The following is a 144179-nucleotide window of genomic DNA, read 5'->3' as shown; positions in this document are numbered from 1 at the left end:
AGACACCATATCCGGCACATACATGAGCTCGCCACCAGAGCGGTGGAGGCATCTGAATCGGCCTTTTAAAAGGCCGATACAGCGCTCCACCAGCGCTCCACCACTTGCCTGGTGGCTGTAAGTGCGGAATTATACGCACTTTGTGGCCCTGGTGTGGGAGCCAAATAAGGAGTGAGCAGCCAGGACATGCAAGGGTATCCACTGTCTCCTGTGAACAAAAATAGACCACATCAGGAACACTGTGTATCAAGCTTAACATTGTTATGTACTAAAGGTCTCCACTTACCCAGAAGCCACGCATCACCAGCTTGTAGGTTGGTTAATTTCTGCCATATCCCTGATTGCCGGATGACGAAGGAGTCATGAGCACTTCCGGGTAATTTAGCATTCAGGGACAGGATCTGGAGGGAGGCATCACATACCACCATTACATTCAGGGAGTGATAGTGTTTACGGTTTCTAAATATTGCCTCCAGCCGTGCTGGAGGCTGAAGTGGTATGTGAGTACCATCCACAACCCCTATGATGTGTGGGAAGCCAGCTATTTGGTAAAAATTGGCCTTGGCCACACTAAGGGCACCCATATCCAAAGGCATTTTAATAAAATGATGGAGGTGCTTGAAAAGTGCCTCCATCACTGCCCTCAGGATCCGGGAAAAGGAGGATTGGGAGATGCCCGCCACTATTCCCACCGTTGTTTGAAACGATCCTGAGGCACAGAAATGTAACACCGCCATAAATTGCGTCAGTGGTGGTATTGCTGTTGGACTGTCAATTTGCCGCTCAAGATCACTTTCTATTAATGAGAGAGTGTCTATGATGATTTTGGGAGGTAGACGGTAGCGTCTTAAAACCTCATCATCGGGCATTCCAAAAAGGGTGACACGTGTTCGAAATATCTGGGGCCTTGCATGCCTACGATGCCTACGCCTGGGACGAGTTTGAGGTTGGTCGTCTTCCGGGAGCAGGGCCAGAACAATTCGCCCCAGATCTACCTGAAATTCAAAGTTTACAATGTAAGGCTTTTGAGCCACCCCAAAAGTAACATAAAACAACTTAGCTTTATGATACCATCCATAGCTGCTTACATGCCGGGGTATTGTCATGATACGTATAAACTGTAAAAAAGCCAAAAATGAGACATCAAAAATTTAGAGGGTGAATTTTTGTTTGTCAAATTGTTGCAAGCCAACACATAAAATAGGCGAAACACACATTTGGCCATCGATGAAAACGACATTGCACACCGTACGTCAAATAGGGTTCAAATGGACCCCAAAAATGGAAAAGCAAAACTGGTTTACATGATGAATAAGCCGCGAAAAATGCGTTAATTAGTTCGCAAATGCAAGTCACTACACCAACAGTCAAAAATGCGTTAATTAGTTCGCAAATGCAAGTCACTACACCAACAGTCAAAAATGCGTTAATTAGTTCGCAAATGCAAGAAAAAAAATGGACTTACCCAACTCGAATATATAAGATTTCCAAAAAAAAGGTCTTTGGGTCCGAAAGCCAAAACAAACTAAAAAAGATGAAATTAGTGTTAAAAAAAAAATAGCTAACCAAAAAACAGAAGTAGACACCAATTGGCCACAAATTAGACTGCACAAAACTTACCAAATCAGGAAAGGATGGGGAAAAAAGCAAAAAAAGGCGAACGGAAAACAAAAACAACTGTAGCAAAACCAAACAAAAAACCAACTCTGCCAAATCCTCCAACCGCAAACAACCAAATCCAACCAACTTAACCGCTAACAATCCAACAACCCAACCTCGACTCCACACACACCAAGCCATAAATAGTGTTTATTTTCCCGCACAAATTAAGGATGAATCATAGGGACGCACAATCAATGATGCGGCCGCAAACAAAGGACGCATGTATAAATACGTCACGAAATCACATTGAATTTCTGGTTGATTTCATTCTGGAAGCAGAGACATGGCTTCAGACCAGGGAAACAATGGCCAAAAATCCGGCGGTAAGGCCTTCATGCATTTTGTCTCAATGATTATTTTAAAACAAATATATTGGGCAAGTTGTGAAGTGGCTAAATCTGCATATTTACCCAAATAGGTGAGGAGGATGACATGGAAGAGACTGCTGGCCCCAGTCAACCCGCCAAAGCTGCCAAAAAAAAAAGGCAGCCACATTTCACAAGCAAGGAGATGGAGGTTTTGATCCAGAAGTGCGTTGACATCCTGCCCCAGGCAGCCAGGAATATGAGCCAAAGCCAGAAGTGGAGAATGTGGGAGGAGGTCGCCGTTGCTGTCAATAGGGTGGGTGATTATGTCCGTCTAGCCCGGGATGTCAAACGGCGGTAAGTAAACACTTTCCCATCCTATAAACAAACCCCATTGTAAAAAAATGGATAATGGTTCCAATTTCATTCCACAGATGGGCAGACTTCAAATATCGTCTCAAGCAAAAACTTGCCGACAGGGCTAGGCATGCAAGGGGGACAGGTGGGGGTCCCACCCCTGTGTCATTGGAGTTGACAGACTTAGAAGAGCTGGCACAGGGGTGTGTGCAGGCTGTGGAGGTGTTTGGCGTGTCCAACATGGATACGAACATGCCAGACTTTGCGGCTCCTCATGTTGGCCAAGGTAAGTCTTGTGATGTCACCAACTCTGAAATGCTATTGTGCCAATATGTAGATTCTAATGTGAGTCTTTTCGCAATTTTCCTAACAGAGACAGAGGCGGATGAGTCTGCTCCAGAGGGGAGCCTTGGCCGCAGAATTTCTGCTGGCTCTGCAGGGGAGGAACCAGTACATCCGGCTGAGGACCCTGCGTGCCCCCTCGCAGGCAGTGGGCCTCCTCACAGAACTCAATTTTAAATCGGATTGCCATACGGAGATTCTGCAGAGGATGGACGCCAGTCTGATACGGGTGGCTGAGGCCCTGGAGCAAAATGCTGCGGCCAACGTGACCATTGCTCAGGCCCTGGCGGAAAATACCAGGGCCAACATCCGCATCGCCGATGCCCTGGAGCAGCTCGTTCGCCAGCACATGGTGGAGCCGACCTCCCTTCCTGCCGGAACATCCGGATCCTCCACCTCTGGCACAACATCAGCCAATCCTCCAAATGTGCCTAGCCCTGTGCCTAGTCCAGAGGCCACAACATCTGCCTCTGGACAGGCCAGCCCGATGGCATCCCGGACCCGGTCTGGCGCCCACCCTCACCCAGCCAAACGGGCGAGAAAACGGTGACAGCAATGGCGACTTTTCCCACACTCCTTCTGTGCTTGGCTCATATTCCTTTCTGGTCAAAACTTCCCTCTCCTTTCTTGTGAAATGTTTTTACATTTGGTATTTACGTTTATGTTAGCAGTTATGGCTTTTTTTTTTTTTTTAACAAATATCTTTGCCACAAAAAAAAGGCAACAAAATATTAGGCCAATTTGTTTGTGTTTAAACAATAAATTTAAAACAAAAAACTGAGATTGTATTGTGACATTATTGTACAAATGGGTTACATTTAATCCTGGCCCTAAAGGCAAAAACTGACCCTCTTAAAAAAAAAAAAAGGCCTCTTTAAGGAACGTTTAAAAAATCACATAGCGATGCAAATTCCACAGTAAACCAAAAAAAAGGGGAGCTAATTAAAACATGATGACATTATTGTTACAATAGGCCATAACCAACAAATTGTGGCCAAAATAAAACACCAAAAATGTACGCTAATTGATTGTGTAATCATGACATTAGCAGCTCTGATTTCCACCTGCGTACGCTTTTGTGCTATCCCAATAAACTGCTTTCCAAACACATACCAAGCCGGTTTTCAATCCAACACTAATTACTTTACTGACCAGCCGCGATTAATCGCAGCACCATCGTTGAGTCCCGGGACGGAGGAGAAGGCCATCGCCAATGTGGTCGAGTAATCCTGACCCTAAGCTGTGCGAGCATTTTGAAGGGAAAGCGGATGTTCCAGTGACGTATGAGACGGTCCGAACACATTTGACGTTCGCATCTGCTAATGTATGTACGCCCCAAAAACGCCTCGCCACGCCTGCGTTTTTTCATCTCCACCCCCGTCAACACCCAAAAACGCCCTGTTCTGTCAATCACATTTGACATGTCACTTCCTGTACGCTATTTTAGGAACGAGAGAAAAAAAACTCGCAATCTGCCGTACGCACATGCGCAGTGTAACACCGACGCATGCGCGGTTAGTCAACATCGGAACGCAACGAGCGTACTGTTGGTAACGTGCGGCTCTGAATGAGGGCCAATGTCTGCCTTCAAGGGCCAGATGCAGCAACTATCTCAAAGAGTCTCTGATACTGAGAATATATCTGGGTCTAACTTTCATGAGCTCAACACTATAAAGGCTGATTATGCCTCATTACATAAGTCTCATCTGCAATTACTCTCTAAAGTTGATCACCTTGAAAACAGGTCGCGTCATAACAATTTAAGGGTAGTGGGACTACCGGAGTCTCTTATAGGGACGGATCTTGTTAAATTCTTATCCAATACCCTCTGTTGGATGTTGCGGAGAGAGTGGTCAAGATGTTATTGTGGAGAGAGCTCACCGTCTGGGCCCACAGAGAAACACCCCTGACCGAAGACCTTGAGTTGTAATATTTAGATGCCTGAACTATGGGCCTGATTCAGAGCCGCTCTCAATTTGCGGTCGTTCGTTTTCTAAAAAGGGGTGGCTATTCAAATGAACCATTCGCACTTTGCGGTCTGTTCACGCCTCTAAGTCTGAACGAGCGAGCAAAACTTGCGGTTGTAATTTTGAAAAATACGCCCCCTGGCCGCTCGCATCATACGTCATGTCCGCTATTTAATAGATTAATCGAGTACATCGTACAGCGTATGAACTGCTCGCTATTCTTGTGGTTGGTTTTTTAAACCGCTATTTTGCGAGCAGTTCTGATTAAAAAAAAAACAAGTGACGTGGTCAATGACGCTGCTGTATTAATTATGCACACCCTTAAAACACCTGTTTTGACCTTTAAGCACGCCTGCGTTCTGAATTTCACTCCCCGTTTTCAAGCACCTTCCCGTTACCACCCACATACGCCTCCTCCTGTCACTCAAAGTAGCAGGCATTCGCTATATAGCGAACGATTTTCGGCCGCACTGACTGGTTCGCGCATGCGTATTAAAATCCGTACGCATGCGCAGTTGTGCGAACATCGCTCAGTGCGAACGAGCGGCTCTGAATGAGGGCCTATGTTCATAAGGATATCATATGGTCAGGATCTCGCAAACATCGTAATTTAGCATGGGAAGGCTACCGATTAATTATATTTCAGGACTTTTCTACAGAAGTCACCAAGGCTAGGAAGGAATTCTCCCCTATCTGCCAAAATTTTATTTAACATGGTCGTCGCTTTGCTCTTTTATTCCCAGCACGTCTGAGATTGTATGACGGTGATACTTATAAGGATTTCACTACAGCTGCAGACGCCGAGGCATATATACGAGAGCTATTGAATCTGAAAAGGATGTTAGGCCTTCTTCTTCTTCTGCTTCTTCCGCGGGGGTTTGAGCAAACCGTGTCTTACTGACATTACCATTTATTCCATTCATAATTGTATTGCTCTCCATTGATTTCTGCATAATAATCGCAATATTGTATTATATTGCTCTTTATCACACAGTTCTAAAGATGTTGGTTGCTGAAGAATATTTTGCCACTTAATTAGCTGGGTTCGGTTAGCAGTTTGCTGACCGGGACTCTATCCTTTTTGGCGCTAAACACCAGCGCCTACCGGAAGCCCTTGTTTTGATAGCGAAAGTCTATTAACTAGAACATACATTTGCTAGTGTTTTTAGTAATGACTGTATTTTTCTCACCCCAATGTATGTCTCCTCCCCACTGTATTCATATTCCCCCCCCCTTATCCATGTATGCAGTATCTTTTTTGTTTGTTGTATCCTTGTGATGCTTTATGGAAGATACTAAGAGGCTCTGTATGTTTGCTGTATGGTCTATGCCCTCCTAATTTTATTTTAGCTTAATGCCATGTCACAGATAAAATTTGGTACTTGGAATGTGGGGGGATTTCACTCCCCAATAAAACTCTAAATGATTCTATTATATTTAAATAAGCTTCATTTAGATTTGGTGTGTTTGCAAGAGACACATTTGGCCACGGCAGAAGTGGCTAAACTTAATATGTTGGCGTCGTCTCCATATAACTCCAAGTCCAGAGGAGTGGTGGTGATGGCTATCTTTCAACTAAGATAGACCCTTAAGGTCATTATGTCATTATAGAAACCTCCATTTATGATATACCTTATGTAATTTGTACCGTATACGCCCCCAATAGATATGACAAACTGTTTTTGCATTCTGTGTTATCTAAACTATATCCTATATGCAATGATAATTTAATTTTATGTGGAGATTTCAATATGATAGCTTCGAGGGAGATGGATTGTCAACATCCGACTCGTCGGACTACACACCCTAGAATTGGTATACGGTATGTTATGCAACATTTGCATCTTACCGACATGTGGAGAGCCAAATATCCCACTAAAAGGGATTATTCATGTCTGTCAGCTGCCCATGGCTCATTATCTCATCTGGATTACATCTTGGTGTCCGACTCCATTTTCTTGAAATCAATTGATAGTTGTATGGAGCCAATAGGTTTATCAGACCACGCTCTTGTATGGTTTACACTGGCGGTTAATTTAGATAAGGGTCCATTTCGTCAATGGCGATTCCCTTCCCACCTGATGTCCTCTCTAAAATTTTGCAACAAGATTGAGTCCTCATGGCAGACCTACAGGCAGGATAACCTCTTATGTGAGCAAGAAGACCCTATGTTGTTTTGGCAAGCCTCAAAAGCTGTAATTAGAGGTGATATAATCTTGTATGTTACCCACAATAGAAAGAGATTTTTGACGATCTTTAAATCTGCTCAACGCTCCCTTACAGAATCTTTCTCTGTATTTAAATCTTCTCTAACACCAACCCATAAAAGAGTACAGTACTTAGAATGTAAAATTAATTTTGACACAATTCTGACAGATATGGGAGATCGGTATACTTTTCATAAAGGGTTTCAGTTTTATAAACATGGCAACAGGACTGGACGCCTCTTATCTAAGCTTTTGAGGGGTCCCCGACCATCGACCCTTATTACAAGGCTGTGTACTCCCTCTGGGTCTTACACTTCCTTTAGCAAACAAATAGTGGAGGAATTTCACTCCTTTTATGGTAATTTATATACTGCATCTTCCCCTGACGAATCAAATCGTGACTCTTTTTGGTCCAAAATTACCCCTCCCCAACTGCCTTCCGACTTTGCTGCTTCTCTGACTGTCCCGATCTCGGTATCAGAGGTACAAAAAATTATAAAGGGTATGAAATCCGGTAAGGCCCCGGGCCCTAATGGGTATAGTGGGGAGTATTATAAATTTCTCTTCCCCAAAATTATAGACACGTTAACATCTGTGTATAATCATATTTTGAATACTAAATCCCTACCTTCCCAATTTAACTCAGCAATCCTAAAGGTCCTTCCTAAACCAGGCAAAGACTTGGAATGTTCTAGTTCATATAGGCCTATTTCCCTCCTCAATATTGAGTACAAAATCTTATTAAAAATACTGGCGGAACGAATGAAAATACTACTTCCCAATCTGATCCATGAAGACCAGACTGGGTTTATCTGGGGGCGGCATTCGACGGCCAATATACGCAGGATGTTGGCAGCGTCTTACTGGATACAATCATTAAAGACTGCGGATTTATATACCATTTTAGCCTTCAATGCCGAAAAGGCCTTCGACCTGGTGTCCTGGGATCACTTATTTTGTACATTGCATACATTTCTGACTTTATCACGCTTTTGACTTCACTGTATGCTGACTCATCCTCGCAGATTGTTTGTAACGGATATATTTCTGACCCCTTTTCTAAACATAAGGGCACCAGGCAGGGGTGTTCTTTATCGCCTCTGTTTGCCCTTGCCTTGGAACCGCTTGTCATAGCATTGCGTAGTTCCACGGTGTTCCAAGGAATCCGGGTTGGTACAATTAAACTTGAGGTGTCATTATTTGCCGATGATATGCCTCTATTTATGTCGGACCCGGCTTCCTCGGCCCCGGTGGTGATGCGTCTTATAGAACTTTTTGGATCCTTCACGGGTTGTATGTAGCCAAGTCAGAATACTTGCCTCTCTCTGGTGCCCCTGATTATTTTCTATAAATCACCATCTTTCCACATCTTTGTTTGGCAAGTCTTAGCTTAAAATATTTAGGGATACATATTGCCTTTGATCCTGGGAATCTATACTCAGTAATTGTATCTCCTTTATTCCGCTCTCTTTCAAAATTATTGACAGATTGGTTATCCTTACCTCTGTCTTTGCTGGGCCGTGTTGACGTTTTGAAGAGTATTATATTCCCCAAAATTTCATACCACATGCAAATGTTACCGATCTCCCTTACCAAAACAGATCTCCATGCTCTTCAAAAAATATTTACTAAATTTATTTGGAACCGAGGTAAATCGAGGATTGCTTTAGCTAAGCTTTGTTTGCCTCGTAGAGAGGGTGGTTTGAATGTTCCTGATCTCAAAATGTTTTCATTATCGGTCTCCTTTAGATATATCTCAGACTAGTTGTTAAACTGCTTTATTTATACATCCCTCGGTGTGGAAAAATAATTATTGAAACCATACTCCCTGAGTGCACTTCTCCATACCCCAAAAAAATGAATCTCTCAACAAATTTTATTAAATCCTCTATTTAATGACACTTACCTAGCTTGGATTGCGATGAACCGCAAGTTGAAGCGTAATTGGCGTTTTACTCCATTTATTTAAATTTGTGGTAACCCATTATTTACCCCTGCTATGGATGATAAAGGCTTCACCGACTGGAAACAGAAGGGAATTCTATTAATATATATATTTGACCCTGGGTGGGACAAGCTATCTTTTACAGCCATTAGAGATACCTTTAATGTTTCGAATAAGTGTTTTTATATATATCTTCAACTACAACACTATATATATAGAGCTTACCTAAAGATTATTTCTCCGCTGATAAGTCCGACCCCCTGGTCTCACTTTTACTATTGATAAAATCCTGTCCTTATCATACTAAAAAGTTAAATGATGTGTTTATTAAGAATGGTACTTCCAAAGTCTGGAAATCTTTGCACACTAATATACCATTATTTCCCAAGCCCGATGTGCTCCTCTTACATTTCGAATCTATAAAGATGTACTTGCATACAGCAATACTCCAAGAAGTACATTATAATGTTGTGAACAGAGCATATATCTCACAACATCAGAGGAAATATATGGTCGATAGTGAAACAGGTCACTGCCTTAAGTGTCGTGATACCTCAGCTTCTTTCTATCATAATTTTTGGGAGTGTAGGAAGATTCGTCGATTCTGGAATAAGATAATGGTTTTCCTCAATGCCATTTTTTCTTTACATTTGAACCTAGATCCTTTAGCAATATTATGTCTTCACTACGCTAAATGGGACTTAGGTCCGAGGAATTGCAGGACTATTAGCCCATTACTTTCCATCATTTTAACTACGGCCAAAAAAGTTATTTTAACTCAATGGACCAGTAAGATCCCATCGTTTCTTTCAACAGTCCAGCATTTACTACTTAAAAATCTGTATTTTGACAGAAGGGCTTCATTCACAGACGTTGAGAAGGGAGTTGTGGGATTTTATAAAAGATGGGGCCCATACATTGAACACCTACAACCTCAATCTCAAACACAAATATTACAGGTGTTTGAAAATACGAGTTGGTACTTATTGAGACACATAACCTAAATATAACCAGTAGAATGCTTTTGCTCAACTCCTAAGCTATCAATCCATACATTGTTAATGTGTCTGTGATGATAGACACAGCTGCAGGAGAACACAAAACAGAATATAGCTCTGAGCAGAGTGCAACCACACAGTATGTGACAGCCTTCACAATTACAAGTAAATGTGAAGTACAGTGGACCATCAATACACCCGTATGTTAGGGTTATAGTGAGAAAAAAAGGGAAGGCATAAGCTGACAGTATTGTGAAAACACACAGGCAGACAGCGCTGGCATAAGTCACATACAATGCAGAAATCAATATAACTACAAAGGGCAGTACAATCAACTACTCAGACCGCAGTGGCTGGTAGGCTATAGTGCTACATAACCTGGCTCCTAGGAGAGGTATGTAGGGGGACAGGACCCAGCATTCCCAGAGAGAGCTGTGGCTGCTGTATAGAGAAAATGGCCGCCGGAGATCTCTGAGGGGGCAGGGGAGGAGGATCAGCTCAGGACGGCAAGACCGCAGTGTCCAGTCTTCCTATACACCACCTACACCCCATTGTCTCCCTGTGGAGCTCTATAGACCCTGAAGAAATATGCTAATGAATGCAATCACAAAGCCGTCGCACAGCCAATATAGAGACTCCCACTACTGCTATCTCACATCCATAATATCTTGCAGTCCGGCGTATACATCGATCACACCGGCCCCTCACGCACTTTTACAGCAGGTCTGACCTAACTCAGAAATTGCTAACCTCGTCACACGCAGTTGAGTATTCAAGCTGCGTATGCCTTCGCAGTGGCTAATTTATGCATGCCCATGCAACGGCGTTCAAACGGAAAGGCAAGCCTGCGTTTCTCCGACCATTCCCACGTCACCACCCCCAAACGCTGACCTCCCGTCACTCACTCTGCCATGGCTTTCTTTCTGAGTAAGTGATCGCAGAACGATTGCAATGCTAACTCACACACGCGAACATCGACCGATCTGCATACACTGTTGCAATTGCGATCCATAATGAATCAGGACCTATGTCAGAGGTGTAACCTTTTCACAGGCCCCCCTAGGTCCATTTTCTTAATAGTAGATATACCCTATTTCATCCATTTCTCCAAAATCCTGCATTTCAGGGTAGAGAGGATGGCCTACTTATGGCCCTACTCATTTACAGCAATTAGTAGATAAGACAATTTATAAACCCCTGAAAGCAATTAATAACCTAACAAAATGTGATTTACCCTCTACTCATTTGTTAGCATTAAATCAAACCTTGTACTATATTCATGTTGTGTGTACCCAGTTATCCTCACTTGATTTGTCAAATGAGCTTGATAATATTTTGAGTCGACCTTTGGTGTCGGCCTGCCACTAATCTATTAACTGGGTTGGTCTTCCACAATAATACTACCTTCTAGCTCCCCTTGTCTATTACACACCATCCATAAAGTGATTACTTGCAGGCAGTCAACAGTGGGCATCCTTCGGCCTCTTGTCTGACCAAAAGCTCCAAGAAAACAGAAAAAGAAAATAATGGTCTCCCCACAGCTACTCCTGTAGCTGCTGGCTGTCTTCCTTGCCCACTACAGCTACCTTGAAGCGGCCTCAGGTCCCCTCCCTATTGACCATTTTGACATGACATATCAGAAGGTAGTCAACTGTGGTCATCCTCCAATGTCTTGTATCTCCCACTGCAAGCCTGAGGTAACGTTGCTACATCCTGTAAAAAAAAATAAATAAATAAATAAGACAACATTAATGGTAAGGCCTAAACAAAATTAAATTAGGATAAAGCTGAGGCTCTGTAGATCTGATGCTGTTCCAGCAAAATTTCAAATATTTCTTAAACGCTTTAACATCTGACGCACTCCGCACATCTGTAAATAAAAAACATAAGACAACATTAATGGTAAGGCCTAAACAAAATTGAATTAGGGTAAAGCTGTGGCTCTTTGTGGATCTGGTGCTGTTACATCAAAATTTCAAATATCTCTTAAACACCTTAACGTCTGACGCACTCCACACACCATGCCTTAACTTTAACTTAACAATATAATAAAGACACAGACACAGGAATTACCAGTAAAAAGGGCCAGCCGTGTTATTACTAATATAACCTGTGTATATGAACCTCAATTTTAAACAAGAAAACTTACTTAAACTACAAAAATAAATAAATATTGTGGCAGGGATGTGAACGGCCTAGAGGAAGCACAATTGAAATAGAACATATAAATAATATGGAAAATAACAAACCCGGGCCCAAACAGCCCATCCAGTAATAAGCATAGGGGCCAGCTGCCACTCCCTATCTCGCAACACGTAAGGGTCAGGGGCATCCCGGAAGACCTTTCATGGGCTACTCCAAATTAACTAGGGTCACCTGCCCCATGCTTACAAATAGGGAAGCCACCCATGCAGCTGGAAAGGATAGGGCCCACCTAGACTAGTTGTGTCCAAGCCGCCCTTGAACTCGTCCTCACTCCAACATGGGCAACAACCGAAAATATTACTGAATAACCAAACTTAAACATCAGGCCATTCATAACCAAGCCAAACAAGGACCTCCAGTCCGCAGCACCACCATACCAGAAAAAAAACAACCTACAAAAAGAAAAAACCTATAACTCCCTAAGCCCTGTAAGTCCCTCACAAATAACTCCCTACCACCCCATGACAAATGCACCCCATCACTCCTGAAAAGGTGGTGATCCCCGGGTGCCCTATCACCACACCACCTCTCTCAACCACAGCTCTACCTACTACGGAATTAATCCGTCTTCTTGATTGGTCAACAGCCCCCGGCCTAATCGCATCCCTCCACTCTAGCTGGCACAACATCTGACCACAACACCCAGCAGAATGGCCACCTCTCCATTAACTCTACCAAATCCCTCGGAATAATCATGCGCAGGTAAAGACATGATCTGGAAACTAGGTCATTACCACCCAGGTGTATGATCAGAAAACGGGGAAACCCAAAATGAGCCACTGATTCCTCCAGCAACTGTCACAAGTCACTCTATCTCATCCCCCGGCACCCAATGCAGAGCACGTTCACCAACTCGGGCAACTCCTTTGATCCCAACACCACTTCTGACTGGACCAGACAAAATACATGAGTGGCCCATCAACCTGGAAGAAAAAAATTAAAAAGAGGTTAATAAATATCAATAACAGATGTCAGAAACTCAACCGCAAAGCCAAAACATTCTAATGGGGCCACTAAAAACCTAAATAAACCTATATCACTAACTTAGTACCCTATTGGGGAAGGAAAATGTGGGCAGGGAATCCCAACTTGACAGCAGGCAAAAAACAGAAACATCCACCGATCGTCAGAAGCCTCGGTCAACAACCAGTGGTAAAACAAAAATTCCTCAAGACCCCAACCGGAGTGGCGAGTAGCTTGTCCCCAATTTAGGATGGACTGGATGGCCGAACTCTGATGCATCGCTTCCAAACACCAGACTTCCATCTACCAAGCACCTGGATTTCAGCCCAATAAGGCCCCATCTATAGGCTGACGAGCATCCGGGAGAGATGGATGTACTGCCCCCATCCTTTTAATACGCGTGAACGAATAAAACGATTTAGTCACATCCCTGAGACGACTAAACCTTGAAAAAATAAGAACCACTAAACATCCAAAAAATAAAAAATACCATTTAGTCACATCCCTGAGACGACTAAACCTTGAAAAAATAAGAACCACTAAACATCCAAAAAATAAAAAATACCAACTAAAGTCCTGACGTGCGCACGCGACCACCTGGCCCTACATAAACGCCAAAGGCAAAAATCAAAGATTCGTAGCTCTTACCCCTGTTGCCCCTCCAAAACAAAAATTGTCTCCAATGCTTCTAAGCCACCAGGTACGCCATGTAGGTCCAAACTGGTCGGATCACCTGCCAGACATAATCGGGGCACAACTCACCGACAGGGTTAGCATGAAGAGCCAGGCTCCTAAACCTTGCCCAATCAAAACGCGACAACGCATCCGCCACCTGATTATCCACTCCAGCAAGTGTCGTGTGCACAAAGCCAGATTAATCTGTAAGCAATGCAGGATGAATTGAACAATAACTCTAATGGCAGATAAAAACTGGATTCTTATAGGTCTCCCTTAATAGAAACATAGAATGTGACGGCAGATAAGAACCACTTGGCCCAACTAGTCTCCCCCATTTTTAAACATATTGGGGTATATTTACTAAGGTGCGGGTTTTTAGAAGTGGTTTTGTTGCCCATAGCAACCAATCAGATTCTACTTAACATTTATCTATAGCACCTTCTAGAAGGTAATAGCTAGAATCTGATAAAATCAAATTAAATCTGAAAGTCTGCAGTTAAAGCACATCTTGTTTGTTTCATTTCAAAGCCATTGTGGTGGTGAATAGAGGCCAAAATATGAAAATTCTGTCAATGTCCCAATATTTATGCACCTGACTGTATATATTACATACTGTTGAATTCTGTCATTTGTAAAGGCAGTCTTTAGCTACCATTTATCTGTAAAGGCATTCATTAGCTGCCATCTAGTGGCTGTTCATTAGTATTGCTATATTTTATATACTGTCTGATCTAACAGATATAACCTCAATCTGGTGTATTATTGGCGGTAATATTTCTATACGTATCTTTCATATTTTTTCAGGTTACTTTAGTATCTTTTACAGTAAAAATTTTACTCACCCATGTAATTTCAGAATGCTATCTCTGGGGTTACTAATATGCTTATATGATTAGATGATACAAACCGCGTCCAGGTGATATATTTACATACTAGACTATTTTGGTGACTATTAATAGATCTCTTTGAAGTACTGTCTGTGGGGCATGAATACAATTATAGATAAAACAATGCCTTGTAAACACTCTCAATCATCTCATAAGACCGGAAAGGCAAAAGGTTCCTCTCAAAAACATACAGGCTTGCCAATCGGGGATAAGATACTCACGACATCAACTACAAGAAAAGGTGGATGATCTAGAAAACCAGTCACGACTAAACTATTTACGGTCCGTGGGAATTCCTGAACTGGTTTCTGGAACAAACTTAATTTCTTTCCTAACTATTGATCTTCCCACTGCTCTAGGGATTCTAGATAGTATTGAGGTGCCGCACATCGAAAGGGCCCATAGAGTTGGGTTGAACTGGAGGGGGTCAGGTGGCAATCCCACCCAGTATTAGTCCGGATCCTGAACAGGAGGGGGCCAGGTGGCAATCCCACCCAGTATTAGTCCGGTACCTAGATTATAGGATCAAAGAAAACAATTTTGACCTAATATCACAAAATGAAGGAATTGATGATTGGGGGTTAACAAAATAATTATCTTTCAGTGACAGTAATCCATAAACGTTAAGAATTCTCAGAGATTTGTACCTTTTTGCATAACAAAAATGTGAAAGTTGAGAGTGGTGGAGGATGGCACTCCGCTATTTTTTACGGACCGTGAAAAAGCAAAAACACATTTTATGTCTCCAATGTCGCCACCGAGATCATCAAATAGGTAAACCTTTACATCTCTACATTAATGACTAAATTAATGGGGGCTTTTTCCCTTGGACGGGATAAACTGACACACATACCCACTGAGGGCTGCATTTCGGTAATATGACTGTTTTGCTCATTTCATTTTGTTCTATTTGCGTGTACACCTCTAGAATTAGATGGCGTCCACCGTCGGTTTGGTTATTAGTGAAAAGTAAAAAAATGTAGTTTTGAGGCATTGTAGATTTGATATGTTCTGTCTGCAAAAATGATCGCAACTAAAATTTTTGACCTGTTTCATTTACTGAAGATGTTTGTTGGTGCCTGGGGTATTGGGGGAGAGAGTAGCCATGCCGTCTCCAACGACTGACGCAGTTGTTTCCCTTCCCCCAAAACCATTACAGATATCATTAATACCACTAAACGGAAAAGGGTACTCGCCCATCTCAAACGTTTCAATCTAGATAAATTTCTACAAGAGACCCATTGGATCTCCTCTGAGGAACACTCATTAAAAGCCACTTGGCTAGCTTCATGTTTCTTGGACCCTTATAAAGAAAAAAAGCGTGAGGGGTTGCCATACATTTCCGCAAGGATTTACCAATATCTGTACTCTCACAAACTATAGATCCGAATGAACGACATATTATCTTAGACATTGAATTGTATCAAGTTACTTACTGTATACTTTGATAAACGTATATATGCCCCAAATGTTAGTACTCATCTTTACATTCAGGATCTAGGTAATCTCCAAGGCAGAACTAATCATTCATTTATCATAGGGGGGGGGGATTTTAATATGGTAGAAAATCCTTCACTTGATAAGTCACCACCAGCATTAAGACCAGTAATCTCTTATAATCATTTGTTTACTATTTTCAGAAACAATATCTCAGTATAGCAGACCCATGGCAATTATTGAATCCCACTGACAGAACTCGCACACATCTTTCCATGGTCCATGGGTCTCTTTCCCGAATCAATAGAATATTGATTTCTGATGACTTGATGACTAATGTCCATCGAGTAGACATCCATGACATAGTTTATTCGGATCATGCTCCTGTCTCGCTGGCAACACACTAACCATATATGGTGTTTCACATACTATCTGGCTCAGTCTGAAGACTTCAAGTCATACTGTATCTTACTAGCCACTGGACAAATTACGTTGATGACAATTTGACAAATTGGGACCTACCTGTTCTTTTCTGGGGTGCCTCAAAGGATGAGGGGATATATTACTTATATCTCCCATAAGAGACGAGAAGCTAAGGCAGAATACAACACTCTGAAGGCCACAATGTTAGACGCTTTCCAACATTACACTGCAAATCCCTAGGAATAATCTAAGCACTCTTATACGCAAGGACGCCAATTATTGGAAACTTCCTTAATAACGCAATCTAAGCACTCTTATACGCAAGGACGCCAATTATTGGAAACTTCCTTAATAACGCAAGCAAAACACTCTTCAGAATACACACAAAAAATTTTTTTATCTCTGCGGAAATAAGGCAGGTCAACTCCTGGCAGTGTTGTTTAGGCCTCCTAGGAAACAACGTACAATTATCACATTAAAGCATCCTCGCACTGGAAATATATTGACTTAACCTAGGTTCCAGGAACACTTTGAAACCTTATTTCGTTGATCCCCTATTGATACTACAATTCAAAACGCCCTTCTCACTGATGAGGTGTTACCGAAACTCACGTCAGAACAAAGGGAAGCATTGGCGGGTAGCATCACCATAGATGAAGTTAATATGGCTATGTCACTGCTCCATCATGGTAAATCTCCAGGCCCAGATGGACTCTCGCGAGAATATAATATGCTACAACCACATATTGCCCCAACATTGTTGGAATTATTCAAGACAATACATAACAATAATAATCCTTATCCGGCGTTTAACGAAGCATACAGTATATGACTCTTTTGCCTAAGCCTGACCTGAGCTTGATATCCTCATATAGACCCATTAGTCTTTTAAATGTTCATTTCAAATTCTTGGCTAAAATCATGGCTTTTAGGCTTCAAGCAATACTTCCCAATATAGTGACTGAACACCAGACAGGATTTGTTCAGGGACGCGGTAGTGTCGTCGGGTGGTCTGTTTGGTGGTGAGAATATTCTTTTAAGCTTGGATGTTCAGAGAGCATTTGATATGGTTCTGTGGCCACATTTATTTAAAATTTTGGAGGGTAGGGCCTTCGAGACAGGATTAATTAACTTAGTTTGTTATTTCTATCAGAATTCCTCTACTTTTTTATTAATGAATGGACTGGTGGGACCTCGTTTTTATTTGGAAAGGGCCACCCGCCAGGGTTGTCCCCTAACCCCACTTTTATTTCATTTAGCGTTAATTCCCTTACTTAGACTTCTTCAAAACTGGCAGTCTTTTGAAGGTATCAAAATAGGTCACCAGGAAGTAAAAATCTCAGCATTCGCTGCTGATATCCTCCTTTACATTGGCAATCCTGAACAGTCTCTTTCCCTTATATTAAATAGACTTGACCACTTTGGCTCAAGATCTGGTCTTCATACTATGGATTCCTACCTACCTATACCTTCTAAAATTGTTGCTATTTAGCATAATGAGTCGCACAAGAAATAAATGCTTTCAGACTTTGAGTGTGGTTCCAAAGCACAAAGAGTTATTATTCAATATAAAAACAGATGGTTACACGCTGTGATCTAAATACAATTAGCGCAAATAAATCATACAGACCCAAGGTACAGTTGTTACATATGCACCCAGATACCGGCATCAATATAGAAACCTCCGTCAACAGCAAGGCAAGAAGACTGGCATCCAAGTTTAGAGAGCCCACATATATACTCTTACAGAGATAGGCAATACAATAGAACAGTTTGGAATGATTCCATTGGTTCTTCTTCCTGGTTCTTCTGTTACAGTATAGCTCATAGGTCAACTCGAATGGACACAAGACAGCCTCCAACAGCCCTTTGTGTCCTTTTTCCCACTGCATGCTAATCTAAGCTGATAACATTACAGAGTACATTTTAATGTTTTAACTCTCTATAGTCCATAGTTTGCAGACGCATGTTGCAATCTTCACACCGATGGTACCGGAAATCTGTTGAGACGCAGTGGATCAGTACAACACCAAACACGGTCTGCTTACCATGTACTAAACCTTAGATATCAAATAACCTTTATTTCACAACATTAATAATTACTGAATAAACGTTGAATATTACACTTTAATGCTAGGGAACCTTTTATGTAAGTGTGCAGTGTGTAAGTATTGGGGTTTTGGGAAAAGACGCTAGTTCGCGATGTGCTACTTTGTGGAGTACACCATGGTACGTGTTTTGCAGGGTTAATCATTTTATGTTTTAGTGACTGTCTGTATTTATATGGTGAGGACTTTTAACTTCTTTCTATTGCGTGGGAATTGCACGACGCTAAATAATAGCATCACCGTATGTACTTATAATGGGCGAGATTCACTAAAATGGCGCTGGGCATCCAGTCGCAAAATGGCGTCTTATTGCCATTCACAAAATGGCGTCGCACAGATTTAATTTTAAACCGATCCTGTCTCGACAATATAAATATCAGTGGCAATGTCACTCACGAGCTCTGTTAGGTGTCCTAGGTGGGTATCTCAATTTTCTCTTCAATGGACTAAACAACATATCCCTTATTTAGGAATTATTTTGCCATGTAGTATTACTAATTTGTATAGGTTGAATATTTAAAAAGCTATAACGTTAGCTGCGGCTATCAGGAGTTGGGAGCGTGTTCCATTTTCCTTCCTTGGGAGGGCCAACCTCTTAAAAATGGTGGCTATAGCTCATTTACTATACCCTTTACAATCACTCCCGGTAATTCTAACCAAAGCTGATCAACTTCAAATTAATGCACTAATCCGTAGATTTATATGGAAAGGTCATCGAGCAAGAATAGCCTTGTGGAAAATTTGCAGATATTGTAACATATAACCAGGCGGCCCTTCTGAGACACTTGCGAGATTGGATGCTTGGAACCTCGACTTATACTAATGTACTGTTAGAACAAAGTTCTTAAAGGATTGCAATTTAATCAGCTTTCTCCATCAGCATGATCAGGAAATACCAGAATTGCTAAAAATGAATCCACTGTTGTGGACGACCAGAAAATTGTGGCACATTTGGCGGCATAAAGCTGGTCTAAATGCATTCTTTTCCTCCATCTATCCCTAATTCACCATGTGGAGATTGGCAGGCATCTTTAATTTCCACAGATGAAAACGCCCCCTAACATGTATGGAAACCTCAACACAATTTCCAACAATTAGTAGAGATGAGCAGGTTCGGTTCTCTGAGAACCGAACCCACCCGAACTTAAAAGATCCGAGGCTGGCTCGGGTTTTCCCGCCTAACTCAGATCCCACCCGAACTTAAAAGATCCGAGGCTGGCTCGGGTTTTCCCGCCTAACTCAGATATCAAAGCAAGGCAAAACGTCATCATCCCGTTGCTGTTGGATTCTTGCGGGTTTTGGATTGTATAAAGGTTCCCGCGCTTGCCGCCATTTTCATTCCGGCTGTGTAGAGTGAAGAGGAAGCTAGGGAGGGGCTGTGCTGTTGTTGTGCATAGGGGCTGGCGGCGGCTGCTGTTGTCCATAGGGGCTGGCGGCGGCTGCTGTTGTCCATAGGGGCTGGCGGCAGCTGCTGTTGGGGCTGGCGGCGGCTGCTGTTGTCCATAGGGGCTGGCGGCGGCTACTGTTGTCCATAGGGGCTGGCGGCGGCTACTGTTGTCCATAGGGGCTGGCGGCGGCTGCTGTTGTCCATAGGGGCTGGCGGCGGCTGCTGTTGTCCATAGGGGCTGGCGGCGGCTGCTGTTGTCCATAGGGGCTGGCGGCGGCTGCTGTTGTCCATAGGGGCTGGCGGCGGCTGTGTTGTTGTCTATAGGAGGTGTGCTGCAGACAAAAGAGGGGGGTTTCACTGGCTCCTCTGTCACTGAAGTCCGTAAAGGGGTGCTGCTGTGTTGTCCAGGGGGTGCTCTTCACCCCCAGTGTGAATGAATAAAAATGAAAAGTGCTTTTTTTCCTGTGTGTGTGCGCTTTAGCAGCACTTATCAACAACGTAGCTGCGCCAGCATGTTGCCTGTGTCGTTAATCAAGGGGCTGCTGCCTTGTTCAAGGGTGCTCTTCCCCCCCCCCCAAGTGCAAAAAATAATATATGTATATATATTAAGTGGGTTTTTCTGTGTGTGTATGTGTGTGCGCGCGTTAGCCACACTTATCCGTAACGTAGCTGCACAGGGGGTGCTGCCTGTGTCGTTTATCAAGGGGCTGCTGCCTCGTTCAGGGGTGCTCTCCCCAAGTGCAAAAAAATATATATATTGTGGGGGGTTTTCTGTGTGTGCACGTTAGCCACACTTATCAGCAACGTAGCTGCTCAAGGGTGCTGCATGTGTCATTTATCAAGGGGCTGCTGCCTAGTTCAGAGGTGCTCTCCCCCACAGTGTAAAGAAAAAAGAAGTGTTTTTTTTTCTGTGTGTGCGCATTAGCCACACTTGTGAACAACGTAGCTGCGCCAAGCGTGCTGCCTGTGTCATTAGGCTGCTGCCTCGTTCAGAGGTTGCTCTTCCCCAGTTTTAAAAATATTTTTTTTGTCTGTGTGGTTGTGAGCATTAGCCGCAAGTTAGCTGCGCTATAATTGCTTGGTGACACTGCTGCAAGACCACAGTGAGTAAGGAGGACAGTCACATGACAGGAGAGGATGAACCACATACCAGTCTTGTAGCTGCCAACAGCAGTCATGATGACGTTGCAAGGCCGTTAATGCCATCTATGAAGGCCGATGCCCCACTGGTGGTTCTATTTGTGATAATTTAAGCCCTTCTGCTTGTAGTAGACATATAAAAAAAGTAAAATTGTTAAGAAGAGTAAGACACCGGAACCAACTGTGTGCTCCGAAAAGACACAGATCCCCGACGAGAGTCCAAGTGTGTCCGCGGTTGCCATGTGTGAGCCTGACCTTTCTAATACTGTGTTTGAAGAGGATACACCTTCCACCATATGTGCCCTCTGCAAATGTGGAGATGAGTAGCGCAAGACAACATGCTGACGTAGAAATTGAAGATGCTTCTGTGGAATTGCACCAGGAGGATGAGGACGATATTTATGTAGTAGGCGATAACAAGGATGATGAGGATTTTGATGAGGATGTTTGTGTAAAAACTGTAAATCAGGCAACAGTTGTTGCCCATGGTGGGAAAAATCTCATTGTTGTAATGCCTGGGCAAAGGACCAAAAAATCCACTTCTCGTGTGTGGAATTATGTCCACCCAAATCCACACAACTTTTGCCAAGCCATATGTAACCGTTGCCAAGTAACAGTGAGTAAAAGTAAGGACCTTAACTATCTAGGAACCTCCTCCCTGTTACGTCACTTGCACCGCATTCATCAAATTGAAAAGGGTTTTTCAAATTCAGAAATTTTTTTTTTTTTTTATACGAAATTTATTTGGAATTTTACAAAAATAAAGTACAATCTGTGCATGGGCAAAAATACAGAACTGTAAAGTCTCAAAAAGACATATACAGCAATAAACCAATCTGAAAACATATGAATATACTGTAGAAGAGTAAAGATTGCTATATATCATAGCACTTATTCAAAATAGACTGTAAATAAAAGTACAAAATACAAAAGAGAGCAAGTAGGAAACAGAAAAATGCGCAAAAGAGAGAAGGGAAAAATAAAAAGAGAAGAAAAGGAAGAAAAAGAGGAAGACTAAGATGGGGGTCAGGATAATTAGAATGGAGTGAAAATAAAAGTCGCCATATTAAAATGGAGAGAAAATAAACAAATAACTAATGTAAGTTAATTGTGAACGTTAAGAGAAGGTTCGAAAAGCCTGAGGGCAGGGTCCCGTGTGGCGTGGTGCTGAACCAGTCACACCAAACCATGAGGAACTTAGGAGAGGTATTGTGGATATAAGCTGATATTTTCTCCATGGTCGCCATGTGCCAAATTTTATTTAGAAGTTGTTGACGAGGAGGAAGGTCAATATCATTCCAGTGTCTTGCAATTAGACATCGAGCTGCATTTAAAATATGGGAAGAGAGCTTATCAGCATGTTTATAAAGGCCCTCAAGTGGACAGCCAAGGAGGAAAGACCAGGGAGACTTAATCAGTTGTATTTTAAAAATTTCTGAAAATTTTAGGGCATGACCACCATATGTCTATATGAAAGTAACTATCTCGCCACAACTTCTCCAACATTGATCAGAGGCTGAATTATACATTTTGTGCAAATGGGCAGGTACCAGGTACCATCTATAATACACCGTGTAGGCATTTTCCTTAATTAAGGAAGAAATAGAGGACATAGACACCCTCTCCCGCACCATAGACCATATGTCCTCATCAGGTGGACTCCCTAAATCTTTTTTCCCACTGAAGTTCATGATTTGGCGTATCTGGGAGTTTAACAAAGAGCAAAAGATTATAAATAATAGATATGATACCTTTCATGAGAGGGTTACGGAGGCACAAAGACTCAAATGATGTTAAAGATCTATCAATTGAATTAGGGGTTAGGGAATTGATAAAATGTCGAACTTGAATATACCGATCTGCCCAGCTATTTTGTTGCTCATGGCGTGGCATGCAGGCCTCTGAGTCGCGCCATGGACTTGTGGCGTACCATGGTATTCTTCAACGAAGGATACGCTATGGCATGTAACACTGTGCTTAACCGCTGGGTGGCGAGTGCTCCACTGTTGTAATTTGTACTGAATGCCTTGTACTGAATGCCATACTGTTAAACTTACAGTAAATTGGATGGATATCACATTCACAGCATTTGCATGTTCGCACAACCAATATTTTTAATGTCACATAATGTACATACAGTACTGTATAGTACAGTACTGTACCGTACAGTAAGATCTTATAACAGGATGCAAATCACTGCACATACAGTATTGTACATATGGTGCAGTAGCTGAAGAGTAGAGAAGTGTCCCGAGTTGTTATCACGGTATAACCGATACTGTAGATTAATGAGATGCATGCACAGCTTTCACTGAGATGGGATGAATTACAGTATGACAATTTGTTTTTAATTAAAAACAGCAGCGGCAGGAGTGCACAAGGATGAGGCCGCTCTGTGCGGTTCACTGTAGCTGGCGTGTGGTTAGGTGATCACTTTGGAAGAATTATGGTCCCGGGTTCGATCCCTGGAAAAGAATATACCGTACCGTATACTGTATATTTTTTTTATTGGCACTGTCTGCTCTGGACACTATAGTGAAACTACTGTAGTAGTGTTGTACTGTAATACTGTAGTATTGTTTTTTAAAAGGCTGCTTAAAAGTAAGACATTACAAACTGATTGTGTGTTTAAATAACTAACTGTGCGCCTAAAGCGCAAAACGCAAACATGCGACAATGTAGATGCGGTGTCAGCCTCACACTATAGCGACATCTCTTGGACTGTATCTGAGAGTGAGCTCTGTGTTCAAAGCTGACTGTGCGTTTGAAGCGCAAAATAGCGTTGCATCGCAAACTTGTGACAATGGTGATGCTGTTCCAACCTTGCACACTATAGTGATTTTTCATGTCCAGTAAGTAGTAGTGGGATCTGTATGGGATCTGTATGAGAGAGAGCTCTTTGTATTACATGGTTGGCGCTATGGTGGCTGTCAGCCATCTGCGATGAATTAGAAATGGAGGGGGTACAATGGGATCTGTGGCGCCAAGCCATACGCCATGTAGCGCTATGCCATGGCGTACGGAGGATCATCACTGAGCATGCGCAGTTGGCTGTATTACTGCAGTACTGTACGGTATGCTGTTGAATTTTCATCTCTGGCGGGCGCATGCCCAGTAGGAGGGTTGCGATGGGATTTCTGGCGCATGCCCAGTGGGTCGAGAGTCATACACAGTGCATCAGGTCCCTTCCCCCAAAGCAAGCAAGAGCCTCTCATTACCATAATAAAGGATGCTTTGTTAATCCATTTAGCGTAAGCAGTCAGCTCTGCCCTAGTGTCCTGAAAAATGCTGACCATTGCCAAGGACACCATCCCCCATCTGCTAGGACAACTAGTGTACCGCTATGAATTTGTCTGTACTGTATACTAAAACTGACTGTGCGGTTGAATTTTGCACCACACAATAGTGATTTCATAACTGCAGAAACTGGTAGTGAATGGACTGTACAGTATTAGAGAGAGCTCTGTATTACAAACTGTGCGCTTAAAGTGCAAAACGCAAACATGCGACAATGTAGATGCGGTGTCAGCCTTACACACTATAGCGACATCTCTTGGACTGTATCTGAGAGTGGTTTCTGTCTGAGAGAGCTCTCTGTGTTCAAAACTGACTGTGCGTTTGAAGCGCAAAATAGCGTTGCATCGCAAACTTGTGACAATGGTGATGCTGTTCCAACCTTGCACACTATAGTGATTTCTCATGTCCAGTAAGTAGTAGTGGGATCTGTATGAGAGAGCTCTCTGTATTACACGGTTGGCGCTATGGTGGCTGTCAGCCATCTGTGATGTATTAGAAATGGAGGGGGTACAATGGGAGGGGGTACAATGGGATCTGTGGCGCCAAGCCATACGCCATGTAGCGCTATGCCATGGCGTATGGAAGATCATCACTGAGCATGCGCAGTTGGCTGTTTTACTGCAGTACTGTACGCTGTTGAATTTTCATCTCTGGCGGGCGCATGCCCAGTAGGAGGGTTGCGATGGGATTTCTGGCGCATGCCCAGTGGGCCGAGAGTCATACACAGTGCATCAGGTCCCTTCCCCCAAAACAAGCAAGAGCCTCTCATTACCATAATAAAGGACGCTTTGTTAATCCATTTAGTGTAAGCAGTCAGCGCTGCCCTAGTGTCCTGAAAAATTCTACGAATAGTGACCATTGCCAAGGACACCATCCCCCATCTGCTAGGACAACTAGTGTGCCGCTATGAATGTGTCTGTACTGTATACTAAAACTGACTGTGCGGTTGAATTTTGCACCACACAATAGTGATTTCATAACTGCAGAAACTGGTAGTGAATGGACTGTGTGTAACGTTACACCACAAACTTGTGAAATGTAGTGATAGTGATTTCATGACTTTAGAAACTTTTCAATCCCGTGATGCCCACAATACTTTGCCACTACGGTTATGACTACACTATAGTGAACCACAGACGCCTGCCGTAACGAGTGAATTAGTGCCGGCGTCGTGCGTTGTACGCCGAGCGTTATGCGTTGTACGTCACTGGCTATTGAAAATGATAAGGGCAAGGAGGTTCATATCTGGCGAGCTCTTTGTCCTAGTGAAGTGGCGGGACCAAGCCTTTGCCACGAATTTAGACAAAGAGCTTGCCTACAGAAACGCGAGTGATGACATCTACAGGCGTTTCGGCCTGCACCGAAACGTGAGGTCCCTACAGCGCAGGTGGTCGGACCTGCTGAGAGACAGGCCTCGCGTAGAGCGAATTTGGAGGCGTCTAAGGCGCAGTAAGTACAGTATTGCTGTATAATCACATGAATTACAGTATACTGTATAATGCACGACTCTGACATACGGTACCGTACTGTACACTGCACTGTAGGGTGTTGGATACTGCAGTATCTGACGATGACTGACAGTTGTTACCACACACTGACATGACTGGCAGACAATTGATTGAAAGGGTGACTAAATCTACAGTACTGTACACGGACTAAAGGGTGACACACTATTGGTCAACATGGCTTGTTTGTATAATAAACCTACAGTAACAAAAGGCAAGTTGATTGATGTTAACCTACAGTACTGTACACACTATTTATCTGTGCTGGGCCTGCCCCCTTTAAGTCTGACATTATTACTGTACGTCACGGACAGATTCAGGGGTCTCCAATCATCTCCTAACTGTCATCTCACAGGCTGTGTTTGAAAAATGAAATTTGGGAGCTGATTGGCTGGTATCTTATCACTTCTCACTCTGTGCCCCATTTACAAACGAAGGGAAATACCAGCGGGAATTTTCGTTTAGTATCACTGTGATACAAACGAAAATTCCACTGGTATTTAGTAATACCGTACTTACCCCTCCGGCGAGGTCCCGCAAAGTCCTCTGGAGGTCCTCCGCTGGGTTGCTGGCAGCCTAACGCTGCCAGCGACGGGCTCCAGTGTCATGCGCATGACAGGGAGACCCGGCAGTGCCTCGGATGCTTCGTTGAAGCTGGAAAGGCAGTGCCGGGCCTCCATTGCCGGCAATGGGGCCCACATCGCTCTCGCCATCTTTTGTGCCATCTTGTACAGCTCGTGGGGTGGCGACAGTGCCACCCACAGAGCCTGTGTGACGTTGCACCACTTGGTCATACAGTACTTTACAGTACCATACTGTTTTATATTGGGCCCAATGCCAGCTTCACAGACTACAGTAGTTTTTGTACAACAGCATACTGTATTGGTTTGTATTTTAATCATGGTCAATAGCTAATTCCCTAAGGCCATCTACAGTACTGTACCATATTCTCCTTAGTGACGACATGTATTTTTCCCCACAGGGCGAGAAGCCCCGGCAGCACCAACGCCATCACCACCACCAGCAGCCGGGCCCAGTGGCTGAATTGTCGGATTCCACCACCACCACCACCAGCAGCCGGGCCCAGTGGGCTGAATTGTCGGAGTAAGTACAGTACACACTACTGTACACTGTTCTCTCTCTCTCATTTGTGTTTGTTTTTGGTGGTATGGAGTATCTGGTCAAGATTTGTACAGTTTATTTGTTTCAAAATGGTTTTGAGGGAAACTGACAGTACAGTGTTCTTTTTCCACAGTCCTACCACCACCACCACCACCACCTTCAGCAGCCTCCTCCTCAAATGACAGTGGTAATGATTAAAACAGTTACAGTATGGACACACTAATGTCATGCTACTGCCTTTTTTATTTTGTTGTATAATATTTTTTTTCTTATACTATACACACAGACAGACTGGTCATTGATGAGGAGGCTACAGGTATAAGCCCCATGCCACGTAAGTACAGTACACCACATTTTTCCTACAGTACTGTATATCTCTCCTTTTCTTCCCTTGTCAGTCTCTCTCGACCTATCTCTTTATCTCTCTCTTTCTCAGTGTCTCTCTTTTCTGTACTTGTGTAATAGTAACATTATTTTTTTCAACAGTATCACCAACCGAAGGGTACATCCCTGGCCCCAGTGGCCTCACCTGGCCGCGTCCACCACATTTTTTCTACAGTACTGTATCTCTCTCTCTTTCTCTCTCCTCTCTTTATCTCTCTTTAATTTTCCTCTGTTTCCCCGTTTTTCCCCTCTTTCTTTTTCGCTCTCTTTCTCTCCCTCTCCCTGTTTCTCTCTTTCATTTTTCTCTCGTCTCTCTTTTTCTCTCTCTTTCTCTCTCTCTTTTTCTTTCTCCCTTTCTTTCTCTCTCCCTCTGTTTTTCTCTTTTTCTCTCAAAACATCTCCAACGTCTTCTCCTTACACAATAATTGTTTTTGTCCTTGTGTATTTTAGTTGAAGACATTGAAGGGCCTCAGCCCTCCCCAGTCAAGGAGGACCCAGACTCCCCTCCCCAGCCAAGTTAGTACTGTATACAGTTGTATACTGTAGGATATTTTGTATTAATACTGTAATACAGTACAGTTTATACTGTAGTAATGTTACAGTTGAGTATGTTTACCCTCTACTTTCCCACTGAGTACTGTACAATACTGTATTATTATTTTCTTTACGCAGAACACCTCCATATAGTCATAGTGGAGCTGGAGAGCAGCGAATCCAGTAAACCTTAAACTTGTATTTTTTTCTCTCTTTCTCTTTTCTGTACTTGTGTAACAGTAACATAATGTAATTTTTTTCAACAGCATCACCAACCAGTGGCCTCCCCATGCCACGCAAGTACAGTACTGTATCTCTCTGCTTTATTTCCCTAGTCTCTCTCTCCCTCTCTCTTTCTATCTCTTTTTCTCTCTCCCTTTTTCTCTCCCTCTCCTTTTCTCTCTTTCTCTCTCTCCCTTTGTCTCTTTCTCTCTCTCTCTCCCTCCCTCTCTTTCTTTCTCTTACTCTCGTAAGTGTTCAGGGAAAATTACATGTTTTTTTTCCCACAGTTCCAGAGACCGTACCCCCAGCCGGCCCCAGCGAGAGTCTGCGTAAGTACAGTACTGTACACTACAGTACATTGTTCTCTCTTTTTCTTTCTGTCTTTCTCTTTTTCTCTCTCCCTTTCTCTCCCATGAGTGACCGTCCTGTCACCGCCGCCATCTTGTTTTGCTCAGCGGCCATCTTAGTTTCAGTCGCAATATTGCTGTGTAATATCCCGCTACCTTGGTATGCCCGCCTCGGTATGCCCGTCCAACGTAGTCGCTTATTTGCGTATCAAGTTTCTATCGAACACACCGTATACCATCGATCGATGCCTAGCCGCCCGCTGCCCTTTTTTAGTCTCCCGTGAGTGACCGTCCTGACACCGCCGCAATCTTGTTTTGCTCAGCGGCCATCTTAGTTTCAGTTGCAATATTGCTGTGTTTAATATCCCGCTGCCTCAGTATGCCCCGTCCCCGTAGTGCTTATTTGCGTATCGAGTTTCTATCAAACACACCGTATACCATCGATCGATGCCTAGCCGACCGCTGCCCCTTTTTAGACTCCCGTAAGTGACCGTCCTGTCCCCGCCGCCATCTTGTTTTGCTCAGCAGCCATCTTAGTTTCAGTCGCAATATTGCTGTGTTTAATATCCCGCTGCCTCAGTATACCCCGTCCCCATAGTCGCTTATTTGCACATATTATACCTACAGTAGTGTATCATTGCATTATTGCACCACTTTGCACATTTGACTTTTACACTAATGGTTTTAATGTTACTGTACACACTAAGTTTTGATTTATGTTATAAAAATAGCACATTTGACGCTCTACTTTACAGTACTGTACTGTATATCAATTCAGATATTCACACATTTTATTACTGACAAATCACCATTGTCATTTTATTAGTGATGAGCTGACACCTACCGTACAGTACTGTACAGTATATCATTAGGGAGTGTTTTTTAGACACCTGTATTATTTATCATATTTATTATCTTGTGTCTCTACAATCTCACAATATTGGTTAGGGCTTTAACAACAGTTGGCGCTGTAATCTCCTATATTTACCTGTATATACTGTATAACACACACACACACAGTGTTAGGAGACAGTGAAAATAGATACTGTAAGGTACTTTACCAACCAATCAGCTCCCAAATTTAATTATTCAAATGCAACGTTGAAAAATTACAGTTGGGAACTGATTGGTTGGTGCAGTACTGTACGGTACCTTACAGTACCGTATCTCTTTTCACTGTCTCCTAACACTGCTTAGTACTGTGTACAGTACTGTACCGTATGTACTGTATTTGATTGAATCTACGGTATATTTACTGTTGAAAAAAAACACTCAAAACAACTTTTAAACTAAAACTGAAAGTAAAGTACAGTACTGTCTTTATCCAGCATTTAAAGTACAGGTTTTTTTGATGCTCCCGCTTTGTACCCTTTTTGGCAGACAAACAAATTACTGGGCATACAGTACAGTAGCACTTTTAGCCATTGATTTGCAGATGGACACGAGCATTTATTCTGTGTGAAAGGGTCAACATACTGTACAGTAGTGTACTGTACATCGAAATGACCAGGTCTCCGACCCAGGTTAAATGTAAGGTCAAAGTGACCCTTTCACACAGTAAAAATCTTACTGTAAATGCTACAGTACTGCTGTGTGATAGGGTTATTACTGGAGTTGTATAGAGTACAGTAGCAGCACATTCTTGAAAGTGCAGTATGAGTACTGTAATTGTTTACAGTGTTGTAATGTGAAACATTTACTATATACAGTACATGTATTTCCACTATTTTACTTAACATTACAGTACATGTATTTCCACTATTTTACTTAACATTGTATTTAGTGTCTTTATTAACATTGTATTTAGTGTCTTTATACTTGTGTATTTCAGAGTGTACCGAACTGTCAAAATGGTGAAGAGCAAAGGTTTTTACAACGGAAACTCATCTTGCCCACTTCCAATGACCAAAAGGCTGAGTGCACTAGTCCCACAACTGTTTACAAGCAAACCTTCCAAGAAGAAAACAGGTAAGGAAAATGTACAGGTACCTGTTCTAGTCAAGGAAGAATGCAAAGCCAAAGAACAACACTTTGCAACTGGACATAGGAGAAAACGGACCAGGGAACGTGGAGCAACCCATGAACGTCCAGAACCAGGAGGAAACACCAGTGATTTATGGACCCGAAGAATTGGACAACTTTGAGCCTCTTGTTGAAGATGTATCCCACTCACCAACTCGTCGAAAACTGTCATTCCAAGAAGATAATGCATGCACATGTAGCTGTGCTAGGATGGTGAGAGACCTCGTGGGAAAAGTTGGTCATCTGGAAGCTAAAATTGACAACTTGAAAGAAGAGCTGAAGGAAGGGCTGAAGGACACCATTGCAGAAGCAATGAAAGAAGCAATCCGGAAAAGTAAAGAAGAATGGCAATAGGCCGCTGCCCAGAGTACCAGGAAGACATGACCAGGCAATCCAGTATGAAATGGTCACACCGGATGAATTTGAGCCTGAGGATAACGACGACGATTTCAATTTGGAGACTGACCCATCCTTCCACTTGCTAGATATGGACACTACAGTGGCATCAGAGCACTTGGACATGACACCAGTGCCATCATGCAGCCTGCCTCAGTGGGAGAGTACACCAGTGGCATCATATCACCTGCCTGAACGGTCAGTTGAAAAATCGAGGATCAACAATGCAAGCATGCCTGTACTTTCAACAGGAACGCCTGTCATGTCGAGCAACCCAAGACACCACTGACTGTATTTGGAACACCCTTACTGGATATACCACTTGCTGTAATCAACATTGACAAGGACAATGAAATTTACAGAGCTGTCAATTGTGAGATGCATCGATATGCGCAAGCAATATTTCAAGAACACGTGCCCTACGACCTGTATTGCAATTGGACTATGCGGGTGAACTTTGATGGCAGCCGGAAGAAAGTGCCAATCCCCAACAATTTAAGAGAAGATATCCTCTCAAGATGCCGGACAAGATTCAGGATTGGAAAATTAGAACTTACCCCGGATAAAGGACACGTTGAATGGGGTGCTGCGCATGCCAAGGAAACATGCATGGAGGACAGTCACACATACAAGTACAGATCTTCTCAACAAACACGACTTGAAGGAACTTGTCAGAAGACAGGAAGACCCGGCGGCGCCGCCGCTGGCCAGGACGTGGCAGTGGCAGAAGAAGCGGAGGACAGGAGAGGACTAAAGGGGTGGAAAGCAAAAGAGCTAAAGAAGTTCCCCCCAAAAGCCTCTTCCACCATAACAGATAGGCCCTATGTGAGGCCAACGGAACATTAAACCCAACCTACAGTAGACCAACAGGTCTGAAGAGAGGAAGACCCGTGTGAAGAGAGAAGCGGAGGACAGGAGAGGACTACAGGGGGGGAAAGCAAAAGAGCTAAAGAAGTTCCCCCCCCCCCTCAAAGCCTTTTCCACCATAACAGGTACCGGTAGGCCCTCTGTGAGGCCAACCGTGCTGTACTGTACATTAATACTGTAGTTTGTTAGGCTGGTGAGATACAGTAGGGCTGATATTAATGTTACAGTAGATTAGTGTGACACACTATTAGAGCAGGAAAGGGCCTTGCATGGCATATTCTCTCTCCTCTGTGTGGGATTGAGCGGGACGAAGAAAAAGAGTATCTCCGGTGAGTACTGTATGTACCTGTGTGTCTGTCTTTTACTGTCTGTTCGTCTCTGCCTATCCTCCTTTCTTCAGGGCGTACAGTGGACCTTGCACTCTGATGCAAGGTAGGGTATGCACCTGGTGTAGGTGAAACTCTAGATCTGAGGCCAAAAGTGCCAGTAATAATTTTCACTTAAAAGCCTAATTTTTTTGTGTAGTCCTCGGTCCGGTAGGGCGTATCGGTCGGCATTGAGGAAGGACTGTTCTTACGTCATCTCCTTCCTCCTAGGTACTGTACAGTAGTCATGTCCGTGTCCAGCTTGGAACTCCAGGACGTGCCAGCGGCAGAAGAAGCGGGGGATAGTAGAGGACTACGGGGGTGGAAAGCTAAAGAAGTTCCCCCCTTCTGTACAGTATGTTACTGTAGGTTAAATAAAAATTGTCATTAATTTATAAAATAGGTGTTTGTACTGTATGTAATTCAGTCTTTAAGTGCGCCTGAGACCCAACACGTGCATCTGTCATTAAAAAGGTAGAAAAAGTCAATAACACACAGATACAGGGGTGTATCTTCCGCGCCTGCCGATGGGGGTTGCCACCCACAGTCATATACTGTACAGTATCCCTGTTGCCCATCCCAGTGATTTCACAGCTGCCCGGCTCTTACAGTAGTATACAGTACAGTAGACGTAAAACACTGAGGGCCGTTTTCAATTTAGGGGGTCTATTTACTTTTTTTTAGCCGATCTCGTCTTTTCACTCCAAGGGGTCTATTTACTGTACTAAGCAGTGTTAGGAGACAGAGTGAAAAGTGATAAAAAAGTGATAAGGTGTCAGGCAATCAGCTCCCAACTGTGATTTTTCAAACACAGCCTGTGAGATGACAGTTGGGAGCAGATTGGTTGGCACTTTTTCACTTTCTTATCAATTTTCTGGATTGAAGCACCGGCAATCTCCACCAGCAACACCTGCATCATCATCAACAATTGGAGTTTGAGGCATTGTATGTGTTTGTTTTTTTCTCTCTCTTTTCCCCGCTCTCCGCGGGGGGTTCCTGCACCCATAGTGGCGGCTGGAGGGGTTGAAGCTGTCTCCGCGGGCTGGGACGGAGAACAGCTAGATCATTTTGTACCAGATTTTGCTCTCAGTTTCCCTAAATTAGGAATAGGTTAAGCATGGCTGATGGGGTGAGTATACCGGTACAAACTGTACCAAATACTAAACTTGAACTAATTTCTTGGAATGTGGGAGGTCTGAACTCGCCAATTAAAAGGAAAAGGGTAATCATTTAAAAAAGTTTCGTTCAGACGTTACTTTCCTTCAAGAGACACACTGGTTTTAAGGTGGTGGATCTACATTATGGGCTCCATGGATAGGAGAATGTGTGACAGCAAACTATTGCAGAAAGGTCAAGGGAGTGGCCATATTCTTCCACAGAAATCTGCATTATTCCATTTTAAATACTGTAGCTGACCCAGATAGTAGGTACCTTATTCTGGACATGGAGATTTGGGGGAAAAAATACTCTGGTCAATATGTATGCTCCCAATGTTGCTCCTCATGAATTTATCGGACGCTTAACACAAATTCTGGCTCAACGCCATACTTTCTCGATTATATTGGCAGGAGATTTTAATTCACTGGAGAACTCCTCTCTTGATAGACAACCAGGAACGCTGTCTAGATCGCAATCGGCATGGCAACAATTTCAGGGCCTCTCGACAACCCTCCAGCTCACTGATGTCTGCAGACTTTCTAACCCAACTTGTAAAATGTTTACATTTCATTCAGAAGTGCACAATTCGTGGTCCCGAATAGATAACATTTTTGTTTCTGACACTATGGTTTTGATTGTTCAGGATACCGGGATTCATGCGATCCTAGTGTCAGATCACGCTCTAGTATCCATAACCTTTACTCTGTATCTAGTGGCCCAAGCTTTTGGCGCTTCCCTGCTTATTTGTATCAATCTGATCATTGGTTACTCAATGGATCAATTATCAAGATGACAATTTGGACGCTTGGGATAATTCTGCTGTGTTTTGGGGAGCGTCGAAGGCGGTCTTGAGGGGACATACAATAGAACATGTTTCTAGGCAGTGAAAGGAGATTAGGGCTACCTATGACTCTCTCTCCAAGACTTTGTCCTCTGCCCTACAGACATATATTGTGTGTCCTATTACCGCCTCACAGGAGGCGTATGTTCAGGCGAAACAGTCACTTAATAACCATTTATCTCAGGCAAAGAAAGATATTTTATTTACCAAACATAAGTTCTTTAGATGGGGAAACAAAGCTGGTTGCTTGCTAGCTAAGATGTCCAAACTTTGGCTCAAACGGACGTATATAACAGCACTTAGGGATCCTTCCACTAATACGATTGTGATATGTCCCTACCGAGGACATAGTGAAACAATTCGAGACTTATTACTCAGCTTTGTATCAGGACTTACCTTTTGATCATAATGCCCATACACGCATGCTTTCTGAGGCCTCATTACCTGTACCCATAGTCAGAGGGAGATGCTTATGGGGACGTGACTATAGATGAGGTGTTGTCAGTTATATCGAAGTTACACCTGAGAGTAAGTCTCCTGGCCCCGATGGCAACTCCTACAGCACCAAGTGGCACCAGCACTGGTAGATTTATTGATTTATTTAACGACCTATTAAAAGAATGGCTCTTCTTTCCCACATTACACACACAACTATTTTGATTCCTAAACCCCAGAAGGGACCCTGCTCTCTTAGATTCATATAGGCCCATAAGTCTGCTAAACACTGATGACAAACTACTTGCTAAGATTATGGTGGATCACTTGCAGGTGATGTTACCAGAGTTGCTTACCTCGCATTATTGGGATTTGTGTGGGGTCGCCATTCTGTGCGGGGGATACGGACAGAGATAGCGGCGGTGGCGGCCTCTTCGGATGTGGCTAATACTCAGAATATGCTTTTAAGCCTGGACACAACGAGGGCGTTCGACACAGTTCTATGGCCACACCTATTTGCTATTCTTCAAGCACGAGCTTTTGGTTCGGTGTTTACCAATGTTGTACGATATCTATATACGTCTCCACTGACTACTTTACTGATTAATGGCTATCGTAGTGCTCCTTTAGAAATGTTTAGGGGAACCCGGCAGGGTTGTCCCCTTTCGCGCGTTGTTTAACTTAGCCATAGATCCACTGTTTCGTATATTAGACAAGTGTACAGAATTTAAAGGCTTATCAGTTGGTTCTATAGAGATTAAAATAACAGCATTTGCGGACGATGTTGTGCTGTATTTTTAAATGATCCGACTATCTATTTGGTCCCTATTTTTCGGATACTGAGGCAATTTGAGTTGGCATCAGGGTTCTCTGTGAATGTTGAAAAATCGATAGCACAATGTCTGGGGCCGCGTCCTACACAATCCTTAATGATAGGTGATTCCCCACTGAAGTGGTCTAGAGACCATTTCACATATCTTGGGGTGCGTGTGCTTCGTTTCCTGGGTGAACTTTATTCCTTACATTACACTTATATTATAAAGGTGATCTCAGATGAGCTGGAGGGTTGGAGAGATATTTCTTTGTCTTATTTGGGACGATCTAGTCTAGTTAAAATGGTCTCTTTTCCGAGACTTGTGTACCTTATTCAAGCTCTTCCCCTGTTTCTTACAGTCAAAGACTTGCAAAGTTTGAATGTAATGTTTATGAAATTCATATGGCATGGTAAGAGGCCAAAAATTAGCTTAGTGCGTCTGCAGCAAACCAAAGTAAATGGTGGGATAGGTTTCCCAGACATACGAAAATACAATTGGGCAGCCATGTTTAGATACCTATCTGATTGGATTCACGACAGTGATATCTATGCTAATAAAATTGAAAGGTATTTTGGCTGATGGGAGTTTGATGGCTTTCCTACATCTCCACGACCAAGAGGTGCCTCAAAATTTAAAAGACAACTCCTTATTGTGGAATACCAGGAGGTTATGGCATATAGTTCGGCACCGTGCTGGATTGAATTCTCACAAATCTTTTTTTCTTCCATTCCTGAATAATCCCGACTTCCAAGAAGGTCTGGCTGGGTATCCATCTACTTTATGGCGGGTTGGGGGGATTGCTAGTATAGACTGTTTAATTAATAAGGATACAAAACAAATTTTATCATTTGCAGATGCTGTGGAGAAGTATGCTACTTTAACTGGCCATCCCCTTGCTTTTCTTCAGGCCAAACATTATATTCAAACAGTGGTTAGACACTATTCAGTCAAGGATTGGAACAATCCTCTAGATATGCTGCTGTCACACCCTCCTGTTTTGAAGAACGCTATCTCCTATTATGTTTTTTTTTCGTGAGGAAATGGATCACTCCATTTGCACCACAGGGATGGTACAGTGGCTGCCGAAATTCCCCTCGCTTTCAGTGGATGATTCGTTAGCTGCGCTTTCGGTTTCCCGTAGAACATTACCATCGGCTATGTATACCGAAATGTTTCTAAGCATTTTTCACCAAGCATATTTATCTCCACGCAGGAGCTTCCTCATGGGAAGTTCCTCCTCTCATGCATGTTATCGGTGTGGAGAGGAAAAATGCAGATCTGTTTTGTTGTTTTTGGCTCTGCCCACTGGTTAGAAGGTTCTGGCTTCAGGTCAAGCGCCATGCTGAAGACAATTTAATTATTTGCCTTTCACTGCAGAGTGGGCGGTGCTGGGTATTTTGCCGGTTAATACTAGGATTAGTAAAGGGGGAAGGCGATTGCTCCTAGCTAATAGTGCGGCTGGCCGTAAGGCAATTCTGCAAGAGTGGATTTCCGTATCTCCCCCATCATTGTCCCTGTTTAGATATAAGCTTTTCTACTTGTTTCGCAAGGACTGGGTAGAAGTAGCTATGGATAAGGAGAATAAAGTAGAACGTTTTTTTAACATGTGGGAAAGCTATATTTCTATAGAGATGAAACGCCAAATTTATCATGGGTTATGTAGTATTTCTTAGTATTTATTGCGTATAATCGACAATGATCCACCCATTGTTTTTGATTCAAACTCTGTTTAAGGACGGAGGGTGTGGGGTTCTTCAGTCATGTTAACTTATCTGTAGTGATAACTATTATATATTCTGTATTTCAATTATACTGATTTTACATAGATATTATGTTATCTTTATGTGTTTTATACGATACTTCAATAAAGGGAAAAAAAAAATGTACTGGTGCATCCCCAGAATAAGTCAGCAGCAATGGGGCCCCAAAGTAATAGGGCATGGTTATTGGCGAAGCGGTCGCCATGAAAGGGGTTTCTTAGCTGAGGCTATCCCCCTGCCCTGCCCAACTGCCGTAGCGAAGGTTAGATGTTCAGACTGTTTTGTTTTCTTTACTTTGGATCCCGGATCCAGTTCGCAGACGCCAAGTGTGGTGCCCCTAAACTTACACAGGTTTGTTATTACGAATTGGTGATTGTACAATGATTTCCTCCAACTAATTTACCCAAGCCTTTCAGAATTGAACATAATACTTTCAGCATAGTTCAGCCAGAATAAACGCAAATTAAGTAAGAAAATGTTATCTTTATTCTTCAGGCACGTTTCAGCAGCGTTTTCCTTTGATGAACCAATTCACATCAAACAACTTTTAAAGTATTACAAATATAATTTAGATAAAATGACCTACAAAACTCTATAACTAAACTTTTTAATCAACTTTTCCTAAACGCTCTATCATAAAATAATAATTCTCGAGTGGATTTGGTAAACACATATAAGCATTACAACTGTATCTTAATAATTTTTCTTTAAACTTTATACTGCAGTATAAAATAACCAGCCAACCCTAAATGTCGCTTTTGATTTAACTAGGTTATAACCTCGGTGGTGCACAACTCTGTTCTCTTTGCAGTGACTCCCTCATCCACACTCCTTATCCAAGTGTATCTCCAGATATCTCCTGTCACACTCCGCCAACGCGTTTCGGGAGACAGCAGCTCCCTTCCTCAAGGCAGTGTGACTTCAGGACGCACAGCTAGTCCCAGAACACAAGTCAGACAACTCTCCGGACTGTTTTCCGATTTCGGAGGTGTCGGGGGTCTGTCCTGCCTTCCCAATTGGCCCAAGAGTTGTGGGGGTATATTCCATTCACTGATGCTCTGCTTTGTGGGAAGGGAGGGTTATCTTCTCCCCATGGGGTGTTGGCGTCCACTCTGTGGTTAGTGCTGGCTCCTGCGAAATTGAGTTGTTTCCTCCTCCTCCACTGTTGCTTCTCTACTGACAAACACCTTTTGAAGTGGAAGGAAAGGGCATTCCACCATACATACACCCTATTCAAGGAGACCTGGTAATTCTCCCATTTTTTTAACCCATGTGGAATATCTGTGTATCATTTTTTTATTGTTAATTGTGATCGATTCTTTGGACAATTAGTCTACTTTTTATTCCATGTGATTTTTGAAAATTGTGTTTTTGAAATTGTATTTTCTACACGATTTCTTGTTTTTTTATGATATGAAACAAACCATCGATTCTAAGGAACATCACTAGCACACGAGACCCAGTGTGTAGAATTCTAAGGAAAGTATATTATTTCTTTTTTCTTATGACACTAGTGCAATCAGAATCATCATCACTTCTTTATTTTGCTTGATTCAGATAGTTAGTGAAGGGTACTGTCTTTTGATTTTTCAGTCTGCCGCTATTAAGTGTCAGTTGCACCACGGGCACTCCAGAGATTTATTTACATATACATTGAGTGGAAAGCTGCTCAGTCTGTCCATACATTTGGGGCGATAGCACCTGAACAGTTGGCGATTGGACAGTGTCTGTCTTTATGCTTAGTATCACAGCTCCCTCCTCTGCTATCTGCGCTGGTAGTGATGTGACTCAGTATCGTTGTGGTACAATATGCTGGCGCTTTGGTTTTATTGTGTTACCTCAGGAGCTTCAGTACTATGTTGGTCTCACTGCTTCTTTAGCTCTCAGCTGTCCTCCTTTATGCGCTGGTGATCTGAAGTAACTAGGGGCAGTTTACTCTGGTGTCTGTAGCTGGCTCTCCGAGGGCTCCTCAGCCTTTTTCTGTTGTCAGTCACTGAGTATAGCCTTGATAGTGGGAGGAGGATCTCCCCTCAGTCAGCGCCACCTCACCTGTTGTGACGCAGGGCTTTATTATGGCCATAAAGTTACTAACACCTTTGCTCCACCCTCAGGTACCTCAGCGCACACCTCGACCAACTGTCACTTCATGTGACCTGTTCCTGAGCTAGTGCTGCTGAATAACAGACATGCGGTGTAACACGATGCACGGTGTCAGGTGTAATATCCTACATACTGTAGCAGGGTATTACAGATGGGGTGATGTATTTGTGCTTCCGGGATGCCAGCATCGAAACATAGACTTACACTATAGTATGCATTAATGGTGGTTTAAATATACTTATTTATTGGAGTGCTGTATCTTTGTGCCTGGATATATACAGTATATACATATACACAAATATATACAGTAAATTTATACACACATACAGTATATACTATACTGACACTCGCTCACTGCTCAATTACCAGTTGTTGCTGATTGGCTGTCCAGAGTATATTTCACTGTCAGCCACCTGTGCCCTCATTCCTGTGCCTCCACCCACAACTCCTACAGCACTGTACCTGTGCCATCATCCTTTTACCTTTTTCCCTGTGCCACCCCTCCCTCACTGCTCCTTGTACCTGAGCCTCATCCTTTCTGCCTGCACCATGCACATTAGGTTTGCCACACGCTGCAGAATATTATCAAAATTATATCATCACGTTTGCTTGATGCTGTCATTTTAATCAGGGAATTGTTTACTGTATGTACTGTACTGTATATGCAGTTATGGTTCTATGAGTTGATTACTATCCTGAATGTCATGCCTTTGCTAATATTTTTGTTCTTATTTTTATTAGGTTCTTGCATCTTATGACAAATAGGAGTCACTATTTCAGGTGACTTAAAGGCAAGCAAACATTGTAACAAAGCAATGAGGTAGGCAAGTCAGATGCTTGGTTGCATGGTGAGAGGAATCAGTATCAGAAAGAAAGAAGTGATAATACCACTGTATAGGTCATTGGTACGTCCTCATCTCGAATACTGTGTTCAATTCTGGAGGCCATTTCTCCAGAAGGATATTAATACATTAGAGACTGTACAAAGAAGGGCAACTAAAATGGTGCAAGGTCTACACCACAAAAAACGTACCAGGAAAGACTAAAAGATCTTAATATGTATAGTTTGGAGCAGAGAAGGGATAGGGGGACATGATAGAAACATTCAAATATATAAAGGGTTTTAACAAGGTAAAGGAAGGAGACATTCTTCAAAGAAAGAGAAGTATTAGAACAAGAGGACATGTTCTAAAACTGGAGGGTGTTAGTTTCAGGGGAAATTCGAGGAAAAATTACTTCACAAAAAGGGTAGTGGACAAGTGGAATAGCCTCCCATCAGAGGTGGTAGAGGCTAAGACAGTAGAGCAATTTAAACATGCATGGGATAGACATAAAGATATCCTTCAGAAGAAGTAAGGATCAATAAGGGTTGATGTAATGTTTAAAAATGGGCAGACTAGATGGGCCGAGTGGTTCTTATCTGCCATCAATTTCTATGTTTCTAAAGTCTGCAGCGCGCACGAGCTTCGATGAGAAGAACGATATATGGATGAAAATTGCTGCTGCTGTAAGGTAGGATCTCGTTGCAGGACCGTGGAGCAATGCAAGAAGAAATTCCTTGTCTGCCGGTCCTTTACCAAGGAGAAGATGGTGAAGATGGAAAAAGGCTTCGGTCCGTCGTGTCAAGTTTTCTTCATGGGAGATGAAGATGAGGGATCATCTCCAATCCCTCCCAGAGTAAACAGAAGACCCCTATCAAACATAAAAGAATGGAACCCCATGCTGGTAAGTTTATCACAATATTACTGCATTTGCTCAGCCTTAATCAGTGTTGCAATGTAAAAAAATTTTTTTTAACCTAATCCACTAATCTGCATTTTTATTCCTTTATTCCTCAAGAACGTTGAGACGAGGAGACACCACAACTTTCCAAAGAGACAGAATACCGCCAAGAAGAGCCAGCACAACTGATTGGAGAAGGAGGCCTCTGTGCTGGAGCCTCAAGCCAGCAGCCCAATCCCAGTAACTGTTCCAGGTACATTATATTTAAATACTAATTGACTTTATTCTTTTATTTCTTTTGACAAAACAATATTTATTTCATAGTGATGCAAGAGGAAATGGTGATGCGGAGGACTACAGCCAGCACGCACACGGAGAGTGACGAATCAACGTGGCAACGGAGGATGGAATCACGGATGGACCAGATCATCCAGACTCAAGCAGACTTCACCAGGAAACCAGGGAGTATTGATTTCCATGTTGCCCACTTTTGGAGATGTCCAACGGCAGCAATCCGAGTCCATTATGTATCGCTGTTACGACCTGTAAAAACATATATGAGTAGTATATTACTGCTGACTTCAGGGAAAGATAAAGGCTCGATTCAAGTTGGCCATGCAAGCTGGCAATGCAAACCGCCAGCTCACTGATCCAGAGGGTAGCATTGTCTGTCCTTGGTTTAAACCTCCTGTGAACAGAAAAAAAAAAAATCTCTCTTTAAGTGCTCCTCAAATACCTGCTGCTCAGTCACATACTATAGTTCAACCACTAAGCACTAGGATTAAAGTTCTGATCTAAAGCTTGAAGATCTACATCGTCTAAAAAAATGTAAGAGAATATTAAAGATAGGGCCTAAGAAAAGATACAGGGCATTACATTTGTGGCACATGGTATAAGCAAAATTTCGAATTTATATAGTGTTGACATTTAGGAATCTCAAAAAGCATACGCATCATTTGAAGAGCAGAATGATTACCCACAATTAGACCTGGAAATTAAAGACTTTGCATCCTTCACTACTTTTTTCGGACTGGACCATATGTGATCGCTGTGATGAGAAAGGAGAGCATAGGAGCATGGGCATGTCAGGTGTGACTACCTTCACCCAAGGTATCGTAACACCAATAAAGCTGTGGCTCCATGTCCCAGCCAGATTTCAAACATTTCTTTCTGATTGCAGACCAGAGATCCTGAACAGGAGCTGGATGTCTCCCTGCAGAAAGGCACCAACACACATCTTAGGAAAGCTCTCCAATTTGATAAGTGGAGTAATGAAACTAAAAGACTGTGGACCTCATTCAGAGTCGGTCTTAAGCGGCCGATCGGTCGTAGGGGAAAGGGGCCAGATATGCAAATGAAGCAATCGCAAGTTGCGGCCCTAAGATGGGATCGTTAGCTGAATGAGCAAGGGTTAAGAAGCGGCCATAAGACTAAAAACACGCCCCCCTATCGATCGCAACACACGTCATCTCCGGGGTTATAAGGATTAATCGAGACCATCGGAGCTGATCGCAGAGCTTAAGGCTGACCATACCCTCTCTTAAGCACTACGATCTAGTCAGTGTAAAAACCACCCATGTCACGTGTGCCATGACACTACTTTGTTAATTATGCACTCCCATTAAACTCCATTAGCATAGTCAGGCACGCCTGCGTTCGGAACACCACGCCTCCGTTCACAAGCACCTTCCCTTGTTACCACCCACAAACGGCTCATTCTGTCACTCAAACTAACGACCTGGCTGCGTTCAAGGAGAGAGAAATTTCCGATCGCAACAGTTAGTTTGCGCAACACCGCTGGGTACGACCGAGCCGCCGCTTACGACCGACACTGAATGAGGTCCTGTATTCCTTTTGTTTGCTGACCATCGATGGTTTTCTTACCATGTTAGTTTTTTTACAATTTGATGGCGGCGTTCCGATGTTTGCCACCATCCAATGGTAATGATTAGATGGGTGTTGCCTTTTAAAAAAAAAAAAAAAAAAATGCTGGGAGCTATGCCGTCATTGGCTTCAGCTCATTGCATTGGGAATCTTGATCGTTAGTCTGAGAGACGTGACGCGTTCTGTCACTGCCCCCGATCCCGTCTCGCCCCTGATCCCTGGCATTTCGCATGCGCAAACTGTGTTTTGCGCATGCACAAATCATTTGATTAGCTTTTTTTATTGCATCAAAAGTTTTGATGGTGGAAGCCCAGATGGTGGGCTTCCGATGTCCATCCCTACCCTAAATTGGTTACTGCAGCGCACTTGCACGGAAGCCACGGGTTGGTGGTTCAGGACCAAATTAAATTATTTATGGTCGATATGGTAGGCAAAACCGGTACTGGTGGCTGTCACACATAAAACATGTGGACAAACAGTTGCGCAACCCTGTGCACCAACACATAACCTAAGGGTGACAGGTAAGCACAAAGGACCTCATTCAGAGTTGGTCGTTGCGGCCGCACGGTCGTAGGGGAAAGGGGCCGGATATGCAAATGAAGCGATCGCAAGTTGCGTCGCTAAGATGAGATCGTTAGCAGAACGACCGAGGGTAAGAAGCGGTCGTAAGACTAAATCACGCCCCCTTCTCGATCACAACACACGTCATCTCCTGGGATATAAGGATTAATCGCGACCATCGTGACCCATCGGAGCTGATCGCAGGGCTTAAGGCTGACCATACCCTCTCTTAAGCACTACGATCAAGTCAGTGCAATAACCACCGTGTCACGTGTGCCATGACACTACTTTGGTAATTATGCACTCCCATTAAACGCCGTTCGCATAGTCAGGCACGCCTGCGTTCGGATCTCCACTCCCCCGTTTTCAAGCACCTTCCCGTTACCACCCACAAACGGTTCATTCTGTCACAACGACCTGGCTGTGTTCAAGGACAGAGAAATTTCTGATCGTAACAGCTAGTTTGCGCACGCGCATTGCGAATTTTACGCATGAGCAGTTTAGCGAAAATTGGCTGCGTACGACCGAGCGGCCGCAACGACAGACTCTGAATGAGGTCCAAAATACTTAATTTATCTTCATCGATAAAGAATAAGCCCTAAAGGTGCCAAAAAAAAGAAGGACTGGGAACCAATGGTATACATATATAGTAATTACACATACACAATGGTCAATGTGAAAACTGTTATGCTGCCCATCCACTAGGCGATTAAAACTAGCAATTGAGCGATAACGACCGTCGTTATCGCTCAGTCGCTTGGAAATTGTCCGCAAACCGTGCAGTAAAATGCCCTAAACAACCAGCGATGCGCGGTCCCGCCGGCCGTTTGCGGCGTCCTGTTTTGCCCGTCAATTAGTCATTATTGACATCGTTATCGTTCATGCATCAGTCCACATTCAAAGCCGGAACGACCAACGACCTGATGCGTCATAGCCACTCCCTGTTCTCCATTTTAGATCATTCCTCCGCGTGGTGCAGAGCAGTACAGACGCAGCAGCAGGGACAGAGCAGGAAAACTTCAATTAAAGGTAAGTATAGTAAAAAAAAAAAAAAAAGGGCCCCACTGCCCACCACTATACACCAACGTCCCACACTGCCCACCAATGACCCCCACTATACACCAACGTCCTACACTGCCACCAATGTTTGATAGGTGCCTGCAACTGCCCCCTTTAAATCAAACGATAAATATATTTAAATTTACACAAGTGATAATATATATATATATGTGTATATATATATATGTGTGTGAATATGTTTGTATATATTTATGTATGTAGATATATATATTTATGTATATATATATATATATTTATGTATATATATATATATATATGCCGACGTTACAGTCCCTTCTGGACCTCTGACAAAGGTCCAGAAGTGACCGAAACGTTGGTGTGATTACTTTTTACTATAATGGAATAAAGCTTTTTTTTACCAACTTCAAAGACTGGTGAGTGCACCCCTACTTTTTTGAATTATATATATATATATATATATATATATGGAAATGGAATTGGGAAAAGGCATGCGCCTAATAGTGTAGTATTTAAAACAAAAAAGCACGTGCTCAAAATATAATGTGCGTACCAAATAATAAATCTTTAAAGCTTATCTGTGATTCCTTCACTGGGGTTCCATATGGTGAAGTGTGTATGGTCCTCCAACAGATCAGGAGAACCTTAAATAGGAAAGGCTCAAACCGAGCCAGATAAAATGCAAATATAGTGTAGTATTTTTGTTTACACAGCACATATAGTTAATTATATATATGTTGCGTACCAGAAGAAAACTTGAACATCTGCATGTAATACTCTGATAGCTCCTCTCTAGGATCCCATGGAGGCCCTCATAGTCCGCACACAGGTGGATAGGGTTAGCCTCAAACAAGCAAAAAATGACCCTTATCACAAGTGTGCTTTTTTCACAAAAGGGGGTCTTTTAATCACATTTACGGGGATACAGAGTAAACAGGGGTTAACAAAAAACATAAAAGTTAGGAATAGTAAAATGCTTATCTGCACTGTATTCAGCAGAGTGGAGAGGTACTGGAGTAAGGTCCCAACGCGTTTCGTCCTTTTAGACTTCCTCAGGGGTGTTGGTACTACTCTTGGGGTGCCCTTTTTATACTGTACATGGCAGTGTTAATTAGCGCTGTTTTCGGCTTTTCGCCGTTTTGCGCATACCCCCGCGGCCATCTTGTATGACGTCATCGATGACGTCCACTAATTCCTAGAGTGCCGCGTGGTCAGTAATGCGCATGCGCAGATCGCAGCAGCCAGTAAACAAGGATCGCGCTACTAGTTAGCTATGGCTGGGTGCACAACTAGAGCAAACGCTCTAGTGCAGTGTTTACCAGTTGCGAACAACAGACCATAGCACTAAAATATACAAACAGCGGCGGCCATCTTTTTGGATTCCTATCAGCGGCGGCCATCTTTTTGGATTCCTATGTAGGAAATGAACGGGCGGCCATTTTGTTGGTGGTATGGGGCCCATGATGCGACAAAAAACGGCCATGTTGTTCAAGTTATACTAAATACAAACGAGTGTCTTATGAATAATCATTATGTACTGAACAAAAGACATATTAATGCACTATTTATGTGACATGGTTATATACAATAGTCATTTTGTGACATAAAGAGCAGACTATTGCAATAAGATGTCTCACACATGTTGGCGGCCATCTTTTTGGTTATTAGTAAATTACAGGCACGTTGCCCTATTTTTAGTGTTGGATTTCCCAAAGAAAGGCCGTTTTTCTCCTAGTTTAACTGGAGACAGTATGACATGTACAATAAATACAATAAATATACATGAAAAGCAGCACAAGGAACAGTACATGGTATTGTAAAATAGCATAAATATCCCTTATATTAAAAAATTACAGTTAATATAAAAACAGTTTAAAAATTATTATATTTAAAAACGGAGGACATAAAATAAAGCAGGGAAAGGTGCGGAGACCAAGACGGCAAAAAGACTATTAAAATAATGAGATCCAATAAAAAATAGGCTACAAAACAGACTAAAAGAACATAACTAAAAGAATGTTTAAAAGCCTATAAAAATGGAGCGATCTCATAACTGTCGTTAAGACCATGTGGTATTAAAGTATTTAATTCGAAAATCCAGAACATTTCTCTTTGGGATAGCCTATTAGCTAAATCCCCGCCTCTTGAGCCCAGTTTGACCAGTTCAATTCCTTTAAATAGTAGGTTTTCGGCATTGGCATTATGATTCAACTTGAAATGTCTAGACACAGAATGACTTTCTACTTTGTTTTTGACATGTTAACATGTTAACATGTTCCTGGATTCTAAACTTCAAGCTTCTTTTGGTTTTGCCAACATACTTGAGGCCACATGGGCATTCCAATACATAAATTACCGAACAAGTGTTACAATTAATAAATTGTTTTATGTTGTATGCTTTGGAGTTGTCAAAGTTAGAAGTCTAAAAGGACGAAACACGTTGGGACCTTGCTCCAGTACCTCTCCACTCTGCTGAATACATTGCAGATAAGCATTTTACTATTGCTAACTTTTATGTTTTTTGTTAACCCGTTTACTCTGTATCCCCGTAAATGTGATTAAAAGACCCCCTTTTGTGAAAAAAGCACACTTGTGATAAGGGTCATTTTTGAGGGCCTCCATGGGATCCTAGAGAGGAGCTATCAGAGTATTACATGCAGATGTTCAAGTTTTCTTCTGGTACGCAACATATATATAATTAACTATATGTGCTGTGTAAACAAAAATACTACACTATATTTGCATTTTATCTGGCTCGGTTTGAGCCTTTCCTATTTAAGGTTCTCCTGATCTGTTGGAGGACCATACACACTTCACCATATGGAACCCCAGTGAAGGAATCACAGATAAGCTTTAAAGATTTATTATTTGATACGCACATTATATTTTGAGCACGTGCTTTTTTGTTTTAAATACTACACTATTAGGCGCATGCCTTTTCCCAATTCCATTTCCAGATCCTATTCATCCTAATTGCCGTTCAGGAACCTGGGAAGACTGCTGCCACCTCCACCAGAGGGATCAAAGTGTCATACGTGTTAGCACTATACGAATTGTACTTTGTTCTAAAACACACTTATTGCACAAACAGTGCAATACGTTTCTAAAGACCTTAACCAGTGCGCCGGTCTATACACCCCCTACAAACTTTATACTGGCAATATTCCTAGATTTGGCTGCCAGGTTGTGTCTTTATTTCTAATTGTTTTTATGTGATTTGATTCTCATTCATATTTATTTATTTATTTGCACTTTGTCACTTTATAATTATGTTTCGAGCACACGGCCTAGGTTCAAAAAGGTCAGACCTCTGTTTGAAAATATTTAGTGAAGATACCAATCAGGGTCATACAGAATGCAACGAGAATATTGATCTTTTTTTCTGGGATCTAGAAAAATTACTTATTAAAGAAACAAAGATCTGGTGGGACATTAAGGGCCTGGAATTCTCTGTTAAAGCAAATAGAATCCCAAGGGGTCTACGCATTAGCAAAATCCCCAGCTTTGGCCAAGATAATCCCACTTTTATAGAGAAATGGGATAAGATCCTCTACACAACTGCTCCTTAGACCTAATGAAATTAATTATTAATGAAAAAAAGAACCAATTAGAGGCCATTGAACAACAAATTACAACTAAAGAAATATCTATTGCACACCATAAAGACAATGAGGAATACAAAACTAATGAGTTAGTACTACAAAAAAAACTGGAGAGCTGAAGAAGAGGTAATAAAAACCAAAGAGAAAAAGTTCTTAAGAGATAAGATTGACTATGAAAATAACAAAATAAAAAATTGGGTGTCGCCCTAAAAATACCAACATTCACTATTACCAAAATAAAGGTAAAAACCAATACAAAGAATGGAGAAAGCCGCCTGCAAGAACATATGCACAAAAAGCAGGCTTTAACTATTCGACTAGGCAAGATTTACCGTTAAGGAACAGATTCACTACCCTGGAGAGATTCGAATCCAACAGCGATAGTGATTTTTTATCCCTCACCCCCACGCCTTACCACAGGCGAACGCAAAAACGAATAATGTTCAGGGACCAGTCTCAAATAGCATCACCACTAGAAAGAAGACACACAGAGGAAGAGCAGGCTACGGAAAGAGAAGCAAAAAGAAACCCTTACAGACTATGAGAGATCCGACCGCACAAGGAATTTTCAATCTATCGGACCACCAATTAACAACATCAGAAATTTCGTTACTTAGCAAAGGTTTCAACTTTGCACCCACCCAAAAGAGCAACAAATTCCAGACTTTCATCGATCTGAACAAGTTCATTAGAAAATTGACTTTGAAAAGGCATTTTTTGAGGAAAGATGCGGCTATTTTATCCAATTATGCAAATACGTCTAAATCAGGTCTAAAACCCACTTCTAAGTTCTTTCCTCTTGAATCCAAAAGTAGTAACATCACCATCTTTTATGATATGGTAAAAAAAGACTTAATAGATACACATAAAGAGGCATCTAATATTAACAATCTAAGTGTTCAAGAAAGACAAGCCCTCAAAGTCCTGCAAGAATCCAACAACCTGGTATTGAAACAGGCAGACAAGGGAGGAGGCCTGGTGATCATGAATAGAATGGATTACACTAAAGAAGCTATCAGGCTCTTAGGTGATCTAGATTCTTACAGACCATTATCCAAAGATCCTACAGAAGAATTTGTCGACCTCCTAAGAGAAATATTAGTGAAAGGCCTACATAGAAGCATTATCACTAAAGATGAATATCAATACCTAATGGTGTCCAGTCCCATTATTCCGATATTTATCATTTACCAAAAATCCATAAAGACATCAGGAATCCACCGGGACGCCCAATCATTGCAGGAATAGGCTCAGTAACCTCGCATGTATCAGAATACTTAGACCTTTTTCTGAACAAATACGTAAAAGAACTCCCGTCCTACTTAAAAGACACTACTAGTCTTTTAAATATTCTAAAGGAAATGAGATGGGCCGAGAACTTCATGTGGGCCACCATCGATGTGCAATCCCTTTATACCTGTATACAACATCCTAAAGGTATTGAAGCTTGCAAAAATTTTTTAGATGCAGACCCTTCCATAGAGAACGGCTATGGGCACCATTTTTGCGCCCAATTACGCCAATCTTTTCATGGGTAACTGGGAAGCAGGGCACATTTACAATAATAATCCATTTAAACATACGCTACATTGACGATATCATTATTATTTGGAAAGGTGATGAACAGGATTTTAACAATTTTATGGATTTTATTAATACTAATGATTTGAATCTAAAATTCACATCAAAATTAAATAAGAAAGAGATCGAATTTTTGGACCTGGTTTTAGAAGGAAACAATGAAATTATTTCCACTAAAACCTACATTAAACCTGTTGACACCAATAGTTACCTGCATTACAAAAGTGGTCACACCACAGGTTGGAAAAATAATATCCCGTTCTCCCAATTTCATCGCATAAAAAGAAACTGTAGCAATCAAAAAGTCTGTTCTGAACAAGTAGCTCTCTACGCAGATAGATTCAAAGAACGTGGATATCCAGAGACATTAATCTCAGAAGCCATTTCAAAAACAGAACTTCTGAATAGAAAAGACCTCCTTGAATATAAAACCAGGCCAAAAAAGGAAGATTTGGTACCTTTTATTACACATTTCAACAAAGATGACGGCAGAATACGACAGACTTTGAAGAAACACTGGGGAATTCTGAAAATGGACCCAGTCTTATCAGAAATCTTACCAGATAAACCTAACATCGTTTTTAAGAAAGCCAAGAATCTCAAAGATCTTCTGGCCCCGAGTATGCTGCAACCTACCAAATCTGTAAGCAATGTTTTTAGTAAATGTATTGGGGCATACAAATGTGGACATTGCAACATGTGTAGATATCTGCATCCAAATAGAAGACAATTTTTTAATTGTAACACTTGTTCGGTAATATATGTATTGGAATGCCCATGTGGCCTAAAGTATGTTGGCAAAACCAAAAGAAACTTGAAGTTTAGAATCCAGGAACATGTTAGGAATATCAAAAACAAAGTAGAAAGTCATTCTGTGTCTAGACATTTCAAGTTGAATCATAATGCCAATGCCGAAAACCTACTATTTAAAGGAATTGAACTGGTCAAACTGGGCTTAAGAGGAGGGGATTTAGAAATGTTCTGGATTTTCGAATTAAATACTTTAATACCACATGGTCTTAACGACAGTTATGAGATCGCTCCATTTTTATAGGCTTTTAAACATTCTTTTAGTTATGTTCATCTTTTAGTCTGTTTTGTAGCCTATTTTTTATTGGATCTCATTATTTTAATAGTCTTTTTGCCGTCTTGGTCTCCGCACCTTTCCCTGCTTTATTTTATGTCCCCCGTTTTTAAATATAATAATTTTTAAACTGTTTTTATATTAACTGTAATTTTTTAATATAAGGGATATTTATGCTATTTTACAATGCCATGTACTGTTCCTTATGCTGCTTTTCATGTATATTTATTGTATTTATTGTACATGTCATACTGTCTCCAGTTGAACTAGGAGAAGTACAACGGCCTTTCTTTGGGAAATCCAACACTAAAAATAGGGCAACGTGCCTGTAATTTACTAATAACCAAAAAGATGGCCGCCACCATGTGTGAGACATCTTATTGCAATAGTCTACTCTTTATGTCACAAAATGACTATTGTAAATAACCATGTCACATAAATAGTGCATTAATGTCTTTTGTTCAGTATATAATGATTATTCATAAAACACTCGTTTGTATTTAGTATAACTTGAACAACATGGCCGTTTTTTGTCACATCATGGGCCCCATACCACCAACAAAATGGCCGCCCATTCATTTCCTACATAGGAATCCAGAAAGATGGCCGCCGCTGATAGGAATCCAAAAAGATGGCCGCCGCTGTTTGTATATTATTTTAGCGCTATGGTCTGTTGTTCGCAACTGGTAAACACTGCACTAGAGCGTTTGCTCTAGTTGTGCACCCAGCCATAGCTAACTAGTAGCGCGATCGCGGCAGACCTTGTTTACAGGCTGCCGCGATCTGCGCATGCGCATTACTGACCACGCGGCACTACAGGAATTAGCGGACGTCATCGATGACGTCATACAAGATGGCCGCGGGGGTATGCGCATGCGCAATATGGCAAAAAACCGAAAACAGCGCTAATTAACACATTGCCATGTACAGTATAAAAAGGGCACCCCAAGAGTAGTACCAACACCCCTGAGGAAGTCTAAAAGGACGAAACGCGTTGGGACCTTGCTCCAGTACCTCTCCACTCTGCTGAATACAATGCAGATAAGCATTTTACTATTCCTAACTTTTATGTTTTTTGTTAACCCGTTTACTCTGTATCCCCGTAAATGTGATTAAAAGACCCCCTTTTGTGAAAAAAGCACACTTGTGATAAGGGTCATTTTTTGCTTGTTTGAGGCTAATCCTATCCACCTGTGTGCAGACTATGAGGGCCTCCATGGGATCCTAGAGAGGAGCTATCAGAGTATTACACGCAGATGTTCAAGTTTTCTTCTGGTACGCAATATATATAATTAACTATATGTGCTGTGTAAACAAAAATACTTTGTTTTAAATACTACACTATTAGGCGCATGCCTTTTCCCAATTCCATTTCCAGATCCTATTCATCCCGATTGCCGTTCAGGAACCTGGGAAGACTGCTGCCACCTCCACCAGAGGGATCAAAGTGTCATACGGGTTAGCACTATACGAATTGTACTTTGTTCTAAAACACACTTATTGCACAAACAGTGCAATACGTTTCTAAAGACGTTAACCAGTGCGCCGGTCTATACACCCCCTACAAAATATATATATATATATATATTTGTGTGTGTGTGTATATATATATATAATTCTAAAAAAGTAGGGGTGCACTCACCAGTGTTTAAAGTTGGTAAAAATAAGCTTTATTCCATTCTAGTCCTTGAGGAAGGTGGGACTCCACCGAAACTGTTGTCGGGCAGAAGGGGGTATATCTGCTTTTATACCAAGCCTCCCCTTGGACATGATGAGTATCATGATAATCCACTGTTTTGTTATCATACTTGCTGTGAACAATATGCTGCAATTTTTTTCAATATAAGCACTTTTTGAAACTTTTATATGGTGGTGTGCTGGTCTCTTTTTTGGCTGCTTTGAGTGAGCTGGAAGCTGGATGATAAGATTATTTATATGTGACTGCAGCACCCAAACGCAAATTAAAATGTGTGCAGTTTCTCTTCTGACATATTTATATATATATATATATATATATATATATAAACAGCGGGGTCTGGCACTCCCAATATTGTACTTCATTGGCCGGGTGCCTGCACAAAACAATTAGTTAATCCAATAACGGAGCGGTACTTCTGGCACGGAACTGATCCACAGCAATGTGGTGTGAAAGTCAACGTTTCAAAGCTTTAATATCGCTTTTTCATCAGGTGTCCTGATGAAAAAGCGATATTAAAGCTTTACAACATTGACTTTCACACCACGTTGCTGTGGATCATTTCCGTGCCAGGAGTGCCGCTCCGTTGTTGGATTATATATATATAAATATATACACACACATATGTGTGTGTATGCTCTCGCTTGCTCTCTCTGGATTGCTCTCTCTTTCTTTCCGTCTCTCTCTCTCTTTAATAAACCAAACATTGGCTTACTGTTTGTGTATTTTAGGGGCGCCTGTGTATACCAAACTATATATGTATATATACAGATACATTGGTAGGAATTCAATTCAATGCAAAATAAATAGCGCCGGGAGGGAGCTCCCGGAGCTATTCAATTTAGTGCGCTGTTATGTCGGAGAATGTTCTTTCTCGCGACTTAACAAGGGTGTAAAGGTGCTTTAACCAGCATTCTCTGACGAAAGTGCCGGGCGCGTGGCTGTTAGCGCCATGCTAAAGAGTAAATCAGCTGCGTGCCCGGCACTTTGGTTGGATTTCTCCTAACATCCGAAGGGAGGAAATACTTAGGCCGGCCAAACAGCACAGTGTATTGAATAGCTGCGGGAGCTGCCTCCCGTGGATATTCTGCATCGCACTGAATTGAATTCCACCTATTGTTACATATATGTTTTAAATCAATCTATCAGTTGTATGTTATTTTAATTTTTTTTTTGTTCTATTTTCTGCATTCTGGACACGATTCATTGAAATTTACCAGGCCAATGAATGCCTGTGGAAAATGGGTACCAAGGACTATTCAAATCGTGATAAAGAGAATCAGGCATTCAACAAATTGGTAACATACAGTAAGGACTATGAGAGTGATGCCGACAACTACTTGGTCAAGCAAAAGATCCAAAATCTCCGAACTGTTTTCCTCAAACAGCACAACAAGTATCTAGAGTCTCAACGTTCTGGAGCAGGGGCGGATGAGAAGCCCAAACTTTGGCACAATGACCTACTGAAGTTTGTGCTGGAGAAGGAGCCGAAGAGACGGTCACGGTGCTCGCTGGAGCAAGAGGCGGCTGATGTCCTCACTGAAGACTCTTTGAGTCAGGATCCGGTAATGTATTTTGTTTTTAAAAAAAGCAAATCATTTGAGTCAGGATCCGGAAATGTATTTTGTTTTTGAAAAAAGCAAATCATTTGAGTCAGGATCCGGTAATGTATTTTGTTTTTAAAAAATGCAAATCATTTGAGTCAGGATCCGGTAATGTATTTTGTTTTTAAAAAAAGCAAATCATTTTTTTCTATTGTTTTAAATCAAATGTTATCTTTGTGTTATTGTTAATTGTTAGTTATTGGTAAGTATGTGTAAAATGTATTTCCTTAAAAAGTTTTATTTTTTTTCTTAGTTCATGGTGCTGGACGTTGATCCTGAACTTGCCTCCAGCGAGCCCACAGAGGTTTCGGAGTCCCCCATTGAGCCCGCCAATCTTCCCAGGCTCCTGCCGCAAAGAGGAAGAGGGCATCCAGGACTCCTGCCTCTGGACCGTCGAGGGGTGAGCAATTTTTGCAACATGCATAGGAGGTCCCCGGATGCAGATAATGCTTGTGCCATAAACATCGCTCATGAATGGAGGAACCACTAGGAGTACATATTTTATAAATGTATTTTACATACATTATACATATATATTTTTAATTTTTTTTTAATTTTCTATTTTTACAGCACAATCACTGTGACCAGCAGTGATAGGCCGCACAGCGCCAGCCATGTGGAATGGGTTTGTATTTCTTTTGAAGGGGTGGGCCCAACGTGGCGGCCAGGTGGGTTGGTGGTTCAGGCAGCCCCGATCACTGCTGGCCACAGCGATTGGGACACAGAAACAGCCATGGCTAACAAAAGCTGTCTGCTGCTTGTATATAGGTAGCGGCTGCTATTGCAGCCACACTGGGAGGGGGGTGATGCTGCCGGGTCACGATCTCTGTGGCCAGCAGTGATCAGGATCCAAAGGAGGCATAGTCCCTCTGTCATAGGTGGCAGAGGGAAGATTATAATATACCATATGTATATGTATAATCGTTGGTCTATGGTCTTTGGTCGTTTTGTGCAATCGTTCATGCACATGAACGACAACAATCATCAGGAATTGATGAAGATATGTGAAGATCTTTTATCTTTCAGGGACAAGTCTGCTTTAGTATGGAAAATGTAATTCAGTAGATTATATATAAAAAAAAAAAATTACCTAATAATCAGTACTGTATGGGTTATATACAATAGGACTTTATAGAAAATGCCTTATAATACCCATGATAAAGTACAGATTGGACAAGACGCATTAGGTATAGTGCTAAGTACCCTCATCCTGTATAGTGCCTGTAAGGAAGTTATTATCTAGAGACTATAACTATTCCGACGACTGTAACAATCCCGATAATACCAGATGTGGAGCGTACACACTGCACAATAATATTACAAAAAGTCACTTGGATTTCAAGTCACTTATTAATATGCAGGTTCGGGCTGATCTAGGTACACACTACAAATTCCGAACAGTGCCTTTCTGACAGGACCAACATAGCATGCCCAGCACACGCTATGTTGGTGACAGATTTGACCTACCATCAGGCCCTGGTGCAGCGTATACACTAATTCTCTGGCCAACGACCCAATACAGTATCTCACAGGCCAGCCCCATCATTGTACATGCAGTGGTTCCCAATCTATCTTGAATCATGGCAACCTAGAATATCAGCATTTTCTTCAGGGCAATACATGTGCCAAAAGTTTCTTATAAGAAATTCTGAAAAAAAAAATTATGTGGAACCTGGGGCCTGTTACTTTGTCGCACAAATATAATCAATGTATTTCAACTGTGCTTGCATCTATGTCACTATCAAGTGTTCCACAGTGTATACACACAAAGGCACAGTTGCGATTGAGACGCACTGTATATCCCAAGTGTCCTTTGAAATGTGCCTGGCGTTCCTGGGGAGGTGGCCATGCAGACGCATTGCGATGTACTGTCTTATCGGTGTGTTAGGGGAGTGTCGCGGGCGTGTATTTGGCTCATATTAGAGGCCATACAGCAGTAATAAAAAACTTGCACGTGGACTAAGCAGGGGAATCAGACCCCTAATCTGGTTTTATATGGAAATGGTGTAGTGCCCTAAGGGGGGAATTCACTGAGCCGTAATAACATGGTAACTTTTCACATGCTAAGTTTTTGCACCCTTCACGTGCGAATTCCACTAATCGTGTCTAATGCGCGCACCCGGTTTCCACAAAATTCTATCTTAAAAGTCACGAACCAGCATTCACACGAAAAGTCTTCCTGCTTTTACCGGCGATTAGCAAAGATGAATATTGTGAAATCTGTCTGTACCCCCCAAAACGGCAAAGTGATATAGGATAACAATATAGAAGTGTATTAGTGGCCCTAATAAATGTATGTCAAATGGCTGTTATATCCATAGGTCTAAAACAGACAAATAATGATTGAAATCAAGTGGTTTGTGAAAAAAAAGTGCTTTTTAAATTGGGATTGTATAAAAATGGCTGTAAGTATTTATCATTTAAAGACACTTTAAAAAAACAACATCCATGCAGCACCCTCATATTCCTGTCCCATCCATACAGCACCCCCATATGCCTGTCCCATCCATACAGCACCCCCATAAACCTTTCCCACATCAATTAACCCATTTTCCTGCACTTTTTCACCCCAAAAATGATGTCATTATTGGCCAAATTAAGCTACTTTAAAAATTATTTTGCCTAGTTAGTCGTTAAGGAGTGTGTCCTAGTGGCTCTGAACCAAGTCCAGACTAGCCAAAAATAGGGGTTTTGCAAAACTTTTCACCTACTCAGGAGGGTGAAAACATTTCACCTACTCAGGAGGTGGTGAAAACTTTTTGCGGCCAATGGTATGGAGAATTCGCACCTACGAAAACTTGCGGCTAATTGAATTGCGTGATAAGTACGAATTTGCACAGTAAGCAGCGTTTTCACGGAAAAGCGGCTTATCTGGGCTTTAAAAGACAATTACTATGGAAAACGGGTCTAAATGCAGAGGCTGCCGTCCAGGCAAATGTATGCCAGGGGCAAAACCTTGGGGTAATTCGTTCATAAGATGAATGGGAATTATGAGGCTGAGTAAGGTTCCCCAACACCATAGCAGCTGGAGCCTATAAAATTCCCTCAGTAGCCTTTCAACCATATCTACCAAAAAGACATTCTCTTCATGCTATCACTAATGGAATAACCAATAGATCCCCATTGTCTGAGTAATTGCTCAAATAAAGGTCTTCTCTGTCATTCAACATTATTATACATACAGTATATTATGTGTGTGTACAGTACAGGTGGTAATAAATATTGTTTGTAAGCATCACTGGGGCAGGGACTGATGTGAATGGCTAAATATTCTCTGTAATATATGTATACGCTATATAAATAACTGGTAACTTAAGGCACAGGACAGATAGCCTATAGCAAAACAGTACATTAAATTACAATGCAAAACATTACACGATAATATACAACTCAAACAGCTTTTTGTTTTCTAATATGACTCAAAACTAGCCCCGTGGGATGTACTAGGAATAACATCTACACCAGGTTGTGGATGCAGACGATTGGTCGAAAATAGGGACTGGCGTTTCAAAATTCCCTTAATGAATGGGTTAAAGAATATGCATGCAAACTCCTATAACTTTGACACTTAGTGCCATATTCAATTAGGCTGCGAAAAGCCGTTATCTGCGATAATATCATTTTCACTTTTCCCCATATTCAATTTCAAAGACTTTTCGCAGGTGCAAAAATTGGGGATAACTTCACCATAGAATAGGTGGTGCTAAAAAGTGCAGAATTCAGGTTTTGGGGTGCAGACTTAAAAATACCCTGCACACCTTGGAATGTCCCCTAAAAGTTGTGTCAAAAAAAAAAAAAAAAAGTTCAATTGGGGGTGAAAATAAAGTTGGGGGACAAACTAGCAATATAGTCCCCAAAAATGCAGCAGTTGTTTTTTTTGGGGGTTTTTTTGCAGCAGGTGGATTTTTGAAGAATTTTGAAAGTGCACTATAGGGACTTAAAAATATGCTTGCACCCATTTTTATGTACCCCAAATTTGATGGGACTAGTTATTTATTAAAAAAAATTTTAAATGAAGCTAAATGCTATTGTTCACCACTATCTCAAAAAACACCTGTTGAGACCATTTAAAAACCCCAAACACCTTCAGTACCCATAGTGAATCCCCATGTAAGACCATTTTTTTGGGGGGTGACAGGCAGATTTCCCCAAAAGTGACAGGACTTTTCGCTGCTTACCTTTCCGCCGGGTCCCGTTTTCACGATGACAAATTGAATACGGGGATACTCGGGCACGCGCCCGATACTTTATCCCCATCAAAAGCTCATGGCCCTAAGTTACAGTCAGATTGAATAAGGCATTTTAGGATTCTTCTTCCCTGAGCTGTGTAGGTTACCAAGAGCAAGGCTCCTTTATTCCCCTAATATGGCAGTCATGTCCTATTACAAATACATTTTGGAATTAAGTAAAAATGTCATTGTAAATATCACTGCTGCTTCCTTCTACAAGAACATGGGCAAGAGACGCAAATCAACAATTTATCACTCTCTCTATGGCATCCCAATTACCACTGAGGGCCTGATTCGGAGATGTACGCTATTCCGCTGTTCACGCAGTTGAGCGAGGAATGGCTGTATGCGAATGCGTCTTAGTCACAATGTGCATGTGGTCAAGGAAACTTAACGTAGTCACTCACAGCGACTTTTCATTTGCAAAGTGATTTACCGTTAGGGGCCATTTGGGAGAGGTGAATGGCGGTGGTGGCAAAAAAAAATGCAGACATGCATTTTCGGTGCATGTCGTAGCCTGCGTCTGTGGTCCTGTATGCACATATAGTGGTTCCGAATTCTCAGTTCAGGCGGCCATTCTGCACGTCCATAGGGCTACTCTGATGGCCGATTATCTAAAGTTCTGCGACAGCAGCCGGGTATTTGTACTCAGTTGCTTGAATTAGGGTTGGCACCAGTGGGCGTCTCAGGACATATCCCGGCATCTGCTACAATTACATATTTTCTGACATCCGCTGTGTACGAGATGGCAGCTGTGATATCATTAGTGTACATCTATGTATCAGGCCCTGTGCTAAGTAAAGGCCAGTTACTGTTGACTTGTCCAAGAGGACATCCCCACCCTCACCTTATCTTACCCCCCTCTGCCTTGCCATCATTTTTCTTTTATTGTATTTTTACATATCGATCGCAAACTTTGATTTCTACTTAACTTTATCATGAATCCATATATCCCCTGTGCAGGATGTTTCCCTGCATCTTGACTTATTTAATGCAGTTAATAAAAGTTCTTTAAAAAGAAAAGATTAATGCAGAGCGTGAGGATCCAAAGGGAAGCTACCTGTGGTCAGACCTCCTGTGCATAACCCTGGTAACTGAGGGTACATCATTGTGGTCGCTACCTGCAGGCCTTTGAGGCCTTCACACTCTTGCTTGGACGCAATTAGCAAAATGGGGTCTAGGTGTTTCTATATACTCAGATATATACTCAGATATTATAATCAAGGTCACAGGGTCCGATTCAGAGCCGGACGCTATTTACAGACGCTCGTTCAGAAAAAGGGGCAGGCTATTTAAATTGAGCGCTCGCTCTTTGCGGTCTGTTGCCGCCTCTATGTCTGAACGAGCGAACGAAACATGCGCTCACTATTTTGGAAAAAACGCCCCCTGGCCGCTCGCATCATACGTCATCTCCGCTATTTATTTGATTAATCGAGTACATCGAAAGGCGTATGAACTGCTCGCTATTCTTGTGGTAGCATTTTCCTACCGCAATCATGCGAGCAGTTCAGGCTAAAAGACAACCAAGTGACGTGGTCGATGACGCTGCTTTGTTAATTAGGCACTCCTATAAAACGACCGTTTTGACCGTTTGGCACGCCTGCTTTCGGATCTCCACTCCCCGTTTTCAAGCACCTTCCCCTGTTACCACCCACAAACGCCTCATCCTGTCACTCAAAATAGCAGGCATTCGCTATTTTGCGAGCACACGATTTCCGACCGCACTGACTGGTTCGCGCATGCGTACTTCAACCCATACGCATGCGCAGATGTGCGAACATCGCTCGGAGCAAACGAACGGCCGCTTACGAGCGGCTCTGAATCAGGCCCACAGTGTTATGTGACTTTTGGTTGTGATAATGATAAAAGGATGCAACTTTTAGTTGTCACATCATTGTGATTTGCCAGCAGCCAACCCCTAATATTAGATCCCAGATACTAATACACACTTGCTGCTGGACCCAAATAAATACATGTGTATATATATATATACATACACACACACACACACACATACAGGTTGAGTCTCCCATGTCCAAATATTCAAACATACGGAATATTTTTAGCATGACTGAGATAGTGAAACCTTTGTTTTTTGATAGTTCAAAGCACAAAAACTTTATGTAAGGCACAAAATTATTAAAAACATTCTATAAAATTACCTTCAGGCTTTGTGTAAAAGGTGTATATGAAACAAATTAATTTCATTCATATACACAAACTTTGTTTGAGCCACAAAATTATTGTAAATATTGTATAAAATTACCTGCAGGCTGTGTGCATAAGGTGTATATAAAACATAAATGCATTCTTTGTTTCGATTTGGGTCCCATTCCAAAGATATCTCATTATGGTATACAAATATTTCCATTCCCAAGATATCTCATTATGGTATACAAATATTTCAAAATATGGAATATTCTGTTATCCAAAATACCCCTGGTCCCAAGCATTTTGGATATGGGAGACTTTACCTGTATATTTATTTTTTGAAGAACAGCCCATATACTAATACACATTTGCTTTTGAACCCAAATATATTCTTAATAGCAGCCTAGATATTAATACATACTTGCTGCAGGACCCAAATATATTTTTAAGAGCGTCCCAGATACTAATACACACGTGCTGTTGAACCCAAATATATATTTAAAAGCGGCCCAGATTGTCTGCCCCATAACACTCAGGGCCTGCTTCAGAGCCGCTCGTAAGCGGCCGTACGTTCGTAGTCAGACTATGTTGTACAACCACGCATGCGTCGGTGTAACAGTGTGCATGTGCGTACGTCTGATTGCGGTCATTTTTCAGTCGATCGTAGACACAGCGAACAGGAAGTTACATGTCAAATGTGATTGACAGAACTGTCCGTTTTGGGGTGGTGACGGGGGTGGGGGTGGAGATGGAAAAACGCAGGCGTGTCGAGGCTCGCTCAGCTTGTGGTCTGGTATAGTCTACCACAATGACGATGGTCTCTTCGTACTTCCCTGGGCTCATCAATGGTGTAGCGATTTATCAATTGAGGCCACAAAAACAATCATCTTTTAATTGCTAAACTGCTTGTAAGGTGTTTAGCAAATAGACCTTTTTTAGTAGCTAAAAACCGAACGCAGGTCAACTACTCAGCTGCTAACATATGGGTTTTTTTTGTGGGCTTTTAAAATATTTGTAATTGTTTATTTTTTAGGGAAACAATATTGTATGCATGTTTGTTTTTTTTCATATTTTTTGGGGGGCCAAGAAACCAATCGTCCTTTTGTTTTTTGACAAGTGTTAATTAAAACTCTTAAATTGTTTGTAACCCTTGCTTTTTTTTAAATATTAAATGTTTCTATTTCCGTTGTATTGTTTGTAAGTCTGTTTGATGGATTACCTTTTAACCGGTTTTTGAATAAATCAACAATAGAATTTTGCAGATTTTGAACATAATTTATTAAATAATTGTGTCCATTTTTGGTGTTTTTTTTTTTAACATAAACATATTTATTTTAAGGTAACAAAATTTAGAAATTATTTTGGCCACACACAAACAAATGGCATTAGAACAAAAAAAAAAAAACAATTCACTAGAAAGGAGAGGGAGGTTTTTGGCATGAAGGAATATGGGGCAAACACAGAGATGGATTGTGGGGAAATTAGCCAGTGCTGTCATCGCCTTTTAGGCCGGGGGTTGGAGGGAGCCTGAACGGGTCCGGGATCTCCTTTGGCTGGCCTGGCCAGAGGCAGATGTTGTGGCCTCTGGACTAGGCATAGGGCTAGGCACATTTGGAGGGATGGCTGTTGTTGTGCCAGAGGTGGAGGGTCCGGAGGCCGGCTCCAACATGTGCTGGCGATCGAGCTGCTCCAGGGCATTTGCAATTCTCACGTTGGCCGCAGCATTTTGCTCCAGGGCGTCCACCACCCAAAGCAGATTGGCGTCCATTCTCAGCAGAATCTCGGTGTGCTGATCCGATTTAACATTGAGATCAGTGAGGAGGGCCACTGCCTGCGAGGGGGAATGCCCTGGACTGTCTGCCACAGGGTCCCCAGCCGGATCTACTGCTTCCTCCCCTGCAGAGCCAGAAGAAATTCTGCGGCCAAAGCTCACCTCTGGAGCAAACTCATTCGCCTGTGTCTCTGTGAGAAAAAAGAGAAAAATTAAAATCTAGATATTTTACAAAACACATTTCTGAGTTGTTAACATTACAACATTTACCTGGGGCAACATGAGGAGCCGCAAAGTCTGGCATGTCGGTATCCATGTTCGACACGCCCAACACCTCCTCATCCTGCACACACCCGTGCCAGCTCCTCCAAATCTGTGAGCTCAAGTGACACAGGGGTGGGACCCCCACCTGTCCCCCCTGCATGCCTAGCCCTATCATACAGTTTTTGTTTAAGCCGATATTTGAAGTCGCTCCATCTGTTGGTTAAAAAGTTGGCATTATTACTGCAGTATTTGGACCTGTAAACACTTTTTAGTCAAAAAGTAGTTTTTACGTACCGGCGTTTGACCTCCCGGGTTGAACGTTCAAACTCACCCACCCCATTGACAGCACTGGCTATGTCGTCCCACAGTTTCCATCTCTGGGTTGCACCCATATTCCTTGGTGCCTGTGCCAGGTTGTCGTTGCACATTTGCACCAAAACCTCCATCTCCTTCCTTGTGAATTGTGGCTGCCTTTTTTTTTTGGCCCTAGTTTGCCTACTAGGCCCAGCAGCCTCTTCCATGGCATCCTCCACACCTTTTTTTTAAATGGTTTAAAAATTGTTCAAGTAAAATGTTTCAAAATGTAATGTTAAACCTAAGCATTTTCCCATAAAAAAAAAAATATTTACATGGCGCCTCTTGGCTAGTACTTTGCTGCTCTGTACTCATTGTCTTTTCTCAATGCAGCAGACCGATTTGGCCCTTCAGTGACGTTTTTTATACATGCGTCAGCATTATTCGGCCGCATCATTCATTGTGCGCTCCTATTGTCCGTCCTTAATTTGAGCGGGAAAATAAAGACTATTTATGGCTTGGTGTGACTATTCGCGAGGTGGCATTTTTTGATTGCTGGAGGTATTTCGGTGTAGAGTGGTTTGTTGTTTGGTTGGTGGAACGTGAAGGAGTTGTTGTTTTTTTTTGAAGGAGTTTTTTTATTACTTTCTTTGTTTAAGTTAGCATTTTTGCGTATTTTTATTTAGATTTTTGAGTATTTCAATAATTCCCATAAACATTTATTAATAAATGTTTGCAAAATTTTTATATTGTATTTTTTTTTTTAAATTTTTATATTGTATTTTTTTTTTTAACAGTTATTTTGGCTGGAACCCAAGTGACCTTTTATAACTTTGGGATATTTGTCTGTTTTTGGTAAGTGTTTTTGGTTTTATTAATTAACAAATTAGATGTGTTGGTCTTAGCATATGTTTCGCTAAGTAATGTGTGCTTCTTCTGTGTAAAATCATGTCTTAAGTCTAAATGTAGCGCACTATTTTGCGAACTAATGTGTGCTTGTTCTGTGTAAAATCATGTCTTAAGTCTAAATGTAGCGTACTATTTTGCGAACTAATGTGTGCTTGTTCCGTGTAAAATCATGTCTTAAGTCTAAATGTAAGCATACTATTTTGCAAACTAATGTGTGCTTGTTCTGTGTAAAATCATGTCTTAAGTCTAAATGTAGCGTACTATTTTGCAAACTAATGTGTGCTCACTTCTCTAAATGTTAGTAACTATATTTGGTTTAATTCGTAGTTTATGAAATTAATCCAAAAATGTTTTTATCCTTTTGAACTGTAGGTGGTTTTTCACATGACACTACCCAGGCCTGTAAGATTCTTTGGTTTTCTTTGAAAAGATAAGTATAGTTTTCATAACACATTTGTCTAAAACAATAACTACCTTGCTTAACATTTCAGGTTGATGTTGGTCGTATTCTCTTGGCCATGGTTCCAGAACCCGACCAACCTCAACTTCGTCCCAGGCGTAGGCCTCGTAGGCGTGCAAGGCCCCAGATATATAGAACACGTGTCACCCTTTTTGGAATGCCAGATGATGAGGTGTTAAGGCACTACCGTCTGCCTCCAAAAATCATCATAGACACTCTCTCATTAATAGAGAGTGATCTTGAACGGCAAATTGACAGTCCTACAGCAATACCACCACTTACGCAATTCATGTCGGTGTTACATTTTTGTGCCTCAGGATCCTTTCAAAACACCGTGGGAATAGTCGCAGGAATCTCCCAATCCTCCTTTTCTAGGATCCTGAGGGCAGTGATGGATGCACTATTTAAGCACCGCCATCATTTTATTAAAATGCCATTGGATATGGGTTCCCTTAATGTGGTGAAGGATAAATTTTACCAAATTGCTGGCTTCCCACACATCATAGGGGTTGTGGATGGCACTCACATACCAATTCAAGGCAATATTTAGGAACCGAAAGCACTTTCATTCGATGAATGTAATGGTGGTATGTGATGCCTCCCTCCAGATCCTGTCCCTGAATGCCAAATTCCCAGGCAGTGCACATGATTCCTTCGTCATCTGGCAATCAGGGATTTGGCACAAATTAAACAACCTACAAGCTGGTGATGTGTGGCTTCTGAGTAAGTTGACACCTTCTGTTGAAACCAATGCAAAGATTGGTACACAATGGTCCTGATGTTGTTTTTTATATTTTCACAGGAGACAGTGGTTACCCTTGCACGTCCTGGCTGCTCACTCCTTATTTGGTTCCCACACCAGGGCCACAAAGTCAGTATAATTCTGCACTTACAGCCACCAGGCAGGTGGTGGAGCGCTGTATCGGCCTTTTAAAAGGCCGATTCAGATGCCTCCACCGCTCTGGTGGCGACCTCATGTATTTGCCGTCTATGGTTTCCAAAATTGTGGTCCTGTGTGGGATATTTCACAACATTGCCATAAGGAGTGGTGTCCCAATGCAGCCAGAGGATGCCTTGCCTGAGGATGCCCCCCCCCCCCCCCCCGAGGTTGGTCGGAGGTCAGTATGTGGGGGGGCCATACGCGATCAAATTGTTGCCCGGTTTTTTAGGTAATTATTTCAACAAATTAATTTAATTGACACAATGTAGACATGTATTTTTTAAATGTATACTTTTAACTTTTTTGTTTATTTTTTTATTCCCTAAAATGACCATAAAAATCCTTGCATACTACCTGATCAACACAAATTACTTTATGTGGACACATTGGATATAACTTTGGGAACAATGATTTCCTCTCCTCATTTGTGGATTCATGTTGGCATGCTACTTCAACAAACAGTTCCTGATTATTTTTTTTTGGGGGGGGGGGGGTTCTGAATTTTTGGGATTTTTGTGTGTTTTAACTGTGTGATTTTGTTTTGACAATTCACTTGGTGTTTATTATTTGTGTGCAATACATTTTTTATTTTCATTAGAGAACCATTTCCTTCGTAAATTACAAACAAGTGAAACCTGTTCCAAAAAATGCAAACATGCTTAATGCATAACACTGTAATTTATTAATTTCTAAACTTTTGTACCCTGCTTTGTTGCTAAAAACAAACACCAAAGGTATTATGGTGAATCAGTATGTTTACAATTCTAGGCCTAAGCAGGTTGCTTTAATTTTTACATTACCCCAAAAATAATTAGACTATTTTTGACGTTAATTCTAAAAACCTATTGGTATTGTTATGTGTTTAATGTGCAAGCTTACATACTTACTTGACCTTTCTTCAAACAAATTGTCATTACTTAAAAACACAGGGACAAATAGTAGACTTATGTAAGGTTCAACAATTTAAGATTTACAGACAAGGAATGAGACTTAAATAAATCAAAATAAACTATTTTTTTTGTTTTTTTGGGGTATAACGCTAAAAACTTATTGGCGCAGGAGCGCCAAAAGGTGGTCCAAGGCCACCAGCATGCCAATTACATGGCCCCGGAGTTCCGCCAAACCTCCTACAATGGCCTCGTTACGCCTCTGAGCCTCTGCGGGGATCAAAAATGTGAGGGTTACTAAAATGACACCTTCATTTTGAATATTCAAACCCAAAAAATATTCTGGCTATAACAAAAATAAACATCAGTTACAAAAACCTGTCCTAAAAAAAAGGAATGCAAAACGAAAAGATTTACAACAAATAAGGGGCCAAAAAGTAGAAATAACCAAAAAAAACATGTCTTAAATCTAACCAAAACTACGACATTTGTTGGTACCGTAAACAAGAAAGACACAATTGGGAGCGTTTGGACATTTGTCATATGTGTAAGGGGAAAACATCCTTGACATTGTTTCACAAAGATATATCTAAAAAACATTTGAACTACTTTACTATTTTGAACTGCACAGGCAAAAGGACATCAACCAAAGTAATTTACAAATTAAAAAACAAAAACTAAAAGAAAAAAAAAAGCATAGTTTACAATGTAAACATACCAGCCACACTGCGGACTGGGCCTGGAGCCACGAAATCCTCATCTGAGGTGGGCCAGTGGGTAATTGAAGGAGGGGTTATGGCGGAGGGAGTTGAGTGTGTGGAAAAGTGAGTTTGGGTTTGAGGGGAGGGGGAAGTTGGAGGGATGGTCAGGTGAGGGAGGGGATTGAAGGTTGGCAAGGTCTGGGGTGGAGGGGGAATTTGGGGAAGAGTGGGCAGGGGGTGTTTGGGTGGGAGTGGGGGATAGGGGACGAGCCACACGTCGGCGCCATCTGACTATCCGCTCTGCCCCTAAATGATGGAGAAAAACAATTTTAATAACATATTTTTTTATTTTTAAATTTGCATTAAAATAAAAAAAACAGGGATATAGAGTAAACAAGCACACGCAGGTATGACCAAAATATAAAAAATAAAAAATTATAAACATACACAGAAACACTTACTTTGGGCAATCTGGAGCCGCAAAAGGTCCAGCAGGCGTAGTGATCTGCGCCGCAGATCCGACCACTTGCGTTCCAACTGCCCTATATTTCGGCGATAGCCGAGGGCACGCAGGCGGCGGCGCACCTCCGCGTAGGCCCTACGTTTTTGTATATTGGTGATGAGGTGCGGCTGGTTGGTAATGCGCTCGTCCATCACTTCTGTAAGCACCATTAGCTCCCGCCTACAGAAAGCATTGGCTCTCATGATGGCAATGATTTTTTTTACACAAAACAGTTTTAATAAAGGACCTAGAAAAAATTTGATTGACTAATGTACTTTGTAAATTAACAGAAACAATTTTATTGGTTAGTGTGAGTCATGTGACCTACACCCTCACAAATATAATGTGAGTTATGATAGGCTTGATGCAGTGACATGCGTAAGCTAATTTAAATTTAAACCAAAGAAAAAAAAAAATCTGCTTTTAAAAAAAAACAACCATTACTAGCATTCAAACAAACTTTTAAATTCGAACAACTATCCCCTTGGTCAAACTGTACGTATTCTGCGGAAGAAATGACACATACTAACAAGAATAAAGTTTATTGACATTGAAAAAAAAACAGGATTGCAAACATGTGAATAACAATTAAGGTAATTAATATAGTGATTGCCAGTAATCGATTCAAGTATGTTTGCAGAATGAAATAGCAGGCAATCGAAAACTGACAGGGCCACTTCCGGAATTGACTTGTGCGAGCGCTCCCTGCAACGAAAGAGGAGACGGACGCTCGCTATTTTGAACGATCGCTAGCTAGAGGAGGGGTTGGGAGAATATGGGGCGGAAGGTTAACTACGAGCGAACATACGAGCGAGCGCTTGGATTTAAATATTTCCGCTCGTATTTAAATATTTCCGCTCGTATGGCGGACGAGCGATCGGCCACTTGCGTCCGGGTCTGAATCAGGCCCTCTATTCCCATAGTAATTTATATGTTTGTGGAGTTGTCACATTATAAAGTAAATATTATTAATAATAAAATTAAGTAAATATTCATAAATTGCAACTTCTACGGTCATCATATAACTCAGATGTCCTCACACCCTATATTACAAGTTTCAAAATTGTAAAAAGAACAAACTAGCCTAACCAACCTGTACATGGCTAGTTTTTCACCCCTGATACATAAGATATACAACATGCTGGAGAGACAGATTCTACTTCCATTATATCTTTTGGGACGGATAGCGGTGATTAAAACTATAATTCCCAAGCTCTCCTATGCAACACAGATGCCATCGATAAAATTGTTTGTCTCAGATACTACTTGCCTGTCCCAAATGTATTCGAAATGTATTTGGAGTAATAGAAAACACAGCATTGCACAGGCCGAATTGAAGGCGATAAAGAGTGGGTCTGCCTGACTTAACCTAATTTTCTCTGGCAGTGCATTTCCATTACATAGTGGATTGGCTACTTAATAGGAGCATATAACACCAGCTACGACCTTGATTGTCCAGTTTTACAACCCTGGAGCTTTCTAAAGCTGGGTACACATTAGACGATTTTTTTAAACAATTTGCTTATTTCCAACGGTTCGCAAGACAAATCGTTCGAATCATCAAGTGTGTATGCACTATGTGCGCTCCCAAGGCAGAGTCCGTCGCATCTTTTGGTCGGCCCTACATGTTGCTCATACTGCAGATGTGACTGACAATGCCATGTATGTGGATGCGGTAGGGGAACAACATATTGTGCGATCGAAAAGTATAAAAATCTTGGAGTGCAGTAACCTTTATTCTGACTGAATGTAGTTGGCCACGTGACAGGCATTGTGTTTTATTTCTCCCTTTAGTGTGTTCCTTGCTCCCCCTCCCATATATATGTTTAGAATTAACTGGTTACTGGGTTCTGAATAGATAGAGGTGTTGACATGTTTTATATTTATATGAGGAAGCATTTTGTTGTTAATTTGGGGATTTTTCCTATTGAGACTACTTTCTGCATGAGTCATTGGAAACACAATTCCTCCATAGATCCGCCAGCCAGGACACTTACCAATTTTTCTGGGGAGCCGGGAGCAACACCCGATTTTCGGGAGGCTCCTGGCCATTTCGGGAGAGTAGGCAAGTGTGTATATTTGTATTAATATATTTAAGCAAATTTGTTAAGCATTTGCAAATTACATGTGAAACTTAAAACTTCTGGATTTGTAACTCTAATGTATTTTCAGTACTAATCTGTATTGTTTGCTAATGGAAAATCAATACTAATAAATATTAAAAAATGGCTGCTTAAACTCAAATAGATTTTTATCAGCACCTTTGTTATTAATACATACTAGCTGTTTGGGCCTAAATATATTTCCAGCAGCCCAGTTATTAATACACACCTTAGTTATTAATACGCACTGGCTGTTTGGACCTAAATATATTTTGATCAGCACCTTTGTTATTAATACACACTGGCTGTTTGGACCTATATTTTGATCAGCACCTTTGTTATTAATACACACTGGCTGTTTGGACTTTGGATCTAAATATATTTTCCAGCAGCCCAGTTACTGGCTGTTTGGACTCAAATAGATCTTTTTCAGCACCTTTGTTATTAATACACACTGGCTGTTTGGACCTAAATATATTTTCCAGCAGACCAGTTATTAATACACACTGGCTGTTTGGACCTAAATATATTTTCCAGCAGCCCAGTTATTAATACACACTGGCTGTGAGGACCTAAATATATTTTTATCAGCACCTTAGTTATTAATACACACTGGCTGTTTGGACCTATATATATTTTGATCAGCACCTTTGTTATTAATACACACTGGCTGTGTGGACCTAAACAGATTTTTATCAGCACTTTATTAATACACACTAGCTGTTTGGACCTATATATATTTTGATCAGCACCTTAGTTATTAATACACACTGGCTGTTTGGACCTAAATATATTTTGATCAGCACCTTAGTTATTAATACCCACTGGCTGTTTGGACCTAAATATATTTTCCATCAGCTCAGTTATTAATACACACCTTAGTTATTAATACACACTGGCTGTTTGGACCTAAATATATTTTGATCAGCACCTTTGTTATTAATACACACTGGCTGTTTGGACCTAAATATATTTTCCAGCAGCCCAGTTATTAATACACACCTTAGTTATTAATACACACTGGCTGTTTGGACCTAAATATATTTTGATCAGCACCTTTGTTATTAATACACACTGGCTGTTTGGACTTTGGATCTAAATATATTTTCCAGCAGCCCAGTTACTGGCTGTTTGGACTCAAATAGATCTTTTTCAACACCTTTGTTATTAATACACACTGGCTGTTTGGACTCAAATATATTTGTATCAGCACCTTAGTTATTAATACACACTGGCTGTTTGGACCTAAATATATTTTTATCAGCACCATAGTTATCAATACACACTGGCTGTGTGGACCTAAATAGATTTTTATCAGCACCTTAGTTATTAATACACACTGGATATTTGGACCTAAATCTATTTTGATCAGCACTTTTGTTATTAATACACACTGGCTGTTTGGACCTAAATCTATTTTGATCAGCACCTTTGTTATTAATACACACTGGATGTTTGGACCTAAATATATTTTGATCAGCACCTTTGTTATTAATACACACTGGCTGTTTGGACCTAAATATATTTTCCAGCAGCCCAGTTATTAATACATACCTTAGTTATTAATAGACACTGGCTGTTTGGACCTAAATATATTTTGATCAGCACCTTTGTTATTAATACACACTGGCTGTTTGGAAATGTATATATTTTGATCAGCACCTTAGTTATTAATACACACTGGCTGTTTGGACCTAAATATATTTTGATCAGCACCTTTGTTATTAATACACACTGGCTGTTTGGACTTTGGACCTAAATATATTTTCCAGCAGCCCAGTTATTAATACACACTGGCTGTGTGGACCTAAATATATTTTTATCAGCACCATAGTTATTAATACACACTGGCTGTGTGGACCTAAATATATTTTTATCAGCACCTCAGTTATTAATACACACTGGCTGTTTGGACTCAAATAGATCTTTTTCAGCACCTTTGTTATTAATACACACTGGCTGTTTGGACTCAAATATATTTTGATCTGCACCTTTGTTATTAATACACACTGGCTGTTTGGACCTAAATATATTTTCCAGCAGCCCAGTTATTAATACACACTGGCTGTGTGGACCTAAATATATTTTTATCAGCACTATAGTTATCAATACACACTGGCTGTGTGGACCTAAATATATTTTTATCAGCATCATAGTTATTAATCCACACTGGCTGTGTGGACCTAAATTTATTTTTATCAGCACTATAGTTATCAATACACACTGGCTGTGTGGACCTAATAGATTTTTATCTCCACCTTAGTTATTAATACACACTGGCTGTTAGGACCTAAATATATTTTGATCAGCACCTTTGTTATTAATACACACTGGCTGTTTGGACTCAGATCTTTTTCAGCACCTTTGTTATTAATACACACTGGCTGTTTGGACTTTGGACCTAAATATATTTTCCAGCAGCCCAGTTATTAATACACACTGGCTGTGTGGACCTAAATATATTTTGATCAGCACCTTTGTTATTAATACACACTGGCTGTTTGGACCTAAATATATTTTGATCAGCACCTTTGCTATTAATACACACTGGATGTTTGGACCTAAATATATTTTGATCAGCACCTCAGTTATTAATACACACTGGCTGTTTGGACTTTGGACCTAAATATATTTTCCAGCAGCCCAGTTATTAATACACACTGGCTGTGTGGACCTAAATATATTTTTATCAGCACCATAGTTATTAATACACACTGGCTGTGTGGGCCTAAATATATTGTATCAGCACCTCAGTTATTAATACACACTGGCTGTGTGGACCTAAATATATTTTGATCAGCACATTTGTTATTAATACACACTGGCTGTTTGGGCCTAAATATATTTCCAGCAGCCCAGTTATTAATACACACCTTAGTTATTAATACGCACTGGCTGTTTGGACCTAAATATATTTTGATCAGCACCTTTGTTATTAATACACACTGGCTGTTTGGACTTTGGATCTAAATATATTTTCCAGCAGCCCAGTTACTGACTGTTAGAACTCAAATAGATCTTTTTCAGCACCTTTGTTATTAATACACACTGGCTGTTTGGACTCAAATATATTTTGATCAGCACCTTTGTTATTAATACACACTGGCTGTTTGGACCTAAATATATTTTCCAGCAGCCCAGTTATTAATACACACTGGCTGTGTGGACCTAAATATATTTTTATCAGCACTATAGTTATCAATACACACTGGCTGTGTGGACCTAAATATATTTTTATCAGCATCATAGTTATTAATCCACACTGGCTGTGTGGACCTAAATTTATTTTTATCAGCACTATAGTTATCAATACACACTGGCTGTGTGGACCTAATAGATTTTTATCACCACCTTAGTTATTAATACACACTGGCTGTTTGGACCTAAATATATTTTGATCAGCACCTTTGTTATTAATACACACTGGCTGTTTGGACTCAGATCTTTTTCAGCACCTTTGTTATTAATACACACTGGCTGTTTGGACTTTGGACCTAAATATATTTTCCAGCAGCCCAGTTATTAATACACACTGGCTGTGTGGACCTAAATATATTTTGATCAGCACCTTTGTTATTAATACACACTGGCTGTTTGGACCTAAATATATTTTGATCAGCACCTTTGCTATTAATACACACTGGATGTTTGGACCTAAATATATTTTGATCAGCACCTTTGTTATTAATACACACTGGCTGTTTGGACCTAAATATATTTTCCAGCAGCCCAGTTATTAATACACACCTTAGTTATTAATACGCACTGGCTGTTTGGACCTAAATATATTTTCCATCAGCTCAGTTATTAATACACACCTTAGTTATTAATACACACTGGCTGTTTGGACCTAAATATATTTTGATCAGCACCTTTGTTATTAATACACACTGGCTGTTTGGACCTAAATATATTTTCCAGCAGCCCAGTTATTAATACACACCTTAGTTATTAATACACACTGGCTGTTTGGACCTAAATATATTTTGATCAGCACCTTTGTTATTAATACACACTGGCTGTTTGGACTTTGGATCTAAATATATTTTCCAGCAGCCCAGTTACTGGCTGTTTGGACTCAAATAGATCTTTTTCAGCACCTTTGTTATTAATACACACTGGCTGTTTGGACTCAAATATATTTGTATCAGCACCTTAGTTATTAATACACACTGGCTGTTTGGACCTAAATATATTTTTATCAGCACCATAGTTATCAATACACACTGGCTGTGTGGACCTAAATAGATTTTTATCAGCACCTTAGTTATTAATACACACTGGATATTTGGACCTAAATCTATTTTGATCAGCACTTTTGTTATTAATACACACTGGCTGTTTGGACCTAAATCTATTTTGATCAGCACCTTTGTTATTAATACACACTGGATGTTTGGACCTAAATATATTTTGATCAGCACCTTTGTTATTAATACACACTGGCTGTTTGGACCTAAATATATTTTCCAGCAGCCCAGTTATTAATACACACCTTAGTTATTAATAGACACTGGCTGTTTGGACCTAAATATATTTTGATCAGCACCTTTGTTATTAATACACACTGGCTGTTTGGAAATGTATATATTTTGATCAGCACCTTAGTTATTAATACACACTGGCTGTTTGGACTTAAATATATTTTGATCAGCACCTTTGTTATTAATACACACTGGCTGTTTGGACCTAAATATATTTTGATCAGCACCTTTGTTATTAATACACACTGGCTGTTTGGACTTTGGACCTAAATATATTTTCCAGCAGCCCAGTTATTAATACACACTGGCTGTGTGGACCTAAATATATTTTTATCAGCACCATAGTTATTAATACACACTGGCTGTGTGGACCTAAATATATTTTTATCAGCACCTCAGTTATTAATACACACTGGCTGTTTGGACTCAAATAGATCTTTTTCAGCACCTTTGTTATTAATACACACTGGCTGTTTGGACTCAAATATATTTTGATCAGCACCTTTGTTATTAATACACACTGGCTGTTTGGACCTAAATATATTTTCCAGCAGCCCAGTTATTAATACACACTGGCTGTGTGGACCTAAATATATTTTTATCAGCACTATAGTTATCAATACACACTGGCTGTGTGGACCTAAATATATTTTTATCAGCATCATAGTTATTAATCCACACTGGCTGTGTGGACCTAAATTTATTTTTATCAGCACTATAGTTATCAATACACACTGGCTGTGTGGACCTAATAGATTTTTATCACCACCTTAGTTATTAATACACACTGGCTGTTTGGACCTAAATATATTTTGATCAGCACCTTTGTTATTAATACACACTGGCTGTTTGGACTCAGATCTTTTTCAGCACCTTTGTTATTAATACACACTGGCTGTTTGGACTTTGGACCTAAATATATTTTCCAGCAGCCCAGTTATTAATACACACTGGCTGTGTGGACCTAAATATATTTTGATCAGCACCTTTGTTATTAATACACACTGGCTGTTTGGACCTAAATATATTTTGATCAGCACCTTTGCTATTAATACACACTGGATGTTTGGACCTAAATATATTTTGATCAGCACCTCAGTTATTAATACACACTGGCTGTTTGGACTTTGGACCTAAATATATTTTCCAGCAGCCCAGTTATTAATACACACTGGCTGTGTGGACCTAAATATATTTTTATCAGCACCATAGTTATTAATACACACTGGCTGTGTGGACCTAAATATATTTTGATCAGCACCTTAGTTATTAATACACACTGGCTGTTTGGACCTAAATATATTTTCCAGCAGCCCAGTTATTAATACACACTGGCTGTGTGGACCTAAATATATTTTGATCAGCACCTTTATTAATACACACTGGCTGTTTGGACCTAAATATATTTTGATCAGCACCTTTGCTATTAATACACACTGGCTGTTTGGACTTTGGACCTAAATATATTTTCCAGCAGCCCAGTTATTAATACACACTGGCTGTGTGGACCTAAATATATTTTTATCAGCACCATAGTTATTAATACACACTGGCTGTGTGGGCCTAAATATATTGTATCAGCACCATAGTTATTAATACACACTGGCTGTGTGGACCTAAATATATTTTGATCAGCACATTTGTTATTAATACACACTGGCTGTTTGGGCCTAAATATATTTTCAGCAGCCCAGTTATTAATACACACCTTAGTTATTAATACACACTGGCTGTTTGGACCTAAATATATTTTGATCAGCACCTTTGTTATTAATACACACTGGCTGTTTGGACCTAAATATATTTTGATCAGCACCTTTGTTATTAATACACACTGGCTGTTTGGACTGAAATATATTTTCATCAGCACCTTTGTTATTAATACACACTGGATGTTTGGACCTAAATATATTTTGATCAGCACCTCAGTTATTAATACACACTGGCTGTGTGGACCTAAATATATTTTTATCAGCACCATAGTTATTAATACACTGGCTGTGTGGGCCTAAATATATTGTATCAGCACCATAGTTATTAATACACACTGGCTGTGTGGGCCTAAATATATTTTTATCAGCACCATAGTTATTAATACACACTGGCTGTGTGGACCTAAATATATTTTGATCAGCACATTTGTTATTAATACACACTGGCTGTTTGGGCCTAAATATATTTTCAGCAGCCCAGTTATTAATACACACCTTAGTTATTAATACACACTGGCTGTTTGGACCTAAATATATTTTGATCAGCACCTTTGTTATTAATACACACTGGCTGTTTGGACCTAAATATATTTTGATCAGCACCTTTGTTATTAATACACACTGGCTGTTTGGACTGAAATATATTTTCATCAGCACCTTTGTTATTAATACACACTGGATGTTTGGACCTAAATATATTTTGATCAGCACCTCAGTTATTAATACACACTGGCTGTGTGGACCTAAATATATTTTTATCAGCACCATAGTTATTAATACACACTGGCTGTGTGGGCCTAAATATATTGTATCAGCACCATAGTTATTAATACACACTGGCTGTGTGGGCCTAAATATATTTTTATCAGCACCATAGTTATTAATACACACTGGCTGTGTGGACCTAAATATATTTTGATCAGCACATTTGTTATTAATACACACTGGCTGTTTGGGCCTAAATATATTTTCAGCAGCCCAGTTATTAATACACACTGGCTGTTTGGGCCTAAATATATTTTCAGCAGCCCAGTTATTAATACACACCTTAGTTATTAATACACACTGGCTGTTTGGACCTAAATATATTTTGATCAGCACCTTTGTTATTAATACACACTGGCTGTTTGGACTGAAATATATTTTCATCAGCACCTTTGTTATTAATACACACTGGCTGTGTGGGCCTAAATATATTTTTATCAGCACCATAGTTATTAATACACACTGGCTGTGTGGACCTAAATATATTTTGATCAGCACATTTGTTATTAATACACACTGGCTGTTTGGGCCTAAATATATTTTCAGCAGCCCAGTTATTAATACACACTGGCTGTTTGGGCCTAAATATATTTTCAGCAGCCCAGTTATTAATACACACCTTAGTTATTAATACACACTGGCTGTTTGGACCTAAATATATTTTGATCAGCACCTTTGTTATTAATACACACTGGATGTTTGGACCTAAATATATTTTGATCAGCACCTCAGTTATTAATACACACTGGCTGTTTGGGCCTAAATATATTGTATCAGCACCTGTTATTAATACACACTGGCTGTGTGGACTATTTTTAAGCGCAGCCCAGATATTACACATTGGCTGGCTGGACAGACAGTGGAGTCAGCCCACTTGCTGGCTGGAGACAGATTGCCAGCCCAGATACTGCCCCACCTCAACAGGACACAGGCAGCCTAGACAGACACTGCCCCATTTGAGGGCTGTAGGCAGATAGCAAGCGTTGCCCCATTTTCCTCCCCAGCTGACAACACAGAGCAGAGGGCCCAGTAACAAACACCTCAGGAGCCGGCCACTAGGCGCAGCCTGCAGTCTACACTCTCCCCCTCCTATTCCGCGCCGGCATCCGCGCCTTTCATTATATACTAGGGGGAGGGGCTACTGTGCCCACAGTCTGAGGCCGCCCTATACTGTAAGACGCGACCGAAAGTCGCGCAGCGATGACGTGTTATATAGAATCACGTCACTAGCTTGTTTATCGGCTGCTGTCTCTTCTTGCGTTCCAGCCTGTGGTCTCTGCACCGCCCCCGTCTCTGTCTACTGGCTGCCAAAAGCCGCCAGGCACTACTAGGACCCACCAGCTATCCACACCTTTTGCGCATGCGCGACTCACTGCCGCATCTTTCCTTCAAGGTGCGCAGCTGGAGGTAGAAGAGCATGCAGTCCATCCAAGAAAAAGGTAAATTGAAGGGCCAGGGGAGAGGGTTGGATTGACAGAGGGCTGAAGTGATGGGGCAGGAGCATAGAGTGGAGTGATGGGGCAGGAGCATGGAGTGAGAGGGGGCTGGAATGATGGAGCAGAAGCATGGGGTGACGGGGCGGGAGGCTGAACAGACAGGAGGCTGGAGTGACGGGGGCAGGAGACTGGAGAGACAAAAGAGGAAGAAGGCTGGAGGGGAAACAAGGGGCAGAAGGCTGGAATGGGATTGAAAGTGAGAGACCAACTGATGAAGATCCCGACAGGCGCCCGTAAGTATACTAACCCTCCCCTCTCCCCCCTCTAACCCTCCCTTAGGGGTGCCTAACCCCCCCCTAGTGCCCAACCTCCCCACAGGGGTGCCTAAACCTAACCCCCCCCCCCCGTGCACCCTAAACCTAAGTCTCACGGGAGTGGTACCTAAACCTAACCCCCCCCCCCCCCTTTCCCTAGCCTAACCTTCCCTAGCCTAACTTACCCGGCAGGAGGACGATCGGTCTGGTGTTCCGGCGTCGGGATTAACATAGGTGTCGGTATTTCTACACCTTTCTTAAATCCCTTGCCGAGATGACACCGTTGGGATTGAGACCGACGGCCACGCGCGGTCATCGGTCTCATAACTACATCCCCAGAAGGCTGACAAGGCATTAGGCTGGAGTGACAGGTGGCTGTAGTGACAGGGCAGGAGGCTTGAGTGACTGGGCAGGAGCTGGACAGACGGGCAAAACAGGAGGCTGGAGACAACACGGCAGGAGGTGACACGGTGCACAAGTCTGGTTGAACGCTCTCTTGTATGATGATGATGACATTGGTTATATTCCTACACAAACAGGCATCTCTGGACCATGTAATCTACTACATGAATAATGAGTACCAGCTGAAGACACTGTCAGCCCAGGGAGGACCAGTTTCTTCAGAGGTTCCCCGTTGCAGAGAAACCACCAATGCCTGGGGTGCAAATCCAGTGTCACCCCTTGGGGTTCCACAATTATAATCCAAAAGAAAGTAATAGAGTGCACTCACCAGGGGCTTTGATAAACAGACTTGATTCTTCAAAAGTAGTATAACATCGTAGTGCAGTCAAGAGCAACAAACCCAGTTCTGATGTTATGCTACTTTTGGAGATTAAAGTCTATTCATAATAGTCCGTGGTGAGTGCATTCTATTACTCTTTTGGATTATATAGGGGGGCACTATAGAGACATATCGCCATGGGCTCTACTTGGTCTAGAACTTGCCCCGATACAGGATATACTGTATGGGGGGTAATATACGCTTCTCTCTGCTGGGAGAGGGGGAGTTCTTGATGGAAGGCATGGCTGCAGGGAGCTCATAGCTGCTTTAGGCTGTGAGTTATCCTCATAGCTGCTGGTGGGCGTTTTTGACACGGTCGCATCAGATGCCACGGAAAGCATCGCTTGGCAATCCAGGCCTGGGGATAAGAAGATAGGTAGTGCAAGAGAAGAGATGGCTTTGGTGTTGGATGGGAATATGTGTTTGGTGAGAGATGAAGCATTGAATTGAGAAATGTATAAGGAGAATGAGTTGGGGAGAGGTCTGGCATAGGGAATCGGTATGTATGACCTCCGGACGTGAGGCTGGCGGTTGAAATCCCGACGCTACAGCCCGATGGGTGAAGATCCTGACAGTGGAGGTAAGTAGGCTAGCCCTAACCCTTCCCCCCCCTAACCCTCCCTTAGGGATGCCTAACCCTCCCTTAGGGATGCTTATCCCTAACCTCCCTCCATAGTGCCTATCCCTAACCCCCCCAGGGGTGCCTAAACCTAACCCCCCCTCCCTGCACCCTAAACCTAACCCTCCCAGGGGGGTGCCTAACCCTAACCTCCCCCCAGGGGTCCCTAACCCCTCCTTTCCCTAGCCTAACCCTAAGTCCCCCCTGGAGTCCCTAAAATTAACCGCCCCCTCTTGCGGCTAATAGGTCCCGATGCCAGGCTTACCTTCGTTTGGTATGCCAGGCGTCGGGATTTCGGCGGGTGGATAATAATAGGCGTTGGGATTTCGACGCCTATCATTAGTCCCATGCCGGGATTTGACAGTCGGGCTTCCTGACTACATACCTTGGCATAGTCTGATAGTTGATGGATGGGATGGAGTGTTCCTTGTAAGATTGACAGACTGCTTGTGAAAGGCTAGTCTATGGCAGTGGTTCTCAAACTCAGCCCTTAAGACCCCTAACAGTTCACATTTGCCAGAGCAACCAGCAGATATACATGTTTATTTATTAACAGTTTCTTAGTAGCGCAGCATATTCCGCTCCGCTTTACAATTGGAAACAACAGTAATAGAACAAAACTGGGTAATAACAGACAGACAGAGAGGTAAGACGGCCCTACTTGCAAGCTTACAATCTATAGAGAAATAGGCATTGATAGACAAGGATAGGTGCTACATATTGTATATTGGTCCAACCAGATAGCAGATGTTCTTGGTGGGCTGTATGAACCAGTTACACAGGAAAGTTGGCCTAGGGTCAGGAGGATTGGAAAGTGAAGAAAGAGAAAGTATGTGAGGTTATGTGTGGACTGTAAAAAGGGATGTAATTATATTTGGAAGCTATAAAGTTTATGTGGGCAGATGACCAGGTGTTATATTTTAAAGAGCTACATGTGACCTAAAAACATGAACTGTTTGGGGACCTGAGGACCAGGTTTGAGAAGCCCTGCTGTATGGGATGTGAGGGACTGTAAATTAAGTAGGTTATAAACGGATTGGTTGGGGAGGCCTCTTTCTCTTTACAAGTTGGGTTCCGGCCCGCTCTTCCTTTTGGTTATGTTTCTTATTTAATTGTTATCTCTGTTTTGCTTTATTATTGTTTTGCAATGTTACACCTGTTTTTATTGTGTTTTGTTCTATCATGCTTTTATTCCATATAGAGGAGGCACAGAATGGTGGGAAAACTTTTGCTCTTCAGCCGCTGCAGGTGGTAACACAAGAGGTGGATGTGGGGCACTTGCTTTTTGAAGTGAGACGAGTCTATCACCCATTCCAGCTTCTTCCACGCTGTAGGGTCTGGACCATGGTGTATCAAGCAGTGAAAAGACTGGAGAAGTGGACCAGTGGAGAAGTCGCCCATAGTAACCTTCTAACTTTGAGGTAGCATTTATTAAGTACATAAAATGATTGGTTGCTATGGGAAACTTCTCCATTGGTCCACTACTTCACAATTTTCACTGCTTGATACATCAACTCTATGCCAGTTAAAGGGAGGTGGGTTCTACACAACTCTGATTGCGATTGTGGGGTTCCGGACTATAGAAAGACAATAATTAGTTAGACAATGTCTAGATAGACACCAGATGTTAGACAGTTAATAGTTAGACAAGTATAAAAGTTCGACACAGACAAAAGTCAGAGACACTAAAGTTAGAAATGTAAAAAGTTCGACAGGTACAAAAGGTCGACAGGGTCAAAAGTTCGACATGAAAATGATCTACACATTTTTACTTTTTTTTAAACATTTTTTGTTAGGGTTAGACACTTACCCAGACGGTTAGGGTTAGACATCAGGAGGGAGGGTTTTGGGTTAGGCACCATGGGGAGGGTTAGGGTGAAGATTAGGGAAAAAAAAAAAATTGTCGACCATTTTCATGTCGAACTTTTGACCCTGTCGACCTTTTGTACCTATCTAACATTTTACATGTCTAACTTTAGTGTGTCTGACTTTTGTCTGTGTCGAACTTTTATCCTTGCCTAACTATTAACTGTCTAACATCTGGTGTCTATCTAGACATTGTCTAACTAATTACTGTCTTGTCTCTTATACCACACCTGCCGCCATCCCCACATGTTTATATCAGTGTCTTGGCTGGAGCCAACTGGCAGCAATACTTTCCTTGACTATTCATTCTAACGATTACAATTAATAAAATCTATACCCTTATATGCCAATCATGTCCCGTGTTTTATTTCAGGTTTAGGGGTGGGGGGCTGCCTAGACAAAGACATCAACCTCCAGGCAAGTTATTGAACACAACCTTAGGTTGTAGATCAAATGTACAAATAATGATTTGCTGTTTAGTCCAGTTTCATTTTTACATTAACATAGAGGCTGATTTAAATGAGGACGCAAATGGTCCTACTCACACAGACTCACGCTTATCGGGAATCTGCGCATGTGCAGAATGGCTCTTGCGAAATCGCATGCAGAACCCGCTATGCCTCTGCCAGATAGACATTCATTTTAAATCACGATGTCCGTCGGTAATGAAAAAATATATATCTCTTAAAAATAATTTTATTTAACTTCCATTAAAATAATTTCATATATGGCCATACAAAAAAAAAGAAAATAAAAATATAATTTCTACTTCAGGGTCCATAGGGTATCCACAGGATACCTTGGGTATAGGTGTGACATCAGTCGCTGGGCACCATAGAGTTAAGCTTTTCAGCCTCCCAGGATGCACTAGGGTCCCCCTCCTATACCCCGCCCCTGAGCCAAGGCACCTCAGTTTGGTGCCCGGCCGGAGTCGGGTGTACCTGTCGGAGTGGGGGGTAGCGCGGAGGGCCTTTGCCGGCAGTGTTTGTCCATGGCGCGGCCTCTTACGGTTACAGCACCGGTACAGGAGCCGCCCTGGGCTTGTTTCGCTCAGGCGCTTACAGCCTTAGTGGGCCAGTTAGCTCCGCAGCCCACGTTTACACCGATGGGTTTATCCCAGCAGTCAGTGTGTCACCCATGCAGGGTTTCCCACGACAATAGGTGGTACCCCACAGTCTCCCTATTTCCCCGCTCCCGGTTTCTCAGGAGCCAGCGTGGGTTAACTCCCTGACGAGTTCTGTACAGCACTTGTCGGATGTGTTGCAAGGGGAGTCTGTGATGCGTCCGCATAAACGGCCGGTGGCGTCTCTGTCGGCTCCTTATGAGGATGACGAGGGGACGTCTGATGATGGGGAGATTCTGGATCCTTACGATCAGGAACCTCTCCATACTAAGGACGCTGATGCTAAGTCCAAAGTATATATTCCTGGACTTATTCGGGCAGTCCGCACAGCCTTGGTGATTGAGGACGAAGTTCCCCCAGCGGCTAAATCTAAGTATGCCTTTTTCAAAGATGTGAAGGGCGATGCCACAGTCTTTCCTCTTTCGGGTCAGTTGGTGGACCATTTAGAGGAGGCGTGGAAACAGCCTGGCAAAAGATACCAGCCGCAAAGACGCCTGGCGGTGGCTTATGCGTTCGCGGATAATTATTTTGCAAAGTGGGAATCCCCTCCACAGGTGGATTCTCACGTGACCCGTTTTGTCCGTAGTGCCACATTGCCGATGCCATCTTTGTCCTCCCTTAAGGATGCTACGGACCGCAAGGTGGAGATCTGCCTGAAGTCCGCTTATTCCCTTGCGGGGGGGGCAGCACGGCCGGCTATGGCCATTTGCTGGGTTGCCAGAGCGATGGAGCGCTGGGCGGATTCATTAGAGGCTTCTTTTGATTCCGACTGTCCGGCCGAACAGGCGGAGTTGATTGGTAATCTCCGTGATTCGGCCACTTATATTAACGAGGCGGCCCTAGACATTAGTACTCTGGTGTCTAGAATTTCTTCAGCAGCGGTGGCTGCTCGTCGCACCTTGTGGCTGCGATCCTGGAAGGCGGACGCAGATTCCAAAAAGGGTCTGGAGGCGTTGCCGTTTACCGGAGAAGTTCTCTTCGGTCCGGATCTGGATAAGATTGTGGCCACGCTGGCGGCAGCCAAATCGGCTTGTCTCCCGTCGGCCGCTGCTCCTTCTGGTTCTGGACCATCGTCCTTTCGGTCATCTAGGGCCCAGGGCAGGCCCAAACCACAGTCGTTTCCTCGACAGACTAGCCCTAAGAAATCGGCCAAGCCCCGGAAGCAGGCATGGAGTACCAGACGTCCGGCCCCCAAGACAGATGACAAGCCTGCGGCCTGACGGTCCGGGCCTCCCTTTGGGGGATCCCAGGGTGGGAGGCCGCCTGCTGCAGTTCGCCCAGTGTTGGTCGGCCACTACGACAGACACTTGGGTTCTGGAGGTGGTTTCCCACGGATACGCCCTCTCCTTCCGCCACAGACCCCCGGCTCGATTCTTCACCACGGGTCTACCATCAGACCGGAACAAGGCTGCGGAAGGTATTGCACACTATGCTCCAGGCTGGAGTTATAGTTCCTGTTCCATTCTCCCAGAGGGGCCAGGGTTTCTATTCAAATCTATTTTTGGTACAGAAACCCAATGGGTCGTATCGTCCGATTCTCAACCTCGAAGCACTCAACAAGTCTTTGCGGGTTCCGAAGTTTCGGATGGAGACCCTACGGTCCATCATTCTGGCGCTGGAACCTGGGGACTACATGGTGCCATTGGACATACAGGACGCTTACCTGCATGTCCCTATTCTTTTGCGCCATCAACAGTTCCTCAGGTTTGCAATCCGCAGCGACCACTTCCAGTTTCGGGCGTTACCTTTTGGCCTGGCGACAGCACCACGTGTTTTCACCAAGGTGATGGCGGTCATGGCGGCTTCTCTGCGGCTGCAGGGAGTCCGCATGTTGCCGTACTTGGACGACCTGTTATTGGTGGCAGGATCTCCAGAGCTCCTGTTACGCCACTTGGACCTGACCATTGCACTGCTGCAACGGCACGGCTGGCTAATCAACTGGCAGAAGTCCACTCTAATCCCGTCTCGGAGGATTCTGCATCTTGGAGCCTTATTGGACTCGGGACAGCAAAGGATCTTCGTGACGGAGGACAAGATCTCTGCTTTACAGTCAAGGGTGCGCAGTTGTCTGCACAGCCGCCGGGTGTCCCTACACTCGGCGATGAGGTTACTGGGCTCCATGGTGTCGGTGTTCGACATGGTGGAATACGCCCAGTTTCACTCCAGACCTCTGCAGCACCTGATCCTGTCCAAGTGGAACAGGCTGCCTCAGTCTCTGAAGTCCCAGACAATTGTGATCACCCCGGAGGTTCGCCTGTCCCTTGCGTGGTGGTTACAGACGACCCACCTCAACAAGGGACGTCCGTTCTGGATTCCAAATTGGGTCCTGTTGACAACGGACGCCAGTCTTCAGGGCTGGGGAGCAGTTTCGGGTCCACACTTGTTCCAGGGCAGGTGGACGCCGACAGAAGCGGAGCTTCCAATAAATATCTTGGAACTCCATGCGGTCTTCAATGCTCTCCAGCAGGCACATCGGTTTCTCCAGGGTCACCCGGTGCAGGTCCAGTCGGACAACGCTACCACCGTGGCCTACATAAACAGGCAAGGAGGAACTCGCAGTCGGGCGGCTCTCGTAGAGGTCTCTCGGATCCTGGTTTGGGCGGAGCGCAATCTTCCGGCCATATCAGCGGTCTTCATCTCGGGAGTGCTAAATTGGGAGGCGGACTTTCTAAGTCGCCAGGACGTTCATCCGGGGGAATGGTCCCTGCACCCGGACGTTTTTCAACTGCTGGTGGACAGGTGGGGTCTTCCAGAGATCGACCTCATGGCGTCCCGGCACAACAACAAGTTGCCGGTGTACGGGTCTCGCACAAGAGACGAAGGGGCGTCTCTGGTGGATGCTCTGTCCGTCCGGTGGACGTTCCGGTTCGCATACCTGTTCCCTCCGGTCTCCCTTCTTCCACGGGTAATCCGGAAATTCAAACAGGAAGGAGGGACGCTCCTGTTGATAGCTCCCGCGTGGCCCAGACGGCACTGGTTCTCAGACCTTCAGGGTCTGTCCGTGGACAGTCCTCTGCGGTTGCCGCTACGACCGGACCTTCTGTCTCAGGGTCCTTGTCTTCACCCGGACCTGACTCGGCTGTCTTTGACGGCGTGGCTGTTGAGACGGCCATGCTGAGGTCCCGGGGGTTTTCCAGCTCTGTGGTGCGTACCATGTTGCGAGCTCGGAAACCGTCTTCCGCGAGGATATACCATCGCGTGTGGCATACGTTCTTCCAGTGGTGTCGACCGAGAGGTTATGCACCGCGGGAGTTTCGTCTGTCTCGGATTCTCGCCTTCCTGCAAGCGGGACTAGATCATGGGCTTCGCCTTGCTTCTTTGAAGGTACAGGTTTCGGCCCTATCTGGTTTCACCGTAGGATTGCTACAATCCCGGATGTGCGCACCTTTATGCAAGGTGTTCTCCGCATTCAGCCGCCCTTTGTTCCACCTGTGGCGCCTTGGGATTTGGCTGTGGTCCTGAGGGCTCTCCAAGGACCGCCGTTTGAACCACTGGCCTCAGTGGATCTTAAATGGCTAACAGCTAAGACTGTTTTCCTTCTGGCCATTGCTTCGGCCAGACGTGTTTCTGAGTTAGGGGCTCTTTCTTGTAGACCCCCTTTCTTGGTTTTTCATGGGAACAGGGCAGTGCTCCGCACTCGGCCCGAGTTTCTTCCCAAAGTTGTTTCCCAGTTTCATGTTGACGAGGAAATCGTTGTTCCGGCCTTTAACTCACCGGGTCTTTCCGTGGGTGAGGCCTCTTTGGATGTTGTGCGTGCCTTAAGGACTTATGTTGACCGCACTTCTTCGTTTAGGAAGTTGGACACTTTGTTTGTCCTCTATGGCTTCCGTAAAAAGGGTTGGCCTGCTTCAAAGCAAACTTTGGCAGCCTGGATCCGTATGGCTATTTCTGAAGCTTATCTTCATGAAGGCCTACCGGTCCCTCCTTCTCTGAAGGCTCATTCCACTAGGTCTGTGGGTCCTTCGTGGGCAGCTCGACGTGGTGCCTCGGCAGTTCAGATCTGCAAGGCTGCTACGTGGTCCTCTGTCCATACCTTCGTGAGGTATTACAGGTTTGACACCTTCGCCTCTCAGGATGCTTCCTTCGGGCGGCGGATTCTCCTTTCTGCACAGGAGCGTCCCCACCCTTAAAGGATACTGCTTTGGGACATCCCCAAGGTATCCTGTGGATACCCTATGGACCCTGAAGTAGAAAATATGAGATATGGTAAGAACTTACCCTTGTTATCTCTATTTCTACGAAGTCCATAGGGTTCCACAGGACTCCCGCCCTGTCGCACCTGTGCTGCAGATGGGCTTTGCTCTGGTCACCGGTTTTCCGTCTCCCTCTGGTGAGAATGTGATTCTTGTATGTGTCCAGATCTTTTTTCTCTCTCTTCCTTCTCCTCCTCCGGCCTATGGCTTGATAACTAACTGAGGTGCCTTGGCTCAGGGGCGGGGTATAGGAGGGGGACCCTAGTGCATCCTGGGAGGCTGAAAAGCTTAACTCTATGGTGCCCAGCGACTGACGTTACACCTATACCCAAGGTATCCTGTGGAACCCTATGGACTTCGTAGAAATAGAGATAACAAGGGTAAGTTCTTACCATATCTCATATTATAATTATAAATTATAAAATAACCATGAATAGTGCCAAACCGTAATGTAAAAAATGTGAAGAAGGCACCAATAGCAGCAACGCGTTTCACAGACCCTGTGTCTGCTTCCTCATGCTGACCTTTATTTTCTTCACATAACGACTACTGTCATTATTTGAGACCTATCCAGATCGATTAATTGTTGCTATTGCAACCAACGTAGGACCACGGCGTTGATTTGTGTCCATTGTACTGATCTCACCTATAAAGGGTGAGTACAGTATATGTCTATATACTTTCCTTTTTGGTTTTTATATCAGGTTTACACTATATTTTTTTCCATTCTCTTTTTTTACCCCAAAATAACACTGATCCTTAGCAGCGCCAGAATACTTCTATACAAAAAACTATCTTTATCCGGATCTCTGTTGAAAGTTCAGATTATTCCAGGCTGCACCTTCTTTCGGTTCATTTATAAGACCACATAAGGATAGTAGCGCCAATCATCCTGACCTATTTTTCTCTACAGTCCTGGAAACAAGCGCAGCCCGCACTACACCCTTTTCTTCCTAGATGTAAGGAAATGACAGTCCCAGACACAAAACAATCTTTGTCCAAAGTACTATGTGCAGTAACAAATTGCATATTTGAAGGAAAAAAAAGTCTTGCACCCAGCTCTAAATGGTGGTAATGACGGAAGGTGGTCGGCGAAACGGAGACGTGTCAGTGCGTGTGAACGCCGTCACAGGAGCGTGCAAAAATTAGCCACTGCGACGGAATACGCAGCGTGCAATGAGCGTAGCAGTTTCTGAGTGTGGTCAGACCTGTTGCAATTGTGCGTGGGGGGCCGATGTTCTCGATGTGTATGCAGGACTGAAAAGTATTATTGATGTGAGATAGCGGTAGTGGGCGTCTCCATGCTGGCAGTACGACGGCATTGCGATTGCAACCATTAGCATATTTTCGCAGTAGATCTGTGTGCTTAATTGCAGCTGCCGTCTCAATAGCGATCCGTAATTAATCAGGCCTTAAGTTGCTAAAAAGTTGCACAGTACATGTGGCCCACAGAGGCGCCGTTACGTTTGAGACACGAGGTGTCCGAAGTGCCTCATATATATCGTGCCTTTGGGTGCAGCAGAACATTGCCATGCCAAAAGCAGCCTAGTCGGTGTTCAAACTGTCTCGCGAGATGTCAGATTACAAATGATGCAGGTCTGGGCATTTTAAAGACGTAACAGTACGGTAACGTCACATACCATTACCTTTACATACTGCTATCCCATGACTTTTGGCACTTCAGTGTACCATACATACTCCCGTAGGGTGACCATACTGTATATCAGAATTTGGTTCTAATTTATGGGATTAGTATGGGAGTAAAGTACACTATTAGCAGCTTTGTATTATTAACATGTTACAACCATTCAGTTTTGAGAACACTGTCTAATATACCACTTTGTATGTTACACATTTTTTGCTGTCGCTTTGTACAGTAGGTGATGGACACTGGTCGTGCATGTCAATAAAGTTTTCAGAGTGCCCCTGTGTGATTTTTACCCTATTTTCTATTGAAAAAAAAACATTTCAATAAAAAGATTATTCAAAAATTCAGAGGGCCCTAATGAGACACCCACCAGTAGAGGGCTCCACCTGAAACCTTCCAATGGGCCTGATTCAGAGGCGCTCGCTGTTTTGCGAGCGCTCGCTCTGAATAAGGGCATGGTTTGTTTGTTTTTTCTCCTGCCCGCTCGTTAAGCTGTGGGTGCCCACCCACAGCTTGTGCGAGCGGGCTGGAGATGGTTGCGATTATCGGCATTGCGAGGAGACCCTAAGGTAGGGTCTCAGCACTCGCAATACCGAGTGGACTTCCTGCTGTCATAGAGCAGGAAGTCCACTACTGACATCATGAGTGATGTCAGTAGGGCCGCCCACAAACGGCAGGCATTCCTTCAAAACGGGGCGAGCTGTCGATCAACATCGACAGCCGCCCCTTTTTGTTGCGAGCCCCGGAGCGAGTGAAGTTCTCACTCGCTATGGTGCGTGCGCACTGGGCCACCGTCGACCCACTTGCGAGAGATATGCGGTCGCGAGCGGGTCTGAATCAGGCCCAATATGCATAGACAACACATGTCAGACAAAGAAAAGAGGCAGCACGCTTTAAATATAAACCTCTTTATATTGATCATACTCTATTTAATCTACCCATCATTAGTTTGAGTTTACGGTTTAGGCCAGGTAAAAAAAAACAAATCTATTTCACCCAGAATGTTGCATTTTCATGCTTCATGCTCCCAGCGGCTGGTGGAGATGGAGGACAGTATTTCATAGAAGGCAATAAAGTGTGTTTTCAAAAAAAAAATAAGGCAGACGTCCAAAATTCTAATGCTGTTAAAATAATCTTTTCCTGCATTGATAATACCGAGTCCATTCCTGAATAAGCAGATGCAGGAACAGGTGGCTGGGACTTTAGGATTGTGGGTAGTGGACAAAACCGCCTCCTCCTGAATTTACTGCAAGAGCACAAATAATGCACTTGACCTCATCAGCACTTGGCAGGCTGCAAGATTAATATTTGCCAGACAGATAAAAATGAGATAAGCAGGCAGCAAAACAATCCGAGTTCCCTAAGTTGTTTGACGACTGGTATCATTTTCGTACGTTTAGCCACCTGAACAGGAAAAGCTTTATTCGGTATTGTATTACAGACGAGCGCAGAGTCTGCTTTCCAGAGCTCGAGAATAAACAGCGTGTTAAGTAACGAGTAATCTTGTCCGATAAATGTGAGTGTGTGCTTACAGTGCTGTGTACGCTTTTGAAGTGTTATTGCTCATGTTTATGTATAAAACATTTAGCTTGTTCTGCTGTATTGTATAATAAATCATCTTTGGCAGAAGGGCTACAGAAGCAGGAAGACACAACTCTGACTCATCGCATAAGCACATATGGGGCCTATTCACCAAGTGGAGTCTGCAGACACGTGACATCAGCGCTGCCTTTTGCACCCAAAATTCCACTTATTACAGACATAGGGCCTGGGCCGCGCACAGAATGCTGTTACTTTGATCATGCGATTGTACGTGCATCTAAATGCCTACGTATCCCAACGCCCCTCTTTTTCCCATCTGTAGACGTGGCCGTCATCACTAGTATCACTGCTTACACCGACCCCATACCTGGGAGCAAGAGATCCATCTGAGAAAGACATCCCCTCGGCATACGAGCTTGTTACTAGCAGTCCGATGTCACTGTAGACCCCCTAATGTGCTTAACCTGAAGTAAGAACATTAAGGGGCCTATCCATTAGCAGATCTTGCTCTACGATGAAAGACAAAAGATTTATCCCTTGAAAATTCCTGGGGCTGCGGTGACAGATATCTGTCATGTACATGACAGATTTTTGCAAATGACGAACAATATTGCATGACATCATTCAGGGAGTGGATTTTTTTTTATGTTTCTATTAATTTTCATTAAAAATATCGTTCGTCGTTTACCGCTTATAAACTGACAGATATTTCTAAGATCTGTCAGCGATAATTGACCAACATGTTGGAGAGACGAAAGACACAATTTGTCGGCTGCGGGAGTGCGCATCTGTCATAGTTCAGGGCCTATCCATGACAGATAAATTGAACGACTGAACGATATATCGTTCAAATTTATCTGCTAATGGATAGGCCCCTTTACATGGTTTCTGACGCTGGGATATATTTTGTGACGCTGTTTACATGCATGCTACTAGTATTAAAAAACTCTAGCAACGCACATGAAATTAATACCAGTGGGAATGAGCCTTAGGCTAAATGTCGTTAATTTAATGAGAGTTACTATTGTTTATTATGCTAGTACAGTGCATGTAATGCAAGTCAGCAATACTGAAAATTATATATTATTTGCAAATCATCTTATATTCTAATCTAGGCCTATGAATTAGTCAGCAACACTAACAGAACACAAGCTCACATCACGCAACTCTCGGAGGGCAAGTTTTAATGAGAACGAGGTAACTGTGGACTACAGTACTTTAGGCACCAGGAATATAACACAAAGTGATCTGTGTTACTATATTATTATACTAAATGGGACAGTGTAAAAATAAGTTATGTTAAAAAAAACAAGAACCTTTTTGGGGGATACATCGTGCTAACGGGTGGATTATGAGAGGAGGGGGCCCATGTGCAACCTCCATGCTGGCACCCTATTCTCTCTACTGCACATGAGCTGGGCTCTGGGTACTGCACATGAGCTGGGCTCTGGGTAATATGGCAGCTGCCCCATGTTCCCAGTGATTTCTGTACTGTGTAAATCTGTCAAAATGTTGGATTCACCATTTTCCTGATGATTTGCGCAGTGCGGACGTGGGGCTCTGGAGAGGTAAGTATATTAAGTGGGTGCAGGGTGCACCCATTATGGATACGCTAAGTTGAAAAGGTGAGTTCCGTTGCTTCGTCTAAATTATCATGTACATTATGGAATTAATAATAGAGGGTCGGATTCAGAGATGTACACTAATGCCATGACAACTGCGATCTCTCATGGACCGCAATTGCAGAAATATGCTAATGACTCACCCGCCGCCCAGTGCTTAGAGCTGCCTATTGAAAGCATCTCACATCCGCCACTCACGCTCAAAACTGGAAACACTAAACGCAGATCAGGCGGCCATCAGCCTACTGAGCAAGTCTAAGCTGCCCCAGACACAGCCGGTCTCCAGATACGCAAAGCGCTCTCCTGCTGCCAGCAAGGAAGCAGTGGCTAATTTATGCACGCCCAAAAAACAGTGTTTAAACGGCCCGACACGCCTGCCTGTTACCTCCCTCCCAAACGCTGACCATCTGTCACTCGCTTTGCGAGTGAATCCTCCGTGCGAGCGTAATTGCAATTTAATCGCTGCATGTGTGCAATGCGGATTACACGCATGGGCAGTGGCAAACAATTGCTCAATTTTTAACCATCTCACCCCCAACTCGTATTCCCCGCTCTCGCGGCCTTTTCTGAAGAACCCTAAGAATGGAATCCAATGCTAGATTAGAAAGCAACAGAGATAAGGGACAACCCAGTCTTGTATCACATGACATCACTAGCCTATCACCAATGGTGCCATTTATTAACAAGGATATACTGTAGAGGGAAGGGTATAAAGAATGAATGAGGGTCATAAAAAAAGGACCAAACCTTCATCTAGCCAAGATGTCTACAGATAGGGCCAGGAGCCCAAAACCACATTTATTTAAAAGCACCAGTATCATCGTGATCTTTACCCAAGGAAAGAATATAAACCGGGCAATGTATCCGCATGTCACATGGCCAGTAAAAAGGCAGATGTTTTAAATGTGCGTCTAATAGGCGAGATTGCTTAAATAAAACGCCATATTATACGATGCTTATTAAGCGAGCCAGTCCTGCTACTGAGAATCTGTACCTACAAATGCTCAAGACAATTAACGTTATATTTCAGACTGAAAGACAAACAGGGAACTAGGGATCTACTGGCGTAGTGGTAGCCTCACAGCACTGAGTTCAACTCCCTGCCATGTGCCATCTGTGTGGAGTTTGTATGTTCTCCCTGTGGGTTTTCTCTGTAATACGAAAATGTAGATTGTAAGCTCCATTCTCGCAGAACATGAGGGTTTGTTTTGCCACCTCTATTTTTTCGTCATGCTTGGTTGTAATCTCCTGATACCCACTGGTGATTGTGGATTACCATTACTTTAGGGTCATTATACTAAAAAGTGTATTTCAAAGTCTGCGGGAAGAAGGTATTACATTGTGCAGCTAATCGAATATTCTATTTTCACATTTGGCCACTAAAGACGCTGGGCCTGATTCAGCATGGATCGCGATTCTGCTAATACGCACACAACGCAGTTGCTAGTATCAGCGGTGATATGTAAATGTTTGCATTCGCATTGCGATCGCAGCCTAACATAAGGACGGCCACTTCCCCTTACTCGCATCTGTATACTTGGCCAACATAGCGAAACAATCGGTGACATTGGACCCATACGCACAGGTAAGGCAGGTCAGACCTCACTCAGGAATTGGTAACTGCAGCGCACGCTATGAGGCCTCGGGCTGCGTATGGTATCGCAGTGGCTAATTTATGCACGCCCCTGCAACGCCGTCCCAACTAACTGGTACCCCCCCCCACCTCGTCACCACCCACAATCGGTACCTGTCAATCACTCCACTGCCATGGGTCTGCGTATACATTGCGACCACAGTCCAAAGCGCAGTAGCTAGTTCGCGCACTGCGATGCATACACATGTGTATAAACAACTGCGTTGCTCGCTGAATCCAGCCCACTGTCCATTAGGCACATTTGCAAGTGTTGACTTAAACTTGAATCCTCATTTATCCTTCCTTTTGCTGGCTGGAGTATGAAACCTTTATTTTGTGTAATAACTAAGGTTTGAGATGAAAACCAGTGGTTTGCTCGAAACCGACCCCGGTTTGCAGACTGCCATAAATCTGATGTGATTTGAGTTTTCAGTTTGGCGTGTCACTTCTGGCGGTTTGCCGATCAGTCGCATACAAAAACTACCGCTTAGCACATTTCCGAGGCTGTAGCCAACGAGAACACGCCATAGTATATTTACGGGCATTTCATTATATAGCGAAAGTCTCAAAGAGCATTCTGACAGCTTGTACAATGTTCCCTTTTATGTCCCTCCAGCTTTGCAGTTTTCCCCTCTACCTCCATTTACAATGATGATAATTTGTTCATAAATCTGAGTGTGTCTTTTAGTGTCCTTATAAAACAGCAGAGGAATAGGTGGCAGTAAATCTGTTCGCCTGGCTCTATCATCAGCTGCTTGCTGACTCCCTGTGACCTCTGAGTTTATGAGGGTTTGCTGGTCCTCCTTCCTGCTACTGTGACAGTGAGTTCCTGGCTTGATGTTTCATTATAAGGTGTAGTCACAAGAGGGCAATGCAGACCCACGTAACAGAGCACTATTGCGAATTTGTATTAGGAAGGAGAATCACGTGTTGATTTTTTATATTTTTGTGTATACACAGTAATTCATTAGCGACTACACTCAGTATAAACCCATGCACTTCAGTTGTCTGTGCGTGGCAGCTCACCTATACGTTTGCATTTCTAGCTGTGAACAAGGCTGTAATTAGATATTTAGGGGCACTATTGCAATTATTTTCAAAGGGACTGGCAATGCCTCTAGGAAGCAGCACCTGGTGATATTTGTCTTACTGGGCCGTTCCAATGTGCGCCGCCCTGACCTTATTGCTCAGAGAGGACCGCCAATGCACCCTCTGCCTCTGCGCAAAATTCCATATCGGAGCCCTAGAATGCTGGTTTGCATTATCGCTATTCTGGGAGCAGCATACGCCTTGTGGTGTCTGTATACACACAGTAGTGATCTTATTAAGCTCCCTGCTAAGCACTTAGAGGAGATGAGAGTCAGACAACGTATAAGCTGGTACCAGTGCTACTATGGTAATTATGGTAACCTATTCAAGCTGACCCTGAGACAGTCTGCGATATTAAGCTGTCACTCGCAGGATCATATCTGGAGAGAAGATTGTACTGTGCAGAAGGCCTGATTCAGTACAGATTGCAACTACGTACACAGATCGAGCGATTTTTAGCCATTGTGCATGGGTATAAGCAGCACTGCACCTGCGTGCCGATCACACTGCGAGTACGCACGCAGATATAAATCCATCGCAGAGTGAGTGATAGGCTGTGAATGTTTGGGGATGGGCATGTGAAAAGTAAGTGTATTCATCAGGTTCCAAAAAAGCATTTTTATTTCGGAACTTGATGGCGTTACTGAACGTCACCCTGAGATGGCGTTCAGCCCCCGATAACCTTCACAGGCTGTTGTTTACATGGCAACCTGTGAAGATTTACATGGCAGCCACAGTCCCTGCTGTCGCCCGGCTCACCAAAAGAAGACAGGTGAGCCAGGCTAAGGAAAAGGAGGGGGGTTTCGTAGAAACAGCAATTTTTCGGAAGTGATAGTTTAGGGCAGGAGGCATGATGAATGCCTCCTAGAACTGTGTTTGAACTCGCAGCGAGTTCAACCCATAGTTATCACATGTGATAATTATGTTTTGATGATTAGGCCCAATGTTTACAGTAATTCAAGTAAACAAAAAGTTATTTATTAAAAGTAGGTTTAGTGGAATGTAGAAGATTTACTACAAATAATAACTAAATAGACTCTTTTTCAATGCTACAATACTGGCTTCATTCCCTACTTTTGTGCCAAATCAGCAAGCCCAATCATTTACAAACCCCCTCGTCTCCATTATAGACAAATAAATCATGGCTCCTTAGGGTGAGAGTTTTTAGAAGTGGAGATGTTGCCCATAGCAACCAATCAGATTCTAGCTGTTATCTCCTAGAAGGTGCTTGTTAAATGTTAAGTAGAATCTGATTGGTTGCCATGGGCAGGGGCGTATCTACCCATTGGCCAGGATGGCACTCGCCAGGGGCGCAGACCAAAGGGGGCACGCTGCCCGCCAGTGCCACAAGTAGCCAAGGGGTGGACAAGTCCCTCAGCCCCACAAGTGTAGGGCAGACCACAGTGAGAGCGGTCTGCCCTACACAATTTACAAACAGACAGCCGCCAGCGGCGGCTGTGTGTTTGTAATAGCAGCCAGCTAATGAGAGTCAGACAGACTCTCATTATCTGCTGCGTCGTCCGCGGAGAGAGCCGGCTGGAGCTCACTCAAGAGCTCCGTGTTCCGGCTCCCCCCGCAGCATGTGACGGGAGAGACGTCATACGTCATGACGTCTCTCCCATGCAAGAGAAGAGCGGGTCGGGGCTCGGACAGCGGCGGTCGCGTCAGGAGCGGGGACCAGGTAAGTTTAATTTTTTTTATTCTTTGTGTGTGTGTGTAAGCCTGGCACTACGGGGGGGGGCACTTTATGCGGGGGTGCCCGCTACTGTATTGGGGTGGCCACTACTGGGGTCAATTTATGGGGGGTGGCCACTACTGGGGGCAATTTATGGGGGTTGGCCACTACTGGGAGCACTGTATAGGGGTGGCCACTACTGGGGGCACTGTATAGGGCAGTGATTCCCAACCTCGGTCCTCAAGGCACACTAACAGTCCTGGTTTTAGTGATATCCATGCTTAAGCATAGATGGTTAAATCAAAATAACTGAAGTACTAATTAAGTCACCTGTGCTCAATTATGGCTATCCTTAAAACCTGGACTGTTAGTGTGCCTTGAGGACCGTGGTTGGGAACCCCTGGTATAGGGGGTCTACAACTGCGGGCACTGTATAGGGGACTACTACTGGGGGCACTGTATAGGGGGGGCTACTACTGGAGGCACTGTATAGGGGGCACTACTACTGGGGCATTGTATAGGAGGACTACTACTGGGGTCTACTACTGTTGGCACTGTATAGGGTGGACTACTACTGGAGGCAATGCAGCATAGGGGGATTACTACTGTTGGCACTGTATAGGGTGGACTACTACTGGAGGCAATGCAGCATAGGGGGATTACTACTGGGGCACAGTATAAGGGGGCTACTACTGGGGGCAATGCAGCATAGGGGGGATTACTACTGGGGGCACTGCATGAGCGGGATAGGGGAGCGCCAGTACATTACATTGCCAGGGGCAATGTAATGTACTGACCCCTGGCCATGGGATACACCCCTGGCCATGGGCAACATCTCTGCTTCTAAAAACTCTCACTTTAGTAAATTTACCCCTTATGTCTTGTTTTTTATGGGCCATTAGATTCAAGTAACATTTTAACATACTGTACAAAAATCCTATAAAAATATAGAAATTGTATAAAACTAATAATGCTTGAAGACCTAGAGGTGAATCTACTAAAGTTCGATTTTAACCAATTAAAAACATTGATGTTGTGTTTAGTAGGCTAAAACGCACATTTACTAACACTTAAATGAGTATAAAAGGATAAACTGTTAGTAAATGTGTGATTTAGCCACTGAAACACAAAATCGATGTTCATCGATTCAGATAAATTTTTATTCAACTAAAATCGACCTTTAGTAAATTTACCTACTAGTGTCCCAAACCACACAACAAGGCCCTTAAGAGTTGTTGTGAACTAATAAGGAAGCAACTTTCACAATTGTCTCAGCAAGCATTTGGTGTAAACAGGGATAGAGACATAACATTCAGGTGTGCCACATCTTACCTATGGTGTACAGGTCCAGTTTCGGACTAGAACATGAAGGGTCCTCCAGGGGAATGCAGTTATAGGGGTCCATACTTAGGGGTATGGCCAGCATTCAGAGGGGTTGGGGCCAGCGTCCACAGAGGTTAATAACATCAATGCATTGTAGAAAATACACCATATATTCCAGTGCAGTATAATGTAACATATGTATAATGTATACTTCAAGTGCACAGTCTGGAACCTGATCCCTACAGGAGGGGGTGAGGCCTCAGGCAGTGGGACCCACCGGGGGTGTCCCCTGTTCTCCTGTGGGCCAGTCCAACCCTGTACTGGTCCCTCCCCTGCTTGCCAGCAGAAACCCTAAAGCCATTAACACGACAGCTCTGACTGCTTATGAATTGCCCATACGGATATTGACTAAAGCAAAAAGATTTTTAATGCCAGATAACACTTGGATCTATAATACAATGGTACTGTGTAAACCATAAATTGATTGTAAGTATTATTTTCAGGCCGAGATTGAAAGCTTTCTGATAATGGGTAAGGGTGGGAGGGGATAGGAGGGCTATTGTTCGGGATGCTGCGGGCGCAGCCGCAGTTACCCTGCCGGTGTCGCTGCCATCTTTGTCTACTGCCAGCTGAGAGCTGTTGGGCTCTGAAACCCAGCAACTCCACACAGAAGCACATCTCCTGACATGCGCCTTCTGCACATGCGCGGCTCAATACAGCATCTCGCCACGCTGCGCCACTGAGGAAGAGGTGCAGACAGGCACTTTGTCCAAGGACAAGGTAACTTGATGGGGTTGGAGTGACGGGGGCAGGAGGCTGGAGTGACAAGGGGCAATAGGATGGAGTGATGGGGCAGTAGAATGGAGTGACAGGAGGCTGGTGTTATGGGGCAAGAGGATGGAGAGACAGGTGGATGGTGTTATGGGGCAGGATGATGGAGGGACAGGAGGCTAGAGTGACAGGTGGCTGGGGTTATGGGGCAAGAGGATGGAGCGACAGGTGGATGGTGTTATGGGGCAGGATGATGAAGGGACAGGAGGCTAGAGAGAGGTGGTTGGTGTTATGGGACAAGAGGATGGAGCGACAGGTAGGTGGTGTTATGGGGCAGGAGGAAGGAGCGACAAGAGGCAGGAGGTTGAAGTGACAGAGGGCAAGAGGCTGGTATGACGGGGCAGGATCCTGGAATAATGGGACAGGAGGATGGAGTGACGGGGCAGGAGGCTAGAGTGACAGGTGGCTGGTGATATGGTGCAAGAGGATGAAGCAACAGGTGGCTAGTGTTATGGGGCAGGAGGATTGAGTGACTAGGGGCAGGAGACTAGAGTGACAAGGGACAGGAGAATGGAGTATCAATGGGCAGGAGGCTGGAATAACGGAGCAGGAGGCTGGAGTTATGGGGCAGGAGGATAGAGTCACAGGGAGGAGGATGTAGTGACAGGAGACAGGAGTAACGGGGCAGGAGAATGGATTTATGGGGCAGGAGGCTGGAGTAACAAGAAACATAGAATTTTATGGCAGATAAGAACCACTTGGCCCCATTTTTAAACATTTTGTTACCTCAACCCTTATTGATCCTTACTTCTTCTGAAGGATATCCTTAGGTCTATCCCATGCATGTTTAAACTGTTCTAATGTCTTAGTCTCTACCACCCCTGATGGGAGGCTATTCCACTTGTCCACTACCCTTTCTGTGAAGTAATTTTTCCTCAAATTTCCCCTGAACCTACCACCCTCCAGTTTCAGAACATGTCCTCTTGTTCTAATACTTCTCTTTCTTTGAAGAATGTCTCCTTCCTTTACCTTGTTAAAACCCTTTATATATTTGAATGTTTCTATCATTTCCCCCCTTTCCCTTCTCTGCTCCAAACTATACATATTAAGATCTTTTAGTCTTTCCTGGTACGTTTTGTGGTGTAGACCTTGCACCATTTTAGTTGCCCTTCTTTGTACAGTCTCTAATGTATTAAATATCCTTCTGGAGATATGGCCTCTAGAACTGAACACAGTATTCGAGATGAGGACGTACCAATGACCTATACAGTGGCATTATCACTTCTTTCTTTCTGCTACTGATTCCTCTCCCTATGCAACCAAGCATCTGACTTGCCTTCCTCATTGCTTTGTTACAATGTTTGCTTGCCTTTAAGTCACCTGAAACAGTGACTCCTAGATCCCTTTCCTCTTCAGTAGTTTCCATTATAGTGCCATTAATACTATATTTAGCCTTTGCATTTTTTGGCATTAAACTATAGTTGCCACGTTCTTGACCATCCTCTAGTCTACCTAGATCATCAATCATTAGTCTTCCCCCTCCTGGTGTGTCTACCCTGTTGCATACCTTTGTGTCATCTGCAAAAAGGCATAGTTTCCCTTCAATACCATTTGCAATGTCACAAATAAAGATAGTAAAAAGCACTGGTCCAAGTACAGATCCCTGAGGTACTCCACTGGTAACATTTCCCTCTTGAGACTACACTCAGTTTATTACAACTCTCTGTTTCCTATCCTGCAGCCATGATCTTATCCATTCAACTATTTTTGTAGCCAATCCCATGCTTTCCAGTTTATTTAACAGTCAGCGATGTGGAACAGTGTCAAAAGCCTTACTAAAATGTAGATAAGCTATATCTATGGCCGCCCCTTTATCTATTTCCTTAGTCACCGGTCAAAAAAGTCAATAAGATTTGTTTGACATGACCCCCCCCCCCCAGTAAATCCATACTGTTTGGGGTCCTGCAAATTGCTGGATTTGAGATAATCTACGACTCTTTATTTTAAGAGTGTTTCCATCAATTTCCCTACTACTAATGTAAGGCTAATTGGTCGGTAGTTGTTTGCCTCTTCCTTGCTTCCACTTTTGTGCTGTGGGACAAAGTTTGCTCTTTTCCAGTCCTCTGGAATTAGTCCAGTAGCTAGTGACTGGTTGAATAATTCTGTTAATGGTGTTACCAGCACCAAGGGGGCAGAAGGCTGGAGTGACAGGACAGGAGGCTGGAGTGACAGGAGACTGGAGAGACCCAAGGGGCAAGAGACTGGAGTGGACATAGGCCCTCATGCAGAGCCGTACGCTCTGAGCAGAGCGCACGCTCTGAATGAGGGCCGCCCTCCATAATTCTGGAGCGTCCTCCTGGACGCTCATATAGCTGTGGATCACCACCCACAGCCTATACGAGCGTGCAGTTTGATGGCCGCGATGGTCTTGACCATCGCGACCATCGCCACTGCGAGCCGGAGCCTGCGGTTGAGTTTTTCAACCGCAAGGCCCGGAGTGATTTTGGCTCTATCAGAGCCAAAATCACTCCCACTGACATCACTAGTGATGAACATGAACATCGACAGCACGCCCCCTTCGATCAGACACAACGAGCGAAGGAAAGTCCTTCGCTCGTCGCGTCTGGCGCATGCGCACGACGGAGCTCCCACCATTATGCGCATGCGCAGTGCACAACATCGACCCACTTGCGAGCGGACAGCCGCTTGCGAGTGGGTCTGAATCAGGCCCATAGTGCAGGAGGTGACACAGGGGACATGAGTCTGGTTGAGTCTCTGTTGTATGATGATGACATTGGTTATACTCCTATACAAAACATTAATCTCTGAACCCTGTGATCTACTACATGAATAATGAGTACCAACTGAAGACACTGTCGGCCCAGGGAGGACCAGTTTCTTCAGAGCTTCCCCATCGCAAATAAAGCATCATGGCGTTCTTTCGGTAACACACTGTCAGTTCTTCACCTGGAGCCAGAAGCTGTTTCATTTCTGCCAGTAAGGAGACACATCCACATTGAATATATAGGTGTGGATTTTCTATTGCTGTCTTTTATTTTAATAAAAATGTTACACTGACGCAGAGCGAGTAGTATCCCAGCTGCTGCAGCATATCTTGTGCAAATTTGCACTGAGCATGCTCAGAAAGCGAATGCACGCATATAGTATACACCTATACAGACCCACGCGCATTTTACATCTATCAAACCTTATGACCTAGAGGCGGAACAGGGGAGGGAAGCGGCGTGCTCACATAAAGGCTCCCCATGCATACCGGCAACGCAGGAGGTGTAAATTCTGCACCTGCTACAGAGCAGTGGTGAGGTACACACTAATGATATGACGATGACTTGCAGCAACCAGGTGCATATGCTGCCACTGCAGAATCATTGGTATCTCAGAGTAATAATCCTTTAACTCAAATTAATCCCGAAGAATCAGGGTAAAGCTCTGTGTGTTCCCAAGTATGTTTGTAGATATAATAATGGGATGTAGTCAGCATCCCCACAGTCAGATTACTGACAGAATGCGGAGGTTAGTATTAGGGGTAGGGGTAGGATTAGTGTTAGGGGGAGGGTTAAGGTTAGTCACTAGGGGGATTAGGGTTAGGCTGGGGAATGGAAAGGTTAGCGTTAGGCTGCGGAAGGGGTGAGTTAGGGGGAGGGGTTTTAGTACTTACAGAAATGTTCTGACTGTCAGTATGTCGCTGCCGGTATTCTGACAGTCGAAATCCTGTACCCAGCCCATAATAAGGTTCTTCAATACAGTAATCTTTTATTTCAGTGTCCAATGGCTGCTCGTTTGGGTCCTCCCAATGTTTGTATGCATTTCTTCATTATAGCTCTTTAGAATGTCAGCTCTTATGAGCAGGGCCCTCTTGTGCTTCTCCTTACTCTACTTTTATCTATTAGCATTATTATCATCATCATCGTTTATTTATATGGCGCCACAAGTGTTCCGTAGCGCCTTACAAAGTACATAAACAAATAGATTGATTTAACGTGACTTACAGTACAGTACAATACAATACATTACAGGACATGTATAATATACAGGGGCTGGCTGGCAACTTTTAGCCTGGGGGGCAAATGCATGCAGGCGGCCCTGGCAGAGGAGTAGCATGTAGCCAGGGTGCCCGAAAGCACGTGCGTGCTACGGCGCCCCCCTCAGGAGAGGACACCCTTATGCAGGCCTCGAGTAGTGCCCCCAGTAGTGATCCCCCCCTATGCAGTGCCCCTTGTGCCCCCAGTAGTAAACCCCTTATATAGTGCCCCCAGTAGTGGTAACCCTTATGCAGTGCCCCTTAAATAGTGGCCCCAGTTGTAGTCTTCCCCCTATGCAGTACCCCCACTATTGCCCTTTATATAGAGCCCCCAGCAGTGGTCCCTCGATGCAGTGCCCCCAGTGGTAATCCCCTCCCCCCTATGTAGTACCCCTAGTAGTAGTCCCCTCCCCCCTATTCAATGCCCCTATAATGTAACATATGTATAATGTATACTTCAATGTATACTACTTGTAGTGCCCCTAGTAGTAGTCTCCCCAAGTAGTAGTACCCCCCTTGTAGTGCCCCCAGTAGTAGTCCCCCCCTTGTAGTGCCCAAAGTAGTAGTCCCCCCCTTGTAGTGCCCCCAGTAGTAGTCCCCCCCCTTGTAGTGCCCCCAGTAGTAGTAGTCCCCCCCCTTGTAGTGCCCCCAGTAGTAGTAGTCCCCCCCTTGTAGCGCCCCCAGTAGTAGTAGTCCCCCCCCTTGTAGCACCCCCAGTAGTAGTAGTCCCCCCCTTTGTAGTGCCCCCAGTAGTGGTCTCCTCCTTATAGTGCCAGACCCCCCGCAGTAGACACATATAATATTTAAAAAAAAACAACACTTACCTGACACCTGCTCCTGGTCCCGCCGCCGAGATCAGCTCCTCCGTTCGCCGCTTTACATGATGGGAGTGACGCGTCACTCCCATTACCCACTGCGGGAGCCGGAAGATGTCCGGCTCTGGCAGTGGGAGCAGCAGCCGATGAGAGTCTGTCAGACTCTCATTGGCTGCTGATCACAACAAACACACAGCTGCCGGAGCCGGCGGCTGTGTGTTTGTCACTTGTGTAGCGCTGACCGAACTCCGTCCTGTCAGCGCTACACACATGGTGCAGTCTGTGTCACAGTGACACAGACTGCCAGTATGACGCTGCGGCCCGGGGGGCACATGGCACCCTGGCCCAGCCCGCCACTGATAATATACATTGCTACATTCGTGACCATAAAACCCAGATAAGCAACAATGCAAAGCAACCAAGTGTTAGGTGCCCTGGTAGAGAGTAAGAAGTAGATGAAGGTAGAGTAAGGAGATGCACAAGAGGGTAGAGGGCCCTGCTCATAGGAGCTTACATTCTAAGGGGGAGGGACAGACAAACAAGTGTGACACAGATGGGGTAGGCAGGGAGGAGGGAGTATGTAGCAGCAAGTGAAGATGAGAGCTGGAAGGCATTGATGAAGTAGTGGGTCTTGAGAGCCCGTTTGAAGGATTGTAGAGAGGTGGAGAGACTGATGGGAAGCGGGAGAGAGTTCCAAAGGTGGGGAGCAGCATGGGCAAAATCTAGGGCACCTAACACTTGGTTGCTTTGCATTGTTGCTTATCTGGGTGTTATGGTTGTGAATGTAGCAATGTATATTATCCATGTCCTGTATTGTATTGTACTGTACCAGTAAGTCAACCTATTTATGTACTGTGTAAGGCGCTGGGGAACACTTGTGTATAAATAAATGATAATAATAATTTAGCTCTAAATTAGAAACAACACTTTACCCAGTTTTTGGAAATACATAAACGAAGACAGCTTCATACTCTGTTAAGGCAGGGGAATCCTACACATACATGTTTACAGTAAGGGAGACGTTGTCCATAGCAACCAGATTCTACTTAACATTTAACTAGCACCTTCTAGAAGATAATAGCTAGAATCTGATTGGTTGCTATGGGCAATATCTCCACTTCTAAAAACTCACTTTAGTAAATATACCCCAATAAGTGTCAGTAAAAAAAATTTAATTTCCTAACTGTAATGTGTTTCCCATTGTGCGCTGCGACTTTCAGCAATTCAAGAACTCACAGTGACATCACCCCCAGGTGGAATTCAGCCGCTTCTGACACAGGACCTGATTCATTACCGTTCGCAACTGTGATTACGCACGCAATCAGCTGATTGTTGCGTACTGCGCATGCATTCCTGTGCGCGAGCCGGCCACTGCGATCGGGACTGCGACCACACAGACCCATCGCAGAATGATTGACGGGAAGTGCCGTTTATGGGGGGTGTTCGGCGAAACACAGGCGTGCCAGTGTGTTTGAACACCGTTGCATGGGCGTTCATAAATTAGCCACTGCGATGCCCTACGCAGCTTGAGGCCTCAAGGCGTGCGCTGAAGTTAGCAATTCCTGAGCAAGGTCAGAGCTTGTGCAAGTGTGCGTGAGGCTGCGATGGTACTCCATGTTACCGATGGTTTTGCAGTCTTGCTAAACATTACGGATGTGTGTAAAGTAACGTGGGCGTCCTGCTGTAGTGCTATGTCGGCATAGCGATCGCAATGGATTAGCATACTATCGCAGTTGAACTGCGTGCGTAATCGCTATTGCATTAGCAACAAATGTGGGGGGGCAGCAGCTGGAACTAAAAGTTTATGCAAAACTTTTTGCGGACGCCTTTTGTGATTGTGGATAAGGCCCTGTGTGTCTTCTATATTGTGCTGGTCACATCAGCACACAGAAGGTTATGCAGATTTCCTTGCAAGTCACCTGTAATTACTCTCACATTATGTGCATGGATAAAATATCCAGATATTAGCTTGTATGCAGAATTTTATTTAGCTAAGCAGCCACATCCAGGGCCCTGGGGAAGGCTCAGTACTGCCCCGGCTCCTGCATCTGTCTAGCGGGGAGTCTGGGATGGAATCCTGTGTCCAGTAAAGCTGCTGCAGTTCTGCCCGGAGAGTCCAAAGAACACTTCAGGCATGCACCCTGCACTCAGTAAAGCCGCTACCCTCATGTCATGTCACATGTAAGGAGGCAGTGAGCCCTGTTCCTGCCGCTAAACGCACTACCCCTATCCTATCCTGGTTTCCTAGCCGTACTTGTATATCTCCAGTTGCATAGACACTCGCATCCAATGCTAAACTTTGCCTATGCGCAACACTCCATTACCACACTGTTATACTCTTCAGCCGCAAGTGGAGATATGACCAAGTTGTGTATGTATCTGAATCGGCTGTAAATGCTTAGGCTGGCTGTCTTTGTGGATTCAGTCGGAAACCAGGATTATATATTTATGGGGTCTATTTACTAAGCCTTGGAAGGAGATAAAGTACCAGCCAATCAGCTCCTAACTGCCATGTCACAGCATGTGTTTGAAAAATGACAGGAGCTGGTTGGCTGGTGTGGTACCCCCAAACTTACAGCCCACTATACTTAGTGGCTTAACAGGTTCGTTATTAGAAATTGGTTATTGTACAGTGATTTCCTCCAGAATAAACACAAATTAGGTAAGAAAATGTTATCTTTATTCTTCAGGCTCATTCCAGCAACTTTTTCCTTTGATGAACCAATTCACACCAAACAACTTGTACCAAGTATTACAAATATAATTTAGAATAAATGACTTACAAAACTCTATAAATAACCTTTTTGAATCAACTTTTCCTACATACTGTATCATAAAATGATAATTCTCGAGTGAAGATTTGGTAAACACATATAAGCATTACAACTGTATCTTAATAATTTTTCTTTAAACTTTATACTGCAGTATAAAATAACCAGCCACCCCTAAATGTCACTTTAGATGTAACTAGGTTATAACCTCGGTGGTGCACAACTCTCTCTTCTCTTTGCAGTGACTCCTGGATAACTGGCTGCGGGTTACATTAGGTGCTGGTTTTGGGCGTAATAGCCAGTTCTCAAACTACAGAGTCTGTCTGGCTTGTCTCTTAAACTCCTTTAAATCTTTTGCTGTTCTCCTTAAAGTACAGTCCGCAGCGCTTATTGTTATAACTATATGCGGGCGGCAGCGATGGGCTTTTCTTACTCCTTGTCCCACAGTCTATACTGAGTGGAGAGCTGCTCAGTCTGTCCATACATTTGGGGAGATAGCACCTGAACTAACAGTGGGCGACTGGACAGTGTCTGTCTTTATGCTCAGTGTCACAGCTCCCTCCTCTGCTATCTGCACTGCTAGTGATGAGACTCGCTGCCTTTGTGGTGTAATGTGCTGGTGATTTGGTTGGCCTAAGGTATGTATTGCGTTACCTCAGGAGCTTCAGTACTCACTATTCTAGGCTCACTGCTTCTTTAGCTCTCAGCTGTCCTCCTTTATGTGCTGGTGGACTGAAGTAACTAGGGGCAGTTTTCTCTGGTGTCTGTAGCTGGCTCTCCAAGGGCTTCTCAGCCTGTCTCTGGTGTCAGTCACTGAGTACAGCTTTGATGGTGGGAGGAGAATCTCCCCTCAGTCTGCGCCACCTCTACTGTTGTGACACAGGGCATTATTTTGGCCATAGGGTTAGCAACACCCCTGCTCCATCCTCGGTTCCTCAGCATAATAATCTGACCAACTGCTGCTCACTCCCAACTGTCACTTTCCTACCACCTGACACTGGTCATGTGACCTGCTCCTGAGCTGCTGCTGAAACTGCTTTGAATTGTCTGTCTGTGTAATAACAGACATGCGATGTAATGCGATGCATGGTGTCAGGTGTAATAACTTGCATAGTGGGGTATCACACTGGTACCTTATCTCCGTTCACTTTATCTCTCTCCAAGGCTTAAGCCACATATCAACTACACGATTCACTCCATGAGGAGCGATATCGCGTAGTGCAGTGGTTCTCAAACTCGGTCCTCAGGACACCACACAGTTCACATTTTTCAGATCACCCAGCAGGTGCACAGATGAATGCATTACTCACTGACACATTTTAAAAGATCAACAGATGGAGCTAATTATTTCCCATGTGATTCTGTGAGGAGACCTGGAAAATATGCACTGTTTGGGGTCCTGAGGACAGGGAGCCTGATTCAGACCCGCATGTCGATGTTGCCCAAGTGCGCATGTGCACGACGGAGGCGGCTCCGTCGTGCGCATGCGCGAGACCCGAATAACGACGGCCAAGCCGTCATTAAGGGTCTCGCCCCAAAGGGGGCGTTCTGTCGATGGTGATTGACAGCATGCCCCCTTTGGTGGGCGTGCCGGGGGCATGGCTGCCCAGACGGAGGCGTTCCCATGGGCACTAGTGATATCAGTGGGAATGCTTTTGGCTCTGATAGAGCCAAAAGCACTCCAGGGCTTGCGGCAACGAGACCCTACCGCAAGGGTCTCGTCGCAAGCCCGATGGTCGCGATGGTCTTGACCATCATTTTGGCCGCTCGCTATAACTGTGGGTGGTCACCCACAGCTATGCGAGCGGCCTGGAGGCCGCTCCAAAAAGTAGGAGGGACGGCCCTGATTCAGAGCGAGCGCTCTGTCAGAGCGTCCGGCTCTAAATCAGGGCCAGAGTTTGAGAACCTGTGGTGTAGTGTGTCCCCGTCAGTGGTGTGCTCAATGTCCTTATCAACATTGAGGACACACACTGAACGATATCGTTCAGTGCCGGCACCCTCCCTCATCCCCGAACCTGCACAACCTGAGGATATTGTCAGGTTTAACAGCAGGTTCGGGCGATGAGCAACGTTGTCAACGACCAGCGGGAGCACGCATCGCTGGTCGTTGAGGGCATATCCACTGGACGATATTGTGAACGATATCGTTATCGTTCATTGGATCGTCTAGTGGATACGCGGCATTAGTCAATAGACCCCTTAATCTCGATTATACTATATTCCAGGTGCAGGAATTGTCATGAGCTCAAGGAACCGCTGTAAGTGCCAGCTGATGACCTCTGAACTAAACATTTTTACTGATGGGATTCGCGTGCTTAATTGAGGCATAATTGTGCAATATATAGTCATCCCCCCAGTGCACAGAAACCCTATCATCTCCAAGCGCGCTGCAGGGAAATGTTTCTGCATAAGATGTATAATTGATAAGTTTCTGAGTATTTAAGTTTGGCCATAAAGCTGTCCTCCGTGATGTGTTTATTTAAAGCTGAAAAAGTCTCAGCACTGCAGCCTGCCTGCACTTTGCGCTAATTATCCCTGTCACCAACACCAGCTGCACAAACGACAAGGTGCTATGGGGGACATTGGATTGTGCCTGGTTGATTTCGGATGCGTCATGCGTGCGTCCAGCGCCCTTGATTTCCCTCGCTCCCTCTCTGACAGGTGAAAATGTACTCATTAAAGGGAATTTTATTCATCCTACTTTTATCATGTATTATTGAACATGGCAAGGAAGGAGTGCTGGAACTTTCAAAGGGAAGCGGGCGATATCTTAGTAAAACATCAAGCAGGCTGGAAATAAATGGCAATGGGCTAAGGAGAAGCCTAGCTTTATAGTACAGTAATGAGACACATGAAAACATCTGTTTTTGGGGGCTACCTGCACATATTAAGCATCCCCAGGATGTATGTACAGGGTACCGCAGCAGAAATCCCCCGCTTTCCACCGCAAGAGGTTTCTATGGGGGCTGCTAAAATTCCAGATTCAGGTGGCGTTATCCATTGTAGTTGATGGGCTACAGAATGCTAAACTTGCCGGGCGAGGGATCCGAAGGAAGAAGATCCAAACCAGGAAGTAAAATTGCTTTACCTCTTACTCATCGCAGGGACGGACTCCTATTGGTTAAATCCTGGCAATACTTAATTTCTCATTGCCGTGATAACGGCGATAAGAAATTTTAATTATTTGGACCACTTCCCCATATTTGATAAATATGCTCATGAGGGTCCTGTTTATTCATGATCGCATTTCCAATGCAATTTGGGCGTGATATTACGCACTGGAGTATGCAATCATATATCGGCCGAATGTATTACGGACCACCCGCAGGGAGAGGGGCTCTGAAGGGACCCCATCTCTGCGATGTGCTGGGAGAGAAGTGACAGCGTCACTGGGACCCTCTCTCGGCAAATTATGCGAAGGGTAGCCCATAGGCTGCAGAGGGCTACTGCCATCTTCGGATGGCGGTAGCTGCGGGTGGCCAATCTCCGGTATGCATCGCATTACACAGGTTGGTAAATATGGCAGCATCGCAATCTCTATGGGGGTCGTGGCTGCCGATACCTACTGCGGTCCCTCTGTCATACATTCAGGGGGTACTAAATATTTACCCCCTGAAAAAGTTGTTTTTCAGGAATAAGCTGAATAAGCCGCAAATATTTGTTGATAAATGGGCCCCTTAATGTCAACCAGCTACACGCACTGGCATCACAAGGGGGGGTGCAGGCTGCAACAGTGTTACCTGCCGAGGGGTGACACCAAAGTGGCGACTCTCAGTGACAGGAGCTGGGTGCGGTACTGTAGCATTACGTGCAGCACTCGGCTTCTGACACAGGGAGGGAGCCAGCACTGCAAATACACTTGTCCCCGGCGCGCAGTCCACATCTGCCGGACCTTCCCCGAAAGACAGAAACTAGGGGGAGTGTTCAGGCCGTGTAACCACGCCCCCTACTTGCAAGGCCATGCCCCTTACAGTGAGGCCACTCCTTTTTTCTTGGCCGCGCACTATATGGTGACTGCAACGGGTGTCGCCCAGTACAGGAACACCACTGCTTACACCAGGGGTTCCCAACCACGGTCCTCAAGGCACACTAACAGTCCAGGTTTTAGGGATAGCCATACTTGAGCACAAGCAACTTAATTAGTACCTCAGTTATTTTGATTAAACCATCTGTGCTTTAGCATGGATATCACCAAAACCAGGACTGTTAGTGTGCCTTGAGGACCGAGGTTGGGAATCACTGGCTTACACGATAGTATTCATCCCAAATTACTGTAGTGAAAGACAAACACAGGCTTTGTGTGGCCGCTTCAAGAGTTGAGCTCAGCGTCACTGAATTGGGGACATTACTTAAAAACAATAATACGTGATTTACTGATACAACCCAGTGAAGACAGATCACATTAACGCAATACAAACACACTGAAATTCGATAACGGAAGTTGAACATGACCAGGAATTTTAATGATGTTAATGGCAAAATTAAAATGCAGGGGAGGAAGGTTTCAGGATAAAATAAGACCTATGACACCAGAGTCGCACTTTGAAGATACCAGGGGACATTAGAGATTTCCTATACATCTTTCTATTCTCTCTGAACCTGTACTAATGCAGCAGCATGACTGTTGTAAAACAAAACTCTGCAGGATCTTTACAATTAATGTGGAAGAACAATTCTGCTCTAGTTCTGGGAAAGGGCCGTTAATAACTAAAAATGTTATTGCAGGGCCGGCTCGAGGCACATTCGACCAGTGCGGTCGAACAGGGGTGCCACCCCATAGAAGGCGCAACCCTCCCAACCATTCCCAATTTCAGTGGGACAGTCCCGTTTTTGGGGCACTGACCTGGGGTTCCACCCATGGGGTGAGGTGTCCCGCGGGTGGTCAGGAGGTTAGGCATCTCAGCTGCTGCGGTGCCGGCCCTGGGGAAGAGGAATGAGATCCATTCAGTGCAGGTAGAGGACTAGGGACAGCCCAGCTACTGGCGAAGTGCTGGGCTCGCCCCCAGCCTGATGTTAACGGGAGGCGTGCCATACGGGCATGCCACCAAATAATGGCATTTAAGGGGCGTAGCCTAGGGTAAATAGGCCACACACCCATTTTTTTAGTCCCGTCTTGCACAGGGCGTGGCTCCCCCTGGAGCCTACCCAGGAATTAAGCCTAATCCGCCATATATGCAGCCTCAGACTGGCCCAAAACGTCCCATGATCCTGGGATCATAAGCAAATAAAAGCTTAATTTTCCTTGGTTGAGATCTCAGGTCTCGTGATTTGGTTACAGCCAGCTGAGGCTTCTAACTTTCTGAGTATTCTAGTTTTGCTCAGGTCTTTATAGGGGCGGGATGTAATAAGCATCGCATCCTCAATGCGGTACATCCCGCCTCTTATCGAGTACATACCGGGGTTGATTACTGCGGTATGTACTTAGAAATGCAATTTAAAATCGGAAGGACAGCTCTCCCGATAAGAGCTGTCCTTTGCTTTAGCCTTGAACAGAGGAACTTCTGGATTTAACACCCACAAGTCCCTCTGGCGTCCTGCGCATGCACGCTGCATGGGGAGCTGCAAAGGATCCGATTGGATCACTTTCAGAGGCTATCCCTATAAGAATCCCATAGGCTTCTATTGAAGATGCGTTACCCACCGAGATGAAGCTTAGTACATATGGGAAGTGCGGGAAAACCTCCGAAAATTTAATTTTCGGTGGTTTTATCGCATTTTTCAATTTAGTACATCCCGCCCTATATCATATCAGAAGCACAACTACTACAACTCCCATGGGCCATCAGGAGCGGCTCAATGGGTGGGCTGACACGGCCGCCCCTGGAGGGGGCCGCTGAATCCCCATAGCAAAAAATATAATATATATGCACACCTTGCGTGGTTAATCATAAGACTGATTTTTATTGTCTACCTTAATTATACCTCTATTGCCATTAGTATACATTTACTACACACATCCAACATACTACCCACCCCATTCTTCACATCAGGCACCCACATCAGGGGTATACCTATAATGGGTGTAGGGAGTGTGAGGCACACGGGACCCTGGGCCAATGGGGCCCAGAATGCACACCCTGCACCCATATTTTTAATACCTCTCCGGAGTCCCACGTCGGCGGTAACAGCGCTGTAAAATCACCTGGAAAATGGCCACCGCGGTCATTCTCCCAGTTTTTTGCGCATGCGCAGTTAGGAAGACACTGGGAATTGGCTGCCATTTTCCGGGCGACCTGCACATGTGCAGTAGACTCTGGGCGCAGACTAGTGTCCAGTGTCTACTGCTGCGGTGCCCGTGCACTGCCAGCCGACGGAGACAGAAGAGGGGGCTCCGGATGGAGATTGCACGCAGGCCCCCTCCTCTCTTGATACGCCCCTGACCCACATTAAAAGTGTTCCTACATCTTTGTCTATCCGCAGCGGGTGCAGGGAAGGAAATCAGCAATACATGATTTTTCACACTCCACAAAATGTTCTTCTTGGCACAGCCTAAGCTGGCCACACACATGGCGATCTGCACACAATCAGCCGATGTGTACGATTTGTGTACGATTTCCCTTGAAACTCTCCCCGGCAGCTCAGCACACGATCTCCACACAATTTGGTGTCTAATCTTCAAACGATCTCTCCTGCATCCAGACTTTCACAGTGCATCGCCTCCTAGATTGTCAGATCTCCCCTACTGCACGGCAGATCTGACGATGCAATGTGTGACCAGCGGGGAATCGCATCGTGATCGTGAGTGGGGACTCACGATTTACTCAGGATTTGGCCATATTTTACACAATCTGTCGTTCCAATGTGTCGCAATCGGCCAGATCGGGTAAAATATCGCTATGTGTGTGGCCAGCTTTAGGGAAAATGCAAGTTATAAAATAATGTAAATCATAATATTTACTATAGAAGATTTATTGGGTGGAGAGGCAAGAAGTGCAGATATAAGGGTTTGAGATTACGGGACCAGCGTGATTTTGGCGAGTTCACCGCTACATTTAAAGTGGCCACCATTTATTAGACAAAACCAGACTTATAATTGATAGCCACTTTAAATATCAAGCCAGTTCGGTAATATTGGAACTTCTTACATAACCCCCATAAACTCTGTGCACTCACAATACTGCATAATTCTGATGCATAATGATGGTTTTTCTCTGACTTATAAAGAAAGCAGACTTCCCAATCTAACCAACATTGCACGCTGCTGCTGTATAAGCCAATAAGATCTCTGAACAAAAGTATAAATTAAACATTATGGTTGGCTAAACTGATACTGATACAAAGTCTTGATTTTTGTTACCCATCCCTCCATCCTGTAGATTAAGCTGCTCTCTATCAGGCAATTTCATTTCCCATTTTCATCATTCCTTATTTCTCCCACAAAGCAATTTCTGCCCTATGAGAGCTCCCATTTACACTGAGGTGTTCCGCTGAAGTGCCAATTAAACAGTATATAAAAACCTGTAATCATGGAACATCAGGAGCTGACCTGGTATAAACGTGCAGCATCTGGCTCCGGAAAACTGGCGTCTCTGCCATCTCCCGAGGTGCTAACATTGTTTTATGGGCTAATACTTTATTTTAAGTGCCCTATCATTACCTAAGTAATTTTGCATTCATGGCACTCGCCTGTGTTTTAATGAAGTTACTTGGTATGCGCAGTTGTAGGACGGATTCATTTGTATGCTTGATTCTTTCATTTGCCATGTGGATCCAATGCTGCACCTTTTCATTGCTGAGTGACCAGTCAAAGAGGACAGTGTAAAATCTGAAAAAAGGTTCATGACATCAAATACAACGTAATATTTAAATTATATAACGTATACCTACTTCATGTTTAATAAATCACATAGGGACTTCCAATAGGCAGCGCACTGGTATCGTTCTACGTGGCACAATAAACCTTCAGCTGCCCCCCCCTAGTCCTAGCAATTTGCTAACAACTGGGAATGTACACGGGTAATCATCGGGACCACCCAAAGACCGGCAATGCGCTTTGAGGCCTAAACTGTGCTTACAATTATATCTTGGGCTATGATAATCATGAATGTTGCTATTTATTTATGTAATAATATATATATGTGCTCCTAATTGACACTTTGACCGGTATCCAATTAGCAGCAGTAAAGTACTTGTCCCCATGCCGAGACCTGATGCATCCCAAAAATTTAATCCCTAAAAAGTGCCATGAAGTTATCACAGATCCTATATGTTTTTGGCCAAATTATCCTATTTGTTCACCTGAACAAACAGGATAGGGTGATAAAAAGAATCGCCAAAAAAATATCCTTTCTGTTCCCTCCATCTGTGCCGGCCCGCCACGTGGAACTATTTTTATGCATGTGCACCAACACTGTCGGGTTAGACTTAGCAGCGGAAAATTCTGCCGCTACTAATTAGTGCCTGAATTATCTGTGTAAGGGCTCATGGTGACAGCTGCTTTCCAAAGTAGCTGTCCTTATCCACGACACTGTTAAAATTTCATGCAACCTGGAACCCATGGTATTCTACATTTTTCATCAGGCAGGGCACATGCCCCCGGGTGATGGGTAGTGGAGGGTGCCTGCCAGCCCTGCTAATAAACTATTTAATTAGTGGCAGCTGGTTCCTTCCTACTCTGATCCAGCTGTCTGTGCTCCACTGCGGATGCCCAAGTACTCCCTTCCCTACTTGCCCGAGACCCCTCCTCTCACCTATTCTTCTACTTACTCCTGTCTGTCTATTCTAATCTACTCCCTATTATCAATGCCTGAAACCCTGCTCTACAATCCCGAGTCCCTGCCCCCTTATCTCCTCTACCCTGTCTGTCTATTATTCTACTCTTTCCTATTACAGTCTGAGACCCCACTCCTGTACACCAAGTCCCTAACCCTTCCTCTCCTCTGGCCTGCCTCTGTATACCTTTCCAGTACTCTGGAGCTCTGCATGGACCAGACAAGACATATCCTCCTCCTGGACAGGTAAGTGCCAGTGGAAATGTGAAAATGTTTTTATGTTATCTGGGGAGATGGTATATTTATGCATTGAGGAGGGGTGTATTTGTTTTCTTTAAGGGGGTGTGTGTTTTAATACTGTATGAAGTGGGGGTGGTTTATTAATGTGTGTGGGGGTGGGGCAGGTGCATTAATATGGTGTGTGTGTGTGTGTGGCGTGTGCTGTATGCGTATTATCTGTGGGTCACTGATGATCTCTGCATTATAGGCAGGCACTGAAGGTCTCAGTATTATATGGTGGGTACTGCAATGGTCTCTGCATTATACGGCGATCATTGATGGTCTCTGCATTATATGGCGGTCACTGCACTGATCTCTTCATTATATGGCAGTCGTTGATGGTCTCTGCATTATATGGCGGTCATTGATGGTCTTTGCATTATATGGTGGCCACAGCAATGCTCTCTGCATTATATGGCAGTCATTGATGGTCTCTGCATTATATGGCAGTTACTGCGAAGCTCTCTGCATTATATGGCAGCCACTGTGATACTCTCTGCATTATATGGCAGTCACTGCGATGCTGTTTGCATTATATGGCAGTCACTGTGATACTTTCTGCATTATATGGCAGTCACTGCAATGCTGTTTGCATTATATGTTGGTCATTGACAGTCTCCGCATTATATGGCGGTCACTGCAAAGCTCTCTGCATTATATGGCAGTCACTGTGATACTCTCTGCATTATATGGCAGTCACTGCAATGCTGTTTGCATTATATGTTGGTCATTGATGGTCTCCGCATTATATGGCGGTCACTGCGAAGCTCTCTGCTTTATATGGCAATCACTGTGATACTCTCTGCATTATATGGCAGTCATTGATGGTCTCTGCATTATATGGCGGTCACTGCGAAGCTCTCTGCATTATATGGCAGTCACTGTGATACTCTCTGCATTATATGGCGGTCAATGTGATACTCTCTGCATTATATGGTGGTCACTGTGAGGCTCTTTGCATTATAAAAATTATGAATGATATGTGAGGATCATAAAGACCTTAAATTAATGCTGTGTCCCATTTGGTATTATGCTTTCAAAAAGATCACTTGTCAAGTCTGCTCATCATAATACTTGAAAATAATATTACTTTCCTTAAAAATCTCCAATCCGCTCAATGCGACACAGATACATAGAAAAGAAAACCATAACAGCATCTAGCGTATTATCGTTGTTTAATGAATCACACTACACAATAGAAATGTTGTCATAAAAGATTAAAAATCCCCAATAGATGTCTTCCATAAAATGTACAATACAGCCTCCTACCGGATAGTGAGCATAAGTTGGCACATCAAACAGTCTTTGGTCTGAGCTCTCAGAAACCCCTCTCAAGTCCTCTGAATGGTGCAGATGGTAGCTGCCCCTTCTGGATACTGGTGTATTTCCATTACCAACGCATTTCACCTACCCACATGTAGCCTATTTCAAGTTGTCAAGGGGAGAGGAAGAATTGATTTTGACGATCACCTGGAACAATGGCTTGCCCCTTGGACATCTGGCATTTGTCCTCAATTTGCCACATGCTGGAACAGATTTTTCTATGCAGTAGTCACGTTTAATGGCAATATTTAATGGGCCAAGAAGAGTGCAGTTGACTGATGTCATAATAATATTTTGCTCATATTTTTGCATATGCAAATGCTCACAGCCTGACACTCACTCTGCGATGGCTTTCATTTTGCTCGAGTGATCGCAAAGCGATCGCAATGCTAAATCACGCACGCATGCGCAGTTCGCACCATCGATTGATCTGCGTATGCTGCTTCGAGAACGATATTACTTTCCTCTGAAGGTGGAGATGTTGGAAAATACATTACTTAATTGTTGTTAATTTTCTACTGTAACTATTGACTTTTTAGTCTGACACTTGAAAACAATTTTATGAATAAATACAGTAACAAACCAAACTGTTGAAATTACTGGTGCATTGTTCAGCTGTAACAATCAGAGATTTGACTTCTTCCCTAGACAGCAGTGTAAATTATGGTTTCCATCGAATGTGTTGTAAGGTCATGAGTTGGAGTCTCAATCAAGAAAACCATTAAAAAATGTAATGCATAGACTAAGGATGATTATAGCTGGAGCCGCGTGTTTGCGTTATATAACTAAAACCGCCTCTCCCAAAGTCTTGAAAAGTGGCTCCAGAACTACAGTAACCTCTTTCCTGTGATTTGCAGGTGAAAATTGCTACCAAGAAAATTGCAAATGCTTGTGCTATTTCTGGAGCCTTCAGCGTGCAATTCCTTGTCAGGGGAAATGTTTTTCTACTGTGAGGGAACATGCGACTGTCCACGTGCTAAGCAACTTTACACTTCATGTGGTCATGGAACCCCGACTTTGCTATACACCAGCCACTCATGAATTAATGTGATGAAGAAACATTTGGGAAGCAACAGCTCCAGACCATAATCACTGCATTATATATTGAATTAATAATTATTAAAACCAATGAGCTTTTTTATTTTTAGAAATAAGTTAAGCCCTAATACATTGACAATTCAATTTAATTGTGTATCAATAAGATCAATATATATATATACGTGACATCACTGACACAGGGAAGAGGGGTCAAAGTTCAGAAACGATCTATCATTAAACTCCAGTGTGATGACACCATTATTAACCCTTTTCATGTTCATACCACCCAGTTTAGGAATGGGCTATGACGTAATAGAAATAGCATACTGTAATTCAAATGTACAGTATATGTAATATAGTTATGCACAATGATTGACATAAAACACAAATTGCTTACTATCCTATGCAAATCTATGGACAACACAAATCTTTACAATTAAGTGTAACACAGGGAAGGCAGTTATGTATTTTGGAATTCAGGGGTGGAGCTCCCAGTGGTGCAGGAGGTGATTGCACCAGGGGCCACCCGACTATTTTGAACAATGTCGGCCAACTGGCCCAGCGCAGAGAGCAGGGTGGGCCCTAGTGCCTGAGGAATTCTTGGGCATCCAAACAGCTCCATCTCCTCCTGCCTTTGCATGCCCATGGTATGCCTCCTGGCCAACCCACATTCTACCCTATCAGCTCACATCCAGTGTAACTGGCTCTGTCAAGGTGCGTACACACTAGACGATATATCGTATGATCCGGGCGGTATAGGTCGGATAATACGATATATATCGTTCACATCGTCTAGTGTGTACGCACTGTATCGTGTACGATGCGCACTCCCGCACGTCGTAGGACACAACTTTGGTCGTCTGTACAAGCAGCCCTATTAGGCGATATCATTAACGATTTGCAACATATCGTTGAATGCGGGCCTGATTCAGAGCCGCTTGTAAGCGGCCGCTCGTTCGCTCCGAGCGATGTTCACACATCTGCGCATGCATATGGGTCGTAATGCGCATGCACCAACCAGTCAGTGCGGTCGGAAATCGTGTGCTCGCAAAATAGCGAGGGCCTGCTAATTTGAGTGACAGGATGAGGCGTTTGTGGGTGGTAACAGGGGAAGTTGCTTGAAAACGGGGAGTGGAGATCCGAACGCAGGCGTGCCAAACGGACAAAACAGGCGTTTTAAGGGTGTGCATAATTAACAAAGCAGCGTCATCTACCACGTCACTTGGTTGTCTCTTAGCCTGAACTGTTCGCATGATTGCAGTAGGAAAATCCAACCACAAGCACTGCGAGCAGTTCAGACGCCTTTCGATGTACTCGATTAATCTAATAAATAGCGGAGATGACATATGATGCGAACGGCCAGGGGGCGTCTTTACAAAATAGCGAGCGCATATTTCGTTCGCTCGCTCAAACATAGAGGCGTCAACAGACCGCAAGAGCGAGCGCTCTATTTAAATATCCGGCCCCTTTTTCTGAACGAGCGAGCGCAAATAGCGTCCGGCTCTGAATCAGACCCAGTGTACGCAAAGTGTCTGGAAGTTGAAGGGAAATCGTTACCGATTTTGCATCGTTTGCTCATCGTCTAGTGTGTACCCAGCCTCAGAGACTGTCTGACCAAGTACCGAACTAGGAAACCACAGGGGGCGGGGCCATCTCTCACAAACAGAGCAGGACTGTGTGATTGTACCCCTCAGGGATAGCCGCACCCTGTGCAGGATGGTTGATAGTGAGGGCGTGACCCAATTACCATAGACCACGCCCCTAAATGCCGTTATTTGGGCGTGTCCGCATGGCACGCCTTCTGAGTAGCGTCAGGCTCCGTCACTAGCTCGGCTTCCTTCAGCCATCTCCCTTCACTGAATGGATGCCGCACACATGCGCGCTGCATCCATTCAGCTTTTCCGGGGTCCATCCCAGCTGCGGCGGTGTGGGTGCCCAACCAGCCGACCACCTGCAGGACACTTCGGGCCACGGGTGGAACAGCGAGACAGTGCCCGAAAAGTGGCACTGTCCCACTGAAATCGGGATGTTAGGAGGGGTGCACCCTCTATGGGGTGGCGCCCCTGTTCGACCGCAATGATCGAACATGCCTCGAGCCAGCCCTGACCTCTGTCACCCACTGTATCTCCTCATCTCCCAATGCCTCTCTCTGCCACCCTTTGTCTTTTCCTCTCACCCTCTGCCTCCCACTGCATATACTTGGCCTATCCATGTCAACCACTGCCGTACCCACTGCCTCCCTGTCACACTCTGCCTCTACCTGTCACCTATTACCTCTCCCTATCACCCTCCACCTCTCCCTGTCACCCTCTCCCTGTCACCCACTGACTCCCTATCACCCTCTTCCTCTCCTTGCCAACCTCTATCTCTTCGTCACCCACTGCATATCCCTGTCACCCACTGTCTATCCATGTCACCCCCTGCCTCACCCACTGTCTCCCTGTTACCATATGCCTCGTACGGTCACGCACTGCCTCTCCCTGTCATCATCTCCCTCTCTCTGTCATCATCTCCCTCTCTCTGTCACTCTCTAATACCCCTTTAACCCGGGTTATTGCCGGGTCTACCCGGATCGCAGCTCAGTCGAAAAGGGTACCAAAAATATAACTGGGTCCTGTGACCCGGGAACAACCCAGGTAGCGACCAGGGTTGGACAAAGGAAAGACCCGGGTTAAGGGGCAGTGTAAACGTGTAACACTGATCAGACAACCCAGGTCCAGTTTACAACATGGGGAGATCCAGATGGAGATGATATCATCTCCAAGCGCTGGCATAAGAGTTCAACTGCACAAAGGTGCAGTGTGAATGGTGCTAACCCGGGTCCGCGCCGTGGTGTGAAAGGGGTCTGACCCGGTTTAGAAGCGTGTTCCAACTCCTGGGTTGGGCCCGGGATTATGGTGGATAAGTGTTATAACTCTCCCTGTCAACTTCTGGCTTTCCCTGCCCCCCTCTGCCTCCCCCTGTCACCATTGGCCTTCCCTGCCTCTCGCTGTCAATCTCTGCCTCTCCCTGCCACCCACTACCTCTCTCCATCACTTTCTGCCTCTCCCTGCCACCCACTACCTCTCTCCATCACTTTCTGCCTCTCCCTGTCACCCACTACCTCTCTCTCTCCATCACTTTCTGCCTCTCCCTGCCACCCACTGCCTCTCTCTCTCCATCACTTTCTGCCTCTCCCTGCCACCCACTACCTTTCTCTCTCCATCACTTTGTGCCTCTCCCTGCCACCCACTGCCTCTCTCTTTCTATCACTTTCTGCCTCTCCCTGCCACCCACTACCTCTCTCTCCATCACTTTCTGCCTCTCCCTGCCACCCACTGCCTCTTTCCATCACTTTCTGCCTCTCCCTGCCACCCACTACCTCTCTCCACCACTTTCTGCCTCTCCCTGCCACTCACTACCTCTGTCCATCACTTTCTGCCTCTCCCTGCCACCCTCTACCTCTCTCTCTTCATCACTTTCTGCCTCTCCCTGTCACCTACTACCTCCCTCCATCACTTTCTGCCTCTCCCTGCCACCCACTGCCTCTCTCTCTCCATCACTTTCTGCCTCTCCCTGCCACCCACTGCCTCTCTCTCTCCATCACTTTCTGCCTCTCCCTGCCACCCACTACCTCTCTCTCCATCACTTTCTGCCTCTCCCTGCCACCCACTGCCTCTTTCCATCACTTTCTGCCTCTCCCTGCCACCCACTGCCTCTCTCTCTCCATCACTTTCTGCCTCTCCCTGCCACCCACTGCCTCTTTCCATCACTTTCTGCCTCTCCCTGCCACCCACTACCTCTCTCCACCACTTTCTGCCTCTCCCTGCCACTCACTACCTCTGTCCATCACTTTCTGCCTCTCCCTGCCACCCACTACCTCTCTCTCTTCATCACTTTCTGCCTCTCCCTGTCACCTACTACCTCCCTCCATCACTTTCTGCCTCTCCCTGCCACCCACTGCCTCTCTCTCTCCATCACTTTCTGCCTCTCCCTGTCACCCACTACCTCTCTCTCTTCATCACTTTCTGCCTCTCCCTGTCACCTACTACCTCCCTCCATCACTTTCTGCCTCTCCCTGCCACCCACTGCCTCTCTCTCTCCATCACTTTCTGCCTCTCCCTGCCACCCACTACCTCTCTCTCCATCACTTTCTGCCTCTCCCTGCCACCCACTGCCTCTTTCCATCACTTTCTGCCTCTCCCTGCCACCCACTCTCCGTCACTTTCTGCCTCTCCCTGCCACCCACTACCTCTCTCTCTCCATCACTTTCTGCCTCTCCCTGCCACCCACTATCTCTCTCCGTCACTTTCTGCCTCTCCCTGCCACCCACTACCTCTCTCTCTCCGTCACTTTCTGCCTCTCCCTGCCACCCACTACCTCTCTCTATCATTTTCTGCCTCTCCCTGCCACCCACAGCCTCTTTCCATCACTTTCTGCCTCTCCCTGCCACCCACTACCTCTCTCCGTCACTTTCTGCCTCTCCCTGCCACCCACTACCTCTGTCCATCACTTTCTGCCTCTCCCTGTCACCCACTACCTCTCTCTCTCTCCATCACTTTCTGCCTCTCCCAGTCACCCACTACCTCTCTCCATCACTTTCTGCCTCTCCCTGCCACCCACTGCCTCTCTCCATCACTTTCTGCCTCTCCCTGTCACCCACTGCCTCTCTCCATCACTTTCTGCCTCTCCCTGTCACCCACTGCCTCTCTCCGTCACTTTCTGCCTCTCCCTGCCACCCACTGCCTCTCTCCATCACTTTATGCCTCTCCCAGTCACCCACTACCTCTCTCCATCACTTTCTGCCTCTCCCTGCCACCCACTACCTCTCTCCATAACTTTCTGCCTCTCCCTGTCACCCTAGGGGGGAGAAGTGATAAAGTGGAGCGTGTTAAAGTACCAACCAATCAGCTCCTGTCACTTCACAGGCTGTGTTTGAAAATGGCAGTTAGGAGCTGATTGGTTGGTACTTTGTCACTTTCCACCTTATCACTTTTCAAGGCTTAGTACATCTCCTGGCATCCTCTACCTCTCTGATTCACCCTCTGCCTCTCCCTGCCACCTTCTGCCTCTCCCTGTCACCCGCTGCCACTCTCTATCATCCTCTTCCTCTCCCTGCCACCCTTTGTCTCTCCCTGCCACCTTCTACCTCTGTCGGTCACCCTCTGCCTCCACCTGTCACTCTCTGGAGTTTAATTTATCAAGCAGTGAAAAACTTAGGCCCTCATTCAGAGCCGTACGCTCTGAGCAGAGCGCACGCTCTGAATGAGGGCCGGGCTCCATTTTCATGGAGCGTCCTCCTGGACGCTCGTATAGCTGTGGGTCACCACCCACAGGCTATACGAGCGTGCATTGTGATGGCCGCGATGGTCGAGACCATCGCGACCATCGAAATTGCGAGCCGGAGCCTGCGGTTGAGGTTTTCAACCGCAAGCTCCGGAGTGATTTTGGCTCTATCAGAGCCAAAATCACTCCCACTGACATCACTAGTGATGTCAGTGGGCCGGCTTCTGACGGGAGGCGTTCCCGTGGGAACGCCCCCGTCAGGGAGGCACGCCCCCGGCACGCCCACCAAAGGGGGCGTGCTGTCAATCAACATTGACAGCACGCCCCCTTTGATCGGACACAACGAGCAAAGGACTTTCCTTCGCTCATCGCGTCTGGCGCATGCGCACGACGGAGCTCCCTCCGTCGTGCGCATGCTCAGTCCATAACATCGACCCACTTGCGAGCGGACAGCCGCTCGCGAGTGGGTCTGAATCAGGCCCTTAGTGAAGCGGACCAGTGGAAAAGTTGCCCATGGCAACCAATCAGCTTTGACGTAACATTTATTAAGTACAGTCTATAAAATAATAGGTAGAAGCTGATTGGTTGCCATGGGCAACTTCTCCACTGGTCCACTTCACTGTTATTCACTGCTTGATAAATAAACCCCTCTGTCTCTCCCTGTCACCCTCTGACGTTTCTTGACATCCCTGCCTCTCCCTGTCACCCTCTGCCTCTCCCTGTCACCCCCCCCACACTTTTCTTGACACCCCTGCCTCTCCCCGTCACACTCTGCCTCTCCGTGTCACCCTCTGCCTCTCCTACCACCCACTACTTCACCCCGTCACTTCCTGCCTCTCCTACCACCCTCTGCCTCAGTGTAATAATAAAGCTGCCCAGCGTTTGTGGGCTAGATGTAAAAGCAGCCAGTAGTTACCCCGCAAAAAAAGTATTTGCATTACAGAATGGTCGGTCCCATGTGCAAATGTACTTTCTTTTTGTGTTTTGCTCCCAACTTAGGGGTAAATTTACTAAAGTGAGAGTTTTTAGAAGTGAGTATTAGAAGAGATGTTGCCCATAGCCAGGACCGTAGCTAGGGTAGTGCGGCCGGTGCCATCGCACAGGGCACCACAGGTCAGGGGGCGCTGTTTGGGCCTGTCAAATTTCTGTTTATTATCATTCTTGCTTGTAGCTTCCTCTTATTTCATCCCCAGCATCTCCTGGCCTCTCATATCTCTTCCCTGGCCCTTCCCCATGAAGCCATGGCCCTTTTTTGGATGCATTATGTCCCTTTGAAAAATGAGGGGGGCGCCAATGCTCTTCCTGGCACAGGGCACCAAAAAGTCTAGTTACGGCTCTGCCCATAGCAACCAATCAGATTCTACTTAACATTTAACTAGCAGCTTCTAGAAGATAATAGCTAGAATCTGATTGATTGTTATGGGCAACATCTCTTCTAAAACTCACTTCTAAAAAGTCCCACTTTAGTAAATTTACCCCTTAGAATCAACCAAACTCTGGGCCTAATTCAGAGGTGCTCACTAAGCGCACGTAATGCCGACATTCACCTAGTTGAGCGATAATTTGCATATTTTGGTTGCCGCTGCTCCACAAAAAGAGGCTCAAGCCATGTCGGCGGCTCCGTCCACCGTAGGGGGCACAGACCCACATGGCAGCCATGTAACTGCATATTGGAGAGGCTTATACAATACAAATATGTTGCCCAGGGGGCTTCGTGTGAACATCGCCCTATCCTTTGTTCTAGTGAGATTGTCTATTAATAAAACTTCCAAGGACACATCCTTTAAAAATCAAGAAATGCTCTACAAATTGGGTACAATGTGCAACTGTGGAAAGATGTGATTTTAGCACCATTTTTATAGTTTTACCGATATGAATAAAAGATTTTATTTTATAGACTTTTCTGGGAGATTTTATTATGTAAATGTATAGTACTATAGCTTCTTAATCAGTCTTCACATTGCGGCAAACATGACTGATCAGTAATCATTACAATGTACATTTCTCACTCGCTGTCTTTATTGAATAGGGTTTAGTAACCAAGATTCAGGTGTTAAAGCATTCACCAGTGATCCTCTCAGGTTACAAAGCAATGTCATCTCTTATGAGACCTGTTCGGTGTCGCTTCCTCCTCCTGCATCCGATGCTGCGGGCAGGCAGCTGTATGTGGGCTGTCTGCATAATACCGGCTTATCTGGGCTCCACCACTGCACTATTCATCTGTCAATCACTAGACTGCGAGGAACGTGACAAGGCATTGATAAGAAAAGAGTCCCTATCAGATTGTACAATACAGTAATACCAGGGTGCTGTCACAGAAGGAGCGTATCATCTGTCAGGATGTGCAGTATTGTGACATACAGATCACAATCCTATAGGAGGTGGCTTATTTAGCGTTAAAGGCACAGGACCCTACTTATGAAAACTACGGGATCCGGTCTAAAGTTCTACAGTAAAAAGGTTGATGACAATGTCTAGACAGACACAAGATCTTAGACAGTCAATAGGTCGACACACTAAAAGGACCTGATTCAGAGCCGCTCGCTAGATGCGATCGCTCACACTCAGCGTATGCAAATTCGCCTAAGTGACGGCATGGCAGGCGCTCGCTTGGAAAGGCATAAGCACGCCCACTTTGTGTTGGCGAGCGATCACTTTGTGTCTATAGACGTATGTAGAGGCTCCCACTAGCGCACGTCATCTCCAGGAAGTGTCTTGGTACATCGGGGACCATCGGAATGGCTCGCAGCGCTTGTGGTTGCCTTACTTACCACAAGCACTGCGAGAACTTCAGTGTAAATAACAGGCTGATGACGTGTACTATGACGCTGCCTGTTAATTATGCACGCCTCTGAAACAGCGTTTAAACATTCAGGCACGCCTGTGTTCACACCTCCACTGCCCCGTTATTAGTGTCCTGCCCCTATTACCACCCACAAGCGGCCTCTCCTGTCACTCATTACACTGGGCTGTCTTTGCTAGGCGAGCGAGCGGATTCCAATCGCTCCGAGTAGTTAGCGCATGTGCAGAACGAAGCGTATGCATGCGTGGTCACTCACCATCGCCCGCGAACGAGCGAGCGGCTCTGAATGAGCTCCTAAATGTTGGCGTATAAGAAGGTTGATAGCTACAAATGGTTGACTGTCAAAAGGTCAACACGAAAATGGTAAAAAAATTTAAGGGTTAAATTTAGGGTTAGGCACTTACTGGAGGGTAAGGTATAGGCACTTACCCAGTTAGGGCTAGGCACAAGGACGGAGGGTTAGGCACTTACCAGAGGGTTGGGGTTAGGCACTAGAAGGGACGGTTAGGGCCAAGCACCTTCCCAGATGGTTAGGGTTAGGCACCCGGAAGGAGGGTGAATATCAGGGTTAGAAAACAAATGTCGACCATTTGTACCTGTCGACCTTCTTACATGTTGACTTTTAGGGGTAAATTTACTAAGAGTCGAGTTTGGTCGACATTGTAATCTCGGGTGAGTTTAGACATTTTTTTCAACTCGCAAACTTACTAAAGGCAAACTCGGGTGAGATATCTCTCTCTTTTCACTGAAAAACTCGGGTGAGATTGTAAACACGAATAAACTCACCATCGGCCAAACTCGGAAGTACTTTTCATGAAAAAGTTACAACTCAGAAATTTACTAAGATTCAAGATTACAATCTCGGGTGTAAATGTAGCAAACTCGCAACTAAATAGAGGTTTCAAATAGACCATCTCCTGAGTTGCGAGTTTGGCAGAAACATACACAGATCAGTGTGACTTGTGTATGTTTCTGCATGTAAACCTTATCTAAAAGGGTTAATATATTAAAAAAAAAAAAAAAGGACTTAGGGCCCTGCCCCCTTCCCAAAAAGCATAACTGGCCCCGTAAGGCTCAGCCAGTCTAGGTTTCTAAAAATAGGGGGGGGAAAAAAACGAGTAGGGTTACCCCGTATTTTAGGAACCAGCACTGGGCTGCTGAGCCTATCCTGGTTTTAAAGATACGGGGAGAAAAATTGCATAGGGGTCCCCCTACTTTTAAAACTAGCACCAGACTTAAATCCGGCTGAGGTGTAATGCCACAGCCAGAGGACCCTTTCACCGGGTCTCACCGGCCAAAGCATTATCACCCCAAGCCGGTCAGTCCAAACCGGGGATCTCAGGGGAGGTGAGAACCCCCCCCAATAAAGGGGTCCCCCACTCACCCAAGCACCCCAGGCTTAGGCTGAAGCCTGGGGCTCTTCCGCACCCCTGGGCTGTGGGTACGGGGGCAATAGTAGTGAAAATAGATAGAGACTATTGTTTTTTACAGTGGAACTACAGCGTGCCTGCCCTTTGGCACTTGTGGAACTACAAGAGCCAGCAGGCGGCCGGCACCCATACTCCCGCTGTAAAAACAATTGTGAAATAACCACAAGACACACACACCGTAGTAAGTGCAATTTTATTGCATACACCTACCTACCACACTCACACATACTTACCTGCTGCCAGATGCTCTGTCCACTTCTCCAAATAGAATTCCAATGGGTGTACCTGGAAAAAATATACTATATTCACCTACATCCTTGCGCTGGTCTCCGTAGCATCCACGGTTCTTGGTAAAATAACAAACCAACACTCGTTCCAGCTCGGACATGAACAGGTGTATGTGTTATCACGACTCTTCTGGAATTCACATGGCCCGCGAGCCAATCAGAGGCTGTTCTACATGTAGCGGTCACTAATTGGCTGGGACCCACGTTCTGTAGAGTGACAGGCACGTGAGTCCCAGCCAATCAGCAGCTGCTACATGTGGAACAGCCTCTGATTGACTGGCGGCCGTGTGAATATCAGGAGAGTCTCGTCTTCTGACATTACGCGTAATATAGGTGTATGTGATAACACATATACCTATACTTGTATTGAATGCTACATGGAGAAGAGGACCGACCTGCGCCAAGATTTGATTACTGGATTTTTTTTCCAGGTAAGCCATTGGAATTCTACTTGGACAAGGGGACAGAACAGCTGGCAGAAGGGAAGTATGTGTAAGTGTGGTAGGTGTATGTTATTAAATTGTAGCTACTGCGGTGTGTGTGTTTTGTGGTTATTTCACTATTTTTTTTTTACAGCAGGGGGTACGGGTGCTGGCCAAAGGGCAGGCATGCTGGCACCTGTAGTTCCACTATAAAAACCAATAGCTTCTATCTATTTTCCTTACTATTACCCCTGTACCCACAGCCCAGGGGTGCGGGAAAGAACCCCAGGCTTCAGTCTAAACCTGGGGTGCTCAGGAGAGGGGTACCCCTTTATTGGCTGACCAGCTTCGGGTGATAATGCTTTGGCCGGGGTGACCCGGTGAAAGGGTCCCCTAGCTTGTGCAGATTTGAGTCCGGTGCTGGTTTTATAAATAGGGCGACCCCACCGCAATTTTTCCCCCCTATTTTTAAAACCAGAACAGGCTCAGCAGCCCAGTGCTGGTTCCTAAAATACAGGGGTACCCTACTCGTTCCCCCCGTATTTTTAGGAACCAGGACTGGCTGAGCAGCCCTTATCTGGTTACACTTTTTTTTTTTTTCGGGGGGGACCATACGTAATTTTTTTTAAACATTTAACCATTTTTTGACAAAACAATCCCTATAAGCTAATGATCACGTGGACTAACCTCCATCACACACCGCCAACACCTATCAACATAGGTTCTGCCAATAAATAAAGCACATTCTTATAGGTGTTCCATGCTGCGCTGAGAAGTGTGTAGTGATTCCACTCCAAATAAGAACTTGACTAGGTCTGTGCTAGCAAATATTGTCCTACACATATGATGGGATGCATCTTGTGCCTTTCAGTTGCAACTGAATAAAGAAGCCAGGGCTGTAACCAGGGGCGGATTGGGAACTGAAAGTGGCCCTGGAAACAACTGCGATGCCAGCCCTATGTGCGCGTGCTGGGAGAAAAGTGGGCGTGACCTTCTGGAAGGGGGTGTGTCCGTATGTGAAATGCCACACCCGCAAGCCACTCCCCTCATTTTTGTTATGCTAGGGGCATGCCCAGCAACTTCACATCAACCACTTTAGAAGTGCACTCTTCGTCAAACTAATTTATTCCAATGTCTCCTTAAAACAATGTTGGGATGAGCCTCAGAATGATGAAGAGTTAAATAATTTAGAGTCATACATATACATATATCTCAAGGACTCAGCAGATATAAATCTTGCTAAAATCCTTTTCTTGGATTTGTGGCAACCCCACATTTTGTGCCATTTCTAACTCGGTCAGAAAATTTCATTAGTCTGTTTATATCTTGCTCACATGACTCACTGGCGCACACTTTAGTACAAATTACAGATCACTAGTTGCACATCTACACATCACCGTGCATTTGTGATGTCTTATGCTGGGCATACACGGACAGATAAAATGTCTGTCAGACCGACAGACATTTAATCTGGCAGGCTGCCAGCCGCAGATGTCGCCGGCATACACTGTGAGATTTCTCTCACAGTGTATTCGGCAGACATCTGCGCTCCGCCCCCGGGGGAGGAGACATTTCCCTGCTCCTTCCGTGGGAAGGAACGCAGGAAATGTCTGTCCGTCGGCCGCGGCTGGGCATACACTGTCCGATGCGGCCAACAGTTTCACGGGAAATATCGCATCGGACTGGCATGCTGGACAATCCGGCATGCCCGACCAAGCAATATTTAACCCTCGGTCGCCCCCCCACACGCTACAATTATCGGGGCGATCCACCGATATCAGGCGGTTTGCCCCGATAATTGTAGCGTGTATGGCCAGCATTAGGAATGCAGAGGCATTTATCACTCTGTGGGCTCTATTTACTACAATCCGCATATTGAATGCGGATTGTAGTGTGATATTACCGAGTGAATTCGCATTGCGAATTCAGGCAATATCACAGGGATTTACTATAAATCCCTTGCATGGACAGAGCTTGCGATAAAGCTCTGTCCCTGCGGATCCCATCCGCACTCTAGTCGCGGTATTTTCGGAAAAAATACCGCGACTAAGAGCCCGCGCATGCGCCGACCGACCACCGCTACTAACCCCCCACCGATGCTAAGCCCCGCCCCCCGGCGCTAAGCCCCGCCAACCGCGATGGGAAATGCGATCTGCTTTACTAAAAATAAGAAATAAGTGATACTGGGGGTTGGAGTAGAATTTTACTAATTCTACTCCAATTGCCCTGTCATAACTACAGGTGAAACTAAAATAATGTGAAAAGGGTGTGAAAACACCCTTTTTCACTTTATTTTAGTAAAAATAATGTTAATAAATAGAGCCCTGTTTCTTTTACAGGCAAAACCTGAATAATGGTTTGACAACTTAATACATTTATGTCCCCACATTGTCCCCCATATGACCCCATATACAGTAACCAGCTCCTTTTGTACTGAACACCCCAATGTTTGTGCTGCTCCTGTCATCTCCATGCATAGCATTTCCCAGTTATTCCATAACCCCATGCATATCCCCTCACTCACCCCTATGCAGGCGACTTGTTCCACATCACTAAGGGACAATCGTGTTTCTGTGGTCACTAGCAGGTGTCCAGGAGCCCCAGAAGAGAACAGGTCAGATATATAGTGGGTACTGTCCCTGCAGTCTGGTGCTACTGTCCGGGCTACTTGTGTAGCACTCTGCTACTCAGCCCCTGCGTCACCAGAGAACCCCTGTATCCAGCTACAGTCACACTGATAAGGATGCAGCAGTTCCCTGTTCCGCTCAGACGGACGATGTGGCTCCTCTGTGCAGGGAGCGCCTGCAGCTGGGCTTCTCCCTCCCACTGACAGGACGTGACATCATTGTCTGCTGGTGCACCCGCAGCTGTACCGGGTCAGTCTGATGACTGCATTCGGCAATAGTAAATAAAATCGTCACCGTTGGTCACCTGTATAAGGCCCCGTCCTCCCGCGATCTCCCCCGACTCTCCCTGGCGGTGTAGTTTCAGGCTGGCTGTAACAGCCTGCGATGCAAAAATGCAGTAAAAGATGACGCGATTCGGGGGGCTGGGCCATAGATGATAAGCGGCCCCAGAGACCACTCGGCCCACCGGGAATCTTCCCGCTTAAGATAGTGGCCAATCCGCCCCTGGCTGTAACTAAGGGTGGGCGAGCAGTACCAATGTCCAGGTCACTGGACCTAGGATTTGGCACTGTCACTGCACCGTGACACCTGCATTTGGCTTGCATTTGGCTTGCAGGGTGCCTGCAGCCCATACTTGCCGACATTGGAGTTTTCCTCCCCGGGAGAAGCCCAGGGAGGAGAAGCAGGTGGGAGGTGTTGGGGGCGGGTTGCATCATTAAGCCCCGCCCCTCATGACAATTTTCTGCGTATGGCAAGGGGAGGAGCCAAAATTACACGATTCTCAGAATTACATCATTAGGTCACACCACCTACTCGTGCACCCGCCGGTCCACAAGAAAATTCTCCTAATCGTGCCAACTTCACTAGGAAGTGAGCAGAATGCGGGAGAAGTGCCAAACCTTCCAGGGGTGCAGGGGTTTCCCGAAGAATCGGGAGCCTTCTGGGAGGGTAGGCATGTACTGTATGCTGCAGCTTAGATAGCCACCTACAGCTTCGTTTGGAGGCACTTTGGACACTATTAGCTTCTTCCTGCTTCCAGTTGCCGGTCCCCCTACTCATTACATCACATGTTCGGAGGATGGGCTGGTACAGGGATACGGTCCTGGAAGAAGCACATTACTAAGTGCACTTTGCACAGCAAATTTTGAAACACACAAAAGTTGCACATGCCAAAGGCGGTCTCAGCGGCTCCTCATTGTCATGGAAATGAGTGGTTCAAAGTGGTAGGAGGTGGCACACTTGATGTGGCATTACTTTACACAGTGCGTCTCTTCAGTGTTTTAACTGAGAGTAGACGGCGACAACTGGACAATTACATGTACTGTAGGATAAGTGTCCCGTGAGAGTGTAGACGGGATTGGTGAGCAGTCACAGAGATCGGTCTGATATCTTGTACCTATAATAATACTGCTGGTGCAAATAGTCACGGATATTGATGATAGCCACTTTAATCAGCGGATGGACAGGGGCAGGGCGGCTGTATAGATGCAGCCAACTCTGAAAAAAAGTGTGGAGAGCTGCATCTGCAGCCGGATTGTGTGCGACTGTGGTAGGACCAGCCCGGCCCCAATTACAGCAGTTAAGCAATCTCCCGATCACCCCCCACTCTCCTCTCCTGCACCCCTCCTCTCACCTCACTCCGTAACGAGCCAGATGTTCAACGTGTGGGTGGGAAATTCTTTCTGTGCAGCTCCGTAATGGAGGCGCGGCATGTGTTGCTGGCAGGGTGGCTCTGTGCAAGGGGCATGGTGCCCTACACATACACATAATTCGTGTAATGGTCAGGGCCTCGTTACTCTTCTGCCTTTACCAGCGACCTACAAATAATGGTGTAGCCTGGTAATCTCAGTAACAACTCCATATATAACTGTAACAGTACAGATTTGCTTGACTTTTATTTCACTTACTGTACGTGAGACTTTCATTTCCAATAAGTCATTTTAAGATGTTAAGTATGGGCCTGCAGAGTTGTTACCTTTAGCACAAGGAATGGAAGCGGGGATATAAAATAACCTTTATTCCTAGTTTTCCAGTAGAGTTATACAATGAAGTGATTTATATTTTAGGACATAAGGCTGAGCCCTGTAATTATGGACAGAAATATCCGTGGCAGCTTCTGTACAGAACAAGCACCATTTATAGGAAATTGGTTTTGCCTTTCCAGAAGATTGCCATAGAACATTGTGTGTACAGTATGTGTCCTGTATACTCCCTACTTAGGTAATACATCACAGGGCAATGATACACATTGGGGCCTCATTGTTCCAGAGCTTCCTCTGAACACCTGTTACTCATATGTACTATTGAGTCCGATTTTAGCAAATAGAGTGCTGATTTATTTATTTTATACTAAATCGGCATTGCAGCATCCGGTTAGAACAGGTTCTCAAACTCGGCCCTCAGGACCTCAAACAGTGCATGTTTTCCAGGTCTCCTCATAGAATCACAAGTGAAATACTTAGCTCAACCTGTGGATCTTTAAAATGTGTCGTGAGTAATGAATTCACCTATGCACCTGTTAGGTCATCTGGAAAACATGAACTGTTTGAGGTCCTGAGGACAGAGGACCACATTCAGAGGCGGTCGCTAGAAGCGATTGCTCTCTCTGAATGAGGGCGGGCGCTTCTTTTTTTTTTTTTTTTGGTGTGGCCTCCTGGTTACCACCCACAGCTTAGCTAGCGACCAGGGTGATGGTCGCAATGGTGATCACCATCGCGACCATCGGGGCTTGCGACCAGACCCTAAGGTTGGGTCTGGGCACTCGCAAGCCCCAGGGAGCTTCCTGCTCTGATCGAGCAGGAAGCTCCCCACTGACATCACTGATGATGGCAGTGGGGCCGCCCACAAAACGGTAGGCGTTCCTTAAGGAACACCTCCATTTTGGAAACCACCCCCCCAGCCCGCCTACAAAAAGGGGCGAGCTGTCGATCAGCATCGACAGCCGCTACTTTTGTAGCGAGCTCCGGAGCGGGAGAGTTTCTCTCTCGCTCCATGGCTCACGCACGCACAGTGGGGCCGCTGCACGTGCGCAGGGCTACCCATCGACCCTGTTGCGAGCACATCGGTGCTTGTGACTGGGTCTGAATGCCCCCAGAGTTTGAGAACCACTGGGGTAGAAGGTCGATATTCAGCTAGCTGACGCCAGAATGTTGACATGGGCATTTGGTCAGCAACCAATATGTCGATATACAACTAGGCCGACATAATAAAAAATGTCGACATGGTCAGAATGTTGACATTTGCTATATGTCCACACGAAAGTGTCAAAATTTTTTTTTTTGTTGTTTTTTGTTGTTGTTTTTTGTTGTTGTTGTTTTTAGGGTTAGAGCTAGATTTAGGGTTAGGCTAAAATTAGCAAAAAAACATATGTCGGCATTCATGCATCAGCATGGTAAATGTTGACATTCTAAACATGTTGACATGTCAGCCATGTCGACCTAATTGTATGTCGGCATATTGGTTATCACCCTAATGTCCATGTTGACATCCTGACTGTCGACATTCAGAACCTGTCAACATACCAGTGTTGACATTCTGAATGTTGACCAGTCATACTATACCGGCATTGCCTACTAGGTGATTTAATGCAGCCTAAAGGCCTCTGGCTCTTTCCCATTTGTATCCAAGACCCTAGTGGGCCTATTTATCAATTATTATTTGTCGGATATGTCCAAATGTATCTATGGGGGACAGCAGCAGTTATCAGAGAGAATTTTTATTTTTAACTTTGCTAAAGTCTACTTTGGTGCTTTGATATCCTCTGCTGAGTTAAATTGAGCTATATACACCTTGAACGTCTTAAATTTACAGATATTCTCCCTGGACTTTGGACCTGATTCAGACCCGCTCACTAAGATGCGTTCGCTCGTAGCTGCCGATGGTTCACTTTGCGCACACATCGCAGTGCGCAAACCACTGCGAGAGATCGGAAGGCGTTCGCTCGCTGCGCATAGACTGCCCAGCAGAATGAGTGACAGGAGAGGCCATTTGTAGGTGGTGACAGGGGCTGGACATTAAAAATGGGGGAGTGGAGTTGTGAACGCAGGTGTGTCCGAGAGTCTCAACGCCATTTCAGAGGTGTGCATACTCAGGAGCGCCGAGAGGAGGGGGGGGGGGAGCGGGTACAAATTACCCGGGCCCGGGCTTCCTGAGGGCCCCGGCGGGGGCTGGGTCAGACGCCCCCCCCCCCCCCCCTCACAGCAGCCCAGCACACAGCGTGTGCTGAGCTGCACTGGGAGACTGTTCGTGACTGCTGAGCAGCAGCCACGGGAGTCTTCTATGCCTGTGGGGGGAGCAGTCACACTCATCACGCCCCCCCTTGCTTTGCGCTGGGCTGAGGGGGCTCAGCGCTCAAATTTGCATACGCAATCTAGTGAACGGGTCTGAATCGAGCCCTTAGACCCAAATTGTGTTGAGGTCTGAATCAGGACCTGCATGTTATTTTTATGGTTGAAAGGGCCTGAATCAGACCCGCTCGCTAAGATGCGTTCGCTCGCACCCAGTGTATGCAAATTCAGCAAAGGCAAACGATCACACGGCAAGGCATTAGCACGCCCACTATGTCTTGGCTTGTCATCGCTCTGTGTATGCAGATGCCCACCAGCCTGTCTTAAGACGCTCACTTGCACACGTCATCTCCAGGAAGTGTATGCAACCATCGGTACATCGGGCACCATCGGAAGCGCTCGTAGCACTTGTGGCTGACCATACCCTGCTGCAAGCACTGCGAGTGATTCAATGTGAAATACAACCAAGTGACGTGTACTATGACGCTGCCTGTTAATTATGCACACCTCTGAAATGGCGTTAAGACGCTTAGGCACGCCTGCGTTTGCACCTCCACTCCCCTGCTTCTAGTGGCCAGCCCTGGTCACCACCCACAAACGGCTTCTCCTGTCACTCATTTAGCGGGGCTGTCTATGCGCAGCGAAGCGTACACTTCCCGATCGCTCGCACTGGTTCGCGCACGCGCATTGCGATGTATACGCATGCGCAGAATGCAAACAATCAGCTGGCTGCATGCGAAAGCTTCCTAGCGAGTGGGTCTGAATCAGGCCCTAAGTGCAAACATACAAAATAAAATTGTGACACTTATGCAGAGTGCGCAGTAACTGCGAAATGCGACCAACTCTGCTTTGGTAGTAAATGCGCCTCCCTCCCCCTGCAAATTACAGGAGCAGTTGTGGTATAAGCTTCCCTGTGAGCACGTAAACTGGGCAATAGGGCAATATACATTTTATACACATTACAGGAAATGGCTGGAAAGTGTAGATAATAAGTACACAAGTCGCATAAAGCATGTTAAATATACAGGATTCGCTATTCGTATGCCATATAGAAAAATAATCTCTCTCCCAACTGGTGTTTTATTTTCTGATGCCAACAGATAAAAGCTTTCTCACTTGTAGTCACAGTCAAAGTGAGAAAGAGTAGACGGAGGTGGAGGGCAGAGGAGTGCCCTGGTGGGGTAGGAGGTGAATAAGCCAGTAGGCGTGCCATGGCCATGCGGAGGCGTGCCGGGCATGGGAAGGTGAAGCTGTACAGAGACCTGAGAATGCCGGACACCATCTGTCCAGGATGAGCAGGACTCCGGACAGAGGCCCTGATTCAGAGCCGGACGCTCTGACAGACCGCTCGCTCTGAATCAGGGCCGTCCCTCTTACTTTTTAGAGTGACCTCCCGGCCGCTCGCACAGCTGTGGGTGACAACCCACAGCTATAGCGAGCGGCCAGGAAGATGGTCGCGATGGTCAAGACCATCACGACCATCGGGCTTGCGACGAGACCCTTGTGGTAGGGTCTCGTTGCCGCAAGCCCTGGAGTGCTTTCGGCTCTGTCAGAGCCGAAAGCACTCCCACTGACATCACTTGTGATGTCAGTGGGGCCGGCCCCAGACGGTAGGCGTTCCCATGTGAACGCCTCTGTCTGGCCAGCCACGCCCCCGGCACGCCCAGCAAAGGGGGCGTGCTGTCACTCACAATCGACAGCACGTCCCCTTTGGTACGAGACCCATAGCGACGGCTTGCCCGTCGCTATCCGGGTCTCGCGCATGCGCACGACTGAGCCGGGTCCGTCGTGCGCATGCGCACTGGGCCAACATCGACCCGCTTGCGAGCGCTCAGCGCTCGCGAGCAGGTCAGAATTAGGCCCAGATCTTGCCATTTCCGGTCTGTCCGGAGAAATCCCGGATGGGTAATAACCCTGTACTTCATTAGTGTAGCAGCCTCCAACCAGCTTGCCCCTGGGCGCCCCCTCTGGAACTAGGTTACTCTAGGAAAGTGCCTAGGTGGCCTGTGTCGAGGGCCGGCATTGTATTTCAGTGTTCATGAGCATTGGAAAAATATATATATATACACATTGTGTACTGTAGAATGCACAGGTTCCATGTTGTTTGTTTATGGAAGTGCTGAGTCATCTATTTTAATACAGGTAAAATTAAATTATAGTTGGAAGATATTACCTCAAATATCACACACACGTGTGCAGCGTATTAGGCCCTGTAGTAATGTGAATGTACAAGATACTATGTAAATAAAAACAAAAGCTGCCCTGTTAAAGCATATTGTCTACTGCTAATTAAACTACTGTAAATTGTGTCATGTATAAAAAAAAAAAAAAAAAAACACCCAACAAAATACATTTATAAAACAAAAAACCTTGAAATAAAACTCAATGTAAGAGACATCCCACGTCCTCGATGGTGATGGGTGAGTATTGTATATTGTCTTGCATGAGTTATACAATCTCAGCTTTTCCCGAGTGGGCACTGCCATCATGATCTGAGAGGCAATGCCACCATGATCTGAGAGGCACTGCCACCATGATCTGCCTGAAAGAGCTATTTTATAGTAACTAAACACGAGATAAGCTACTTACAGAGTGACTGTCATCCGTGTCAGCGCAGTGACTCGCTCATGAATCCGCAATGTACTGTTTTTTTTATTTATTACCAGTTATTTATATAGCGCACAAATATTCTGCAGCGCTTTACAGAGAGAATATTTAGCCATTCACGTCAGTCCCGCAAGCTCTGCGAGCAGTTCAGGGTAAAAAACAACCAAGTGACGTGTTCAATGACGCTACTTTGCTAATTATGCACACCCATTAAACTCCGTTCTGACAGTCAGACACGCCTGCGTTCGCAGCACCACTCCCCCCGTTCACAAGCACCTTCTCCTGTTACCACCCACAAATGGCGCTGTCACTCATTCCACTGGGCAGTCTTTTCAGGGCGAGCGAGTAAAATCCGATCGCACGTACTAGTTTACGCACACGCACTGCAACTTATACGCATGCGCAGATGGGCAACCTTTCGCTCAGAGCGAGCGAGCGCAACTTAGCGTCCGGCTCTGAATCAGGCCCTGAACCCACGACCTCAGTGCTGTGAGGCAGTAATGCTAACCATTACACTGCCTGTGACTGTTCTCCTGTACTCAGCCCTGATGGTGACAGGCACGTCATTTCATCCCCTTACATTATACAACCTAAATTGCAATTTATGCTGAATGGATTTTAATTGCATCTTAAGAGCACAGGGCTAAAGTGTTTTTACCACATAGCACTCTATGAGATGCAAAATTACAGGTATTATATGCTGCATTGCATCACCCAGTTCAAGGTATTTTCTAGTACAAGTCATAGTTTACAAATTTATATATATTTTATGATGAAAAATGTAGCACAGAGGCTAATTGTGTTTGCACTATCCATCTCCGAAACAATTTTGTTGGATTAAAGTGTTACGGCAAGTTTTGCCATCCAAGTCCTGTATTATTAAGATGAAGCACTTCATTCTGACAGAGAGGTGACATAAAGGAACTGTTAACTTCAACATTTGCAATTTCTGCCCGCGGCAGTTTACCAGATACAACTGTAAAAGGCTAATAATACGTCTGCACACTCGTAATGAATTCCAGCAGCTCCTGCACGCTCAGCTCTGTCTCATTGTGTCCTGCTCAGGTGGATCCTCCAGACAAATTATATTCTCTTCCTTCCCGAAGGCCGTGACGCCACCAGACTGAAATTCAGGTTACTGGTTGTATGTCCAGAATTAGTTGTTTAGGTCAGATCTTATATCACCCCTGGGCTTCATGGTACCCCATGGGGGAAGGGGGGGAAATAAATCAGCCTATCAAATAGTGACTGAAATGTAGGTCATATATTTATAAGAGACCATAACACAAGTCGCAGTCGGGATTGGCGTCCATCTCTGAATTAGGACTAATAAAAATTTTTTTTATATGGCCCTCATACAAAAGAGTTTGGACACCCCTACTGTAGACCAAGAAACTATGTAAGTGTGCATTGATTGGTTCATCAAATGTAATTTTATCTTACAGTATGTCATTGTTCAGTTATTCTTTTTCCAGAACAATATTGTATTATAGTTATTGTATATCTTTTCATCTTATGGTTACATTACCACACTACTGAGCCTGTAAGTAGTGGCGGCTCCAGAGGTCGGCCAGCAGCAAAAATTCAAATAGGGGAGCCACACCAACTGCCACCCCAAATGCCGACCAGGACTCACTGGCAGTTGGTGTCACTGCTTATAAGCGATAAAGGGGGACATTTACAGTATCAAATCTTGGAGAGAGATAAAGTGGAGAAGTTGCTCATAGCAACCAATCAGCTTCTGCACAGCCTGTAAAATGACAGTTAGGGGTAAATTTACTAAAGTGAGAGTTTTCAGAAGTGATGTTGCCCATAGCAACCAATCAGATTCTACAGTACTAAACATTTAACTAGCACATACTCTAGAAGATAATAGCTAGAATCTGATTGGTTGCTATGAGCAACTCACTTCTAAAAACTCTCACTTTAGTAAATTGACTCCTTAGCATCTGATTGGTTTGTACTTTATCTCTCTTCAAACTTTGACAAATCTCCCCCTAAACCTGTTACACATTACCAACTACTTATCTGTTACCGGTGAAATTTACCATACTTCGCCCCAACAGTAAGAGTACATTAATGTGATTGGTGGTTTAGGGGCTATATTATATTACTATAAAACGGTTTGTAAATTATGTTACCGTATGAAATATTTAAAAAAAAAAAAACTTAGCCGGCAGCACATAATAGCTGGAAACTCATTAATGCACTGCATTACTTATTAGAGGAATGTCTGCTATTTGTACTCTATTGCAAATTCTCCTTTTACAGTATATTCAGACATCAAAATTGAAATTAGTAACAGATTCCCTTCAGTAATTAGTATTTAGGCTATAGTCATACTGTGCCCATCACGCTGAGAACTGACCCCCCCAATAAAGACAAAGGGGGCGATTCAATTCAACACGAATTGAATAGCGCCGGGAGCGAGCTCTCGAAGCTATTCAATTCAGTGCGCTGTGTGGTCGGAGAATGCCGGTTCTCACGCCTTAACAAGGGCGTTAAGGCACGGTAACCGGCATTCTCTGAAAAAACAGCTGCACGCCCGGCACTTTGGTCGGATTTCTCCTCGCATTCCCAGGGGGGTGCGAGAAGACATCCTTAGCCCGCCCAAACAGGGCAGTGTATTGAATAGCTTCGGAAGCTCCCTCCCGCAGCTATTCAACATCGCGTTAAATTGAATCGCCCCCAAAGCGATGAACGTACAGGATCCGTCGTTCTCGTTTCCCCTAGTTTTATTCGTACAAAATAGTATTATACGGCGTATATAATGGTTCTATAATCTTAAAGGGTTGTTTATGTCTGATATAATCCACAGCAGGGGAATCGCCACATGGGTAACCTCATTACAATCCTCAAATACACATAGAGATGTTATATATTTGCCTTGTTGTTGTCTCTGGGTCTAATAGGACTTGTCAGCTGGTTCTCTGATGGGGATACGTTCCGCATCAAGGCGGTCAGGATGCCAACGCTTACATTTCCGGTGCTGGTCAGAATCCCAGCGCCAACATCCCGACCGCCGGGATACCGAAGGTAAGTAGCGGGGTTTGGGGGAGGATTAAGGTTAGGGGTTAGATTTAGGCACTAGGGGGAGGGTTATGGTTAGGCGCTAAGGGGGGGAGGGTTAGGTTTAGAGTGCGGGAAGGGGGAGTTTTGGTACAGGTACTGGGGGGGGAGGTTAGGGTTAGGCGCTAAGGGGGGAGAGTTAGGTTTAGGGTGCGGGAAGGTGGAGGTTTGGTACAGGTACTGGGGGGGAGGTTAGGTTTAGGCGCTAAGGGGGGAGGGTTAGGTTTAGGGTGCGGGAAGGTGGAGGTTTGGTACAGGTACTGGGGGGGAGGTTAGGGTTAGGCGCTAAGGGGGGAGGGTTAGGTTTAGGGTGCGGGAAGGGGGAGGTTTTGTTCACGTACTGGGGGGGGGTTAGGGTTAGGCACCAAAGACGAAGGGTTAGGGTTTGGATAGGGAGAGGGACATCCCATACCCAATCCCTCTGATGTAATTACTACTTGATACATAGGGATTTGGGTATTTTACCCTTAGCTAAAATTTATGGGGTCTATTCATAATCACTTAGGGCGGGATGTACTAACCGTGCGGTGTACATCCCGCCAGTCACCGCAAGGATACTAATCGCATATGTGCCAACATATGCGATTAGTATCGCAAAGGACAGCTCTTGCGATAAAAGCTGCCCCTTTGCAAAGTTGCCGCTGCCGGGTGAAGCGGTCTCTGCTTCCTCCCCCTCCTAGCCCTCCTGCTGGTGACCTGCATTTTTTTTTTTGTAACATACAATGAGAAGTGTGCGGAGGGGATTGGCAGGTACAGAGCTTTATCGCAAGCTCTGTCCCTGCATGCGGATGTTAGTACATCCAAGTGATATTTCCTAAATTCGCAATGCAATTTATTAAAAAAATAAATCACACTACAACCACATTTTAAATACGGTCATTTTGTGCTTCAGACATCCAAGGAACTGCAAGTAACACAAGGAGGGGGAGGGAAATGTAATAGCTGGCGAGTTTCCCATTTTTTTTTTTTTTTATATTAAAGCAGTAATAATTCAAAAGGAAAAACTACCCTAGTATTGCCCTTTAAATCATTGCCGCTTTACAAAGGAAACAAACAAAAAACCCCGGGCAGACTGGTTGGAATTATGCAGATATCTGCCAGGGCCGCTGCTAGGTGTCTCGGCACCCTGCGCCGTCCCGTGCTCCCCCGCCCCTTCCCTTACTGCACCTTCCCACAGAGCATAAAATAATATCTCCAGCAGCAGGAGGAGGGCGGGGATGTTCTGCAGCCGGACCCCGGCGCCCCTGTGTGGCCACACGCACGAAGCGCGCCTTGAGCCAGCCCTGATATCTGCACCTGGCAGGCTATTACATTTCGCCCAAGGACCTTGCCAGCGCTGGAATTCATATGCTATATCTCCTGAGAATCTCATAAAGTGGTCTCTTAACTGATAAGTTACTGTGGAAAGTTATGCCTGGACAGAGTTATACTTTAGAACACAGGTTCTCAAACTCGGTCCTCAGGACCCCAAACAGTGCATGTTTTCCAGGTCTCCTCACAGAATCGCAAGTGAAATAATTAGCTCCACCTGTGGATCTTTTAAAATGTGTCGATGTGTAATGAATACACTTGTGCACCTGCTGGGTGACCTGGAAAATGTGACCTGTGTGGGGTCCTTAGGACCGAGTTTGAGAACCACTGCTTTAGAATATTTGATTGCCAAAAAAAATTAAACCCCTCTAACCAGCCTTTGATCTTCGTAAACGGTGGATATTTTATTAGAAGTGACAGATATAATTACATGATGTGGGTAATATTTTTCCATGCTGTGTTGAACAGTGGAAGCAGGTTCGTACTTGCCAAATTCTAACCCTGGGCGTCTGGGAGGTGCTGGAGGAGTAGGCCTAGATGGGATGGGTGTGTGTGTGTGCGCGTGTTACCCGGCATTAGGAGTGGAGCGGGGGACGGGACCATGCGATTGTGTTATTGTGGCCCAGCTCCCGCTACACAATGCAGAGATTACCAGCATTGTATAGCAAGGGGCGGGACAATGATGATGCAACTCAGTGCGAATCGCATTATCACCCCCCCCCACCTGCAGGTGTGTGCAGGCCCGGTGACAGGGGGGAACTAGGGGCTCATCTGTGCCGTGCCCCGAGGTTCTGAGGGACCCAAGTGCTCAGGGGCAGAGATATCTGTGTAACGGGCCCCAAGATTTATGCTGCCGACCCTGGGTGTGTGTGTGGGGGGGGTCAGGGAGTAGGTAGACGGCCAGGAAATTTGCCTGCTTTTCCGGGCAACTGGGAGCTTAACCCGATTTTCGGGAGCCTACCAGCCGTTCCTGGAGAATAGGCAAGCATGGTAATGGGTAGATCCAGTATACTATTTGGGGGGGAGCCTTCCTAAAATTCAGATTCTGCTTGATATACTAAGATAGTGTCATGGCCTAGTAATATTTTCTGTGCCGCTGGGTCACTTACCGCTCCTGCCGCACTGTGATCTAGTCTCATGGCAAGGTGCCAGTGTCCTTTGTCCATTCTGGATACATAGGCTTCAGTTTTCTCGGCCTGCTAGGCCATAATCCACATCGGAGCCTACCTGGAGTACTGCTGTGACAAGTTCTGATCACCTGACCACGGTCCTTCCAATCCCATGCCAGACTGAGCTTCCCTGAACCATCTGATTCTGCTCAGCCATTCACAGCTAACCCAGGGGTATAAATTCCATCCACTGGCTCTAGCAAATTGCCAGTACAACATCTAAAGCTGGCCACACAGCTAAAGATTATCTGTTCAACCAGCCAACTTGTTGATTGGTTGGAATGAAAATCTGGTAAGGTATGAAAGTAAATGACAATCAGCAATTTGCTCCCAAACGTAAAAAAGTGAACAAATACTGTTGTTTGTACAAATTGTTTAGATCAAACATTTAACAAACTTGTCTGAACGTCCATTTTCATCTGTTTTCTGGCATTTAGGAGCAAATTGCTGATTATCATTTACTTCCATACGTTACCAGATTTTCATTCCAACCAATCAACTAGTTGGCTGGTTGGACAGATTATCTTTAGATGTGTGCCCAATTTAACAGTTCTCTCAGTGGCAGGTATTCCTGAGCTTTAGTATTGAGTTTCCTGCTAGATTATCAGTGCAACAGTTCCATCTGACTGCCCTACTGAATCCAGTATCCAGGTTGCTGTTCCTTTCGTCTATACAATTCCTGAATACAGAACACCTCAGAGTGTTACTGGTATCCTACCTATCAGCTCTGCTTTCCCTGTGTCATTGCAGTCCTGCTACTGCTTTGAGTCCAGTAACATTCAGAACTAATTGGTTACAAGTCTGCGGGATTCCAGTATTTGCCAAGAGAGTGTTAATTTTGCAAAGAGCCTAATCATTCATCCATGTGGCTCACCTGCAGTGGTGTAACTAGGGTATTTGGAGCCCAGGGCAAATTTTAAAAAGGGAGCCCCCCCACCCAACATTCGGAGATGTGCGCACGCCAAAGGCGCGCTGGAAAAAAAATGGGCGTGGCCACTTAAAAATGGGGCATGTCAACATGACACACCCTTTTATTTTCACGCTGAACATTCCTATCCATATGCACCTTAACCCCAGTAGTACCCCTTATACAGTACCCCCAGTATGCAGTTGTGGTCCCTCTTATGCAGGCCCATAGTAGTGCCCCTTATACAGTATCCCCAGTAGTGGTCCCCCTTATACAGCCCCCAATTAGTTCCCCTTACTCAGTACCCCCAGTAGTGGCCCCCCCAAATGCAGTGCCCCACATAGTGTTCCCCCTTATGCAGTGCCCCCAGTAGCAGTCCCCACAATGCAGTGCGCCCAGTAGCGTTATCCCCTTATGCAGTGCCCTTTATATGGTGCCCCCAGTAGTAGTCCCCCCCCTATGCAGTGCCCTTTATATAGTGCCCCCCGCAGTGGTCCCCCCATGCAGTTTTCCCAGTAGTGGTCCCCTTATCCCTTATGCAGGCACCCTGTAGTGATCCCCCCTATCCAGTGCCCTCTGTAGTGGCCCTTCCTATTATTGCCCGCCCCCAGTAGTGGTCCCCCGAGTGCAGTGCCCCTTTTATAATGCCCCCAGTGGTAGTCCCGCCCCCCCAAGTAGTAGTCCCCAGTAGAGTAGGTCCTCCCAATGGTGCCCCCAGTAGTAGCCACCCTCCCCCAGTAGAGGTCCCCCCAGTAGTAGCCACCGCTCCCCCAGGAGAGGTCCCCCCAGTAGTAGCCACCCCCCTCCCCCATTGTGCAGATAGGTTAAAAAATAAAATAAAATATATATATATAAAAATATACTTACCTGAAGTCCTGTTCCTGCTCCTGCTCGCGACGCCGCTCCCGCCCGGGCTGGCGCGCTCAGCATTATGGGACAGACGTCATGACGTCAGTCCCATTACCCACTGCAGGAGCCAGACGGAAGTCCGGCTCTTGCAGTGGGTACTGCAGCAGCCAATGAGAGTCTATCTGACTCTCATTGGCTGCTGTTTAACACACGCATCGCTGCCAGCGCTGGCAGCGATGCGTGTGTTATGCACAGCCTGAGCCCGCCTCCTATCGCTATTGGGCAAGCGCTCAGGGGGAGGGAACAGGCTCAGGCGTGCAGCACAGGACCGGCGCTGGAAGCCTAGCGCCGGTCCTGTGTAAATGTGTAGCGCTGACCGCACTCATTGTGGTCGGCGCTACACTGGCTA

The 144179-nt window shown here is 44.4% G+C and overlaps 1 long non-coding RNA gene across 1 annotated transcript; it reads right to left on the bottom strand.

The window, feature by feature from the left end:
• Positions 1–41200: 41200 nt before the first annotated feature.
• Positions 41201–142216, bottom strand: LOC148522303 (uncharacterized). Its single transcript, XR_015878756.1, has 3 exons — positions 141955–142216; positions 113014–113152; positions 41201–41446 (listed from the first exon to the last, which is right to left on the bottom strand). It is a non-coding gene; the product is annotated as an uncharacterized LOC148522303 (long non-coding RNA).
• Positions 142217–144179: the final 1963 nt, after the last annotated feature.

This window comes from Taudactylus pleione, unplaced genomic scaffold, assembly GCF_031769625.1.
Source record: "Taudactylus pleione unplaced genomic scaffold, aTauple2 ptg000147l, whole genome shotgun sequence".
NCBI lineage: Eukaryota > Metazoa > Chordata > Amphibia > Anura > Myobatrachidae > Taudactylus > Taudactylus pleione.
Note: the sequence above shows the minus strand (reverse complement) of the source record. Positions and strands in the feature narration are given on the sequence as shown.